The sequence below is a fragment of the Hyla sarda genome, chromosome 3 (assembly GCF_029499605.1).
Source record: "Hyla sarda isolate aHylSar1 chromosome 3, aHylSar1.hap1, whole genome shotgun sequence".
In the NCBI taxonomy this organism is placed as follows: Eukaryota; Metazoa; Chordata; class Amphibia; order Anura; family Hylidae; genus Hyla; species Hyla sarda.
In genome coordinates, this window is record NC_079191.1 from 274952950 (window position 1) to 275097128 (window position 144179).

At 42.2% G+C, this 144179-nt stretch overlaps 1 long non-coding RNA gene across 1 annotated transcript; it reads right to left on the minus strand.

Annotated features, from left to right (window-relative positions):
* Nucleotides 1–32686: 32686 nt before the first annotated feature.
* LOC130360768 (uncharacterized) lies at nucleotides 32687–111288 on the minus strand. The gene is made up of 3 exons (XR_008890787.1): nucleotides 111160–111288; nucleotides 105084–105225; nucleotides 32687–32788 (listed from the first exon to the last, which is right to left on the minus strand). It is a non-coding gene; the product is annotated as an uncharacterized LOC130360768 (long non-coding RNA).
* Between the last annotated feature and the right edge of the window lie 32891 nt (nucleotides 111289–144179).

Consider the following 144179-nt stretch of genomic DNA (forward strand, 5'->3'; position numbering starts at 1 on the left):
AGAGCAGAAGCAAATCCCCATAGCAAACTCTCCGGCTCTGGACAGTTCCTGACATTGACAGAGGCATCAGCAGAGAGCACTGTGGTCAGAAAGAAAAGAAATTCAAACATAAAAGAACTCCCTCTGTATTATACAGCAGCTGATAAGTACTGGAAGTATTAAGATTTTTAAATAGAAGTCATTTACAAATCTGTTTCACTTTCTTGCACCAGTTGATTTTATAAAAATTGGTTTCCACCGGAGTATGTTCAATTCACAACTCCTCACAACTCCTTAAAGGGGTACTCCGGTGCTTAGACATCTTATTCCCTATCCAAAGGATAGGGGATAAGATGCCTGATCGCGGGAGTACCGCCGCTGGGGACCCCCGGGATCTTGCACGCGGCACCCCGTTTGTAATCAGTCTCCGGGTCTGATTACTGGCGACCACACGGCTGGCAGCGTGTGACGTCATGCCTCCACCCCGTGTGACGTTGTGCTCCGCCCCTCAGTGCAAGCCAGCGGGAGGGGGCGTGACAACTATCACACCCCCTCCTGTTGGCTTGCATTGAGGGGCGGAGGCATGACGTCACACGCCACCGGCCGTGTGGTCGCTGGTAATCAGACCCGGAGCGAACACGCTCTGGGGACTGATAACAAATGGGGTGCCACGTGCAAGATCCCGGGGGTCCTCAGCGGCGGCACTCCCGCGATCAGGCATCTTATCCCCTATCCTTTGGATAGGGGATAAGATGTCTAAGCACCGAAGAACCCCTTTAAAGAGTACCTGTCATGATCTTGTTAAATTTTATAATCCTCCCAGTTCACTGCCCCATCATGATAAACCACCCCCTACCTTTGTTTTTATTATTTTTTTAGTTTTTTACCTTGATATTGCTCTGATTTGCTGCTTAGTCTCAGTCAGATTCACACACTGGGAAGGGGTGTTCTCCAGCAAGCGTGACATCATCTTAAGCTATACAGGGAAGAACTTCCTCCCTCACTCTGCTACACACAACAAAGAGCAGTTCAGTGTGAGATGAGCTATGATTGGCTAAGGCTTCACACACACCCTTCAGCACTCAGACTGCATTTCATGATCTTGAACTTCTTCCAGGCCAGCAGGAGTCCAAAGTCTGCGAGATGGGGGGAAATGTGCCCTGGACAAGTAGGGAGACACCTAGTGGCAGCTTTTTTAAACGCAAATAAAATATAGAAAACTTAATTTTTTTAAACAAAGTACATTGGAAAGATTTTTTATTTAACATAAGGAGTGCAATAGTAAAAATTTGTTTTAATGACAGTGCCTATTTAAGTCTCCTTAAAATGTCAGAGGTTATTGTTTCAAATGCTGCTAAAAGATTTAACAGTACTAAAATGGTGCATTCGCTTCTTGCCATAAACAGGTCATTTAGTACTAAGTGATGATTTACTTCTATGTTTTCTTCTGAAGCAGACTGAAGAAGGTCATAGATACAAAGTCAGGCCTGAAGCTAGTAGAGGTGAGCAAATCAATTTGTTATGAACAGATTCAGCCCCCAAATGTCCCTGAATCTGTTCAAATTTGAATACTTTGGGATGCATTTAGGGCAAATCCTACAATGTACAGGAGCAAGGACTCCTATCAAAGACTCTCCTGTGCACCATGTGGTTACACTGGGTGGTTACAGTTACATTTTAAAGCATCCCACCCAGGAAATGTGTGCTGCCCAATAGGAAAGTGTTAGGCTAGGTTTCCTGGCGTTTTTTGGAAAACTGTCACTGCAGTTTTTGAGCCACAGGCAGAAGTGTATTCAACAGGAATGAGAAATATAAAGAATGAACTTACACATTTCCTTTCTATTGAATCCACTTCTGGCTTTTGCTCAAAAACTGTAAAAAAATAAAATAAAAATAACTGTGTGGAAACTTAGCCTATCACAGCTCTCAACATTTAGTGGGCGGGGCACCCTGTGCTCAGCCAAGCAAATCCTGACAAAGCAGTGAGGCACATAGGGGGAAGATTTATCAAAACCTGTGTAGAGGAAAAGTTGACCAGTTGCTGATAGCAACCAATCAGATTGCTTCTTTCGTTTTTCAGGGGCCCTTTTCAAAATGAAAAAGGGTATCTAAATGGTTGCTTTGGGTAATTGGTCAACTTTTCCTCTACACAGGTTTTTGATAAATCTCTCCCATAGTGTATCACTTACCGCTCAGTACCAACAAGAGCAGGGTTAGCATAGGGCACCACAGAAACTACACACAGGAGCAGGGACATCAATCAAAGAAAGGAGTCCTTGCTCTTTTACAGCAAGCAGCAATGCTGTATGTCTTTGAAGCAATAGGCAAACTTATCACAGAGTCATTGTGATGATCTGATAGTATATCTCAGGCAGTATGGGACAACAGGGGTGAGGAAGTGCTGAGGTAAGGGCAATAAGACTTTGGCTTTCAGGGGCTGATGTTTTTGCACTGATGTTGATGTTTCTACCCCCCTCCCCCTTTCTTAAAGGGGTTTTGCGCTGCCATAATTTTCGGAGCTCTGCGCACAGCGTCCGGAAGTTCATTACTCCGAACGCTGTGTTCGCGGCCACCGGGCGTGATGTCACGCCCGGCCCCTCGGCCGCCCCCTCGCCCGCCCCCTCGTGACGTCTCGCCTGCCCCCTCGTGATGTCATGCCCGCCCCCTCTACCAAAGTCTATGGGAAGGGGGCGTGGCAGTGGCCGCACCCCCTTCCCATAGACTTTCGTTGATGGGGCGGGCAAGACGTCACGAGGGGGCGGGCGAGATGTCGCGAGGGGCCGGACCTGGCGGCTGCAAACACGTAACCCCGCACACAGCATTTGGAGTAATGAACTTCCGGACGCTGTGAGCGGAGCTCCGAAAATTAGGGCAGCGCACAACCCCATTAACCTCTTAGATGAAGTAGTAAAAATGTTTTGGAGTGAAGGTGATGTAAAAATGTGCAAAACTAGACAAACTGGCTCTTTGAGGCTAAGTTTCCACTTTGTTTTTTTTCTGGCAGTTTTTGGATATCTGCCACAGCAGTTTTTGAGCCAAAGCCAGAAATGTATTCAAAAGGAATAGGACATACAAAGGAAGGACTTACACTTCTCCTCCCTTATGGATCCACTTCTGACTTTGGCTCACAAACTGCAGTGGCAGATATCCAAAAACTGCTAGAAAAAAAAACAAGTGGAATCCTAGCCTTACTGATTTAACTGGAACTTGAAGGGGTATTCCAGGCCAAAACTTTTTATTATATATCAACTGGATCTGGAAAGTTAAACAGATTTGTAAATTACTTCTATTAAAAAATCTTAATCCTTCCAATAGTTATTAGCTTCTGAAGTTGAGTTGCTGTTTTCTGTCTAACTGCTTTCTTATGACTCACGTCCCGGGAGCTGTGCAGCTACTATGGGGATATTTTCCCATCATGCTTAGCTCCCGGGACGTGACATCATCATTGAGCAGTTAGACAGAAAACTTCAGAAGCTAATAACTATTGGAAGGATTAAGATTTTTTAATAGAAGTAATTTACAAATCTGTTTAACTTTCCAGAGCCAGTTGCTATATTTAAAAAAAAAAAAAGTTTTTGCCTGGAATACCCCTTTAAAGTCTACAGAAGCTTCTCTAACTCTAACAATATACATGGTAAATCATTCAAATAAGAGAATGCATGACCTGGCTTACTGATGAATAATATTTTAGTTATCTCAAGAGTAAAATCAGTATTTTCTGTTGGGAAGTCTACACACAATAACAGATAAATATGGAAAGGAGGTGATAAACCAGCAGCTCCCACCCAAACAAAGCACTGTTTAACAAAGAGCATTCAGTATCATAAGGACCATCTGGAGTCGAAATCAAGCCCTCTTAAGAACCCAGGGAATATACTTTGTTTATTTAACAAGCCAGCAAGGATATTGCTGGAAAGCCTACCCCCCAGGGACGCAGCAATATAACCTGTGTCAATTTGTGATATAGATATTAAGGCTCACACTCTTTAAAAAGTCAAACCTTCATGACAATACAGTATATAGCGGTCACTAATATTCTCAAATCAGTCAACAACATTTAGGAAAGAAGTATAGAACAAAATAATAAACCAAAAGTAAGATGATTTAACCCTTTAGTGACACATTGTTGCATTTGTATTTTTCCATCTACAGATCCATATGAGGTTTTTTTCTTTTTGTGTGACCAATTGTACTTTCTAATGACAACATTCATTTTACCACAAAATGTATGAAGGTCAAAATTTTTTTTTTTTTTTTTTTACAAAATTACTTTTCTTAAAAATTCCCATTTGTGACCCCTATAACTTTTTACATTTCCATATATGGGGCTGTATGAGGGCTCAATTTTGCGCCGTGATCTATAGTTTTTATCAGTATCATTTTTGTTTTGATGGGAATGTTTAATCACTTATTTTTTTTCTAATACATAATTTAACCATAAATCTATTTTTTTTTTTTTTTACATTTACGCTGTTCACCGCACAGGATCATAAACAATTTAGTTTAATAGTTCAGACAACTCCACACACTGTGATTTTTTTGTAAAATGGTAAAAGAAGGGTGATTTTATTAGAGGAGAGTTCTCATATGGGATTTATATGCAATCATTAGATCGGATTCATCGGCTTCTGCACTTGATTCATAGTCAGTTAACGCTCCAGGGTGTACATTTACGCCATGGTGCATTAAGTCCCAGACAACAAGTATGTATGTGTAGGGTTAAGGCATGAAACTGCAAACAGTAGTGTTTTCTTTCACAATTGTTCAATAATATGACCCAAAAATAATAGCACATTTATAATGTAGTCAATAAACCGTTTGGGGAGATTTATCAAAACCTGTCCAGAGGAAAGTTGCTGAGTTGCCCATAGCAACCAATCAGATCGCTTCTTTCATTTTTGAAAAGGCCTCGGAAAAATAAAAGAAGCGATCTGATTGGTTGTTATGGGCAACTCGGCAACTTTTCCTCTGGACAGGTTTTGATAAATTTCCCTGTTTAACTTTTCTCAGCAGTATTTTCAAACTGAAATAAAACTTCTTCTATGTAAAGTGACGCTGCATAAAACAGGCACATTTAGGTAAATGTCTACAAATGAGCAACATGAAAGCTCTATGTTAATGCATTTTCTAATATATCTTTATAACACTGTTGATACAGGTGTGCAGTGCGGGAGACACTGATGAAAACATTACTTACTTATCCTTGGTCCTATCGCCCATTATCTTCCTTGTTCGGGGGGGGGGGGCAGGCTTGGCGTGCGGGTGGAGATTGAGGGAGCATGCTGACGTCACGGCTGCTGCTTTCCCAAGCCTGCTCGAAGCCTGGACCCAGAGAAGAAGCAGCATCAGGGACATTAGCATGCTCCTGAAGCTCCACCTGTGAACCAAGCCTGCTGTCCAAACCAGGAAGATAACAGGACAATGGATTAGTAACAGATATATATGGCTATCTTCAGTGTTACCAGCACAACACAACTTTACCACCAGATTGGTGCAGGTGAAACTGATGACAGTCTCCCTATAAAGGGAATCTAACACCATATTTTTAAGCTACATAATAGATAACTGACTTCCTGAGTTGTTTACTTCTAGTGGATCCAAATCTGTTCTGGTCATGTGTGCTTTGTAATGGGTCCATCACAACACCTGGCCAGGCTTTATCCACTCGAAGAAAATAATGAAGGTTGAGATCTTGAAGACAAGGAAAAAATTCATACAGAAAGTATATTTCAATGTTGGGCCTGAGGTTGTTAAACGATGTATATTTACTTCAAATGCTATAAAATTGAAGTATATTAGGTACAAGTAAAATAAGTAATTGGGTGGCTACACACTATATTTGAAAATTGTGTGACTTGCTTAGACCGAGAAAATGAGTTGCACTATACCCTAAGTGCCAATGGATAAACAAACATAAAAAAGGATTCAGACCTCAAGGTGTGAACAAGCAGGTGCATTCTATGCAAGCTGCGTCTGAAGTTTCGGAAACCGCCAGGCTTCCGAGACGGGGACGCGACGTCACGCCACGCCCCCTCCATTCATTTCTATAGGAGGGGGCGTAACGACCACAACGCCCCCTCCCATAGACAAGAATGGAGGGGGCGTGACGTCACGTCCCAGTCTCGGAAGCCTGGAGGTTTCCAAAACTTCAGACACAGCTACGCATAGAATGCGGGCTGCTGCAGTGAGCTCGGGGGGGGGGGGGGGTCTCAGCGGTGGGCCCCCCGTGGTCAGACATCTTATCCCCTATCCTATTGATAGGGGATAAGATGTTTTTGCCCAGAATACCCCTTTAAGATATAAAAATCTGCATAAATGGACTGGTGTCTGCCCTTGCTGCATATAGAATACAAACCGCAGATAAAATACAGTGTAATATATCATGAATGGGGTAAGTTGAATAAAATAAGGATAGTAAAAAGCAGCATGCCCCTTTGCTGTAAAGTTCAATGATGCCTTGAAATAGTTAATGATATTGGAGTCAGTGGAGCAATGTTGTACTTAATCAGCTGTAGTTGTCTCCAATAGCAACAGTCCAGTACTTTATCTGCACTGGAAGGCTCCAGGATTAGCAGATATAGATATGTAACATGTGCAGGAGATGATTTAGAGAGGTAAATACCTTGTGTATGAATCAATGGTTCCGCAGGTTGGCACGGGCTGCTCCCGGCCTCTGAGTGGATGTTACCTGGGGTTTCTGATGGAGCGGGTCATACTAGTAAGGGTACTCGGACTGTACCAGGGAGCGTAGTCTAAGGTGCCGCTGGTTTTCATCAGAGCCCGCCGCAAAGCGGGATGGACTTGCTGCAGTAGGCGACACCCAGGTCGCTACCCCTGCCACAGCTGAACCACACTGGTGACTGAGGAGATGCAAGGCACAGGAAGGATTAGGCAGCTCGTAGTAAGGATAGCAAAAGGTCAGGGCAGGCGGCACAGTAGCGTAGTCAGGACGTAGCATGAGGTCAGTAGGCAGGCAGCAGAGGAGCAATGTCAGGTCACAGAGCAAAGGGTCAGATACACGGCAAGGCAACTCTCAGGTATGCTTCCTCTCAGGCACAGGCAACAAAGATCCTTCAGGGAAGTGTGGGAGAAGGAAGAATTTATCAATGAGCATCAGGTGTACTACACTAATGGGCACACTGGACCTTTAAATCTTAAAGTACTGGAATGCACGCGCCCTAGGGGATGGGGACACGCTCGCTGGAGCAGAGAAGCAGAAGCGGGGGCAGGAGAAGTACCTGATGAGTGACAGACTGGGTGGGATTCACATGCGGGCACGTCCTGCCATGCGAAATCCAGCCCCGCCGGCAGCAGCAGGTAAAGGGACCATGCGCTCACAGCCAGCGTGTGTGACCGGAGCGCATAACATAACAGTACCCCCCCTTTGGTCTCCCCCTCCTTTTACGACTCAGAAAACTCCTGAGAAGGTCACGGTCCAGGATATTCTCCTCAGGCTCCCAAGATCTCTCCTCAGGACCATAACCCTCCCAGTTGACCAGAAAATATTTTTTACCTCTCACAGCTTTAGTGGCAAGAATCTGTTTAACTTTGTAGACGTCAGAAGAGCCGGAGACAGGTGTGGGGACAAGATTATTTTGAGAAAACCAGTTTATGACAAGAGGCTTGAGGAGAGAGACGTGGAAGGAATTGGGAATTCATAACGTAGCAGGTAGACGGAGTTTGTAGAAGACAGGATACATTTTTTCTAGAATCTGGAAGGGACCAAGGTAGCAAGGACCAAGCTTGTAACAGGGTATCTTGAAGCGAATGTACTTGGATGAAAGCCACACCATGTCACCAGGAAGGATGGAGGAGGTTTTCTAATTTTATCAGCTTGCGCCATCATGCGTGAAGAATCCTGGGATAACGACTGTTGAGTCTGTTCCCAGATGGTGGAGAAGTCACAGACCAGCCGATCAACAGCAGGCACACCGGAGGAAACTGGGAGAGGAAGAGGAGAACAGAGATGGAGTCCGTAGACAACAAAAAAGAGAGATGACCTCGTGGACTTGTTAGCCTTATGATTATAAGATAATTCAGCCCAGGGAAGAAGGTCAACCCAATCATCTTGGCGAGCTGAAACAAAATGTCGAAGATAAGTCTCTAGGATTTGATTAACCCTCTCCACCTGAATGTTGGACTGAGGGTGGTAGGCCGAGGAGAAGTCCAGCTTGATGTCCAGATGGTTACAAAGGGCTTGCCAGAATTTAGAGACAAACTGCAGACCACAATCAGAAACGATATGCTGAGGAAGACCATGTAAACGAAAGACCTGGTAGAGGAATGAAATGAGCCATCTTGAAAAACCGATCTACAACAACCCAAATGACATTATGAGATTATGAGATGGTGGCAAATCGATGATGAAATCCATGGCAATATGGGACCAGGGAATCTCCGGAATGGGTAAAGGCTGTAAAAGTCCTGCAGGTCTCTGTCGAGGGGTTTTGTCACGGGCACAAGTTTCACAGGAACGAACAAAATCAGAAAAACACGTTCAAGATGGGGCCACCAGTAGTGCCGGGAGATTAGAAGTAGAGTCTTGCGTATTCCAGGATGTCCTGCTGTCAAGGAAGAATGACCCCATTTCAGTACCTTGCGTCTCAATCTGGCGGGAACAAAGGATTTTCCCCGAGGAACTTGCTGAATTTCAGCAGGAGCGTCAGGAATCAAACAGTCAGGAGGAATAATATGCCTAGGCGTGGAGTCCAAACCAATGACGTCCGAGGTCCTGGAGAGAGCATCTGCTCTGGTGTTCTTGTCTGCTGGAAGGAAGTGGATGAAGAAGTTGAACCTAGAAAAGAACAGTGACCACCTTGCCTGGCGGGGGTTCAAATTCTGAGCAGACTGAAGGTATAGAAGATTCTTATGGTCGAAGTAAATGCTGACTGGATGAGAAGAACCTAAATAAATGTTGCCATCCCTCCAAAGCTGGCTTGATAGCGAGGAGTACACGATCTCCAATGAAGTAATTCCTCTCAGCAGGAGAGAAGGTCTTGAAGAAGAACCCACAAGTTACAGTCTTGCCCTTTTTTTTTCTGAGTAAGAACGGCATCAACCTCCAAAGCAAAGGGCCTCTCCGGATCAGGTCTTCGAAGCACGGGAGCAGAGACAAATGCAAACTTTAAACGGGAGAAGGCCTCTTCAGCCTCTTGAGGCCAAGACTTAGGATTAAAAGCCTTCTTAGTTAAAGCCACAATTGGAGCAACCAAGGACGAAAAATGTGGGAAAAATTGACGAAAATAGTTAGCGAATCCCAGAAAGCGTTGAATAGCACGTAGGCCAGAAGGACGAGGCCAATCAAACACTGCAGACAATATACCTGGATCCATCTGCAGGCCCCGATGAGAGACAATGTAGCCAAGAAACAGAAGACTAGACGTCTTGAACAGACATTTCTCCAGTTTGGCGTAGAGATGAGTCTTCTGTAGTCACTGAAGAACCAGAGGAACATGAGTATGATGCTCCACTAAGTTGGAAGGGAAGATAAGGATGCCATCTAGGTATACGACAACACAGGTGTAGAGAAGATCATGGAAGATATCATTGACATACTCTTGAAAAACGGCTGGAGCATTGCAGAGACCAAAAGGCATTACAAGATACTCAAAATGTCTGTCACGAGTATTGAAGGCCGTTTTCCATTCATCTCCCTTGCGGATACGAATGATGTGATACGCTCCACGTAAGTCCAACTTGGAGAAGACCTTGGCACCCTGCAGACGGTCAAAAAGTTCTGAGATAAGAGGTAGTGGGTAATGGTTCTTGACCATGATTTTGTTAAGTCCCCTGTAGTCAATGCATGGACGGAGTGAGCCATCCTTCTTCCCTACAAAGAAGAAACCAGCTCCAGCAGGAGAGGAGCACTTACAGATAAATCCCTTTTGGAGATTCTCCTGGATATACTCAGCCATGGCTTTGGTCTCAGGAACCAATGATGGGTAAATCTTTACACGAGGAGGAATGGTACCAGGCAGAAAATCTATAGGGCAGTCGTAAGGACAATGTGAAAGCAGAGACTCAGCATGTTTCTTGCAGAATACGTCAGAGAAATCTTGGTAAGGTGGAGGCAGACCAGGCAAAGGAAGAGAACGAGAAGCAACTTTAGGCCGGACTGGACTGAGACAAAGATTTTGACAGAACTGTCCCCAGTGAATAATTTCTCCAGTTCTCCAATCAAGTTGCAGAGAGTGACGTCGGAGCCAAGGAAGGCCATGTAGGAGCTACATGTACAGTGAGGCAGAACATAGAATTCAATCTTTTCTTTATGCAAGACACCCACTTGCATGACAAGAGGCTCAGTATGGAATAGCACCTTACAGTCCAAATTTTGTCCATTACCGGGAAGATGAACAAAGGCTTGGCAAGGCGAGTGACAGGAAGATGATACTTGTGGACAAAAGAAGCATCAATTCACCTGCAGAGCCAGAATCCAAAAATGCTGTAGCTCTGAAGGAAAACTTGGCAGAAGCGAAGAGTTGTACAGAAATGGTTAAGCGAGGAGAGGTGGTATTCACATCTTGGGACGCCTCTCCTACGTTCCCTAGGTGTGAGAGTTTTCCCGGATACTGTGGAAGAACAGTTTTTGAGGAAGTGTTCCTGGCTAGCACAATACAAACACAAATTCTCACTGCGTCGTCGTGATCTCTCCTGTTGCGTAAGACGGGAACGATCCACAACTAGAGGTGGATGTTGAAACACGGGTGCCAGGCGAGGATATCTCCGTGTTCGAGCAGGTTCCCTCTCTGAGTGCATTTCTTCCTGCCTCTCAGCAAAACGTACATCAATACATGTGGCCAGGTGGATAAGTTCAGTCAAAGAAGAAGGAGGATCACATGCAGCCAGGGCATCTTTAATCCTGTTAGACAGTCCTCTTTTGAATATGGCACACAAGGCCTCATCATTCCGTGCTAGTTCTGAGGCTAGAGTACAGAATTGAACAGCGTAGTAACCAAAGGAAGAATTCCCTTGACATAGGTTCAAAGCCGTCTCAGAAGAAGAGGCATGTGTGGGTTCCTCAAAGACACAGCAAAATTCTGCCAGAAAAGCTGTCAAGTTGGAAGCTACCGGATCACAGCGGTCCCAAAGGGGTGTAGCCCAGGCCAGGGCTTTTCTGGACAGTAGGCTAATAACAAAGGCCACCTTAGGACGGTCCTTCAGAAACAGTTCAGGCATGAGCTCCAATGCATAGAGCACTGTGTAACGAAGCCTCTGCATAACTTGGAATCGCCGTCATATTTAGACGGTAATGTTAGACTTAGCTGGGAGCCAGAAGACCCTGCAGGGGCTGGAGGAGGGAGTGGGACAGGTTGCGGGTGCTGCTGCTGTTTCAAGGACATAAGCTGTTGTATCATAGCAGACAGTTTGGTACATAGTTACATAGTTAGTATGGTTGAAAAAAGACATACGTCCATCAAGTCCAACCAGGGAATTGAAGGGAAGGGTGTAAGGGGATAAGGGAAAGGGATGTAGTTTTATAATTCTGCATAAGCATTAATGTTATTTTGTTCCAGGAATGTATCTAACCCTGTTTTAAAGCTGTTAATTGTTCCTGCTGTGACCAGTTCCTGAGGTAGACCGTTCCATAAATTCACAGTCCTCACGGTAAAGAAGGCATGTCGCCCCTTTAGACTAAACCATTTCTTCTCCAGACAGAGGGAGTGCCCCCTCGTCCTTTGGGGGGTTTAACCTGGAACAGTTTTTCTCCATATTTTTTGTATGGGCCATTTATATACTTATATATACTTATCATATCCCCCCTTAAATGTCTCTTCTCAAGACTAAACAATTGTAACTCCTTTAATCGCTCCTCATAGCTAAGATGTTCCATGCCCCATATTAGTTTTGTCGCGCGTCTCTGCACCCTTTCCAACTCCGCAGTGTCCCTTTTATGAACAGGCGACCAAAACTGAACAGCATATTCCAGGTGAAGCCGTACCAATGCTTTATAAAGGGGGAGTATTATGTCCCTGTCCCTCGAGTCCATGCCTCTTTTTATACATGACAATATCCTGCCGGCTTTGGAAGCAGCAGCCTGACATTGCATGCTATTCTGTAGTCTGTGATCTACAAGTACACCCAGATCCTTCTCTATCAGTGACTCTGCCAGTTTAATCCCCCCTAAGACATACGATGCATGCATGTTCTTAGTACCCAGATGCATAACTTTACATTTATCCACATTGAACCTCATTTGCCAAGTGGATGCCCAGACACTTAGTCTATCCAAGTCATCTTGTAACTTATGCACATCCTCTATAGACTGTACCGTGCTACAAAGCTTGGTGTCATCTGCAAAGATAGAAACAGAGCTGTTAATACCATCCTCTATATCATTGATAAATAAATTAAACAACAGCGGGCCCAGTACTGAACCTTGGGGTACACCACTAATAACCGGGGACCAATCAGAGTACGAATCATTGACCACCACTCTTTGGGTACGATCCATGAGCCAGTGTTCAATCCAGTTACAAACTAAAGTTTCCAAGCCCAAAGACCTTAACTTACCTGTCAGACATCTGTGAGGGACAGTATCAAACGCTTTGGCAAAATCCAGAAACACTATATCCACAGCCATTCCTCTGTCAAGGCTTCTACTCACCTCTTCATAAAAGCAAATTAGATTGGTTTGACAACTTCTATCATTAGTAAACCCATGCTGGCTATCACTTATAATACTATTATCCCCTATGTATTCCTGTATGTAATCCCTTATAAGTCCTTCAAACAATTTACCCACAATGCACGTTAGACTTACCGGTCAATAATTGCCTGGCGAAGACCTAGAGCCCTTCTTGAAGATTGGTACCACATTCGCCTTGCGCCAGTCCCTTGGCACAATACCAGACACCAGAGAATCTCTAAATATCATGAACAAGGGTACAGATATTACTGAACTTACCTCTCTAAGAACTCTTGGGTGTAGTCCATCCGGCCCTGGAGATTTGCTTACATTTACTTTACTTAACTTACCTTGTACCATCTCTACATTAAGCCAGTTCAGTACATTATATGATGTGTTACCAGCACTGACCTGTCCAATGTCAGCTCCTTTTTCCATAGTGTATACAGAACTAAAGAACCCATTCAGTAGCTCCGCCTTCTCTTGATCGCCCGTGACAACCTCCCCATTATCATTCTTAAGGGGTCCTACATGCTCTGTCCTTGTTTTTTTTGTATTTATATATCTAAAAAAATATTTAGGATTAGTTTTGCTTTCTTTGGCTACCTGTCTCTCATTTTGAATTTTTGCTGTTTTTATTACATTTTTACAGATTTTATTAAGCTCCTTGTACTGTTTAAATGTTATAGCTGACCCATCAGATTTTAATTTTTTGAAGGCTATTTTTTTGTTATTTATTGCTCTTTTAACATCATTTGTCAGCCATGTAGGATTTAGTTTTAATCGTTTATATTTGTTCCCCTTTGGTATATATTTAGCTGTATAGTTATTTAGAGTTGATTTAAAGATGTCCCATTTACCTTCTGTATCCGTATTTGAGAACACCTCCCCCAGTCTATGTCCTGTAGTGCAGCTCTCAGCCCAGGGAAATTTGCCTTTTTAAAGTTATATGTTTTTGCTTTCCCCGTCTGTCTTTGTTTTCTACATTTTAAGTCAAAAGTAACTAAATTGTGGTCGCTATTACCAAGGTTTTCCCGCACAGTTACATTACCAATCAGCTCTGCGTTGTTGGAAATGATCGGATCCAACAAGGCATCACTTCTTGTTGGGTTCTCCACAAACTGGCCCATAAAATTATCCTGCAATAAATTTAGGAATTTTCTCCCCTTTGTAGTTTTAGCCAGCCCCTGGCTCCAATCTATATCTGGATAGTTAAAATCTCCCATTATTACCACTGTACCTGCCCGGGCGGCCCTCTCTATTTGTTTATACAGCCGACCTTCTATCTCTTCAGTGATATTAAGGGGGTCTGTAGATTACACCAAATATTATTTTTTCAGTATTTCCCTCCTTTTGTAATTCTACCCACAGTGATTCCACATCCTCAGAATCATCACACACTATGGCATCGTTCACACTGACTTTCATACCACTTCTTACATACAGACAGACTCTACCACCTTTTCTGTTCATTCTATCCTTGCGAAACAATGTAAACCCCTGCAGATTAATTGCCCAGTCATGCGAGGAGTCCAGCCATGTCTCAGTGACCCCAACTATATCAATATGTTCCTCCAGTACGTTGCTGCGCTTGTTGCGCCAATTGCTGAGACTGACGTACCACAACGGAGGGAAGATCCGCAACTTCAGGCAGGGGTACCTCAGCAGGATCCATGGCCGGATCTTACTGAAACACTCACTTTAAGAAGACAGGAACACCGGTGGATGTGGATCCGCTGGACCTGTGTGGCAGATGACTCAGACTGTACCAGGGAGCGGAGTCAAAGGTGCCGCTGGTTTTAACCAGAGCCTGCCGCAAAGTTGGATGGACTTGCTGCAGCAGGCGGCACCCAGGTCGCTGCCCCTGGCACGGCTTAACCACACAGGAGACTGAGGAGATGCAAGGCACAGTAAGGATAAGGCAGCTCGTAGGCAGGATAGCAGAAGGTCAGGGCAGGCAGCACAGTAGTGTAGTCAGGACATAGCAGGAGGTCAGTAAGCAGGCGGCAGAGGAGCAGGGTCAGGTCACAGAGCAAAGGATCAGATACACAGCAAGGCAACTCTCAGGTATGTTTTCTCTCAGGCACAATGCAACAAAGATCCGACAGGGAAGTGTGAGAGTAGGAGGAATTTATCAATGAGCCACAGTTGTACTACACTAATGGGCACACTGACCCTTTAAATCTTAAAGCTCCGGCACGCACGCGCCCTAGGGGACGGAGGCATGTGCGCCGGAGCAGAGAGGCAGAGGCGGGGGCAGGAGAAGCACCTGGTTAGTGACGGACTGGGATTCGCATGCAGGCGCGTCCCGCGATGCGAATCCCAGCCCCGCCGGCAGCAGCAGGTGACGGGACCATGCGCTCACAGCCAGCGTGTGCGGCTGGAGCGCATAACGTAACACAAGGCAAGCTGTGTACCAAATTGTGGCAGCAATAGGATGGCAATACTGGACAAGTGATGGAGGGAGACCCCTAGTGGCTGGCTTTTCAAAGGCAAAAAAACCCCCACAAATATAGAGAGAATTGACTGATGAAATATATTAGGAATATGTTTCAAATAATGTAAGTAATCATATATAAAAAAAAGTTTGATAACTGCCCATTTAAGGTTGGCCCGATTACAGCAATACCAAATGTGTATAGTTTCCTGTATGTTTTACAAATTTTAGGAAATGTTAACCTTTTTAGAATTTTTTTTTAATTGCCATTTTCTGACCCCTATAACTTTATTTTTTTGTGTGTACCAGCTGTATGAGGGCTAATTTTTTGTGCCGTTATCTGTAGTTTTTCGTGGAATTGTGGTATTGATTGCTTATTACTTAATTTATTATATAATTCCTCCTATAGATCAATGCAGCTCTATTGAAATGCATTGATCTGTGTAGTCTGCGCTCCTTTGGTAGAGCCTGCTCCAGGAAGGTTCTATCAATTATGGAACCGCAGCCAGCAGAGGAAAAGAAGCAAACTCTCTGGCTACCTCAGTGGATCACCCCCTCTGCGAAAGCACTGTGGGAGTGGGGGGAGGTGTGGTGCAATCCACCCTACTAGACCACCAGGGATAGTTTAAAGGTCCCTTTAGAGACAGCTGTCATCTTTGAGAGAGCCAGCCTAAAGGGATAATGGCCGGCCATGGCAATCACTGCATGCCGGCTATTAGCAGCGACCCCCAGCTACTGACATCAACTGGGGGGTCGCCAAATATGGAGCAGCTCAGGTCAAGACCACTCCATACACCTGAGAGGCACTATGACTAGATCTGTCAAGGGGTTAAGTAACAGAATCCCTCTCAACTATGGACCCCAAGATTTGCTCTCAATTGGTGATTTAAGGTGATCATCCCATTGAGCTCCACAAGCCCCTTGTAAGCAGTATAAATTTATCATTAATCTTAAACACCACTGCTATTTAATACAGAACACATTTCATTTTCCTGACTCACCACCTATAATTGCTTTTACTGCAGGATCAAAGGTTAATGAATGCCATTTTATATAACATTGAGCTCCTAATATGATGTTACAAAGTGTCTCAATAACTTATTACAATTCCTGCGCTTTTATATTATGTGGTTTGCTGTATATACATGGAGGACATTTTAAAGTTTCCTTAGTTTAAATGATTATTATAATTACTACATAATTTACTATTAGTTAACAGATGTTATCTCTTGCCCTTATTTTTATATTGATAATGTATTCCAGTGTGTTCTACAGACTTGGCTTTGGCTCCATTTTGCTGTTGCAGATTACAATCTAATTTACGTACCGCAGGAAAAACATACACACATTAGATCCTATTTCACAGGAAGGCAAAGGGAGGAAACTGTAGTGGGTAACCCCTGTGACACTATACAGATTCTGCTTTGTTCAAAATTGAGCCTATTGCTCAATTTATATTTTTTTGCATCATGCATCTTAATACTAAGGGTTCCCTAGTTAGGCTCTTTTCACAAGGCATGTGAGATCTATGTTTGCTGTGCATTGGAGGAAAGCTCCTGGCATACATGTTAGGGGTGTATCCTGGAAAAAAAATGTTACATACATTTCTTTAACCCATAGATGATGCAAGTACCTATATGCCCGGGCTTCCTGGTTCTTGGCACACCAGGATGTACAGTCGTGGCCATAAATGTTGGCACCGAAACTTTCAAGAAAATGAAGTATTTCTCACATAAAAGGATTGCAGTTACACATGTTTTGCTATACACATGTTTATTCCCTTTGTGTGTATTGGAACTAAACCAAAAATGAGAGGAAAAAATCAAATTGCACACCTTTCATCAGTTTTTCTCTTCCATCCACACCAAGGGAGATTAGTTACAGGGCCATGGGTTGCAAACTTCTTGATAATGTTGTGCACTGTGGACGAAGGCAAATCTAGATCTCTGGAGATGGACTTGTAAACTTGAGATTGTTGATATTTTGCCACAATTTTGGTTCTTATGTATCTTCTCCTCTTTCTGTTGTTTTTGCTTAGTGTGGCACACACAATGGAAATACTAAGTTAACTTCTCTCCTTTTTATCTGCTTTCAGGTGTGATTTTTATATTGCCCACACCTGTTACATGCCCCAGGTGAGTTTAAAGGAGCATCACATGCTTGAAACAATCTTATTTTTCCACAATTTTGAAAGGGTGCAAATAATTTTGTCCAGCCCATTTTTGGAGTTTGTTGTGTCCAACAAACTCCAAAAATGGGCTGGACAAATCGAATTTTCTCCCCCCCCCCTTTTTTTTGTTAAGTTCCAATATACACAAAGGGAATAAATATGTTTATAAAGGACTTCCGGTTCTGGCGTGGATGATGGTGGCAGCGCAGTAAGGAGGCTCCAGCTACACCCAGCTCCTATTTTACCTGCCTGTGACAGCCGAATCCAGCCCCGCTTGCCTCCCCGGCTCTGCTACAGTCTCCATCCGCCTTCTGTATCCCCTACATATACTACCTCTACTTTTACGACATGCTAATGTCAGCATGTTAAACTCTGTTAAACTCTGCATTTACCAAATTAAGTCTAAACAGGAAGGGGGTCTAAATTTCCCTAACCTTAGAGGCTATAACCTTGCTTGCCTTTTCTGTTTCGTTGTAGATTGGGTCCATGGATCTTCCTTCCATGCTATTACCGCTCTGAAGGGAGCGCTGGCGTCCCCGTGGCACCTGTCCGCATTACTGTATACGCCATATGTGAGGTTGCCACCTTCTGTGAAACACTCAGTCTTATTGAGGGACATGATTGTAGCATGCAAGGAGTTCCGCAAATTGCACAACCTCCCATTCACGATGTCAAAACATTTCCCCCTCCGAGGACAGCCAAAAATTTGGGAGGGTAGAGGGTTACGGACCGCTGGCGATCTTATGGATCGCTCTTCAAAAAGCTGGCTTTCTCCCTCTGCGCTGCAAAGTAAATTTCAACTCCCCTCTAATTACCGGCTCCCCTCAATCAGGTCTATTAATTCTGTAAGGACAGATTGTGGAACCTTGATAAGGAAGCCCCTATACACGCTGTGGATAACCTCATAGGTTCTAACCCCTGTAGAATCACTATCTCCACTCTCGTCCAGCCCTTAAAACAGTCCTCCCAAAAATTGATCCTGAAAATTGAGCCATCATAGATCACCTTATACAGAAAAATAAGAAAGTTAAACTGATCAGAATAGGGCAATTTTAAATAGTAGGATAATACATTTTAAAAAAGCATGTAAAGATGGGTATCATTTTCATTATATTGACCCACAGAACTAAGAAAACATGCTAGTTTTACAACAAAGTTTATTATATAAAGACAAAATCCTCTAAAAGTTACAAATTTGCAGTTTTCCTTTCAATTTCCCACCATAAATAAAAAATTTTTGGTTGCACTGTACATTTTATGGTAAAATGAAAATGTCTTCACATAGTGCAATTGGTCGCGCAAAAAAGAAGCCCACACATGGCCCTGTAGATGGAATAAAATAAGGGTTATGTCTCTTGAAAGGCTAGAAGAAAAAACACAAAAATGAATGTTTCCCGTGTCATCAAAGCCGGAATGGGCTGTGTCCTTAAGGGGTTAGGAAAGTTACACAATTTTGTAATATAGCTTTATAAAAAAACAAATTGCCATATATGTGTTATTTATTTTTACAGATGAAATGGCAGCAGTAAGAGCCAATGCCAGCCTTTCTGCTGCCACCAGTGTTTGTGTTGGAAACTGCAGGGCTGCTGCTATACAACCTGTAAAAATAAGTAACACAAAAAGGGTGACATTTTTTTTTCATTATTACTAATTCATATTTCAAGGTTATTAAAGCAATGTAGAAAAAAACATACATATTCTCCACAATACCCCTTTGTGCACCTGATGAAGGCAAAAAAAGGTCTTCTTCACCTCTGTCAAACAAGCATACGTCATTATACTTTTTTTTGGACTGTGTTAACCTATGCATTTAATACTGTAAACCCCATAGTTTTTCTTTATTTTTATTTTTTTTAGACAATTGAACTCAGTGACTTACATGTGCTGTTCTATGTGGTGGCATATGTTGTAGCTTTTTTTCAATAATACTCCTGACACATACATCTCATTTAAGGCTCAGATATGATGTGAACAGAGCCTTAATAGATTTGGACAGCTGACATTAACAAGAAACAACCTACTCTTCTTGGAATCGTACCAGGAGTTCCCACACACAATAAAAGGAATTCTCCTCTTACTGCCTGGTTCAGTGGAGTCACTTTTCATGTCTACCTTCCCTCAATGTTTGGCAAGCACAGGTCCCTTTGGAGCTCTCCCATCCCCCTATTTCTAACCTACCATCATTAGAGAATCTCACTACTTTTTTAAATAATCTATTACACAACAGCCCTTCTAGAAGCAAGGTTTAACCTACACATATTTTCAAGACAGACCTTGAGTCAACGCCTAGGAACTTTGTGTACATTTTTCACTGACATCATATATATATTTATAATTTTCACCTATTGCGGCACCTGTAGATTGAAAAACCCCGCTACACCCCAAGACAATTGCCTTCAAAGGTGTATTTTCCAATGTGGGGGGTTTTAATAGTTCAACACTTCTAAGCCTCTTTAATCATTGAATAATATCTTAAATATCACTTGAGTAGGCCCTTAAATGTTATATGGTGCCCATTCCCTTATGAATAGTGCCATACCCAGGAGAACCTGTATAACAATTGGTCACGTAGACAATATTTATTATGTTTATTGGAATTTTGCCTTGCCTCACTTGATAGTTTTGAAAAATGTATTAGGCAAGAGGAATTTTAATATGTACAAGAGTATTAATGTTAGGTTCCAATACTTTGGTGCAAAATACTGGAGTAAAGTTACTTAGCCAAGGGGTGCCAAAAAAAGTAAATTGTGTCCAAAATGTCTAGGAAAATGTGCTACATTTATTATAGAGATAAATAGGGGAACTGGGGGGCATATTACTATGGGGCAATCTGGTGGAGCACTATTACTGTAGGGTACTATTACAAAAGGGGTCATTATTACTAAAGGAATTATGCAGGCGGTATGACAAACAGGGAGCATTATTACTATTGGAAGCACTATGAGAGAGAGCTTTCACAAATGAGAACACTCTGGGGGACACTTACTATTGGGAACCTATAACTAATGAGTGTATTGTTATTACTGTATGTGGACTTTGGCGGGGGGGGGGGGGGGGGGGGGGGGCGAATTACTGCTGATGGTGACAATCTGAAAGGACAATATTATCAGACAACTATAGGGGCCAATTTACTAATTAGGCTTAGCACTATTACTATTGAGGACACTATTCAGAAGCATATTTAAAGGGATATGTCAGTATTTTCTTTTATTTGACTATGCTACAGAGGCTGTAAAGTTAGTGTAGTTCATAATATAGTGTCTGTACCTGTGTGTGGCGGTGGTCTTGCAATTCTTCTGTGATTTTTGCCCTAATATTTGTTTTTAACAGCATACAAAATTACTCATGTCTTGGGATTTCCCAGGTTGCAGTGCGGTTGAGACATTGCATCACTAGGCCGGTGTGCAAAGGGAGCCTGTCCTGCTTCAATGGGTGGAGCGACCGCTGGTTGGAAGAGGGATCATTCTCTGTATTTTTGCAACAGCTGTAGGCACCCTGGTTAGAAAATGCTGGTCTTTTGAATGGAATGCAGCTCATTTGTGTTTCAGTGGGTGGGGCAGCTGATTTGTGGGAGGAAGGAAAGTGACCTCACACTTACAAACAAGAAACTATGGGATTTGTAGTTTGAGAGAACAAACTCAAACAGGAAATACTCAGTTCACAAAAAGATAGCCACAGCGTTATGGTAATCTCACAACATAGTCATTTAGCTCCAAGACCAGAACAGATCCTTCCCAAGCATGTCCATTTCTGTCTGGCAGGTAAAATCACCTTATGGTGGATAACCCCTTTAAAGGGGTACTCCAGTGCTTAGACATCTTATCCCCTATCCAAAGGATAGGGGTTAAAATGCCTGATCGCGGGAGTCCCGTCGCTGGGGACCCCCGTGATCTTGCACGCAGCACCGTTTGTAATCAGTCCCCGGAGTGTGTTCATGCCTCTGCCCCCCGTGTGACATCATGATCCGCCCCTCAATGCAAGCCTACGGGAGGGGGCGTGATAACTGTCACGCCCCCTCCCATAGACCTGCATTGATGGGCGGAGCGTGAGGTCACACGGGGCGGAGGTGTGATGTCACACGCCGCCGACCCCGTGATCGACAGTAATCGGACCCGGAGCGAACACGCTCCGGGGACTGATTACAAACGGGGTGCCGCGTGCAAGATCACGGGGGTCCCCAGCGGTGGGACTCCCGCGATCAGGCATCTTATCCCCTATCCTTTGGATAGGGGATAAGGTGTCTAAGCACCGGAGAACCCCTTTAATCTTAAGATCACAGACATCCTTGCATTAAGGTATTTTTTCCTCACGGATTCCATATATCATAGAATGCTTTGCTACTTCTTTCACTATTGTTTCATGAAGGTAACATACACCAGTTCATATGGACTCTGTGTGCTGCTATACAGGGTCCCTGTGTCCAGAATTTTTAAATAATCATTTTGCTAATGAATAAGATATTGAATTATTAGTTCAAATACAGGAAATGAGTAAGTTAACATATATTCTCATTAACTCCTTAGTATTGTTTTTCCAGAGCCATCTTAACCCTTTATTTAATTATGCCCCAGGTTGGCACCCAAGAAAACAAAAAAGTACCACTCTTAGTAGATGTCGGTTATCTTTTTATTTACGCACAAGGTTGGCAGTCTGTCAAAAGAACATATTCATCTAACACTTATAGTAAATAATGGTTAATGTATTCACTGCACAGTTTTGCTTGTCTGAAGATCTTGATTTTCCATTTTATAAACCTTCTCATGGAACAGGAAGAAAATACACGACTTTGTTCACCTGGAAAAGTTCTCTCATTAAAAACTGGTACTGGAAGCATGGCCATTCCATTCTTTACATTTCACAGAAACTTAACTGGCAAAACCATCTTGATGGATGAATGAAGATGTAAAATACAGTCTGTCGACTGTTATATCCTCAGGAAATATATATATATAACTGCTGTTATAAAAAGAAAAGTATATGCTAGGATGCTGTTCATTTCTCTGCCATGGTTTTTCACTTACTAATGTATATATTGGGCACATATGTTTAAGGGGAATTGCAAATGAAATGTGTAAAATTAATACCCTATTGAGACATAGCTGGAGCTGAGCCATAAATTTAACATTGTTTTAAGTCTCACAGCCTATTACTACCATATTTGGCAGCAGGGCCTAGTGTACAGCATCTGGCATCACCTCATAGTTTTACTGGATCGTTCATTGGTGACAACATTTTATAGGTGTTTTTTTACTTCCCAATACCTGACATATGGCTCTAAGAACATTAATCTTCTGTATTATAAGATCGTGTTGGGAAGGTTTTCTTATGACTGACATAGGAAGCAACACTTTTACAAAGAAAAAAGCATCTAATGTTTAATACTGGTTTAAAGCTTAATTCCCCCAACCCCCACTTTACTAACCTAGCAAACCTCCATAGCTCAATACATATTACCACCTTCTTCTATTTATTTGCATTCTGTCCCCTACTTCAAGCACAACATATGGACAGTCACCCAGATATGATAGTTTGTTTATAAGTTTTTTCTCTTTGCATAACTAGTTAAATGGACACTGTCAGACACAAAAACTTTTGATATAGGTTTTGCAGTCAAACAACTGCCCCCCCTGCCTGCTTGGACATATACTAGCCCTTCTGTGTCCATGCATCATCACCTATGTCATGGACACACTTCCTTGATTGACAGCTGTGAGCGCAGGGTTCATAGCTAGAGGAAAAATTCTCCCACTGTCAGCTTGTGTCCTGTTACTGTCAGTGAGGACAAGCTGGGAGTTGTAGTTTTGCTAATGCTAGGGGAGATGTGAGCAGACAGCATACTGAGGGTGGGGGCGGAGACCTGCACAGTGAGGCCACGCCCCCTCCCTTTGAGAGGAATTTAGACTAGTGATCTAAATTAAAAGTGTAATAAATAAAGGTGCTAGACACATAACAATTAGATGTTCATGGTCAGGATTAGGTACTGAGTGATATATTAAAAAAACATGTTTTTTTTGTTGGATCTGACGGGTACACTTTAAGTTATTTTTCAGGCAATTTTAATAAGTGTCCAATGCCAGTTTCATATGAATCTATTTTGTGCCAATATTAACCCCTTCATGACCCAGCCCATTTTCACCTTCATGACCTGGGCATTTTTTGAAAATCTGACCACTGTCACTTTAAACATTAATAACTTTGGAATCCTTTTACTTATCATTCTGATTCCGAGATTGTTTTTTCGTGACATATTCTACTTTATGTTATCGTTAAAATTTCACTGATATTTGTATCCTTTCTTGGTAAAAAATCTAAAAATTTCGAAAATTTTGAAAATTTAGCATTTTTCTAACTTTGAAAGTCTCTGCTTGAAAGGAAAATGGATATTCCAAATAAATTACATATTGATTCACATATACAATATGTCTACTTTGTGTTTGCATTAAAAAATTGACAAGTTTTTACTTTTGGAAGACACCAGAGGGCTTCAAAGTTCCGCAGCAATTTTCCAATTTTTCTCAAGATTTTCAAAATCGTAATTTTTCAGGGCCCAGTTCAGGTTGGAAGTGGATTTTAAGGATCTTCATATTAGAAATACCCCATAAATGACCCCATTATAAAAACTGCACCCCCCAAAGTATTCAAAATGACATTCAGTAAGTGTTTTAACCCTTTAGGTGTTTCACAGGAATAGCAGCAAAGTGAAGGAGAAAATTCTAAATCTTCATTTTTTTACACTCGCATTTTCTTGTAGACCCAATTTTTGAATTTTTACAAGGGGTAAAAGGAGAGAAATCACCCTAAAATTGGTAACCCAATTTCTCTTGAGTAAGGAAATACCTCATATGCATATGTCAAGTGTTCGGCGGGCGCAGTAGAGGGCTCAGAAGGGAAGGAGCGACAATGGGATTTTGGAGAGTGAGTTTTTCTGAAAGGGTTTTTGGGGGGCATGTCCCATTTAGGAAGCCCCTATGGTGCCAGAACAGTGGACCCCCCCCACATGTGACCCCATTTTGGAAACTATACCCCTCATGGAATTTAATAAGGGGTGCAGTGAGCATTTACACCCCACTGGCGTTTGACAGATATTTGAAACAGTGGACTGTGCAAATCAAAAATTTTATTTTTCATTTTCACAGACCACTGTTCCAAAAATCTGTCATACACCAGTGGGGTGTAAATTCTCACTGCACCCCTTATTACATTCCGTGAGGGGTGTAGTTTCCAAAATGGGGTCACATGTGGATATTTATTGTTTTGCGTTTGTCAGAACTGCTGTAACAATCAGCCACCCCTGTGCAAATCGCCTCAAATGTACATGGTGCACTCTCCCTTCTGGGCCTTGTTGTGCGCCCCCAGAGCACTTTGCGCCCACATATGGGGTATCGCCGTACTCAGGAGAAATTGCGTTACAAATTTAGAGGGTCTTTTTTCCCTTTTACCTCTTGTGAAAATGAAAAGTATAGGGCAACACCAGCATGTCAGTGTAAAAAATTTATTTTTTTACACTAACATGCTGGTGTAGACCCCAACTTCACCTTTTCATAAGGGGTTAAAGAAGAAAAAGCCCCCCAAAATTTGTAAGGCAATTTCTCCCGAGTACGGCGATACCCCATATGTGTCCCAAAACTGTTGCCCTGAAATACGACAGGGCTCCAAAGTGAGAGAGCGCCATGCGCATTTGAGGCCTGAATTAGGGATTTGCATAGGGGTGGACATAGGGGTATTCTATGCCAATGATTCCCAAACAGGGTGCCTCCAGCTGTTGCAAAACTCCCAGCATGCCTGGACAGTCAATGGCTGTCCGGCAATACTGGGAGTTATTATTTTGCAACAGCTGGAGGCTCCGTTTTGGAAACAGTAGCGTACCAGACGTTTTTCATTTTTTGGGGGGAGGGGGGCTGTGTAGGGGTATGTGTATATGTAGTGTTTTTTACTTTTTATTTTAGGTTAGTGTCAGTGTAGTGTAGTGTTTTTAGGGTACAGTCACATGGGCAGAGGTTCACAGCAAGTTTGCCGCTGGAAGTTTGAGCTGCAGCGCAAAATTTGCGCCATCTCAAACTTTCAGCACTCACTGTAAACCTCCGCCCATGTGAGTGTACCCTGTACATTCACATTGGGGGGAGGGGGCAAACATCCAGCTGTTGCAAACTCCGAGCATGCCCTTTGGCTGTCCGTGCATGCTGGGAGTTGTAGTTTTGCAACAGCTGGAGGAATACTGGTTTGGAAACACTAAGTTAAGTAATAAACTTTCAAGTGTTTTGCAACCAAACTTAGTGTTTCCAAACCAGTGTGCCTCCAGCTGTTGCAAAACTACAACTCCCAGCATGCATGGTCTGTCAGTGCATGCTGGGAGTTATAGTTTTGCAACAATTGCAACAGCTGGAGGCACTGAGGTAGGAAACGGACAATGTTTCCCAACTAGTGTGCCTCCAGTTGTTGCAAAACTACAACTCCCAGCATGCCCAGACTGCCAAGGCATGCTGGAAGTTGTAGTTCGGCAATATCTGAAGGATCAGATGTTGCCGAACTACAACTTCCAGCATGCTTGGGCAGTCTGGGCATGCTGGGAGTTGTAGTTTTGCAACATCTGGAGGTCCACAGTTTGGAGACCACTGTATAATGGTCTCCAATCTGTGCTCTTCCAGATGTTAGAGAACTACAACTCCCAGCATGCCTGGACAGATTGAGCATGCTGAGATTTGTAGTTTTGCAACATCTGGAAGAGCACAGATTGGAGACCATTATACAGTGGTCTCCAAACTGTGGACCTCCAGATGTTGCAAAACTACAACTCCCAGCATGCCCAGAAAGCCAAAGGCTTTCTGGGCATGCTGGGAGTTGCAGTTTTGAAACTCTCAGAGGCAGCAGTGAGATCGCTTTACGGCGATCTCACTGCTGCCAATGAAGATGCCGCACTGCTGCCGGAAACTCACCTCCGGGACGCAGCGCAGCCGGGACCGCACGGAGGAAGCCGGGACCGCTCGGGACACTGCTCCGACGGGTAAGTGACGCCGGGGGACGGGTCAGGGACACTTAGCAGAGCGGTGTGTGTCCCGATCCCCGTGATCGGGACTCACACACCGCGCTGCTAAGTATTCTGATAGCGAAACGCTGCTATCGGCTAGTCAGATTTGACCAGCTGATAGCAGCGATCGCTGGGGGGGGTGGGGGACGAAACCCCCCGTGGTCGCACAGTAAGATGGCTGGCTATCAGTGATAGCCACCATCTTTTCGGGCGCTGAGGGATGCCGCGAGTAGCAGCAGTAATGTCCATGACGTACCTGTATGTCATGGGTCGGGAACACCTTGCCACCCATGACGTACAGGTATGTCATAGGTCGGGAAGGGGTTAAAGGGGTATTCCAGGCAAAAACTTTTTTTTATATATCAACTGGCTCCGGAAAGTTAAACAGATTTGTAAATTACTTCTATTTAAAAAACTTAATCCCTCCAATAGTTATTAGCTTCTGAAGTTTTCTGTCTAACTGCTCAATGATGATGTCACGTCCTGGGAGCTGTGCTTGATGGGAGAATATCCCCATAGGAACTGCACAGCTCCCGGGACGTTACATAATCATTGAAGACTTTGACAGAAAACAACAACTCAACTTCAGAAGCTAATAACTATTGGAAGGATTAAGATTTTTTAATAGAAGTAATTTACAAATCTGTTTAACTTTCCGGAGCCAGTTGATATATAAAAAAAAGTTTTGGCCTGGAATACCCCTTTAAAGATGAGTGCCCCAGCTTTGCCATAGGTTTAATGGCTAGAACACAGAATCATGTGCTGTCTGGTCCAGACATTAATATAACAGCTTTGTCAGGACCAGTGCAAATATATACCTGTAAAATTCTACTGACCCAAGTGTATATTGACTTATGGCAGGTTTGTGCAGATTTTTGTATTTATCTCATTCAAGCTTGTAAAAATCCATGCTCATGCTGCAGAAACAATCCTATTTAGTTGCATTGAACAGATTTTTAGTTGCAGCAATGTAGAAATGTACATGCCACCATTTTCAATATACTTTTTGTAACAACACTGCTTGGCCACTAGACTGTAAAACCTAGATTTACCTATAACAGTCGCCTTTCCTGAGTCTTATCAGTGACTCCAAGTACACAAATACCCCTGGGACTTATAGTAGAATATAATGACTTGCCAGCAGTCTCAAGGAAAGTGATTTATAGTAATATTCGAAGGAACAATAACAAAATAGTAACTCCCTAGATAACTGGAACTGTTTATTTAAGAGTTTAATTGACTAAAACACATGCATATGAAAGTACAAGTGTGAATAGGCTCTTATTTACTGCATGGGTTATCAACATACATGCGTATTTATGAGATCCCATCTTACTATTGTCCAACAGTAATTCAAAAACACACAAAATCTCCAGCAGTACTTGCCACTTGTTTTTATCTTCAGATAATCGAAATCCAATAAATCTGTAGTATATACTCAAAAACATACAGAGATGATATCTCTGTGAAGTTTGTTTAGTCTATATGCCTGCTTAAAGGAGTTAAGCAGAATAAAAAAATGTATCCTCCATCTGCAGAAGCCGCAGGGAGTCGTACCGCTAGGATGCCCTGCGATCTCCCGCCCGGCACCCAAGATCTCTGCATGAATGTAGTGTGTCGACCAAGACACAAAGCTGTGGCCGACAACCCCCTCCATTCATCTCTATAGGAGAGTCAGATATACAGCATCGGGTTCTCTGGCTCTCCCATAAAAATGCATTGAGGAGGTATGTTGGCCACACACTGTATTTATAGAGAGTAAGGCACCGGACAGAAGATCGCAGGGGTTGTCAGCGGTAGGACCCCCCTCAATCTGACACTTATCCCCTATCCTGCTGATAGAGAATACCTTTTTTTGATACTGAACTACCTCTATAAATTCTTAGGCTAGCCAAAATTATCCACAAAGATACCAGGATACCGTCATGGAACTGTTTAAAGCCAGATTTGTAGCGGAACCTTCATTAGAAGGGATGAAGCTATGTTACAGTGTCTGAGCTTGAGAAAGGGGAGGACCCTAAAACATAGCTCGAGAGTATCGCAGAATGCTCTATCCCCTCTAATGTAGGTTTTACTACACATCTGGCTCCATGACGGCTTGCAGACTCGTGAAAAGTGGATGTGCTTCACTAGGATCCCGATATCTCTGTTGATAGCTTTGGCTTGCCTAAAGATTTGAGACTGCATATCGACTTGACAACAGGTGATGTATATACTACAGATTTATTGGATTTTAAATATCTGAAGATAAAAATAGTGACAACTACTGGTGGTGTTTTCGTGTGTTTTTAAATAACTGTAAAACACATGCATTTCACTTGAATGGAACTGAATTCATTCATATCAGACACAACCAATTACACAAGAGGAACACTCTCTGTTTTTGTGTTGTTATATAACCCCTTTGTGTGAAATGTAAAGAATGGTTGTCTTAATAAAAAGTGTCAATATTAGCAAAAGCTGCAGTTCTCCCATTTTCTCCATCTCCTTGTATGATTCATTGCTGACACTAAAGTAATCAGATATCGGAAAATTAGACTTTTTAAGAGTGAAGCAGCAGCTATTATATTCAGCTCATTTCTTGTGTAACAGAGCTATGAAGTATGATTGCTTATTTTCATTTAAAGTTAAGGATCCATTCTGTCACTTAACTGAATATCTGAAAATGCGTGGAGATATTTGGATCCTACAGCTATTTAGCAGTTAGCAGATTTTTATTACACTGCAAAAAAATTTTTAAACAGACACCAAACAGGTTAGCACACTTATATAGACATTCAGTGGTCTACCTCCAATTGATGTACAGTAGACCATTCAGCTGCTTTAGGGGCTGTAGGCTGGGGAGACCTGGGGCCATTGCTACTGCCCTGTCCTATTCCATTGAGTACAATGGAGGCACCAATAATTCCTCTTCCCTCTCAGGACCCTCGCACACCACCCCCAGTGAAGTTTTGGTAGCTCAACACCTCTCTACATTCCTTGGAAAATAACAAGTATTAGCTAATCAGCAATGTAAGATATGCTTGCAATCTGTGGTCCTCATCCCACAGCTCAGCTTAAAGGAATTACAGGGGTCCCCTAACTGCACTCTCTTACTACTGGTGATATTGGCTGCCTGACATTATGTGGAAGACTTTGCCTACACCTACAGTGGGGCAAAAAAGTATTTAGTCAGCCACCAACTGTGCAAGTTCTCACACTTAAAAAGATGAGAGAGGCCTGTAATTTTCATCATAGGTATACCTCAACTATGAGAGACATAATGAGAAAAAAAATCCATAAAATCACATGGTCTGATTTTTTAAAGAATTTATTGGCTAATTATGGTGTAAAATAAGTACTTGGTCAATAGCAAAAGTTCATCTCATTACTTTGTTATATACCCTTTGTTGGCAATGACAGAGGTCAAATGTTTTCTGTAAGTCTTCACAAGGTTTTCACACACTGTTGCTGGTATTTTGGCCCATTCCTCCATGCAGATCTCCTCTAGAGCAGTGATATTTTGGGACTGTCACTGGGCAACACGTACTTTGAACTCCCTCCAAAGGTTTTCTATGGGTTTGAGATCTGGAGACTGGCTAGGCCACTCCAGGACCTTGAAATGCTTCTTACGAAGCCACTTCTTCATTGCCCGGGTGGTGTGTTTGGGATCATTGTCATGCTGAAAGACCCTGCCACGATTTATCTTCAATGCTCTTGCTGATGGAAGGAGGTTTTCACTCAAAATCTTATGATACATGGCCCCACTCATTCTTTCCTTTACATGGATCAGTTGTCCTGGTCCCTTAGCAAAAAAACAGTCCCAAAGCATGATGTTTCCACCCCCATGCTTCACAATAGGTATTGTGTTCTTTGGATGCAACTCAGCATTCTTTCTCCTCCAAACACGACAAGTTGATTTTTTACCAAAAAGTTCTACTTTGGTTTCATCTGACAATATGACATTCTCCAAATACTCTTCTGGATAATCCAAATTCTCTCTTGCAAACTTCAGATGGGCCTGGAAATGTACTGGCTCAAGCAGGGACACATCTGTCACTGCATGATTTGAGTCCCTGGTGGTGTAATGTGTTACTGATGGTAGCCTTTGTTACTTTGGTCCCAGCTCTCTGCAGGTCATTCACTAGGTGTGGTTCTTGCGAGGAGCCCCAGATCGAGGGAGATTATCAGTGGTCTTGTATGTCTTCCATTTACTAATAATTGCTCCCACAGTGGATTTCTTCACACTAAGCTGCTTGCCTATTGCAGATTCAGTCTTCCCAGCCTGGTGCAGATCTACAATTTTGTCTCTGGTGTCCTTCAGCAGCTCTTTGGTCTTGGCCATAGTGGAGTTTGGAGTGTGACTGTTTAAGGTTGTGGACAGGTGTCTTTTATATTGATAACAAGTTCAAACAGGTGCCATTAATACAGGTAACGTGTGGAGGACAGATGAGACTCTTAAAGAAGAAGTTACAGGTCTGTGAGAGCCCGAAATCTTACTTGTTTGTAGGTAACCAAATACTTATTTCCCACTATAATTAGAAAAATATTATTAAAAATCAGACAATGTGATTTTATGGATTTTTTTTTTTCATTATGTCTCTCATAGTTGAAGTATACCTATGGTGAAAATTACAGGCCTCTCGCCTCTTTTTTAAGTGGGAGAACTTGCACAATTTGGGGCTGACTAAATACTTTTTGCCCCACTGTATTTCCTACCGTCTATACAAGCTTACTATTTTGCGGCCCCATTACCAAAACCATCCTTTTGCTTCCCCAACTGTCACTATAAAAAAAAAAACTGTGCCAAACAGGTAGTTTCCCAGTTGGTAATAATGTCTCAAAAATTATATCGCCTCCTTTGTGTACTACACAACAATAGTGCCTCTCTTTGTGGCTCCACATAATAGCCATACCTCCCTTTGTGTCCACAAGTAGTAATGGAGCCCCAAAACTGTTTAAGTGCCCCCTCACAGTAAAAGAGCTTCCTAACTGCCACTACACAAAATAAGTGCCATCTTAGTTTCCCAATGCAGGAATAGTGTCCCCTTACTGCCTTATGTAATGATACTGCCCACGCTCAGTCAAAATGCTCCATCGTGTCTCCTGGCAGACCAGCTCTGGCTTGAACCCTTCTGTCTGTGGCTTGCACAGGTGGATGCAGGCCTGATGTACCTGTTGCCTAAAGGGGGTATGCCTACAGCTCCCTGTTTTTAACTATATCTGCACTCTAAGGAAATTGATACAGTTGAAAGAGGTGCAAGAGGTTACATTCTTGTATATGCCCCTAAAACAATATTAAGCTTAAGCAGCCAGCCCTGCCCCAACCCCTTCCCCCAAAAAAGTTAATGTATTATTTTAGTTCTTCATTAGATTTAAAAGCCCCTACCTAATCAGTAGTTTAGACATGCTTTGTTGGCAGATTTCCAGATGTTCTCTTGTGTATGTGACATACACTGGCAGACAAATCATTTTAAGGATTTTAATGATTTAGCATTTCATTCAGTCTTTCATGTATTTTCCATCTGTGCCAACAGCACAATGTACTGCCAAATAAAAATTTATAACAATGGGATTTGACCTCATGACTTTTGCTGCTCTTCCCACCTGACCTTATCACACATAAACTGTTAAGTACAGCTATGCCATGCTGCCGCTCCTGAGCCTAGGAGAGGGAAGCCGAAAGAATGGAGAATTGAAGTCATACTTCTATAAGCAAGTCACCTACTGGCTTTCTTCCCATGTCCTCCAACTAAACAACATGGTTATGATCATGTGAATTATGTAAATGGTCACACAATGACCAGGACAATATGCTAAGATTTTAACAAACCACTAAACTGCTATAACACTCTACATGCTGGACTGACTGTGGGAATATTAAATATTATCTTATGCAGGATAGCACAAATGCAATAAGTGTTTTGAACTGAGGCAATGGTAAATTGTTATGGAAGCTTTTCAACTCAGGTCTTTTGTGGCCACCCAGTTTGTGAGCAGATCCAACATACCCTTAGGGTAGGGTCACATGTGCCGTATTATGTTGCACATTTGCTGCTGTGTATTTTCCTTCCCATTGAAGTCAATGGGTAGAAAAATATGCAACAGCAAATACGCTGCAAAGTACCGCACGTGTGACCCTATCCTAATGGTGTATTGACAAGTACAGTATTCTTCTGCATATGTGATTTGCAGGATTTAAAGTTGCAGATTTTAATGTGAACAACTCTAAATGCACCCTTAGGGTAGAGTCACATGTGCCGTATTTTGCTGCGTATTATCCTACCTATTGAAGTCAAATACGCAGCAAAATACTGCACGTACGACCCTACCCTTAAAGGAGTTATCCTATGATAAAAAAATTAAGCTATGTGCTCAGGCTTGGTGATAACATAAAAAAGCTTATACATACCTCCCTTGCTCCCCGCCAGGCTATGGTATTGGTGTCCTACTTCAGTCAGTGATTGGTGAAGCTTCACTGTGAACTACTGTACATCAACTGCAGATGCTACGATCTGCAGCTCCAAGAAATGAAGTGTCATCGGCCACTGATGGACCACCTAAAACCAAAGCCTGAAGGGGAGCAAAGGAGATATGAATAAGCTTTTTTTTATTTTATTACCAAGCCTGGGTACATAGCTTAACCCCTAAAGGACCACAGGCTTTTCCGTTTTTTGCACTTGCGCTTTTTCCTCATCACCTTCTAAAAAACATAACACTTTCAATTTTGCCCCTACAGACTCATATGAGGGCTTATTTTTTGTGCTACCAATTGTACTTTGTAATGACATCAATCATTTTACCCAAAAATTTATGGAGAACCCATAAAAAAATATATTTGTGGGGCAAAATTGGAAAAAAAAACACCATATTGTAATTTTGGGGTGCTTCTGATTCTATGCAGTGCACTTTTCGGTAAAATGACACCATAAATTTATTCTGTAGGTCCATACGGTCCAATGATACCAAATTTATATAGGTTTTTCTTTATTATACTACTTAAAAAAAAAGTAACTTAATGCACCAAAATTGTTTAAAATTGACCCCTATAACTTAAAATTTTTCCGTATATGGGGTGGTATGGGGCTAATTTTTTGCATCATGATCCCAAGTTTTTATTGGTACCATATTTGTTTTGATGGGACTTTTTGATTGGTTTTAATAAAAAAAATTTTTAGAATATACAAAGTGACCAAAAATAAGCAATTTTGGACTTTGGTATTTTTTTTTTACTTATACGCCATTGACCGAGCGGCTTAATTTACGTTATATTTGTATAGTTCAGACATTTACGCATGTGGTGATACCACATATGTTTATTTTTTATTATGGACTGATAAGGAGTGGAATCCGGCACATGCAGGACTAGGGAAGGTAGAAAGGATAGGAGGGATGTCGCTTTGATCTTGGGAAGTATGTGGGTATAGGCGGTGCAAGTCACAAGAAATATGCAGTACTAATGAAGAAATCAAAAGAAGACTGCACTCACCATCCACTCTTTATTCAGACTCCTGCAGGCATTCAGCGGAGGAGGCAGGGGCACTCAAGGACAAGTTGTTTTGCGTGGTCTTGAACTTCTTCAAGCTGGAGTGCTTGAAGAAGTTATTTTGAACTTTTATTAAACTTTTAAATTCCTCATACAGATCAATGTGGTTCTATAAAACCACATTGATCTGTGTGATCTGTGCTCCATTGATAAAGCCTGGTCCTGCCAGGCTTTATCAATGCGAGAGCCGGGACCAGCAAGGAAGCACAGTTAAGACCTGAGGCTACCTCCACAATGGATCTCCCGCCCGCGATAGCACTGCGGTGCGGGCGGGGGGGGGGGGGGTGTTCGATCCACCCCATTGGACCACCAGGGAGTGCTTACAGTGTTCTTTAGATGCCGCTGTCAGCTTTGAATCAGAATCAGCTGAAGACCAGCCGGTATGGCATGATACTGGCACAAACACGTCCTATTTACACTTAATAATCCCTTTAAACAACACTTACTTGTGGCCCTGCTCTTAAAGAGAGAAAGGCAACATTTCTATACTGAGCAGGGACCACCCTCCATGTTGCTGTGTTAGAATAGTAGTGGAAGCTCCCGCAAGTCGGACCTTTGGGACAACCCCGCCAGGGACTCCCGCACCACCGCCTGCTATGTTCTCGACTGCTGCCTGCGGTACCGATGACCGGCGGCTCCCGGACCGTGCCGCTACTTTTCAAAGCACTAAACAGAGTTGTGCCTGCCGACAGCACAACCCTGCAAGGTAAGCGGCATTTCTCAATTACGCTATCCACATATTTAAACCTACGGCACTATCAGAGTGCTGTTTCTCTTGTTTTTTCTCATCCCCCTACTATGTTAGAATAGTGACTTTTGTGCAAGAAGGACTGAAAAAGAGTGATTGTCCGCTATTGGAACAAGAAGCCAAAGATCTAAAGCTTTTGCAAGTTCTATAGTCTGTAGAAACCCCCTTAACCCATAATAATGCTATAAAGATGTTCTCCTCCAAAAATAAACCAAGAATTGGGGTGTTAGAGACAGGGGGGGAGATTTATCAAACCTTATGCAGAGAAAAATTTACCAGTTGACCATAGCAACCAATGAGATTGCGTCTTTCATTTTTCATAGGCCTTTTTAAAGACCAAAAAAGTAAACTTATTGGTTGCTATGGTCAACTTTTCCTCTGTACCGGTTTTAATAAATCTCCCCATATATATATATATATATATATATATATATATATATATATATATATATATATATATGTGCAAATCACATATATCGGGATGCATCAGGTCAAGGAGGTAGCATAATCCATACTACTTGTCAGGCCCAAGGCCTGATTATTAAAATCCTATATGTGTATTATAAGTTATATCTGTGTATAAACTAAGACATGGGTGAGGGGTAATTCAGACTGTGTTTTGTGTATTGCATTTTATTGGGGGTCTGGCTGTTTGTTTGTATCTCCTTTGAAGTCATGCACTCTGGTCTCATCATATAATCAAAGAGATAAGGGGTCAGGAAGAGAGAAGACCCCCTGGTGGGAAAGCAGATATGATATTTAAAACAATGCTAGACTCAGAGTTGGTTGTTCAATGCTGTGCAACAAGCTGAAAAGACCATCCTAAGAACAGCTGGAACTCACTCACTCATGGACTGCTATATCATCATGCTGTAATAACTTCATCTTTTGTTTTCTGAACTTGCCTTGCTAAACTCTTTTATATATTTTTGTAACTGTATGTCATTTGTTTCTGTATTTTTATATAGTCAGCACTGTGATATCTTTTCAGATTAAATGTTTAATTAATCAGCTCTGGTCTTTGATCTCTAAATATAGGAGCTCACCTTTCTGAAGGAGGCTCTGGTAAAACACGTTTAACTAAGGGTTAATTTGGTGACTTGCTGGGACTAGAAGTGGATACCCAGAGGTCTGGTTGCCTTAACCCTTGCACCATCACACTCTCTCTAGCGTCTTGGCTGGACCGTTAGGGTGAGATCGTGACACTACTACTAACCCCATTATACTATAGCTGTGCTGTGTGTGTCATACTACTACTAACCTCATTATACCATACTAGTACTATGGGGGAGATTTATCAATATGTGTCTGTGTGCAGCCAATTCACAGTCCTTTTTTTTTCTTTTTTTTTTTTTGCTGTGTTTATGGTTAACTTGCACCAAATTTATCAAAACGGCACATAGACTTTGACAAATTTTGCACAAATAAAAAAAATCACCTGAGAACTTCCTTTAGGGTGTCACTTTTCTAAGGTGGTATGAATTAACATTAATTTGAACATTTGCAAATTATTTTAGTTCTTTTTTAAAAAAGACACAGTTGATAAATCTCATCTACTGCATAGTCAAGAATGAAGCACTGCATTTCACAGTCACTTTTTCCGAAGTTTTCTATCTTGAAATTGCGCTAAATTTTTGCACAAATAATAACTGCGCAAACATTATGCACCAAATTACAGCAAAAAAAAAAGGCAGGAAAGCAATGATAAATCTCCCCCTATGTGTGTCATACTACTATCCCCATTATACTATACCAGTGCTATATGTGTCATACTACTACTAACATCCCTTTTATACTATGCCAGTGCGATATGTGTCAGTAGGGAGCCACTCTTGTAAATTCGGAATGTTAAAGAGTAGCTCCCACCATCTGTATTTTTTTTTTCTGTCCCTACCTATTGTTAAACTATCCCTAACCCCCTCCCTGCCTTTTAACATTGTTTTTCTACCTTATAAAGAGTTGATCTTCTGCTGCCTGCCGGAAGCCGACTTCCCCAGGAGGCACGACGTCACTGACGCCTGCTGGACGCCTACTTCCGCCCTCACCTCATCTATGCTGCGCTCCTGTAGGGAGCGCGCATAGATGAGTGGCCAATAGCATGGCAGGCTGCTCCAGGGTCTTCTCCTCCCTGTTTAGCAGTGTAGTGTTATCCAGGGAGGAGGAGTATAGGAGCATCGCTCACCTGCCGTGCTCACTGCTGAGACCCGGGACCGAAACAAAGTACAGGTAAGTAAAATAAGACATCACTTACCCGTACCGGACATGTACAGTCCTGGAGCATGTACATACCGGGGGGAGGCAGCCAATGAGGCAGCTGCGAGGCCAAGCAGCCAATGATTGCAGCCCCGGCATTCACAGAGCTCGCTCCCGCCTGTCTGATTGACAGGCAGGGAGCGAGCGCAGGCTGACTGAATTAGGACCGATTGCTCGGCCGGCATTGGTCCTAATTCAGTGGTGACGTCACGGCAGGCTGCAGCCGGCAACTAGGAGGGAGACCCCTAGTGGACGGTTTTCAAATATAAAATACGCTATTTTAATAAAATAAAAAAAATGATGAATCTATATTAGAGATATGTTGTAGTACTTAAGTACTACAACATATCAAAAAAAAAGGTTGGTGACAATACCCATTTAAGGGAGTCGTGAACCGAAAAAGAATCACTGTCATGAAGAAAAATATATAACATAAATACAATCGGATAAGTCACAAATACAGGCAATGGGTGATTACTAAGATGAATAACTGCATACCATATGCTACAAACACTATGAGCTCTCAAATTACAAGATATGTGGAAGCATACAACAAATGTGTTTTAAAAATAATGCTCCAATCTTTCTAAACCAATACACGTATTACTGATGTACATCCTGTATGGTGCATATCAGTGTCTACGAAAGCTAAATCTAAGGTTTAGGGTAAAGTGTTCTGCTCTGTGCAATGTGCATAGTCTGAAGTACAGGTACGACCCAGACGCCATCTTATAGATTATGAATGACAAAGTGGACATAGTTGGTAATCGATAAAAACCGAGCTCCATGGCCTTTGGGCCAACAAACTGAAGCAGGATCTTGAACCTGCAAACACTGCACTCTCCTGCTGAAACAGATGCAGTATACACAGTTTTCCAGTGTTAAAGGGGTACTCCGGTGGAAAACTTTTTTTTCTTTAAATCAACTGGTGCCAGAAAGTTGAACAGATTTGTAAATCACTTCTATGAAAAAATCATAATCCTTCCAGTACTTATTAGCTGCTGAATACTACAGAGGAAGTTATTTTCTTTTTGGAACACAGTGCTCTCTGCTGACTTCACGAGCACAGTGCTCTCTGCTGACATCTCTGTTCATTTTAGGAACTGTCCAGAGCAGCATATGTTTGCTATGCGGATTTTTTGCTACTCTGGACAGTTCCTAAAATGGACTGAGATGTCAGCAGAGAGCACCGTCCTTGTGATTCAGCAGAGAGCTCTGTGTTCCAAAAAGAAAAGAATTTCCTCTGTAGTATTCAGCAGCTAATAAGTACTGGAAGGAATGAGATTTTTTAATAGAAGTAATTTACAAATCTGTTTAACTTTCTGGTACCAGTTGATTAACAAAAAAAAAAAAGTTTTCCACTGGAGCACCCCTTTAACTAGAAATAAGTTATAACATAAATATCTGTTTGGCATGTGATGATTTTTGGTAACATCTGTTAGATTGTCCTATGGAAATTTGCTTAGCGTACTCAAAGAGGTTAGGGAAATAGCAGGGATGGGGCCATACACCTATGTGTCCACAGACTGGTTAATGGACTATCCCCAGCTTAAAATATATGTTGTCATGCTGCTAGGATATGCCATGACTATATCCCACAACCTAACAGATTCGGAGAATGAATTGGGCCACAGAGCTGATTTAGTGTTGCATCTGTCCCAGTCTGATGTTTCCCTTTCAGGGTGCGTTCAAACCAGGGTGCGTTCATTATGGTGACCCGATCCGGCTTGGAAATGTGAAACCGGGCAATCCCATATCCTAGCCGTACCTGGCTGGCATCTCATTCATTTGAATGAGCCGACCGGAGTCAGATAGTGACTCTGGTTGGCTAATTTTTGCCCCATATCTGGTTTTGTGACCGGACTGAAAACCGTGGTATATACCATTTTCACATCTCCCAGACGGATCCGGTCACCACCGTATTGAACAATTGTGGTGTGAATGCACCCTTAGACTATGTTAACACGGCAGAACCTTTCTAGAATGTTTGCCTGGAAAACTCGGGCAGACATTTCACAAATCAAAATAATGCTGAACATGCTGGCGCTGGGACTGTTCGGAAATGTGTCATCTCCATAGACAGCAATGCATTTCCGAGTGGATTCCACTGAAAGAACTCACATGTGGATTTCTGGGGCAGATATTTCCGCTGCACAAATTCTGCTGTGTGCACAGTGCAACAGAATCCCAATGAAAACAGTAGGACTCTGCTGCAACAAAATATCCAAGCAGAATTTCCATGTGAACATAGCCTAATGCAGCATTCCATGGCTGGGGTGCTGCTTAGCAGGGAAAAACAGTCCAATGGATTTTTTTTTTATACTGTATGAATCTAACACAAAAAAAAGTGACATGCTTGATTCTAGAGTAGAATAGAATATGCCAACTGATGGGACATTGTTGAAAAGCACACTAAGTCCCAATGGAATGAATTAGCTGCCATATAGCCTCATGCACAAAGCCTGAGTTGCACAGGGTAGCTTTATTTTATTTTATTTTTTTAAATAACCCATCCTTTAAATAATGTATACCTACATTAATAAGCCTTAAGCCTTTTCTGCAGCTATGTTGCTTTAATACTATCATTTTAAGTGTTTTAAATGGTCTTCTTTGTGTATACTGTGAGTGCTGTTTACAATGCATGTCTTCTTTGAAGTTATACATCCCTTGTGAAAAGCAATGATTGGTAGCCATGCTGATGTATTCAGATGCAATTTTATTTGATGAAAACTGTTTGTTTAGTCCTTTTCTAGGAGAACATCAAGATACAAAAGAAGGTAGGGGCACAATTAAGGTATAATCAAAATGGCTCTTCACCTTGACTAATCTACAAAAGGGAAGACTCCCAAAGAGATTCTCGAGAAATCCTGTGAGTGCTACAGGCATTTCCATTATCCTCTGCTGTGCCGCTGTCAACTATGCAGGAAAATGGCTGTGTGAAAACTGACAGCTGTTAAGTAGTAACACAGATTGTGACACAAAAGTTACATATTCTTTATTACTGTAGAGTAATCGGAGTGCATGTGCTTCATAGAGCTCGCATACTGGCATTCTAAAGGAAATGATTTGCATTGTTATGATCAAATTAAATAATATGTGACAATATTGGTAATGATTGTAATTGTTTATTGTCTTCATTTATTATTTTTCCACATTACTTCATGGGGTTGTCAGTCTGGTGAAATCCATTGCATTTTACCTAAAGGACACAGTATCTGCCCAGACATTAACAAATCGATACGGCGCTGATTCTGAAGTGTGTCTGCAGTCCCATGTCAATTAAATGTGATATGTGGGGAATTCATCTAGTGGTTAAACAGATCTCGCAGTCTTTTGTGCCGCCGTTACTTTCAAGCTCACGGATAATAGTAGAAAATGTTCACCAAATGTGTCCAGTCCTTTCATTCGTGTATGTATTAATTTAAAAATCCTTATTAAAGACACTCTAAAGACTAGTAGACATTTCCATAGTGTGAATGGAGGATGTTTAGCTTGGAGGCATTGAGTAAAACAATTCACATGGACAAAAGCACTGTAGGGAAACTTCAATTACAATAGTAAGGGGAAAAAAGGAAGCCGTGTACTGATACTTGATAGGAAAATAAATAATATCCTTGTGTAAGCAACAATTCTATCTAGTCTACAATTTATGAGTGCCTGAGGTTTATTTTCACATCACGATTTGTATGGAAATACTGTTATTTCCACTTAATGAATTTTTAAAAGAGACACATATTGAGCACATGATGTCATTGTCTTAAAAAATAAATCAAGCACTTCCAGCCCTTGCTTGGCACATGAAAGGGGGATCTGAAAAAATGTAGCTGTTCCTGGTTTGGCAAATGAATGCCATAAACTTGGGGGGACTCTTCCTAAATTGTTTTATCTATTGCAAAGTCTGCCTTTGCTTCTGTCTAGTACCCTTTTAACAGGCTTCCGTATACTGGAACAGAGAAAGAGTGCTCTAGATTGAGACACAATATTAGGGCATATTTATCCAAACTGAGGCAAAAACTGTATCTGCCCACATCAACCTATCACAGTTCAAATTTTATTTCTCAAATTGCTTACCTCACTTCCATACTTGGCTGGATGGTGGGCCTACATCTTCCCATGGTTCCATTACTTTTGCATCCTGACATTTATATCCTCTTTTAGTACTGAATGATTTTTGCTCAAGGTTAAATTAGATTTTCTGCATCTCCCCCCCCCCCCCCACATCTTCCCTTTCTGTCTTTGTCTATACATGTTATCTGTATAATATGGTTAAGAAGCCTTTATTTTCACATCAATTGCTTTGTTTAGAACACAATTCAGCCAATCGTATGGCATCAACTTGATGAATTTAGGCATGTAGTCAACTTTGTGAAGTTGAAACCAAATATTAAAATGGTGAAGAAAGCAGATTTAAGTGTCATTGAATGTGTTATGGTTGTTGGCCCCAGAGGGGCAGGTCTGAGTTTTTCATTTTCATGTACAACCAGCTCTAGGGTTTACAGTGAATGATCCGAAAATTTCCAGTAAGGCAATAATAACTCAAATAACCACTTGTTACAAACATATGTAGAATACCATCTCTAAATGTACAACACATTGACACTTGAAGAAGATTGGCTACAGGACCAAAAGGCCAAACCAGTTGCTACTGCTGTCAGTTAAGAACAGGAAACGGAGGCTAAAACTTACACGGGCTCACCAAAATAGGACAATAGAAGAGTGTTTCCAGGTGGCAGGGTCAGAATTTGCCATATGCATGCATTTATGCCTTGTATAAATAGTTAAGGTTGGTTGTATAATGGTGGACATATTCTTGGCACACCTCGAGTCCCTTAGTACCAATTGAGCATAGTTTAAACATGATAGCCTACCTGAGTATTGTTGCTGACCATGTCTATGTCTTATGACCAAAAAGTATGTATCTACCTTCTGATGGCTTCCTCCAGCAAGATAATGCACCATGTCACAAAACTCACATTATTTCAAACTGGTATCTCGAACTAAACGTGACAATAAGTTCACTGTACTCTATTGGCCCCTGCAGTCACCAGATCTCAATCCAATAGACCACCTTAAGGATGTGATAGAACGGGAGAAAGCATCATGGTTGTGCAGCCGATAAAACTGCAGCATCTGCATGATGCCATCATGACCATTTGGACCCAAATCTCTAAAGAATATTTCAAGCATCTTAAAAAGTATTCTATAAGTATTTCAAAGGCAAAAGGTGGTCTAAACCAGTACTAGCAAAGTGTGTAATAAAGGTGCTACCTGTGTCTGGTTAGTGGATATTGAAACTGTGGGAACTTTTTGTGCTTGTTTGTAGATCAAACAATCATCTCAACTGGTGGTCTGTTTAGGCCGTCCGGCGCCTGCTTACTGTGTGCATGCCCTTACATATCTACTCCTCCCAACATCTCCTAATTGTTCAGAATGGCCTAGATAGGCAATCAAAATGACCATTTTGCTTCTCTCTAATGATGCACCCCTCTCAAAGTCTGTGAAATGTCTTTAGATGCATTATAGTGGTATGTCTAACAGTCAAGAGGTACACTACCCAAAACCACTCTCTGAGAGCATTTTCATATGGCAGTGGGGAAAGCAATTTTATACCCTATTCTATCAAAACAAAAAAGCATAGCCAGTTTTGCAGCAATCTGACACATATCTGGGCGAGTAGTGAGGACAGAGGAGGAGTCTACCTGTAGACTGCATATTAACCAGCCATGTGGCAATATAATAACCCCCCTATGTATCACTCCTAAATAAGATTGGCTATATGTGTATGTTTATTTCAATAAAGAAAACTGCCTGACACCCCTGTCTAACATGGTATAGGCACCCTAAATGGCTATAGGGGACATTTATTATGAACTCAGTGCTAGCTGGCTTAGATTACTGTGAAAGCCAATGCAGGAAACAGAGGGTATCTTAAAATTTCAATAATGTCTTTGTATAAATTTTGTTTTACGTGTCTTTGTCCCATCCATATACGTATATGGTCTCTTGAAGATTGCAGTAAATGTCATGCAATACTGATTTTATGGATTTACCGTATATACTCGAGTATAAGCCGACCCGAATATAAGCCGAGGCCCCTAATTTCACCCCAAAATCCCAGGAAAAGTTATTGACTCGTGTATAAGCCTAGGGTGGGAAATACATCATCCCCCCCCCTGTCATCATCCAGACCCCCGTCATTAACACCCTCATCATCATCACCCTGTCATCATCCCCCCTTCATCATCACCGCCTGTCATCATCCCCCCTTCATCATCACCGCCTGTCATCATCCCACACCCCCCCTTCATCATCCCCATGTCATCATCCCCTTGTCATTATCCCACCCCCCCTTCATCATCCAATTGTCATCATCCCCTTGTCATCATCCCACACACCCCCTTGTCATCATCCCCTTGTCATCATCCCCACCCCCCTTCATCATCTCCTTGTCATCATCCCCACCCCCCTTCATCATCCCCACCTCCCTTCATCATCCCCTTGTCATCATCCCCATCCCCCTTCATCATCCCCTTGTCATCATCCCCACCCCCCTTCATCATCCCCTTGTCATCATACCACAACCCCCCTTGTCATCTTCCCCTTGTCATCATCCCCTTGTCATCATCCCACACCCCCCCTTCATCATCCCCTTGTCATCATCCCCTTGTCATCATCCCCTTGTGAACTCTCCGCCCTTAGTGGTCTTCAACCTGCGGACCTCCAAAGGTTTCAAAACTACAACTTCCAGCAAGCCCGGGCAGCCATCGGCTGTCCGGGCTTGCTGGGAGTTGTAGTTTTGAAACCTCTGGAGGTCTGCAGGTTGAAGACCACTGCGACCTTCGACATCATCCAGCCCCCTCTCACCCCCTTTAGTTCTGTACTCACCTCCGCATGGCGCTGGTCCGGTGCTGCAGGACTGTCCGGTGGGGAGGTCGTCCGGTGGGATAGTGGTTCTGGGCTGCCATCTTCACCGGGGGGCCTCTTCTCCACACTTCGGGCCTGGAATAGAGGCGTTGCCTTGACGATGACGCAGAGGGACGTTGGTAATGAACGTACCTCTGCGTCGTCGTCAAGGAAACGTGACTATTCCGGGGCCGGGCCCGAAGCGCGGAGAAGAGGCCCCCCGGTGAAGATGGCAGCCCAGAACCACTATCCCACCGGACGACCTCCCCACCGGACAGTCCTGCAGCACCGGACCAGCGCCGAGCGGAGGTGAGTACAGAACTAAAGGGGGTGAGAGGGGCTGGATGATGTCGAAGGCCGCAGTGGTCTTCAACCTGCGGACATCCAGAGGTTTCAAAGCTACAACTCCCAGCAACCCCGGACAGCTGATGGCTTCCCGGGCTTGCTGGGAGTTGTAGTTTTGAAACCTCTGGAGGTCCGCAGGTTGAAGACCACTGAGGGCGGAGAGTTCACTCGAGTATAAGGCAAGGGGGGTGTTTTCAGCAAGAAAAATCGTGCTGAAAAACTCGGCTTATACTGGAGTATATACGGTACTCTTGAAACACATTTGTAACCCACCTTGTCTCCTGATAGATAATGTGCTCTACTGCCAAGCATTGATGAGTAATTGTTATATCAATAACCAGAAATACATAGCAAAATACATAGCAATGCTTACCGAGATCCACCTTTACAATACAGTGGTCCCTCAACATACAATGGTAATCCATTCCAAACGGACCATCGTTTGTTGAAACCATCGTATGTCGAGGGATCCGTGCAATGTAAAGTATAGGACAGTGGTCTACAACCTGCGGACCTCCAAATGTTGCAAAACTACAACACCCAGCATGCCCGGACAGCCAACGGCTGTCCGGGCATGCTGGGAGTTGTAGTTTTGCAACATCTGGAGGTCCGCAGGTTGAAGACCACTGTTAGAGGAAGTTGTACTCACCTGTCCCCACCACTCCGGACCCGTCACCACTCGTCACCGCTGCCCTGGATGTCGCCTTCGATCGCTGTCGCCGCGTCCCCCGGGTGTCCCCGACGCTCCGGCAAGGCCTCTGCTTCCCCGGCATCCTCGCTCTCCGTCACCACCATCACGTCGCTACGCATGCCGCTCCTACTGGATGACGGGACGGCGTGTGCTGTGACGTTATGATGACTATGGAAAGCGCCAAAGATGATGGAGGGGATCCAGAAGAGGACGCGCCGGAGCCCCGAGGACAGGTAAGTGATCATCAGCGGACCACACAGGGCACCGTAAAGGGCTATCCGGTGGTAGCTGAAGCAGTCAGCACTGCCGGATAGCCGTTTATGCGATGGCCCCGACATACAAAAGTATTGTATGCTGGTGCTGCCTTCAACATGCGATGGCCTCTGAGAGGCCATCGCATGTTGAAATTATCGTATGTCAGGGCCATCGTAGGTCGGGGGTCACTGTACAAAGAAATGCCATTCAACCCATGTATTGTAAACAACAAAAGAAAGGGGAAAATTATACAGACTAAAGTTCCTCTTTTTAAACAGCACATGAAACTGGCCTGGCTTTTGTAATACTACATGAATATTATATTTTCTAGTAGCAATTGCTTCTATCAACTTCATATGGCTCTTCCAAAATCATTTTTTTTTATTCCGAGTTTCAGATACATATATATATATATATATATATATATATATATATACATATTTTATTTTTTTATTTTTTGTGTGCATAATCTACAATATTCCATTTGTAACTAGAATTGCCATAAGAAGGCAAGAGGATTAGAAATAAAGTCATATTTCTGTATAATATACCTGACTGGAACAGCCAGCAATTCATGTATTATGTCCAGGTTGGGCGTGTTCCATAAAATAACAATACTTTTTCCAGTTTGCTCGCCAAACATGTCGCTGCCAAAACTCTGTCCTAGTCCTTTCATATTAGTTTTTTTTTTTTTTCATATGAGCAGAGTGACTGGATGGCTTTGTTAAACACAAGAGGAAATAGAATGGAAATAGCAGTCTAATCTGGTATGAATTTTGACTTTCATCAAAGGTCACAATACACGTGAATGTACAAGCGTAGGTCTGGGATCTAATTGAGAAGCTGAATGTGTGTTTAGGTATAATGTGCCAATCTCACCTATTCAGTTAAATCAAATATAAAAATCAGTTCTTTACAAGAAATATGCTTTTATTACAATCCACAAAATATACTACTTTGGATCTGAACAACTATTTCAAGAAAGCGCAGGCACAAGGACTCATTTAAGTCCTTACAACCTGAACTCAATGTAACTCCGCTCTATGACTAAAATGTAATCACTTTAGATCATATTATGATATGATCTCTGGAAGCCGGTTACTTACCATAACCTCAGGTTATTTGGACATTTTATTGTTATGTATTTTTTAATTACTTTGAGATCATTTCAGGGTGGGGTCACATATTTCAGATTATTTTCATTCAAAACAACATTCGGAAACAAATGATATTTTTTATTTAGATAATCCACGGCAAAGGCTGCTCTTTTATGAAACACAGTTTAGGAACTAAAGCTGCTTATCCTAAATGTGTGTCATGAGTCACGCCTCGGCCGGTAATGCTGGCCACAGGCGTACTCACAGCCCGTTTCCCTGTACAGCTTCAGGGACAGGCAGTGCCGCGGCCAGCATGTCCGGCTGCTGTCGCACTCAGTTTTCCAACGGTTACTTACCTCACCGCGCTCCTGGCTCCTCTGCTTCCTCTGACTGCTCGGCGTGTGCATACCCGTTTCCTAGGGCAGGTGTGACGGCTCTCTGAAATTTAAAGGGCCAGTGTACCGGTAATTTGTCCTTGTCAGGCGCTAACCCTATAAAGTGTCTGCACTTCCTCTTGACCCCTGCCAGATCTTTGTCTCTTGGAGCCATTGAGAACGCGTACCTTGCAGTGTCCTGCCTATACTGTGTACCAGTACCGTTTTTCTACATTTCCTGACCACGTACCTTGCCACCAGCCCTAACCTACCTGCCAGTCCCTGTCTCTGAATTTCCTTATTTATTGTATCACGCCTCTGCCGCCACTGCCTCACCTCTGCCGCGACTGTGGGTTATTTGTACCAGGGGTAGCGACCTGGGAGTTCGCCTGCCACAGCAAGTCCATCCCGCTTTGCGGTGGGCTCTGGTGAAAACCAGTGGCTCCTTAGACTCCGCTCCCAGGTACGGCTTTCTCAAGTGGTACAGAAGATCCACTACTCCAAGCGTTACAATGTGTATCCTGTGGGAGAACAAAATAGATGGGTCAGCTAAGATATACTAAGTTAATATCTTCAGATACTGATACACATTCTTTCCTTATCTGTTTTTATTTTCTGTGTAGATTGTTATTACGTTTTTGAACAGGATTATAGAAGCAATCATTTTGCCTTGAATATAAGCTTTACAACTGCTACATGGACCATCAAATAGCCATAAGATGACTTATTGATGTTTATTCAAAAGTATGTTGTAACCTGTGAGGGGTAAGAGAGGAGCTTTGACCATAACGTAGTAGTGGTTGAGTGAATTTGTGTTGTTTATGTATAGGTGTTATATCTCACTGTAATCCTGTCTGTTATGTTAAAGGGGTACTCCAGTGGAAAATATGTTTTATTTTTTTATTTTTTTTTTAAATAAAGTGCCAGAAAGTTAAACAGATTTGTAAATTACTACCATTTAAAAATCTTAATCCCTCCAGTACTTATCAGCTGCTGTATGTTCCACAGGAAGTTCTTTTCTTTTCAGTCTGACCACAGTGCTCTCTGCTGACACCTCTGTTCATGTCAGGAACTGTCCAGAGCAGGATAGGTTTTCTATGGGAATTTGCTCCTGCTCTGGACAGTTCCTGATATGGACAGAGGTGTCAGCAGAGAGCCCTGTGGACATACAGAAAAGAAATTCAAAGAGAAAAGAACTTCCTCTGTAGTATACAGCCTATGATAAGTACTGGAAGGATTAAGATTTCTGAATAGAAGTAATTTACAAATCTGTTTAACTTTCTGGCACCAGGGGATATAAAAAAAAATGTTTTCCACTAGAGTACCCCTTTAACCCCTTCATGGCCCAGCCCATTTTCACCTTCAGGACCTGGGCATTTTTTGAAAATCTGACCACTGTCACTTTAAACTTTAATAACTCTGGAATGCTTTTACTTATCATTCTGATTCCGAGATAATTTTTCGTGACATATTCTACTTTATGTTATTGGTAAAATGTCACTGATATTTGCATCCTTTCTTGGTAAAAAATCTAAAAATGTCATGAAAATTTTGTAAATTTTGCTTTTTTCTAACTTTGAAAGTCTCTGCTTGTAAGGAAAATGGATATTCCAAATAAATTACATATTGATTCACATATACAATATGTCTATATATTTATGTTTGCATCATAAAATTGACAAGTTTTTACTTTTGGAAGACACCAGAGGGCTTTAAAGTTCCGCAGCAATTTTCCAATTTTTCTCAAGATTTTCAAAATCGTACTTTTTCAGGGACCAGTTCAGGTTGGAAGTGGATTTTAAGGGTCTTCATATTAGAAAAACCCCACAGATGACCCCATTATAAAAACTGCACCCCCAAAGTATTCAAAATGATATTCAGTTAGTGTTTTAACCCTTTAGGTGTTTCACAGGAATAGCAGCAAAGTGAAGCAGAAAATTCTAAATCTTAATTTTTTACACTCGCATGTTCTTGTAGACCCAATTTTTGAATTTTTATAAGGGTTAACAGGAGAGAAATCACCCTAAAATTTGCAACCCAATTTCTCTTGAGTAAGGAAATACCTCATATGCGTATGTCAAGTGTTTGGCGGGCGCAGTAGAGGGCTCAGAAGGGAAGGAGCGACAATGGGATTTTGGAGAGTGAGTTTTTCTGAAAGGATTTTTGGGGGGCATGTCCCATTTAGGAAGCCCTATGGTGCCAGAACAGTGGACCCCCCCAAATGTGACCCCATTTTGGAAACTACAACAAAGCTCAGAAGGGAGAGTGCACCATGTACATTTGAGGTGATTTCCACAGGGGTGGCTGAGTGTTACAGCAGTTCTGACACACGCAAAACAATAAATATCCATATGTGACCCCATTTTGAAAACTACACCCCTCATGGAATTTAATAAGAGGTGCAGTGAGCATTTACACCCCACTGGCATTTGACAGATATTTGAAACAGTGGACTGTGCAAATGAAAAATTTTATTTTTCATTTTCACAGACCACTGTTCCAAAAATCTGTCATACGCCAGTGGGGTGCAAATTCTCACTGCACCCCTTATTAAATTCCATGAGGGGTGTAGTTTTCAAAATAGGGTCACATATGGATATTTATTGTTTTGCGTTTGTCAGAACTGCTGTAACAATCAGCCACCCCTGTGCAAATCACCTCAAGTGTACATGGTGCACTCTCCCTTCTGAGCTTTTTGCGCCCAGAGCACTTTGCGCCCACATATGGCTTTTTGCCCCCAGAGCACTTTGCGCCCACATATGGGGTATTTTCGTACTCTGGAGAAATTGCATTACAAATTTTGAGGGTCTTTTTTCCCTTTTACTTCTTGTGAAAATGAAAAGTATAGGGCAACACCAGCATGTCAGTGTAAAAAATTTATTTTTTTACACTAACATGCTGGTGTAGACCCCAACTTCACCTTTTCATAAGGGGTTAAAGAAGAAAAAGCCCCCCAAAATTTGTAAGGCAATTTCTCCCGAGTACGGAGATACCCCATATGTGTCCCAAAACTGTTGCCCTGAAATACGACAGGGCTCCAAAGTGAGAGAGGGCCATACACATTTGAGGCCTAAATTAGGGATTTGCATAGGGGTGGACATAGGGGTATTCTATGTAAATGATTCCCAAACAGTGTGCCTCCAGCTGTTGCAAAACTCCCAGCATGCCTGGACAGTCAATGCCTGTCCGGCAATACTGGGAGTTGTTATTTTGCAACAGCTGGAGGCTCCGTTTTGGAAACAGTAGCGTACCAGACGTTTTTCATTTTTTGGGGGGAGGGGGGCTGTGTAGGGGTATGTGTATATGTAGTGTTTTTTACTTTTTATTTTAGGTTAGTGTTAGTGTAGTATAGTGTTTTTAGGGTACAGTCACATGGGCAGAGGTTCACAGCAAGTTTGCCGCTGGGAGTTTGAGCTGCAGCGCAAAATTTGCGCCATCTCAAACTTGTAGCACTCACTGTAAACCTCCGCCCATGTGAGTGTACCCTGTACATTCACATTGGGGGGAGGGGGCAAACATCCAGCTGTTGCAAACTCCGAGCATGCCCTTTGGCTGTCCGTGCATGCTGGGAGTTGTAGTTTTGCAACAGCTGGAGGCACACTGGTTTGGAAACACTAAGTTAAGTAATAAACTTTTGCAACCAAACTTAGTGTTTCCAAACCAGTGTGCCTCCAGCTGTTGCAAAACTACAACTCCCAGCATGCATGGTCTGTCAGTGCATGCTGGGAGTTATAGTTTTGCAACAATTGCAACAGCTGGAGGCACTGAGGTAGAAAACGGACAATGTTTCCCAACTAGTGTGCCTCCAGTTGTTGCAAAACTACAACTCCCAGCATGCCCAGACTGCCCAGGCATGCTGGAAGTTGTAGTTCGGCAATATCTGAAGGATCAGATGTTGCTGAACTACAACTTCCAGCATGCTTGGGCAGTCTGGTATGCTGGGAGTTGTAGTTTTGCAACATCTGGAGGTCCACAGTTTGGAGACCACTGTATAATGGTCTCCAATCTGTGCTCTTCCAGATGTTACAGAACTACAACTCCCAGCATGCCTGGACAGACTGAGCCTGCTGAGATTTGTAGTTTTGCAACATCTGGAAGAGCACAGATTGGAGACCATTATACAGTGGTCTCCAAACTATGTACCTCCAGATGTTGCAAAACTGCAACTCCCAGCATGCACAGAAAGCCAAAGGCTGTCTGGGCATGCTGGGAGTTGCAGTTTTGAAACTCCCAGAGGCAGCGGTGAGATCGCTTTTCGGCGATCTTACTGCTGCCAATGAAGATGCTGCCCTGCTGCCGGAAACTCACCGCCAGGACACACCACAGCCGGGACCGCCTGGAGGACGCCGCTCGCGCCGGGACCGCCTGGAGGACGCCGCTCGCGCCGGGACCGCTCGGGACACTGCATGGCCGGGTAAGTGACACCGGGGGACGGGTAAGGGACACTTAGCAGAGCGGTGTGTGTCCCGATCCCTGTGATCGGGACTCACACACCGTGCTGCTAAGTATTCTGATAGCGAAACGCTGCTATCAGCTAGTCAGATTTGACTAGCTGATAGCAGCGATCGCTGGGGGGGGGGATGAAACCCCCTGTGGTCGCATGGTAAGATGGCTTGATATCAGTGATAGCCACCATCTTACCGGGCGCTGCGGGATGCCGCGAGTAGCGGCAAAAATGTTCATGACGTACCTGTATGTCATGGGTCGGGAACACCTTGCCACCCATGACGTACAGGTATGTCATAGGTCGGGAAGGGGTTAAGGAGGAGACTGTTGAAACTGGAAGGGTCAGGCTGTTATTGGGCTTAGTGGCCAAATTGAAAATTGCAGGACATCAGGATTTTTTTTTAAATATGTAGTGGTGTGAAAAATGTAAAATAAATAAATAATCATGTATTTCTTTCTTTAATACAATATGATATTTAAAGGGGTATTCAAGGCCCAATTTTTTTTTTATATATCAACTGGCTACGGAAAGTTAAACAGATTTGTAAATTACTTCTATTAAAAAATCTTAATCTTTCCAATAGTTATTAGCTTCTGAAATTGAGTTGCTGTTTTCTGTCTAACTGCTTTCTGATGACTCACGTCCCAGGAGCTGAGCAGCACCTATGGGGATATTTTCCCATCATGCACAGCTCCCGGGACGTGACATCATCATTGAGCAGTTAGACAGAAAATTTCAGAAGCTAATAACTATTGGAAGGATTAAGATTTTTTAATATAAGTAATTTACAAATCTAAGAAATACAATGTAGCCCGGACCTTCTAGATGGGTATAAATGGATATACAAGGATCGTGCTTCAATAATAATTGTCATTTATTTATAAAAATAAAATTTCATCACTTCTCACAGGGCCCTTGTGAGAAGAGCATACATAAAAAAAGGTATTAGGCAATAGTATTAAAATTAAACACTTGGCATAGAGTATAGAATAATAGAATAAAATAGCTGAGTAAGAGCTGTACCATACAGATATATTAGAAAGTTTAGGGTAAATATGTCCCTTTTTTTAGGATACAGTGACAGACAGTCTGTATTGATAGTAATTGTTACCGGTCTGTCGGTTGTGGCTCAGGCGGTGGATGTTGCTCCCGCAATAGATAAGTGTCCGTAGTATATACAGTCCACTGTATGTTGCCTCCAATTGTGAGCCTGATCCAGTAAGGTCTGAGCGTGGTGGCAGTCGCTGTCGGATAAGGCGCTGGCAGGCGCCAAAGATCGTGATGGTGTCCGGGGACTGCTGGCGCTAGCGTGCGCTAAAGTTGGTATTCCTCACCGCTTCATTAGTTGGAAAACAGGACCATGTACTGGAAGGCTGGAGGTTCACCTCGTGGTGCCGGCGTCTGACGTCAGAGCCGGGATGGTTACAGCAGGATAGTTGCACCGGGATGATTGCGCCGGGATGGATCCGAACTGCGTGTGTACATATAGGCGCCTCCAGGGGTCCACTGCTTGTCAATAGCCAGCACTGTATCAGTGCTGGCTATTGACAAGCAGTGGACCCCTGGAGGCGCCTATATGTACACACGCAGTTCGGATCCATCCCGGCGCAATCATCCCGGTGCAACTATCCTGCTGTAACCATCCCGGCTCTGACGTCAGACGCCGGCACCACGAGGTGAACCTCCAGCCTTCCAGTACATGGTCCTGTTTTCCAACTAATGAAGCGGTGAGGAATACCAACTTTAGCGCACGCTAGCGCCAGCAGTCCCCGGACACCATCACGATCTTTGGCGCCTGCCAGCGCCTTATCCGACAGCGACTGCCACCACGCTCAGACCTTACTGGATCAGGCTCACAATTGGAGGCAACATACAGTGGACTGTATATACTACGGACACTTATCTATTGCGGGAGCAACATCCACCGCCTGAGCCACAACCGACAGACCGGTAACAATTACTATCAATACAGACTGTCTGTCACTGTATCCTAAAAAAAGGGACATATTTACCCTAAACTTTCTAATATATCTGTATGGTACAGCTCTTACTCAGCTATTTTATTCTATTATTCTATACTCTATGCCAAGTGTTTAATTTTAATACTATTGCCTAATACCTTTTTTTATGTATGCTCTTCTCACAAGGGCCCTGTGAGAAGTGATGAAATTTTATTTTTATAAATAAATGACAATTATTATTGAAGCACGATCCTTGTATATCCATTTATACCCATCTAGAAGGTCCGGGCTACATTGTATTTCTTTGGTTTCCCTTTTTTTTAGCAATTAAGGTATAGTTGCTTGCCCTGTTTGACCTCGGTGCGTAATAGTTGTGAGCTGCACACATCCACATAGTTTTTCTAATTTACAAATCTGTTTAACTTTCCGGAGCCAGTTGATATATAAAAAAAAGTTTTTGCCCGGAATACCCCTTTAACATGAAAACTTGACTCAAAATTGGCCACTTTCTGTCACCATTTAACTTTATATATTATGTACAAAATTATAGGTGTCCACAAAACAAAGTTGAACTGCAGCACACAGGTTACAATGAAGTAAGGTAGTCTATTCCATTCCAAACATAGCAACGTTTCAGCCGCCCATACGGCCTTTTTCAAGCACAAAGGCAAAGTTACCATGGAGGTGGTATATATGTGCAAAATAATGTCTTTCAGTGTATAAATATACAAAGTACATCCATATTACATATGTAAAATACTTGTCCAAACAACCGTTATACATACATGTAATGCCACCATAGAACAAGTCATGTAAAACCAGTGTATATCCATAAGTGAATAATAAGTAATACAGTCCCATATCCATCGTAAGTAAAAATATAGCAGGCCGCATTTTCCTCGCTTGCACATGCACAACGCGCAGTATCAAGGCGGGCGCACCAGCTACCACGTCATACTCTCTGCGTCAGTACTGACGCACTCTCCGGGCATACGACAAACAATCACCTTCATCCAAATTATGTCATATGATATGAGATGATTGCGGGGGCCCCAGCGCTCGCCAACCCCCCCCCCCCCCGCGTGCCCGCGCGTGCGATCTATAACTCGGAGATAAGTTCAGACTACTACAGATCTTCTTTAATAAGTATCATTTAACCCATTCCCTAATAAAAGTAAGAATCACCCCCATTTTCTCCAATATATGGTTTACCAGCTACTTCAGCCAGCTCCAGTCTATATCATTCAGCACTACATGGTTTAGTGATGCTGCTGGGCCTAGGACTTTACCTCTATATGTTTATGGTAACCCTAGGTATCGTACATCTTCAATGGAAATTTCTAAATTCATCTTTTATTCTTAGAGATTGTGAGGCCCTATTGTCTCCTCATCTGCCGCCAACTCGAGGCTGTGCCATTCGAATTTTTCAAAAGTTCACTCATCTCTATCATTCATTTTTCTATATTATATGCTTCAAAATGGAAAACATATTTGGGGGGGAATATTGAAAAAAAAGGAATTTTTCCAATTTTTCCTCTTTGAAAATTGAGGAGACAATAGGGCCTCACAATCTCTAAGAATAAAAGATGAATTTTGAAATTTCCATTGAAGATGTATGGTACCTAGTGTTACCATAAACATATATAGGTAAAGTCCTAGGGCCAGCAGCGCCACTAAACCATGTAGTGCTGAATGATATAGACTGGAGTTGGCTGAAGCAACAGTAAACCATACATTGGATGAATGGCACAGCCTGGAGGTGGTGGAAACATCAGTAAAACATATATTGGATGAATGGCACAGCCTGGAGGTGGCTGAAGCATCTGTACACCATATATTGGATGAATGGCACAGCCTGTAGGTGGCTGAAGCATGAGAAGACCATATATTGGATGAATGGCACAGCCGGGAGGTGGCTGAGGCATCAGTAAACCATATATTGGATGAATGACACAGCCTGGGTGTGTTGACAGCATGAGGAGACAATGTAGTTGCTGAATGAGACAGAGTGGAGCTGGCAGCAGCATGAGCAGACACTAGGGCTTCACAATCCCTAAGATTAAAAGATGAATTTTGAAATTTAAATTTAAGATTTTTGGTTGCTAGTGTTACCAACATTTTTTAGGCCTAGGCCCTGGCCCAGCAGCATCAGTAAACCATATATTGGCTGAATGACAGCCTGGAGGTGACTGAAGCATGAGGAGACCATATAGTGGCTGAATGACAAAGCCTGGAGTTGGCTGAAGCCTGAGAAGAGACCATATAGTGGCTGAATGAGGCAGCCTGGGGGTGGCAGCAGCAGCAGCATCAGGAGTCCTGAAAGTGACCCGGTGACAGACTGGTGCGGTGGGTGGTGATACCAGTACCCGGTGACGAAGATGGGTGAAAAAAGGTGTATGATGGGGGGGGGGGGAATGTTTGTAACTGGGGAGAAGCATCTTAAATCTGTTCCTGATTCATCTTCACAAAGGTCAATCTCTCCCTATTTTTTGTGGACAGACGAGTTCTCCTTGAGGTGACTATGGCCCCCGTCGCACTAAACACCCGCTCTGATGGCAAACTACCGGCTGGGCAGGACAGCTTTTCCAGGGCAAACTCTGCTAGTTGCCCAGAAGTCCAGCAGATCTTCAAGGTGTGTTGGCATGGGCATGTCAAGGTATGCCACCACTGGCTGGTTCAGGTCCTGCTCCAAGTGTACCTGCTGCTGATGAGTTGCTTCACTATGCGGGCAAAGAAGGCTACTCATCTGTGACTGTAGACTCAGGCTGCTGCTGATGGAGCTGGTACTGCTCCTGCCACCCCACCCCTCCACAGCAGCCATGGCAGTGGAAGATGAGCGCAGGGGCCCCCAGATTCAGACCTGCGAGAGGACGGACAATGGTGCCGATAGGCATCGGCCAACTGACTACATAGGATGCCTCTGTAGTAGGTCACTTTGTCCTCCCTCTCAGTGGGTGTAAAAAGGCCCTTATTTTGTGACGGTAGCGAGGGTCCAATAAGATGGAGATCCAGAAGTCATCCCGCTGCCGAATTGTGACAATTCGGCTGTCACTACGCGAGCAAGTGAGCATGCCATTTGTGCAAGTTTCTCGGGGGGGACTCCATGCCTCCATCTCCACTGCATACTGCCATGGTGTGTCTGGGTCCTCTGTCTCGCCTGCCTCATAACCCTCTAGCTCCTCTGGCTGCTCCTGCTCCTCCTCTCCTGTCAGATTACTAGAAAAATGCCCACACCTAAACTGTGATCCACTGTGCCCCTCCCACTCCTCCTCCAGTTCAGCCCTCACAGGTCTCATGTGGCCGTGAGATGTAGGCGCCATGTCTCCAGTGCCCTGACCAGCCATCGTTTCCAACACGTGCTGTAAGAAATGAAGCAGTGGAATGACGTTGTTCATCCCGTAATCCTGACGACTTACTAATAATGTGGCTTCCTCAAAGGGCCTGAGCAAACGGCAGGTGTCACGTATGAGCTGCCACTGGTTCACTTTGAAGTCACAAAGGGGAGTACCCCTATCCGCTTGGATCATCAAGAAATCAGTGATGGCTTTTCTCTGTTCGGTCTAACATATGCAGGGTGGAATTCCAACGTGTGGCAACGTCACAAATCAGACTATGTTGGGGGATACCGTTCTGACGCTGCAGCTCAAGGAGGGTGTACTTTGCGGTGTACGAGTGGCTGAAGTGCATGCAAAGTTTCCTTCCCATTGTTAGGATGTCTTGCAAATGGGCGGAACACTTCAGGAACTGCTTTACAACCAGATTGAACACGTGTGCCATGCAGGGCGCATGGCTCATCCTTCCCAGTCGCAAGGCATGCAAGATGTTCTTCCGTTGTCAGTCACCATGGTTACCATTTCCAGTTTTTGGGGAGTAAGCCATGCTCCGATTTCTTTAGGAATGACTTTTAGCAGTTCCTCCCCTGTGTGACTCTGAAAGGTGCAGAGTCCACCACTTGAAAAGGGAGGGACTGCAGCAACAGCAACTTAAACAGGAGCACATTCAGCTTCTGCGCCGTTGGATGAGTGGGCGCATACTGTTGTCTCTTGGACATGGCTTCACCGATGGATTGTTGTTGGAATGGCTGACTAAAAGTAGGAGGAGCAGGAGCATCTGGAGCGACAGAAGGAGAGTATGACACACAGCTCTCTTCGGCTGAGGTGGTGGAGCCTTGGCTGGCTGAAAGAGAGAGCGGTGTGCCACTGGGTGATGCAGCAGGATGGACCACTACATTGGAGCCACAGTTCTCCCTGGCTGCTTTATGGTGGTGCATCATGGGAAGGTAGGTTGCCGCAAAGCAGGTGGTCTCCCCCAGGCACTTTTGGCTCCTTTCTACTTCGGCCACCATGCTGACTGCCAACTATGCTACCACCTTGCTGGTTCAGCTGCTGCCTCATGGGCAACCTGCAACTCTCTTCTCCTGATGAGGATGAAGCCCCTTCTGTACCCGGCTCCCAATTGCGATCAGCTTCATCATCATCAAGAAGTGTCTGCACGTCACTGATGTCCTCCACAGGTTAGTCAACAGTGTCTGCTTCAGAACCCTGAACCCTGGCAACACCGCCTCCCACCTCACTCTCCTCATCACTACTTGCCCGCCTAGCGGAGGAAGCAGCGGATGTCTCCTCCACTTGTTGGCTGAGCAGTAGCTGCTGACTGTCCTCTATTAGATTGTCCTCAGTGAATAGTGGAGCTGAACCAACAGCTTAAGATACTTCTGAAGGGGAGGGAACAGCATAGGACAGAGGCAATGGGAGGAAAGGGACTGTTCCCGGGCCATGCCAACTGAGGGTTGTGTCTGAGGAACCCATTGACTGTTGACTGAGGGTATCAGATGTCACTTGTGATGAAATGGATGACCGTGTTAACCAATCAACGGCAGATGGGTTGCTGGTCGAGACACGATCGCTAGCGGATACCGGCAGCTTAGGCCTCTCGCTGCGACTCCTGCTGCCACTCGCCCCTAGTCTGCTGCGACCTCTGCCTGATGAATTTAGGCCTCTGCCACTCCTCTGTGCATGTTCTGGCATTTCTCTGCCTTTAGTGCGTATATGAGGTGAGTACAATACGCTTCACTAAGCTTAAAACAGTATTTGACTGGAACAGCAGCAGGTGTGTACTTTTGCCTGGACTTTCCAAGTTTCTAGGCCCTTGACAGATTAACAGGTACAAAATAGTACACTACTTAGATGTATGTATGTGCTGTGCCCTTATGAGGGCAGAAAAATGCCCTATAGTATACTTAAAAAAGTTTCTGCGTAAAAACACCAGCCGGTGAGTACTTTTGCCTGAACTTTCACAGTATCTAGGCCCTTGACAGGATTAACAGGTTTAAAATAGTACACTACTAAGATGTAGGTATGTGGTATGCACTTTTGAGAGCAGAAAAATGCGCTACAGTACGCTTAATTAACGCATTGGAGGAAAACAACAGCCGGTGATTCTTTTGGCTGTCCTTTCACAGTATGTAGGCCCTTGACAGATTAACAGGTAAAAATAGTACACTACTTAGATGTACATAATTTGCTATGCAGATATGAGGGCAGAAAAATGCGCTACAGTACTTGAAAAAGTATCTGAGTAAAAACACCAGCCAGTGAGTACTTTTGCCTGGACTTTCACAGTATCTAGGCCCGTGACAAATTAATAGGTTTAAAATAGTACACTACTTAGAAGTAGGTTTGTGGTATGCACTTATGAGGGCAGAAAAATGCGCTACAGCATGCTTAAGAATCTTATTGGTGTAATACACCAGCTGGTGATTACTTTTGGCTGTCCTTTCACAGTATGTAGGCCCTTGACAGATTAACAGTTACAAAATAGTACACTACTTAGATGTATGTATATGCTGTGCACTTATGAGGGCAGAAAAATGCGCTACAGTACAGTTAAAAAGGTATCTGAGTAAAAACACCAGCCAGGGAGTACTTTTGCCTGGACTTTCACAGTATCTAGGCCATTGACAGAATAACAGGTTCAAAATAGTACACTACTTAGATGTAGGTTTGTGGTATGCACTTATGAGGGCAGAAAAATGTGCTACAGTATGCTTAAGAAACTTATTGGAGTAATAGACCAACCGGTGATTACTTTTGGCTGTCCTTTCACAGTATGTAGGCCCTTGACAGATTAAAGGGGTACTCCGCCCCTGTCATCTTATCCCCTCTACAAAGGATAGGGGATAAGATGTTAGATCGCCGCGGTCCCGCTGCTGGGGACCCCGGGGATCGCCACTGCGGCACCCCGCCATCATTTTTGCACAGAGCGAGTTCGCTCTGTGCGTAATGACGGGCGATACAGGGGCCGGAGCAGCGCTACATCATGGCTCCGCCCCTCATGACATCACGGCCCGTCCCCTTAATGCAAGTCTATGGCAGGGGGCGGAGGGGCGGAGCCGTGACGTAACGATGCTCCGGCCCCTGTATTGCCCGTCATTACGTGCAGAGCGATCTCGTTCTGCGCAGTAATGATAACGGGGTGCTGCAGCAGTGATCCCCGAGGTCCCCAGCAGCGGGACCCCGGTGATCTGACATCTTATCCCCTATCCTTTGGATAGGGGATAAGATGTCTAGGGGCGGAGTACCCTTTTAACAGGTTTAAAATAGTACATTAATTAGATGTAGGTATGCACTTATGAGGGCAGAAAAATGCGATACTGTACACTTCAAAAATTATTTGAGTAAAACAACAGCTGGTGATTCCGTTTGGCTTTCCTTTCACAGTATGTAGGCCATTGACAGATTAACAGTCACAAAATAGTACGCCACTTAGATGTAGGTATGTGGTATGCACTTATGAGGGCAGAAAAATGCGGTACAGTACGCTAAAGAAACTTATTGGTGTAATACACCAGCCGGTGATTACTTTTGGCTGACCTTTCACAGTATGTAGGCCCTTAACAGATTAACAGGTTTAAAATAGTACGTTAATTAGATGTAGGTATGTGGTATGCACCTATTAGGGCAAAAAAATTTGCTACTGTACGCTTCAAAAATTATTTGAGTAAAACACCAGCTAGTGATTCCTTTTGGCTGTCCTTTCACAGTATGTAGGGCCTTGACAGATTAACAGTCACAAAATAGTACACCACTTAGATGTAAGTATGTGGTATGCACTTATGAGTGCTTAAAATGCGGTACAGTATGTTTAAAAAAAGTACTTTACTAAAACACCAGCTGGTGATTACTTAGCCTGGACTTTCACAGTATCTAGGCCCTTGACAGATTAACAGGTACAAAATAGTACACTTCTTAGATGTACATATGTGGTATGCAGTTATGAGGGAGGAAAAATGCGCTACAGTACACTTAAAAACTCTGTAGTTTTGTAAAACACCAGCTGGTGATTACTTTTGACTGTCCTTTTACAGTATCTTGGCCCTTGACAGTTTAACAGGTACAAAATAGTACACTACTTAGATGTAGGTATGTGGTATGCAGTTATGCACTTATGAGGGCAGAAAAATGCGGTACAGTATGCTTAAAAAAACGTATTTTAGTAAAACATCAACTGGTGATTACTTTTGTCTGGACTTTCACACTATCTAGGCCCTTGACAGATTAACAGGTACACAATATTACACTACTTAGATGTAGGCATGTGGTATGCACTCATGAGGGCAGAAAAATGCACTACTGTACGCTTCAAAAGTTATTTGAGTAAAACATCAGCCGGTGATTACTTTTGGCTGTCCTTTCACAGTATGTAGGCCCTTGACAGATTAACAGGCACAAAATAGTACACCACTTAGATGTAGGTATGCGGCATGCACGAATGAGGGCAGAAAAATGCGCTACTGTACACTTAAAAAAAACTTATTTTAGTAAAACACCAACTGGTCATTACTTTTGTCTGGACTTTCACACTATCTAGGCCCTTGACAGATTAACAGGTACAAAATAGTACACTACTTAGATGTACGTTTGTGGTATGCACTTATGAGGGAGGAAAAATGTACGGTACAGTACGCTTAAAAAAAAACATATTTTTGCACAACACCAGCAGTACACAACAGTGCTGCAGAACTAAAAAGCTGTGTACTAAACACAAAATTGCACTCTGTCAAAGACTATTGGGAATGGACTGCGGGGTATTATACCGTCTACAGACTAGTATAACCGGCAGATGATTTGTTGTGGAACAAAGACACAGAATTGCGCTGAAAAATTATTCCTGTCTCCTCTGGTAAGGTTTATGAAGTTGAGGCAGTTTGTTAAAATGTATGAGGCAACACACAGCTATCTGCTCCTCTCTGTAATACTATGCTGAACAAAGTGACTGGGAGGATAATGGCTGCAGTAAAAATCCTTTTCAGTGAAAAAAACACTGCTCTCTGTCCACCAGAACGCGGATGTAACTAGGATGTGAAATGCTGTTGGAATGAGCTTTTCTGTGCAACACACATACACAGCGATGTCTGTCCTATCTCTAAGCAGTTTAATGAATGATATTACGAGCCGCAAAATGGCTGCCGAATATATAGGGCTGTGACATCACAAGGGTGACTGGCTGCTGATAGGCTGCATCCTGCATGTGATTCAGGGTCATCTCGCCTACTTTCCTTCCCACCTTGCCTTAACGCCCTCCCAGTGTTCTTTGCCCCATGTCCTCACATGTGGATCCGCCATTTTAGATGCCCTGGAGCCTGGACCACAGTAAATGGAGTTTAATGAAGCGATTCGCGCGCGATATTCGCATTCATTGGAAATCAAATATTTCATGAAATTCGTAACTAATTCAGGTTTGTCAACTTCGATACACTCATCTCTAATGAATGACATTACAAAAGTACAATTGGTCCTGCAAAAGAAATGAGGTTTATATGGGTGTGTAGATGAATTGAAATGCAATTAGATAAATTATTGTTATTAAAGGGAAAGGAAGAAAAAAACTAAATTGCAGCAAGGAAAATTGGTCTGGTCCTTAAAGGGGTATTCCAGGGAAAAACTTTTTTAATATCAACTGGCTCCAGAAAGTTAAACAGATTTGTAAATTACTTCTATTAAAAAATCTTAATCCTTTCAATAATTATCAGCTGCTGAAATTGAGTTGATGTTTTCTTTCTGGCAACAGTGCTCTCTGCTGACATCTCTGCTTGTCTCGGGAACTGCACAGAGTAGAATAGGTTTGCTATGGGGATTTGCTTCTAAACTGGGCGGTTCCCGAGACACGTGTCATCAGAGAGCACTTAGACCGAAAAGAACAACTCAACTTCAGAAGCTCATAAGTACTGAAAGGATGAAGATTTTTTAATTTAAGTAATTTACAAATCTTTTTAACTTTCTGGAGCCAGTTGATATATAAATTTTTTTTTTTATTTCTGGATAACCCCTTTAAAGGGTTAAAGGAAGTTGTGAAACCGTATAGCCCAGTGGGCTACTCTCTTTGCTTAACTTTAGGGTGCTAGGCTCTGTTCCAACATACTGTAGTGTTTTTGACATTCCTTTTTTTTGTTAAGAATAGTAATGAGCGGCATGGGCCACATTCGAATTTGCAATATTTTGCTAATATATGGACGAAATTCAAATTTTCGCTATGTTCCTTTTTTTTCATGCGCAAATTCATAATGAAATTCGTATAGTGCGCATGCGCAATTATATCTTTCACATAAAAGAAGGGAGGGATCAGAGTCCAGTCAGGAAGTGGCGATATTTGCATAAATATTAGCATAAATATTAGCATAAATATTTGCATTAAAAATATTCGTTATTACCAATATATATCACTATATTCTAAATATTTGCGAAATCGTGAAGCGCCCCGATATTCACGGTAAAAATTAGCATTTCGAATATTCGCGCTCAACAATAGTTAAGAAAACCCAAGTTAAGAATGTAATGTGGTAACCCAGTCTCTTTCCAGTACCCCTGGTGCCAATTGAATTGAACTTTGTCCCCATTCTCAGAATCAGTGGAAGTTCTAGCAGTCGGACCCTCAAATGCCAATATGCGAACAACCCTTTAGGACACCCATACACGTTAGATGAAAGTTGACTTGCCTTCTAACATCTGGCAATTTTTGTGCATAACATTTGTACTTCTACTAGCCTCTTTTGAACAGCTAATTGGCCAAATTTCATCTAATTTTAATCTTAGTAGCTAGAAAAAGAGATTACTGCTATGAGTAAACAAACAGATGGCAAGGGAAACTGAATAATGACAAAAAAGCAGAGCATTACCTTCGTTAAAGAGTTTTTCCATAATTATATACCTAGACATTAGTCTGCTAGGAGGAGAAATTACTTCATACCAACCCAGATCTAGATAGGACTAGTTTGTCACCATTATCTGGACCACACAAGTGGTGTTTCTAAGATTTTTTATTTTAATTCCTAAGCAATAAACTGAAAAAAGGTAAAGATGTCTATACATGTAATACACAGAGTTGTAAAAAGCAATATACTTTACATTTTTCACATTAAGTTTCAAAAATGGTATGCATAGCAGACATATGCTATAAATGCTGTTACAGTTTTATCTTTTTAACTTTTTGTTCATCTGATTGAAACTATATTTACCCACAATATAACCCATATAGTGAAGGTCAATAGCTGTAAAAAGAGGGGTAACTGACATTTAGGTTAGGTATTTGCCCATTAGAATTTGGTTCCCATTGCACTCCAGGGCACAATGGAGGCAGGCAGCTGGCTCGCCAAGCTCCCCTGCCTCGTTAATATTCCACCCCGGCTTCCCCTCTTCTGTGATGTGAGAACCCGCATTTGGGGGGGGCGCTCTGCTCCTTGCTACACCCCACTTTAGCTAGGCAGTGGCTCATCCCTCACCCCCAAGCTCTCATGTCATGGCAGAGGACGGGCAGAGGAGGGAATATTGATGAGACGGAACCTGGGCAAGCCGGCTCCCTACTTTCATTGCGTGTTGGAATGCAATGGAAACATAATTACTAACAGGCATAACTCTGCAAATATCTAACCTAAATATGTGAGTAACCCCTCTTTTTACAGCTATTCACCTGCACTATAACCCGGTATATTGTGTTTAGTTTGGGTGAAATAGCTGTCACTTTCTTTTTTGTTATTTTAATTTTTCAGAATTTAACATTGATAAATATCTGTATATCTATAAAATGGGTAACATATAAATAGCTACTTCTCTAAAGAAAGCACCCCTGCAATCAGCTGATGGCGACAGGTCACTCAAGGTGCTCTCTGCTGACATCTCTGTCCATTTTAGGAACTGTCCAAAGTGGCATATGCTTGTTATGGGGAATATCTCCTCTGGACAGTTCCTAAAATGGACAGAGATGTCAGCAGAGAGCACTGTGCTCGTGATGTCAACAGAGAGCTCTGTGTTCCAAAAAGAAAAGAATTTCCTCTGTAGTATTCAGCAGCTAATAAGTACTGGAAGGATTAAGATTTTTTTAATAGAAGTAATTTACAAATCTGTTGAACTTTCTAGCACCAGTTGATTTAAAAAAATAATAATTCACGGGAGTACCCCTTTAACCGATCTGTATAATTTTTCCCAAATGTCTGGGCAGTTTAAGCAATTGTAAAACATTTAGGGGAATTCATAATAGGCTGATATTTCTTTGGTTTGCAAGCAATATAATCATATCCCAATTATCTATAATAACATTGACTACAGTTATTTCTTTAATGACAAACTATTCCAGTACAAACATTTTCATTTCACAATTAGCATAATGTTGAACAAACAGCAATTGAAGTCTCTAAATGAAATGAATTTTTTATTTCTCCATCAGTTCAGGTGGAGGGTGTATGGGGTAGAAATAGCTTTTAAATATGTTGAAATCTAAAATAATTCTAATTGTATAATTTTAATAAAATCTGAAGTAAAAGAAAAATCGTATGATTCATGATTTTGATAAGACTGTTTTGTAACACAGTTAAATGTTTGGTTTGTGCAACTATTTTTTATGCTGGGCATCCTACAGCCTGGAGATGGGAAATACCATATATTTGAGGCATCAGCTGCAAATGTGCTTCTTTCCCCTAAATTAGATCCATGATCTAGATGCCCATGCATTGTTGAGTCATGTTGAGCTAATACAGGAAAGATCTCCTCAATAGGACTTGTTCAGGAGACATCCACTCAACAGTGCATGTACAAAACATTTTCTAAACTAGACAACACACTCAATCTGCAGTGTACAGGTGTGGCTAACACAACACAACTTCTTAAAAAAAATCCAGTAACAATTTGGTGATGAATAATGCTTTTTCTAGCATGATGGAACACCATATCACAAGGCAAAAGTGACAACTAAGTGTCTCTATTGTATTTTTATAAACGAAAAAACCCCAATTTTGATAATTTTTCTGGGTACTATAGTTCTCCCAGTCAATGTATTATTCTGGTTCCCAGTCTTTGAACCCTCTCCAGCTCCACTATGTCTTTCTTGTACACTGGTGCACAGTATTGTACACAGTATTCCATGTGGGGTCTGTGGTGATTTGTACAGTGGTAGAATTATTTCCTTGTCGTGGGCCCTTTTGATGCACCCCATCATCTTTACAGCAGCTGCCCGACACTGGTCACTACAGTTAAATTTACCTATAAAGTCCTTTTCCATGCCCGTTATATCCAGTGTTCTCACATTTAGAGCACAACTCCAGCCTTTTTCTCACTAAGTACATAACCTTACATTTATCAGTGTTAAACCTCATCTTCTACTTCCCAGCCCAAGACTTTAACCTATCCTGATCCATTTGCGTTGCTCTCTATTGTGTTGAACAATTTACAAAGTTTAGTATCATCTGCAAAGATTAATACTTTACTATATAACCCCTCTAAGAGGTCATTAACAAATATATTCAATCAATTAAAGAGAATAGGCCCCAAACTGACCCCTGTGGTACCCCACTAGTAACAGTCATCCACTCCACTACCCTGTTTCCTATCACTGAGCCAGTTACTTACCCACTTACACAATTCTTCCACAGCCCAATCCTTCTCATTTTATGCACCAATCTTTTATGAGGCACCGTATCAAACGCTTTGGAAAAATTATGGTATACAACATCCAGCGATTCACCCCGGTCCAGTCTTGAGCTCACCTCCTCATAAAAGCTGATCAGGTTAGTTTGACAGGACCGATCCCTCATAAACCCATGCTGATATGGAGTTATACAATTATTTTCATTGAGATACTCTAATATACAGCATATGTATCTTGGAAAACCCTCAAACAATTTACGCACCATGGAGGTTACACTAACAGGCCTATAGTTCCTATGGTATTTTTTTTAAACTATTAAATGCATGATGGAACCAGTTTGGTATCCTGCCTTTACCTAGGTTCTTGTTTTTACTCACTGGTGTGAGACAACTGTGTTAAACTACTATACCGTTATAGACCTTTGGTAAAAACAGAAAATGGGTGAAATGGGGGAAAAAAAATTTGCTCATTAGTTCTATCAAGTTTTCAGTTTTCTGAGTATAGCATTGAAAGAACAATAAAGCTAGAAGTACTTTATTCATAGTCAAGTAGACATAATTTAATACAAGCCAGAAGCCGTTAATAGTTTACTAGTAAGGATTTGCCATTATTGGAAATTGAATCCTCTTTACTTTCCATGAATTAAATCCAATTTCATGTCAAATTCCTTTCGCATCTCGAACCATTTGTTTACAATGTACTGGTTGCCTGAGGCACTGACACGTTTAAATAATTCTGTGCTATAGAGTTAACTAACAAAACCCATTTTACATCAGTTCAATAGAAATGTTGTCTACATTTAACACCTTCTCACTTACTTTCAACAGTGGCAATTTGTATTTGTTGCTGTTTGTTTAGACCAGTAGAACAGAGCTATCAGTGCTCAATATAGGTACGGAGTTCAACAACAAACATCAACTTCTCAGGATAAAGAAGATAAAACAAGACTAAAGAAAGAAATGAAATGTGAAATCTATCAGTTGCTCTAATGAATAGAGTTTTAAATGTTATAAATACACAAATCTAAATCACTAGATCCTGTTGGGACCCTTTTATGATAATTGTCCTGTTGTCTCTCCTACCACAGCGACCGGTGAATAAGGTCTCCCTACTACAGGCAAAAGAAATCCACCCCAGTGGGGTTAAAATATAAGTAACAAAATCACAAGCAAGTACTCATGATTTAAGTCATAATCACCTACCCAGTTCCCCACCACTCCCATTCTCATGGTGCCTAGTCTAACCAGTAAGCTTGAATCTGTTATTGAATCTAAGTAGCAAGCTTGGGCCTGGTGCCATATGTACATGTTGTATCCTGGGCTTAAGAAATCCTAGTAGACAGGTTGCCCCTAACTGTCTTGGAGACTTAAATAGACCCTATCATTTGAACAAACTTTACATAGATTGATAGTACAAGCAAATATAAGAAAGTTTGTAGCTATGAAGGGGCAAAAGGGAACTCAACTCACAAGCTCTGGGAGAACTGCAAATTAGTGATGAAGCCGTCAGAGCAGAAAGCTGCTGCTGATAAATACTATACCTATTATAGTATAATAAGTAATATCATGTCCAGAAATAGTACTGCTTCTCGTGTACAAACAGTTTATTGCAAGGCCACAAAATTTTTTTAATGGAGTTAAAAATGGCTGCCAAATTGTGAATAATTGCTACAGAAACACTGTAACAAAATAGTTTTACAGGTCTATGTGTGTCAAATGTAATTCTATTATTAACCCCTTGAGGACTCAGGGTTTTTCCGTATTTGCACTTTCGTTTTTTCCTCCTTACCTTTTAAAAATCATAACCCTTTCAATTTTCCACCTAAAAATCCATATTATGGCTTATTGTTTGCGTCACCATTTCTACTTTCCAGTGACATTAGTCATTTTATCCAAAAATGCATGTCAAAACGGAAAAAAAGATCATTGTGCGACAAAATTGAAGAAAAAACGCCATTTTATAACTTTTGGGGGCTTCCGTTTCTACGCACTGCATATTTCGGTAAAAATCATTATTCTGTAGGTCCATATGGTTAAAATGATACCCTACTTATATAGGTTTAATTCTGTCATACTTCTGGAAAAAATCATAACTACATGCAGGAAAATTTATATGTTTAAAAATGTCATCTTCTGACCCCTATAACTTTTAATTTTTCCATGTACAGGGCGGTATGAGGGCTTATTTTTTGCACCGTGATCTGAAGTTTTTATTGGTATGATTTTTGCTTTAATCTGACTTTTTGATCACTTTTTATTAATTTTTTAATGGTATAAAAAGTGACCAAAATACGCTTTTTTGGACTTTGGAATTGTTTGCACGTACGCCATTGACCGTGCGGTTTAATTAACGATATATTTTTATATTTCGGACATTTACGCATGCGGCGATACCACATATGTTTATTTTTATTTACACTGTTTTATTTTTTTTATGGGAAAAGGGGGGTGATTCAAACTTTTATTAGGGAAGGGGTTAAATGACCTTTATTAACACTTTTTTTAACTTTTTTTTTTTGCAGTGTTATAGGTCCCATAGGGACCTATAACACTGCACACACTGATCTCCTATGCTGATCACTGGCGTGTATTAACACGTCTTTGATCAGTGTTATCGGCGCTTGACTGCTCCTGCCTGGATCTCAGGCACGGAGCAGTCATTCGTCGATCGGACACCGAGGAGGCAGGTAAGGGCCCTCCCGGTGTCCTGTAAGCTGTCCGGAACCGCCGCGATTTCACCGCCACAGTCCCGAACAGCCCGACTGACTATCCGGGATACTTTCACTTTCGCTTTAGAAGCGGCGGTCAGCTTTGACCGCCACTTCTAAAGGGTTAATACCGCACATTGCCGTGATCGGCGATGTGTGGTATTAGCTGCGGGTCCCGGCCGTTGATGAGCGCCGGGACCGACGCGCTGCGACTCCGCTTCATATCGCGGGAACCGGCGCAGGATGTAAATATATGTCCTGGGTCGTTATGGGGTTAAATGGGCAAGTAGTAACTAATCAGTTTGATATTGGGAAAAGTTAGCATTTTATTTTGCCACATTGTTGTATTAAAATGTGACAGCAGCAATAAAGGGGTACTCTGAAGGAAAAAAAAATCCATATCAACTGATGCCAGAAAGTTAAAAAGATTTGTAAATGACTTCTATTTAAAAATCATTTGCCTTCCATAGTTCTGTTGCTGAATCCTCCAGAGGAAGTTGTGTAGTTCTTTCTAGTCTGTCCAGAGTGCTCTTTGCTGACATCTCTGTCTGTGTCAGGAAGTGTCCAGAGCAGGAAAGATTTGCTATGGGGATTTGCTTCTACTCTGGACAGTTCCTGACATGGACAGAGGTGTCAGCAGAGAGCACTGTGGACAGACTAGAAAGAACTACACAACTTCCTCTGGAGCATTCAGCAACATAACTACTGGAAGGCAAATTATTTTTAAATTGAAGTAATTTACAAATCTGTCTAACTTTCTTTGAGGCATACACAACTTTCTGAACTTTCTGGGACTAGTTGATTTGAAAACATTTATTTTCGACCCTTTTAAGTAGAATTCTTATTTGAACCCTGAGTGTATGTGTATACTATATATATATATATATATATATATATATATATATATATATATATATATATATTCTCTCTTTTTTCATATAAAGCATGTCTAGACTATTTGTCATAATACTTCTAGGAAAAACCCAACTCAACTCAAGAACTCAAGAAAACTCCAATTTCTCACCATAATTCTGCCAGTTAACAATTACACATAGATATTCAGTTCTTAGTTCTCATTTATAATAAAATCTTCCTACGGTTTCTGGGCCCAGAAGTCATGTTTTTCTCACTGGCTTCTCTATCAGAAAACTACTGAGCTGTGCTGTGAGAATGAATGGGAGATGCACACAGATAACGTATAGAATTATATGATGTGTTTAGGAATGCTTATTAAGATTATCGCTCTTGTGTTTTCTTGATACAATTTGCACAGTTATGGACATTTTAATATAATTTCTAGGCTCATTATGCTGTCAAAGTAATGGATCTACGACAAAGCACAGTACTATATCCTTTGTCATGGCATGGCTATAAATCATAACCCAATACCATGGTTTCCATTATAAGTGGTGCTTGTTAATGGTTATTTAAAAGGTTTATTCTACTTTAGGGTAGTTTCTCACACCATAAAATATATATATATATATATATATATATATATATATATATTTTTTTTTTTTTTAAATATGACCTAATCTATTAATGCACTCTGTGAAAATCTATAGAAAAGCAGCCATCAGTGTGCACACTGTTTAAAAAACTAATTTAAAAAATTATATATTAAAAGAAATGTATACTAATTTGCCATTTCCATTACTCCTCATTATATCATGGTTAAGATTTATTTGATTTAAAACACCTTGTTTAACCCATTAAGGACAAAGGGGGTTATTTATCATTGTGTTCTATTGCTTTTTTTGGTCTACATTTGCAAATATTTTTTTATTTTGGTGCTAATTGCAGGTTTTTTTGCGTTTTTTTTTTCAAAGTTCAAAAATCCATCATTTTGACCTTTTAGTGTTGCTAGACCATTTTTTTAAGTGACGGATGCAGTGGTCATTAAAGGGGTATTGCAGGATTTTTTTTATTTGACTATGCTACAGGGGCTGTAAAGTTAGTGTAGTTCATAATATAGTGTCTTTACCTGTGTGTGACGGTTTTCTCACAATTCTTGTGTGATTTTCACCCCAATATTTATTTTTAACAGCATACAAATCCCCAGGTTGCAATGCGGCCGAGACCTGACTCACTAGTCAGTTGATGACAGGGAGCCTGTCTGCTTTAATGGGTAGAGCGATCGCTTGGTGGGAGAGAGATCAACTGCAATTAATGCAACAGCTGTAGGCACCCTGATTGAAAACCACAGGTCTTTTGATGGATGCAGCTCATTTATGTTTCAACGGGTGGGGTGGCTGATGTGTGGGAGGGAGGAAAATGGAATTGTGGGATTTGTAGTCAAAAAAAGAAAAGTAACAGGAAATGCCAGTTCACAAAAAGCTAGCCACAGTGTTATGGTAATCTCATAACAGAGCCATTTAGCCCCAAGACAAGCACAGATCCTTCCTAAGCATGTCCATTACTATCTGCAACTTAAGTACTAAAATCAACTTATGGTGGATAAACCCTTTAATTTATTACCTGCGTGTTATTTATTTTTGCGCACATTTTGCTGCAACTGGTGCCAAAAAACCCGCAAATCTAGACCACCTCCTGACCAGGTCTAAAAAAGATTACTACTCCTGTCTGTTTGCCAAAAAAAAAAAAATCATCAGCTAGAGTGAAAGAGAGGGAGAAAGGAAGGGAGCGAGAAAGAGAGAAAAAGGTAAAGAATAAGAATGTTTAAAGGGGTACTCCGATGGAAAACTTTTTTTTTTTAATCATCTGGTGCCAGAAAGTTAAACGGTTTTGTAAATTTCTTCTATTAAAAAATACCAATCCTTCCAGTACTTATTAGCTGCTGAATACTACACAGGAAATTCTTTTTTTTTTTGGAACACAGTGCTCTCTGCTGACATCATGACCACAGTGCTCTCTGCTGACATCTCTGTCCATTTTAGGAACTGTCCAGAGCAGCATGTTTACTATGAGGATTTTCTTCTACTCTGGACAGCTCTTGAAATGGACAGAGATGTCAGCAAAGAGCACTGTACTCATGATTCAGCAGAGAGCTCTGTGTTACAAAAATAAAAATAATTTCCTCTGTAGTATTCAGCATCTAATAAGTACTGGAAGGATTACATTTTTTTTTAGTAGAAGTCATTTACAAATCTGTTTAACTTTCTGGCACCAGTTGATTAAAAAAAAAAGTTTTCCACAGGAGTACCCCTTTAAATACACAAAAAGTAAAAAATTTTAAAAAACATGCAAAGGAAAAATAAAGCAGTTGTCCATATAAACAATCAGATATATTTTTTAAGGTATAAAAAAGGAATGGTAAAGATGTAAGAAACAATAAGATTGTTAGCAATGGCCAACATCTCACAATTTCATGTGGCCAAGTTTAAAAAAATATTCGACAAAGTGTTGATAACATTATAAAAAAAAAGGTGAAAGGTATATATATATATATATAGGGACGTTAGGGACCCACTCTAAATAGGTGGCCTTGACGTGGCGAGTGGGCTTGTACTTTTTGATCAAAAATGTATACTAACAACCTGTTAGTTTTTGATATTATGCTGAGAAGCAGTCAGATCATTATACAAGATTGTAGATGTGCACCATGTCTGTTTTTCTACCCGAATTCATATATATATATATATATATATATATATATATATATATATATATATACCTGTTAAAATAAAACCTCCATCTCTCGAACAATAAAGTTGTTTTTTTTCCTGGCCTGCGGCAAGGTAAACCCCTATTTAAATGTGAGGGAGACTCTTTGCAGACCATCTTTTTGACATTAATTTGCCTTAAAATTAAAACTAAAACAAATAAAGCCAAACACACAACAAGCTCGCTGGTCTGAAAGTCAGCCGGTCTCTTCGCCACTGCGAGAGTGCGCGCTGCCGACATATTCTACATGAAGACTCAGAACTGGACACCAGCTGGAGGGTTATAAGTTAAACCCCCGCTGGCTGAGGACTTCAACTCTTAAAGGTGCATACCCATATGGTTTATTATATCCCCTTGATTGAGAGCATGTGTGGCAGTAGTGGAGAAGAATTATAAATAATCTCTGACTGTCTGATGGGTCACTGGACTCTGGCATATATACTATTTTTAAGTAAATCTTGATGTTCTGTTAAACTCCAGTGATGACGTTGTTTAAAAAGGCGACAGACGCGTTGGGTGAACTAGTCACCAGTAATGGATGACTAAGGGAGTAATTCCTATTATTTGAGTTGCAACTATCATACTCAAATAAAAGAAGGGGAGGTGCTTATGTCTTAGTAATATAGCACTCCCTTGATATATCTTAACAGCTCTCTTCTCCTTGTTTTGGTATTTTCTGACATAATACAGGCACAATATTCACATATGTGGCTTTTATTAATTCTAAGAATGGAAATAAAAGGTATTTTTTAGGCACCTCTTTCACTGGTATTGGTCAGCTGGTGATTTATATTGTTTTGTTGCAAAGAGGATCTATGAGTATTTCGGTCGTGTACAGGACCATACCTGTTGTGTACAATAGGATCACACAACAAGCTCCTCAGAAGCAGGGTAGATATGACATGAAAGCCACGGAATAAAATGAACTGGGTGTAGATCTGCGCAAAATTTATCATGGTCACTGCGACAATATTATAAATATGGAGCACCGCCACCAAAAAAAAGCATCTTGACAAACAACAAAAATGATCTAGCCAAAACTATTATTGATAAATAACCCCTAAAGTGTTTTCATGTTTTCCTCCTTGCCTTATAAGAGCCATAACTCTTTATTTTCCTCTTCATCTACAGACTCATATTGGGGATTGTTTTTTGTGCAACCAATTGTACTTTGTAGTAACACCTTTTATTTTATCATAAAATGTATGGCACAACCAAATAATTATTAATAATGGTGGAAATTGAAAAAAAATCAATTTTGCAACTTTTGAGCTTTTCATTGTTACGCAGTGCATTGAAATGTTTTCTTTATTTTGTGGGCCAAAACAATTAAATAATTCCCAAGCCTACATGTTTTACTATTATTGTACTGCTTTTAAACTAAGTCAACTGTTTTTTACAAAATAAGTACCAGTACTATGTTTCTCAAGCGCAGTCCTCAAGTCCTCCCAACAGGTCATGTTTTCTGGATTTCCCAGGTGATATAACTGTGGTGATGCCTGATTCCCTGACCATAATTATATCACCTGAGAAAGACTAAGGAAATCCAGAAAACATGACCTGTTAGGGGGTCTTGAGGACCGCACTTGAGAAACATTGCCCTATGCCCTTCTTATTTTTCAGCATACAGGGCTGTATGGGGGCTCAATTTTTCTACCATGATCTTTAGATTTTATGAGTACAACTTTTTCCTACATGTGACTTTTTGATCACCTTTTATTATACTGGGGTGTGATTTGACCAAAAATCAGCAATTTTAGACTATGGTATTTTTTAAAATGTTTACATCGTTCATTGTCCTGGACAATTAGCTTTATTAAACCATATAAGAGGGGGATTTAGAGGGGAATTTAATTTTTATTTCGTTTTTACATTTATTAAACTTTTTTTTTTTGCTAATACTGTTTAGTGCTATGCATAGGCATAGCACTGATCATTCTAATCGGCAATGGTTAATGGAGCTCTAGTAACCATCTTGACTTATTGGACCCCAAAATTGCACCGTGGGTGGTCCAATGAATCTTTCAAAGCCCCCTTTATGCTTCAGATGATGTGATCAGTACTAAAGGGTTAGTTAGTGTAATTGACAGCGAGTGCAGCTCCTACCCTTAGTTCATAGTCCCGATGAGACTCGGGTCGTACATGTACATCCTGGTGTGCAAAGTACTGGCTCCCCTGAATGTGGCTTTTCATCCCCACCAGGGATGTCATAGGAATAGTAGAACTTAGTATTAGGGTCAAACCCATATCACTAACAATTCACACTTGGGTAAGAAACCTATCAGTAAGTTTGTTGTCTATATGTTTAATCCCTTAACGACCACGGACGTAAATGTACGTCCTGGTTTGGCGGGACTTCGCACACCAGGACGTACATTTACGTCCTGCGTATGACTGCGAGCATCGGAAGGGTGCTCGCGTCATACACGGCAGGTCCCGGCTGCTAGCAGCAGCCGGGGACCTGCCGATAATGGCTGACATCCGCGATCGTGCGGATGTCCGCCATTAACCCCTCAGATGCTGTGATCAATACATATCACGGCGATCCTATCTTACAGCATGGCGGCCGGAGGTCCCCTCACCTGGCTCTGGCCGTCTCCCGGGGTCTTCTGCTCTGGTCTGAGATCGAGCAGACCAGAGCAGAAGATCACCGATAATACTGAGCAGTGCTGTGTCCTATACTTAGCACTGCACAGTATTAGTAATCAAACGATTGCTATAGATTGCTCCCTATGGGGATTATTAAAGTGTGAAAGTGAAAGTAAAAAAAGTAAAAAAACATGTGAAAAATCCCCTCCCCCAATAAAAATTTAAAATGTCCTTTTTTCCCCATTTTACTCCCCAAAAAGTGTAAAAAAAAAATACACATATTTGATATCGCCGCATGCGTAAATGTCCAAACTATTAAAATATAATGTAATTGATCCCGTACGGTAAACGGCGTGAACGTAAAAATAAAAAGCGCAAAATTGCTACTTTTTTGTCACATCTTATTCAATAAAAAAATAAATAAAAAATGAATAAAAGTTTTCTAAACACATGTGGTATCAATAAAAAGTACTGATCATGGCGCTAAAAATTAGCCCTCATACCACCGCTTATATGGAAAAATGAAAAAGTTATAGGTCATCAAAATAGAAGGATTTTAAACATACTAATTTGGTTAAAAAGTTTGCGATTTTTTTTTTTTAAGCGCAACAATAATAGAAAAGTATATAATCATGGGTATCCTTTTAATTGTATTGACCCAAAGAATAAAGAACACATGTCATTTTTACCGTAAATTGTACGCTGTGAAAACAAAACTAAATTGCGGTTTTCTTTTTAATTTGCCCACACTAATAGAATTATTTTGGTTGCGCCATACATTTTATGGTAAAATGAGTGATGTCATTATGCAGGAAAACTGGTCACGCAAAAAACAAGCCCTCATACTAGTCTGTGGATTAAAAAATAAGAGTTATGATTTTTTGAAGACGAGGAGGAAAAAATCGAAGATGCAAAAATAAAATTGGCCTGGTCCTTAAAGGGGTACTCCGGTGGTCAACGTGTTTTTCCGTTTTTGACTTACCCTATTTGTTTTATTTCATTTCTATTCTTGTTGTTTAGCCTACACTATTTCCGTTCTTTGTTGTGTTTTTATCCCCCACTTTGTTTTCCTGTGTTTGCTTCTACTTCCTGTTTCTTGCTGCGCTGAAAACTACAAATCCCAGCATGCCACATGCCTTGCTGGTTTGGGGCGGCTCCTTTTTTTTTTTTCCTTCCGCCCTTTACCCATCCTACTATTTTCCCGTGTCGGACCCCTTATACACAGCACACTAATATAATCAGCCTTGGTTGGGATACACTGGCATACACACACAGAAGGGACTACAACTCCCAGCATGTGTCATTCAGGAGTCTTCAGTCTGTGGTATAACACCAGCATGCTGCCTCTATAGTCTCCTGGGGGTTGTAGTTCACCAAACCTCTATAGGGCATACACCAGTATTTCCCAACCAGGGTGCCTCCAGGTGTTGCAAAACTACTACTACCAGCATGCCCGAACAGCCAAAAGCTGTCTGAGCATGCTGGGAGTTGTAGTTTTGATACAGCTGAAGACACCCAGGTTGGGAAACAATGCACTTTGTTTGTAATATACTGAATAGGCTAGGCCAGTGTTTCCCAATCAGTATGCCTCCAGCTGTTGCAAAACTACAACTCCCAGCATGCTCAAAGGCTGTCAGGGAATGCTGGGAGTTGTAGTTTTACAACAGCTGGAGGCACACTGGTTTGGAAACACTGGTGTAACATGATGTGTATGCTGAATAGGCTAGGACAGTGTTTCCCAACCAGTATACCACCAGCTGTTGCAAAACTACAACTTCCAGCATGCCCAAAGTCTGTCCAGTTGTAGTTGTAGTTTTGCAACAGCTGGAGGCACACTGGTTTGTAAACACTAGCATACACACACATAACAGGGACTACAACTCCCAGCATGTGTCACTCAGGAGTCCCCCCCCCCCCCCTTGACATATAGAAATCATCCCCAGTCCGAGATTTATTCCCCTGCAGTCTATACATCCCCAGCCCGTGCACCTAGTTATCCCTTCACATACATCTTCTCTTTCTTCTTTCAGTGCAGACCTGCGTCCTCACAAGACAAAGCTGGGGGGAGGGGAGATGAGGAGCTGTGTAGGAGCTTCTTTCTCTCATGCACACCTGTGACCACATGGAGGGGGAGATAAGGGGGCGTGGCCTATCTCTGTCATGCAGTTTTGAAAGAACAGAGAAAAAAAAAACATGACTTTACCACCGGAGTACCCCTTTAAGGACCAGGGGGTTTTCCGTTTTTGCACTTTTGTTTTTTCCTCCTTTAAAAAATCATAACCCTTTCAATTTTGCACCTAAAAATCCATATAATGGCTTATTTTTTGCGCCACCAATTCTACTTTGTAATGACATCACTCATTTTACCCAAAAATCTACGGCAAAATGGAAAAAAAATCATTGTGAGACAAAAAAAAATTTTTAAACGCCAGTTTGTAATTTTTGGGGGCTTCCGTTTCTACACAGTACATTTTTCGGTAAAAATGACACATTCTCTTTATTCTGTAGGTCCATACGATTAAAATGATACCCTACTTATATAGGTTTGATTTTGTCGTACTTCTGAAAAAAATCATAACTACATGCAGGAAAATGTATACGTTTAAAATTGTCATCTTCTGACCCCTATAACTTTTTTATTTTACCACGTATGGGGCAGTATGAGGGCTCATTTTTTTGCACCGTGATCTGAAGTTTTTATCGGTACGATTTTTGTATTGATCGGACTTGATGATCACTTTTTATACATTTTTTAATGATATAAAAAGTGACCAAAAAGACACTATTTTGGACTTTGGAATTTTTTTGCGCGTACGCCATTGACCGTGCGGTTTAATTAACAATATATTTTTATAATTCGGACATTTACGCACGCGGTGAAACCATATATATTTATTTTTATTTACACTGTTTTTTTTATGGGAAAAGGGGGGTGATCTTTAATAGGGAAGGGGTGATCAAAATGATCTTCATTCACTTTTTTTTCACTTTTTTTTTTTGCAGTGTTATAGCTCCAATAGGGACCTATAACACTGCACACACTGATCTTTTACATTGATCAATGGTTTCTCATAGGAAATCACTGATCGGTGATTCTGCCGCTTGACTGCTCATGCCTGGATCTCAGGTGCTGAGCAGTCATTCGGCGATCGGACACCAGGAGGCAAGGTAGGAGATCCTCCTCGTGTTCTACAGCTGTTCGGGACACCGCAATTTCGCCGCGGCGTCCTGAACAGCCCCCTGAGCTAACCGGCATGGTTTAACTTTCACTTTAGATGTTTCGTTCAACTTTGAACGCCGCGTCTAAAGGGTTAATAGCACCCAGCACCGCGATCCCTGCCGCACGCTATTAGCCACGAGTCCCGGCCGTTGTTAGAGGCCGGGCCACACCCGCTATGACACGGGGACACATCGTGGCCCTGCGTTATAGAAAGGGAAGGGACTCAGGACGTATCGGACTCAGGACTTAGGAAATGTCCAGAGCAGGAGAAAATCCCCATAGCAAACATATTGTGGTCAACCACGGTTTTGACTCCGGTTTAAAAACCGTACTGCAACCGCATACGTTTTTTTAACATGGACGTCAATGGGAAACGCACATGTATACGGTTCCATACGGGAAAAACGTATACGTTTTTACTTTGCACATGCGCATTTGAATCCTAAAGTCCCCACCCAAGACCCCTCCCATTAAAAATGGGCAAAATTTTCAAAAACGTATGTTTTTTTTTTTTTTATAAAAACTGACGGAACTGTATGCACTTTTAAAAACAGTATACTGTTTAAAAACGCATACGGTTTACTTTTTTCCATACTGTTCCATCCGTTTTTTTGCCATACGGTTTTCTTTAGAAAAACGGATTGAAAACAGTATGGCAAAAACGTAGTGTGAACCCAGCCTTAAAAAAAAAAAAAAAAAAGTTTACCCCTTTAGTTCAAGGTTGGTTTGTGCTATACTACCAGGCAAATAACAGAAACCACACGATTGGCTACCAAAATGACTCTCTTTCAGTTTCTGTTGGCATATATGTTTATTACACAATGGGGGAGATTTATCAAAACCAGTGCAAAGGAAAAGTTGCCCAGTTGCCCATAGCAACCAATCAGATCGCTTCTTTTGTTTTGCAGAGGCCTTGTTAAAAATGAAAGAAGCGATCTGATTGGTTGCTATGGGCAACTGGGCAACTTTTCCTCTGCACATGTTTTGATAAATCTTCCCCAATGAGATTTCCAGGATCGTACAGTAAATGTGTACTGTTTGTGAAACATATGGAAGAAAAACAAGAATAATTTCTGTTGTTGATCAAACTTAAAAAAAAAAAAAACATTATTCATGATATCATAGGACAATTCTTGGTCCAGTCCTTTAAAAATGGAAAACAGCTGGCATCTATGAAGTTTTCTTTTCTGCTCCGTGTAAGGAGAAGAGGAATGTCATGGCATTAATTAAAAACACATTTCCAGAATGATAGTAATGTGAAGTGGAATCTGGAGAACATGGATTTGTGTGTGTTTAAGAGGACTTCTCAGTGCTCCTGTCCGTTTTAGTAAAAACTTGCATTCCCCATAAAATAACAGTCCTGGAGCATCTTTCTTAGAACACTTTGTGGTGCCGTGCTTCAGTTACTCCTCTTGGAAATCTATGTGGAAATCTATGTGGAAACGGACAGTAGGTTGTTCTGACATACACATTCTCATAGGGGGACATTTATCATTGTTGCTTCAGTAAGCAAGTTCTGATATTTGATATTTATCATTCTATCACAGGGGGTGATAAATTTGGAGCACATAAACAAAACAAAAACTTTTGTGAGGCTATTTTTGGGACTTAAATTTGCTCACATACGGGGAGTTTTGTACACCAGCTCAGACCTGGAGCAGACTCGGGACTTTTTGTAAGGGGTGTTCAACTTTTTTTTGCCTACATCCGACTTTCGCACATCATAACTTCGTGACCACTGCAAAGTGAAAACCGAAATTTGCTTAGGTAACGCTGTCTGTAACTTTTTGCTTACCGACAAAAGTGACATAAAAAAAGGTGCTTAGGCGCTCATGTCACTTTTTGTGCAAAAAAAAAAAAAAAGGCTCTAAATACCTTAATAAATGTCCCCCATAGTGTCTAGTCAATAGTCTCATGCTATATGAAAACACAGTGGAGGAAAGGGGAGGTTTATCAAAACCTGTGTAGAGGAAGAGCAGTACAGTTGCCCATAGCAACCAGTCAGATTCATCTTTCATTTTTCAGAGGCCTTTTAAAAAAAAAAATGAAAGAAGTGATCTGATTGGCAACTGCACCACTTTTCCTCAACACAGGTTTTCTTAAATCTCCCCAATACTTATTGAGGAGGGGACTTTTAAATTATTTACACATTTCAGCAAGATTAAGAGTATGTTCACACAGAGTGGATGCACTGCAGATGACAATAGCAGCAAAATGGATGGGATTTGTAGCAATCATCTCCACATGCTGCATAAAAAATCTGCCCCAAATCTGTGGAACGGTTGATCCATTATCCATCTATCTATCTATCTATCTATCTATCTATCTATCTATCTATCTATCTATCTTTTTTCCTATCTATCTATCTATCTATCTATCTTTTTATCTTCTATCTGTCTATTTATCAATGCATCTATCTCATTATCTATTATTTTTATCATCTATCTATTCATCTATCTTTCTCATTTTCTATCTCTTTTTGTCTATCTCAGTATCTTTTTTTGTATTTTATATCATATACAGTGACCCCCGACCTACAATGGCCCCGACATACGATCATTTCAACATACGATGGTCTCTCAAAGGCCATCGCATGTTGAAGGCAGCATCAACATACAATGCTTTTGTATGTCGGGGCCATCGCATAAACAACTATCCGGCAGCGCAGACTGCTTCAGCTGCCACTGGATAGCCATTTACGGTGCCCCGTGTGGTCCGCTGACGATCACTTACCTGTCCTCGGGGCTCCAGCGCGTCCTCTTCGGGATCCCCTGCATCATCGGCGCTCTCCATCATCGTCATCACGTTGCTGCGCACGCCGTCACGTCATCCAATTGAAGCGGCGTGCGTAGCGACGTGATGGCGGCGACGTGAGAGCGAGGATGCCGGGGAAGCAGAGGCCTTGCCGGAGCGTCGGGGACACCCCGGGGACGCGGCGACATCCAGGGCAGTGGTGACGGGCAGTGACGGTCCGGAGCGGCGGGGACACGTGAGTATAACCTCCAATACCAGTGGTCTTCAACCTGCGGACCTCCAGATGTTGCAAAACTACAACTCCCAGCATGCCCGGACAGCCGTTGGCTGTCCGGGCATGCTGGGTGTTGAACTTTTGCAACATCTGGAGGTCTGCAGGTTGTAGACCACTGTCCTATACTTTACATTGCACGGATCCCTCAACATACAATGGTTTCAACAAACGATGGTCCATTTGGAACGGATTACCATCGTATGTTGAGGGACCACTGTACATCCAATATCCATCTATCGTTCTACCTCATGTTCTATCTATCATTTTGTCTTCTATCTATCTATATTTTATCTATCTATCTATCTATCTATCTGAAGAAAATAGAAATGGCCGCAGCAAAAATCCAGTGCAAAAAATAGCTTTATTCCATCACAATGGTGTGCAACGTTTCAGCTGCATGGGCATTGTTTATAGCCCACTGACCCGGGCTCAAGGCCGCTGGCATTCAACACACATTGGACTTTGAGGTGCTGCTCCAACTTTTATCTTTCCTATCTATCTATCTATCTATCTATCTATCTATATTTTATCTATCTATCTATATATCTATCTCTCTGTCTATCTATATTCTATTTACATCTCTTTTTGTCTATCTCATCTATTATTGTATCTTATATTATATCTATCCATCTATCGTTCTACCTCATGTTCTATCTATCTTTTTGTCTTCTATCTATCTATCTGTCTATCTATTGATCATCTATTTACATCTCTTCTTGTCTATCTCATCTATTATTGTATCTTATATCATATCTATCCATCTATCGTTCTACCTCGTGTTCTATCTATCGTTTTCTCTTCCATCTATCTATCTATCATCTATTTACATCTCTTTTTGTCTATCTCATCTATTATCGTATCTTATATAATATCTATCCGTCTATCGTTCTACCTCATGTTCTATGTTTTTATCTTAGATCTATCTATGCGATCTTATCTATATTAGTAAACATCTCCATCAAATCTTGCACAGAATTTTGTTACAAAGGACATAATCTGGTTCTATGTTGAAAATGAAAACACTCTGGAGACGAAAATAAGCATGAAAGTAAAGTATGAAAACACCAGTCTTGCGTAACATTTACAGAATTTCTCCACCTACACAGTCATTGCAAGATGACAATGACAGTGCTAACTGCCTATTTGTTACTCTATGCAAAGCCTGGAAATATATTAGTAAGAGAATGAAAGCCCAAGAAATAAATAAAACAAATCACAAAACGGTTTTGTATTTAGTTTCATGAGAAATCAATCTTTTTAAAAGCCGTAGAAGAAACCTATTATCTACACTAATACTGTCATTTACAATGAGAGATCTGTGAAGGGTTTCTGGCAGGAAAATCTGACACAAGGGCTCTTTTATATGTTATAAATGGTTTCATGTGGTTTAAAGACAACTCTGAAATTTCCATGTTCACTAGTTTCAGTCACATCGCACTCTTTGATCTCATCATATGGCTTTTTGACATAGATCCCTTTACTAGGTCACTGAAGTCATGATATCATGAAACAAACATAGGAGTCATTGCTGACAATCATTTCAAGGAAGGAAACATATTATGCTGTACAGATTCTGGAAATGAAATTGGTTTGTGTTCTAAATCATTGGAAAGATAATAGTAGGCAAATCTCATTAAGTAAATGTTTAGCATAGACAGGAGGTAATGGTTAGTGCTTAACCCTTTACCACCGCATCCGGCTTTGATGCATGCCTATTTTCTTCACTGCACTATAAAAGACATGACCGCCATACTGGGGGTCAATATGAGTTTCTTTTAATATTTTACTATGTTTGCACAATAAAGACTCAATTAAAACATACATTATTTTTGTGTCCCCGCATTTTCCTTTAATGTCCTATAACAGTTGTATATGTAAATGTGTATATGACAGGGAGACGGGGCTCATCAGAGGTGGTGGCATTACTACCGGGGGCGGGGCTAGAGCTCAGAAACAAGATCAAGCCAAGCCTCCTTAGGGTGCATTAACAGAAGCGGACCCACATCGTATTTTACGCTGCAGATCCACCGCTGAAGGACCCCTGCATGGTGGCTTTACATGTGCCTGCTCGGAGTGGCAATACGCCGCTACAAGCAGACACACTGCAATGTGCGAGTCGCAGCGCACATGCGGGACAACTAGCACATCGCAATGTGTCTTCTCGTAACGGCATATTGCCGCTCTGAGCAGACACAGGTAAAGCCATCATGCAGCGGTCCTTCATTGGTGGTTCTGCAATGTAAAATACGCTGTGGGTCCGCTCGTGTGAACGTACCCTTAGACAGCAGAGGATGACATGGTGTTTTGGGAGAAATAAAGGAGCCAAGAAACTACAGAGACAACACAACACTGACAATGAAAACTACACAGCTGCACACCTTTTTTCCCTGGCGTTACAGTAGTTTCACATGTCAGGACTTCTCTGCAGCCACAGCTTCTCTTATGCAAAATATCACAGCTCAGCTCACTCTCTACTTGCTGATCTCTGCTGCTCCATGGTTAACACAACATAACAATTCTTGTTATGGCATTTATTTGACGTTTAGAGCAAAAGCTGTTCTTAAAGGGGTACTCCGCTTCTCAACGGAACACACTGTTCTGAATGCTGGAGCCGGCGCTGGGAGCTTGTGATGTCACGCTCCGCCCCCTCAATGCAAGTCTATGGGGCGGGGTGGGACATGCATTGAGGGGGTGGGGACTTGCATTGAGGGGGCGGGGTGTGACATCACCAGGGGGCGGGACTATGACATGACGCTCTCCTGGCTCCGGCTCCTGCGTTCGGAACAGTTTGTTCCAAAAGCTGAGCAGTGGAGTACCCCTTTAAGCAGTCTGTTGACTATTCCATCCTCCAGTCTGTGTCAGAGAGGTGTGTACCAACCTGGTGATCATACCTGCTAGGTTTTAGCAGACCCAGATCACCTCTGCAGTATGTCAGCCCCAGTTACAGGGGGCATCAGCAAACAAAATAAAAAAAAATGCCACCAAACATTGTTTATTACCTTATTAGGGGCATAATGTATAAAATAAAAAAAATGCATAAGGATAGAACAATAAATAAATAAATAAAACTATTTAAAAAAAAATATCACACTTTCTGGACCCTTCCCCATTATGATTTCCTATACAGAAATGACCATAAATGTCCAGTTATGAAGGGTAGAAACTGGACAGTTTACATGTGTTTAAGGGAATGTATCATTTAAATATTTTTTCCTGATTAAAACCAGATAATGAAACATGTTCTTTTCTAATCTATTTTCTGAGTGCATTTTCTTTATTACATTTTTTGTACATTATTATGGTGGCTTCCATTTTGCGCATGTTTTTAACAGCATTTAGTGATGTACTTTATTACAGGACCCATGGACCATAGACAACAATACACAGGACCTGTCCCATTCAGATAATTTGGAGACCTTTATAGAGGTCATTCTACAGGGAGGGGGGATTATGATCTCTGCTGTGAATGGTGGTAAATCAAGTGTTATATCTCTACTAGTGTCACATTTTACTGTGCTCCGAGAAGAAAGGAATTACTGGGAAATGATCTGTACAGAAAAAGAAGTCTAAACTTAGTTTTAGACCTAGTGGCCAGAATGGAAACTGCAAGATTTAAGGATTATTATAAAATCTAGAGAGCATGACCCACTGAGAAGTGACACTATGGCAAACCTTTAGCTAGATATGTAGTCTTGGCAAACATTGCATAAGCCGTAAAAAAAAAGAAAACTAATTTGAGTGGCAGGCTATTATTAGTCAAAATAAGTGAGTAAGCTGGTGTATAGTTTTTCTGAATGGTGATCCAAGTTACATTAGATGACACTTTTGGTACAGATTATCAATTCATAGTCTGAAAAATCTGGTATTGTTTAGTAGAAGGAATGCTTATCATTAAATACAAGTGGATTTTTTTTTGTTACAGCCCAAAGAATTATCTTCATATTGTCAAGAATCTCTGCCAAACAGCGCTAGCAATACCAAATATATGAAATCCTTATTTTTATACCAATATATGTTTTCAGTTTAGCAATAATGATAATCTTCCAAGGAAATTTCTAAGCATTTCCAATAATTTTATTGACTTTTGGAACACATTTTCATGAGATAGGATCATTTTGTTAGAACAAATATACAGATTTATTTAAACAAGTAAAAATTTCCAACTTGCTGCTATACAGATATAGGCATCTAGCCATAAAGATGTACGCAAATCAATTTGTCAACCCTATTTTATATCAGTGAAAGCTATTGAAAATCCCCAATTTTTTCTGTCTGTTTTATGGATCTTATTTTCATTCCTATATCTGAAACAAATTATGTCTGTCCTGCCTGACTTCAAGCCTTATTGCAGGACATTGTAAGAGCCCCATAGAAGAAAAAGTTTTACCACTTTGTACCTAATGTCAGAAAGTGAAAGGAATGGTAGGCAGGATTGCCATGTTTCCCCATGAGACCTGTAGTATGTGGATACCAGGTTTCAGGAAGTTTATTATCATCCAGTGATAAGCTGGGTGCAATATGAGAAATCCAGAAAATAGTAAAAATTCTTGGTGAGACTTAGCTTGTTGGGGACTTTGTTAAGTCCTTTTATTAGGCTTGGATTCCTGGGCCACTTCAGGTTTCAGACTAGCCTAGGTCAGTACTAGTGACTAGGTGAGAGTTAGTCTAAAAGTGACACTGGGAGGGACCTGTAAAACAAATTTGATTAAGGAGGTTGTCAGTCTCAGGGAACATTGGAACCTGTGTGAGTAACACATTCTGTTGAATTTCGTGTTGGGTGGCTGGTAGTAAGCCACCTGTGTAGACTGGGACAATATCTGGATAGTGCAGGACAAGCAAAATTTATTTTTCTATTTATGTCTTAGAGTGAAGGTTGTATTTCCATGTCCCTGTCCCTGAGTGCTAGTTTGCCGCTATTTCACTGGTTGTATAGTACAGAGCTATAGGTAATTTCCAGTGTGGACTTTCAACCCGTTCTCGTAATATATTATTTTTTGAAATGTCAATAAAAAGTGGTGGGTCTAATTTCCTTGCAACCGTTTAGGCTTGAGCCATTTACTGCTTTAGGATTTCTATAACACAATATACCTAGATAACTGTATGTTACTTTCAATTGTTCCCAGAACAATTCTAAGATAACATGTCATGAGTTCTAGAAGATTAAAAAAAAAATACACAGCAAATAATATTTATCACGAGGACACAATAGTTATTAGAGATGAGCGAATTTTTGAAAAATTCGATTCGGTTGAATTTTCCCCCAAAATTAGTTTCGGTCTGAATTTATTTGCGGCAAATCGCTATTAAAAACAGCTATTTTTGGGCTACAGAGAGCCTCAATAGGGGTGTAGAACACTTTGTCTTGTCGTAACACGCATAGGGAGTGTGCTGTGTTAGTGAAATAATACTGTTTTTCAGTGTTAAGAATTGCGCTACAGGTGCACATGCCGGCTGCGAGCGCTTTGCTCCTGCTGTCGGCGGGGCTGGGATTCGCATCGCGGGACACACCCCTATGCGAGTCCCAGCCCGTCACTTACCATGCTCGTCTGACTCCTCTGCTACTGCTTCTCAGCTCCGGCGTGCGTGTCCCTGTCCCCTAGGGCACTCGCGTGCTGGAGCTCTGGAATTTAAAGGGCTAGTGCGTCCATAATTATGTCACACACCTGACACTTGTCTATAAGTTCCTGCACCTCCCCATCTTCCCTGTCGGATCTTCATTGCCAATAGCCTAAGATTAGGTGTTCCTTGTTGCCTGCTTACCTTATCCGTGTATCCAGACCTTCCCGCTACGTTATTTAATTTTGCAGCTTTGCCGCCTGCTTTGACCTTCTGCTACATCTGACTACACTACTGCCTTATCATTCGGTACCTCGCCTTGCCCAGCTACCTGTGTGGTGAAGCCATGTTGGGGGTAGCGACCTGGGTGTCACCTGCCACAGCAGGCCTATCCTGCCTTTTGGTGGGCTCTGGTGAAGACCAGCGGCACCTTAGACTCTGCTCCCCGATACGGTCCTAGTCATCAGCCACACAGGTTAGAGGATCCACATCCAGCTCTGTAACATTCAGTATGTAGATTACAGGCATTACTATTGGAATCACGCAGAGCGTCTGAATGTGGCAGCAGGGAGTTAATATGGCATCAAAATTGAAGAGATGAAAGAGATTTATTAATGTAAATTTTTATTTTATTTGAATTTATTTAAAATTTTTGAGTACCCATTCTGGTGAGCATTAAGGTAGAGGTCCGCCGCGAGGCTAGCTCCCACCTGTTCCACCCCCTGCCTTTCACCCCCCCCCCCCCCTACTGTCTTACTCTGTGTGGAACTGCAAATGTTTCATTTAATCAGTTATGGTTTATTGTTATTACTCCAACCTGTTTCATTGGATTCTTGTGGTAATTCCAGAAGTAATATATGAAGACGAATAGAGAAGAGTGAATAAAAAAAAAAAGTGATACATTCCCTTGTTTAGGCTGTCCTGCCATCTATGTGGTGCCTGAGCAAATAGTATGGTTGTCCATTGCAATCTTCAGTGATTTTGTGTTGTTTTCCTGTGCTCTGACCGATGCCTGATCTCTGGACTCTGCCTTGGCCTGATATACTGTATAGACCCTCCTTTGTATGACCTGGACTACTGACTATGAACCTGTGCTGCCTCCCACAATCTTCCTGTCTGTTCCAGGCTTCACTTCTCTGCTGTCTGCCTATGATCCATGCATGGACCAAGATTTGTCTTTGCCTGATTCTTCAATGCTTTGCACCAGTGTCTTCTGGTCCTTTGGTCAGCATCAATCCACATTGGGATAACTAATGGGAAGGGACCTGGTACTCTTTAGCAGCTCCCACATCCTATTGTAGGATAAAGCGTGAAAAACTAAAAGATACCTAGATTTCACTCCTAAACTTGGTCTATAGCCAAACTGGTTGGGAAGCACAGAGGGTCCATACCTGTTGCTCTGTTATTCAAGAAAAATTACTTTTGCTCAATTATCCCTGTTCTAAACTCAGAATTTCAATCTTCTAAAAGTTCATCTTGAAAAGCACGACTGAGGGATCAGTTACATTCTGCCCATTGAAGAATATAGAAGGGGAAGAGGGAGGGAGCTGTTGAGTAAAATAGGGCAGATACACAGAACATGTTAAAAACAGAGCATTAGGTTGAATACATCCAAGTGTTTGATTGATAACATACACGGCTGAGTAGTGCTTTATAATGTCCTCCATGCTTCTGCTGCTTCTCTGGGTGTGCTACAGAGATTTTGGGGAACAGGATCACTTTTCTGTATTTGCACAGTGTATAGAATACAACATTGTAGCTAAACTTCCCCTTTCATCTCAGGGAATGGAAAATTACAAATTAAAAAGCTACCTCTATGTTAAACCTTCAAGTGAACATTACACAATTACAGAAACCTGTTGTTGTTCAATGTGCATTGTTGTGGAATATTATGCACACCACACTTGCTCTCGACAGTGTTGCACTAATTCACAGTACACTAGTCTTCTTAAATGTGCCTGAATATCATGTGCCTTTTTTCAATAAACTGCATAGTCTGTGAATGTTGTCAGTGAGAAATTTGCACTGGAAAGAGAACAAGGTCAGTATAAGGCTGGGTTCACACTACGTTTTCTCCCATACGGGAGCACATACGGCAGGGGAAGCTAAAACCTTGCGCTCCCGTATGTCACCGTATGCGCTCCCGTATGTCATTCATTTCAATGAGCCGGCCGGAGTGAAACGTTCGGTCCGGTCGGCTCATTTTTGCGCCGTATGCGCTTTTACAACCGGACCTAAAACTGTGGTCAACCACGGTTTGAGGTCCGGTTGTAAAAGCGCATATGGCGCAAAAATGAGCCGACCGGACCGAACGTTTCACTCCGGCCGGCTCATTGAAATGAATGACATACGGGAGCGCATACGGTGACATACGGGAGCGCGAGGTTTTAGCTCCCCCCTGCCGTATGCCCTCCCGTTTGGGAGAAAACGTAGTGTGAACCCACCCTAACTGCAGCTGACTTGAAACTAATAAACTTTCTGTGCATTTTGTAACACCCTTTCCCTATACATTTATAAGATATCTGTCACCAGTATTCTACATGCATTTCTGATAGTCTCTGTTTAATGCATTTTATCCACAAAAACTAAAAGACTATATTAATGGTTCAATAAAAATGCAGAGTTTTAATGATATCATAATTTTCATGCTCCTAACATAAAAAATCACAGCAATTTACAGTCTTAATCACCAGGGATCCATCTAATTATGACTTGCAATTTAGTGTCTAATTTTATCAAACTCAGCCATAAGCTGTTGTACACATCACACTCTTCTATTTGTGCATATTATTGTTAAAGGAAATGTGTCATCAGAAAATGACCAATTGTGTGAATCAGGTTCTAATTTTAAACACATTCTATAACTCTTTTAGGATGAAGTGTGTACAGGTATGTACAGGTTCTGTTACCGGGGTTTGAAGTGTGCTCACTAGCTCTTACCCTGTGGGTCCCGGTTGCTATGAGCAGCAAGGACCCACAGTTAATTGCAGGCATAGCCGATTGGGCTGATACCCAGCATTAACCCTTTGGACGCTGCAATCAAAGTTGACTGCAGTGTCTACAATGCAGGGTTAACGATGTCGGTTAGCTCATTGCAGCTGATCCTGACATCCGCGGTGAAATCGCAAGTCCCGATCTGCTGAGTGGATGGGCAGTCGGTGCTCTGAGGCTCTGGCCAGCTTTGGCAGACTCAAGCAGCAGAGTATCGATAACACTGATAAATGCTATGCTATGGCATAGTATTAAACAGTGTATGCAATCAAAAGATAAGGGGATAAGTGACGGATCGCAGGGGGTCTGGTGGCTGTGACCCCACACTATCTCCTGTATGGGGAACTGGTATTGCCGCAGCTCTGCATGGCTAATGCTCGTGTCCTCGACCTCCCTGAGCTTGACAGAGATGCCCCCCCCATTCAGCTCTATGGAAGAGGTGGGGAAGTACGAACGCTGCATCTCTGCCTCCCCCATAAAGATACATGGAGGGGCTTGTAGGCTGAGGCATCATGTTGCGTCCGACACGCCTCCTGCAGATAGGGGATACGTTTTATAAGGCTACAGTACTCCCTTAATAAAAGTGAATGAACCCCTCCTCAATAAAAATGTTCAAATTTTTTAATACAATAATGTAATCAAAAATAAATAAACTTCCGAACGATTAAAATATAAGATTATTTAATATGTTTTTAACTTTTCACTCCATTATGAAAAATTTTCACTTGTTTGATTGAAATTCCAAGAAAAAAAAACTGTGCAAAGTAAAAAAAAACGTATGGTGCAAACCGGATGGCACCATGCACACATATTGTTTTGTACGGTTCCTATTGACTTCCATGCTAGAAAAAAAAACGCATATGGTTTAATACGGTTTTTCACCCGGACTAAAAACCGTGGTAGGCTATGGTTTTGGGTACGGGAAAAAAACGGACAAAACCATACAAGACGCAAAATGGATGCAATCAGAGCATCGTTTGGCATACGGTTTTCAATGGAGAGTCAATGCATACGGTTTTCAATATGGTTCCGTATGGTTTTCACATTGAAAATGCATACGGGAACTGTATGCAAAACCTGGTTTGAATGCACCCTAAAACTGTACAGTCAATGGCGTATACATAAAAAAACACCAAATTCCAAAACTGTGCATTTTTGGTCACTTTACACATCATAGCTGGACACTCACTGTTAATGACAGTTAATGACAGCGGCAATCATTAACCCTTTAGACGCCATGATCTAAAAGTTAAATAAAACATTTCCGGTGGCTCAGAGGGGCTCACAGAACCCCTGCAATGTGATTGCAGGGGTTCCTAGAGCTAAAACAGTGGAGGAGGATCCCCTTACCTGCCTCTGATCGCCGATTTACTGATGTAGCCTGGCTATATCAGTGGATTGCCGATCACACTCTGTAATGATGTGAGCAAAGGCATAGCATTATACAGTAAATGCAATCTAATGATTTCATATCAAAGATTTCATATTAAAAAGCTTAAAAAATTAAATAAAATAAAGTTTCTAAATTTATATAAATCCCCCTCCCCTAATAAAAAATTAAATTACTCTTATTTTCCAATTTTTCAAAAGAAATGAAAAAAAGTCAACATATTTGGTATCACCACATGCGTAAATGTCTAAACTATTAAAGTGTAATGTTTATGATCCTGCATGGTAAACAACGTAAACGTAATAAAAAAATCAAACACCAAAAATACAGATTTTTATAACATCATGTATCAGGGGAAAAAAAATTATTAAAAAAGTGATCAAAAAGTACCATGAAAGCAAAACTGGTACAGCTGAAAAATAAAGATAGCGGCACAAAAAATAAGAACCTCTTTAATCCCTGTATACAGAAAAATAAAAAAAAGTTATAGGGGTGAGAAAACGACAATATTATGCATATGAATTTTGTTAAAAGAAAGTTTGCATTTTTTTAAGTAGTACAATAATAGAAAAACAATCTAAATTGGTTATCGTTTTAAGTGCATTGACCTACAGAATAAAGATAATGTATCATTTTCACCATGAAGTGCACTGTGTAGAAACTGAAGCCACAACATTTACAAATAGCAGATTTTTTTTCAATTTCACCCCACAAATATATATATATTTTCTTTGTTTTGCCATAGATTTTGTTATGAAATGATTCATGCCATTACAAAGTATAATTGGTGACGCAAAAACAAGCACTTATATATGGGTCTGTAGGTGCAAAATTTAAAGCGTTATGATTTTTAGAAAGGGAAGAGGAAAAAACAAAAGTGCAAAAACAAAAATTGGCCTAGTCCTTAAGGCCAAAATAGGTTTGTTCCTTAAGGGGTTAAACATTTTAGAATTTTTTCTTATCTGATTTTTTTTGTATATTAAATAATCTTAAAATCTTGCTGTTTGATCATTTTCTCTTTGGACTCTCTCTACACACTGATCTGTGCACAGGTCACAGAGTATACCTAGAAAACGCCATAAAAGTCAATAAGTCACCTCCAAAGGTTCATTATACCTGTGGTCAATAGAACATGAAATAAAATCATATATATAATAATATCTGTATCCAGTTTTAATTGGTAAAAAAAAATACATTAGTGATAATCTTTGTGCATTTGCTTTTGTAGACTGCATGTACTGAATGTACTGCATGTATTTGCCTGAAAATTGTCTCATCTCTTAGTTTAAAAAAATACTTTTTTTTTTTTTATAAAACATGTAGCCTACTTTTGATTCTTTGTTTTTTTATGTTTAATCTACAAATGGGGTTTTGCTATCATGGACACAATGGGGTTTATTTACTAAGAGTGGAGTGTAGGTTTCTTTCTGGGTTTTGATTTCCGACAGATATTTTCCCAAGGTATTTACTAAGGTTTCCCTACACTTTGCACTTTTCCCTACATTTTGCTTTTTTTTACAACTGTTCTGATCTGTCGGATTTTCCTCCACCACATTTTCTGTGGAAACCATAGTAAATACGTTGGGATTTTTCAAAACTGTCGGGGCCATGCCCCTTTTGTCGGGACCACGCCCATGTTATCCGTGGGCACGCCCTCTTTTTGTTTTGTTTTTGGTCTCAAATTGTGTCGCAAAGGACGTGCAACACAATTTGGGCTCAAAACCCGACAAAAAAGAGTTGCGATCACATTAGTAAATTAACCCCAATAACTTTTATACATTTAAAAATTTCCGAATAAATGTTTTTTTTTTTTCAGGTCTTCATCTTTTTAAAATCTTTTCAAAACATTTAGTTCTTTTTTTTTTAGAGATGTTTTTTCTCAACTTTCCCAAGCCAAGTACCCTCTACAGACTAGATCAAAGTACTCCCAAGACTATGATCATACACTTTGCTGTCTACTAAAAGCACAACATGAGGGCAATATGATCACCCCATAAATACGTGGTATGTACTTTCTGTGATACATGTAACTCAGGTTAAGAGTCAAGGTTCTACAACAAATATTGTTTTGTGTATTTCCTTGTCTCACTAATGGTGTCTTGATGGCTCCATATTCCTCCAGAGCTACAGTGCTGTGTTTTTTTTTTTTTACAATAAAAGGATGGGCAGAAACCTCCTTTATCAAAACCAAAGTAAAAGTTTAGCTTGATTTTCTTTGGTTATATGAGGGTGACAGTTTTGATGGGCTACAAAGGTTATTTTCAGTATAGTTTTAGAAACACTTTCTTTTTTACTTACATTTTAGAAAACATTTTGAAAAGAAAATAGTAGTTTTGTCTCAAGATGTACTTCTCTAACAAAGGCTAGTTATTTTTTCGTATCAATATTGAGTTTATTTTATTTATATTATTCTAAAACATAAGGGTTTTACTAAGAAACTGAAAAATGCTCCTTCTAGTTTGGGTTTTCAGATCCTGTATACAGAATATTTTGAATGTAACTGTTGCCTTTGGAATGGGCAAAGTACAGACATAAAATATATTCTAAATTATCAGTCTTAATACAAGATTTTCTAGAAAATGAAAAGGTGTTTTTATGTGAACTTAACCTGTTCTTGCAGTGTGCAAAATGTGCCATAGTAAATTATTCCTTAAATATCCAGGAATACAATTAAAATACTAAAAATATATGTATTTTAGTACCTAATGGTCAGTATCGAAACTTTGCTCCTGCTATATTATCTGTTAGGTAGTTCTTGGACCGCCACTACTCAAAGGAAGGGGGGATGGTGTCCTTTGTCCTTTCCTGTGAACAGAGTTGCCACTGAGCATGCACGTTGCAGCTATTTTTACCCTGTATGCTGAATAGAGCTAGCTAATGAGTGAATAGACCAGTGTTTCCCAACCAGGGTGCCTCCAGCTGTTGTAAAACTACAACTCCCAGCATGCCCGGACAGCCGAATGCTGGGAATTGTAGTTTTGCAACAGCTGGAGGCACCCTGGTTGGTAAACGCTGGAATAGACTAACATAATAAAATACTCAATAAGGTTGAAAGAGACAACCATCCTTTAACCCCTTAAGGACCAAGCCCATTTTCACAGGCCAATTTTATTTTTGCGTTTTCGTTTTTTACTCCTCACCTTCTAAAATCCAATAACTCTTTTATATAAACGGACAATTTTCATTTTTATTGGGGGAGGGGGTTTTTCGCTTATTTTTTTTACTTTTTCTTTTTACATTTTTCAACCTTTTTTTTTTTTTTTACACTTTTTATGTCCCCATAGGGGACTATCTCTAGCAATCATTTGATCGCTAATACTGTTCAGTGCTATGCATAGGACATAGCACTGATCAGAATTATCAGCTATCTCATGCTCTGGTCTGCTCGATCTCATACCATAGCAGGAAATGCCGGGAGACGGACGGTGGCAGGTGAGGGGACCTCCGTCTGCCATTACAGATGATCGGATTGCCACGGCAGCGCTGCGGGCAATCCGATCATCTATTTTAACTTGCACATTGCCGCAGATGCCGTCATCTGTACTGATCACAACATCTGAGGGGTTAATGACGGACATCAGTGCAATCGCGGATGTTGGCCATTACCGGGGGGTCCGATGCTCGCGGTCATACACAGGACGTAAATGCACGTCCTGGTGCGATAAGTACCGCCAAACATTAAGGGGTTAACTTTAAAGTGGTACTACGGTGAATTATTTTTCCCAAATCAACTGGTGCCAGAACATATTTGTAAATTACTTCTATCAAAAAACATCTTAGTCCTTCTAGTACTCATCAGCTGCTGTATGCTCCACAGGAAGTTCTTTTCTTTTAGAATTTATTTTCTGTCTGACCACAGTGCTCTCTGCTGACACCTCTGTCCATATCAGGAACTGTTCAAAGCAGGAGCAAATCCCCATAGCAAACCTCTCCTTCTCTGGACAATTCCTGAGACAGACGGAGGTGTCAGGAGAGAGCACTGTGGTCAGACAGAAAAGACATTTAAAAATAAAAGAACTTCCTTAGGAATATACAGCAGCTGATTAGTACTGGAAGGATTGTGATTTTTTTTATAGAAGTATTTTACAAATCTGTTTAACTTTCTGGCATCAGTTGATTTAAAAAAAAAAATAATTGTTTTTCACCAGAGTACCCCTTTAACCTATGTCCCTATTGTGTTGATCCAGGGGACGGGTGCTTTTCTTCCTGACTCCATATATGGATTCAGAATAAATTCCTGGATCAACATTCTGTCCCTATAAATCAAGTACCCATAACTAATGTTATTACTCTCCAGAAATGAATCCAGGCCCTTCTTGTACTCATATGCTTGACTACCACTCTATTTAAAGACAGAACAAGGCACCCTTGATGTCATGAACAGTAAATAATTCAATCTTATATTTTTAATCTTTAGATAGTTCTTTTTAGGCCTTGTTCACAAAAAGTTATTATCCAGTTTTTCCTATAGCGTAGTGTCACACACACGTGTCTTTTGGAAAAGTTCTGCAGTTTTTTTTTTATCAAAAAATTGATTCAGAACAGATGGGAAATATAAAGGAAATTATTATAATTCTTCTTGCTAGTTCTAACCTTTGCTTTAGCTTCTAAAAATTAAATGAAAAACTGCACTGGCATTCTTTATGTCTCTGAATCTGCCCTTTCCTTTGGCTTTAAAAAACTGAATGAAAAACTGTAGTAGCATTTTTTATGTATCTGAATCTACCATTTCCTTAAAAAAAACACTGTTAACCTATTATTGAGGATCAATCCTGATTTTGGCTAAAAACAATACGAGTATAAAAACTGCACCAAACCAGAACACTGTAATGAGGATATAAGAGCTAAGTTATTTTTAAACAGCAAACAAAAACAACTATGTAGTTAGTCAATTTCCAATGTGTTCATGACATGCGAGGAGGAAAAACTCACAATTAATCACACATAAACAAATGAGCATGTTGTATTTAAATACCACTTAGTATTATTACTCTTTAATTCTGTAAGTCCTTAATACAGTGCATCTGCTAATACTAGGCCATATGGCACCCAGATCCACAAACAATTAATATCAGTGAGTTTAAGTGTTTTTTTTTTTTTGCTGACTTCCTAATGCAACAAAGATATGTTACCAGCAGTCTAAGATCTACAATACAAGTCATTCTAAGTAATTAATCTTAACCTTGCAAACCTCCAGTGTAAAGGTCCTAAGAACCCTTTACCGATGTGTTTACATTAAAGGAATCATAATACAGCCAGAGCTCATTTCATGCCATTTAAATACAAATTCTGTATTTTACCTTTTACATACAGTAATCTGACATATATATAACAAGAGTTCTAATTAGAATATTTCCCCTTGAATATTTTTCAGTCTTTCTTTTGTATTAAGTCTACTACACAAAGGATGAGTATTAAGGACTGATTATTTAACAGTTGGATTATTTCATTTTGTAAGCCTTTCGGGGTATTACCATCATAAAGCCAATTTATTGTTCTCAATCCAATAAACATCTGTACTTTTTTTAAGTAAATCTTCAATTCAGTTGGTTTAAGAGATCTATTGATAACATCACATCACTTTTTCAATAAAAAAAGATATAAATGGTCTATCTAGCACTGAGATGACATCTTTTATAGTTTTATGAACTTTACCAGACTATTAATTGCGATATTTATTAAAGTAAATGCTTACACACGAGGGCTTGTTTTGTGAGACAAGTTTAAGGTTTTTTATTTTTCATTAAAGACATTGGGGGAGATTCTCAAAGAATTTTGCGCTAAAAAAAAATCTATTTTGTAGCAATCTATTTTTTTCTTGGTCACTGCACCTGCACTCACATTTAAGCTCAGAAATGTTTTATTTATAAAGTTATCGCTTGTCTGGGCACTAGTAACCATGGAATATTTCGTAAGATGTTTCCACCAGAATTTTCTGGGGTGTAAAATTTGACGCCAAACTCGGCAATTCTGACGCAAAATAATCCAATATGGCTGCAACAAAAAAAAAACTTTTTGGAGCAAAACATTTTCAAAGTTGCACAGAAGATCTTTTAAAATGTGAGGGAAAAAAAATTGTAAATAATATCCCTGGAACAGAAATGACAGTACTTTTTGAGAATCTCCTCCATTGTGTACTGGAAATATTTTTTAATACGGTAGATTATTTTGTTAGATTTTTTTGCTGAGCATTTTGCCTTTTTTACCATTTTTTTTTTTTTGCTTTTGCAATGTGGCAAACTCTACAAAATACTATACGATTTTGAATCGCAGCATATTATGCCCATCCCCCATGAGATTCGATTAGGGATGAGCGAATCGAATCTGATGAATCCTAATTCGTTACGAATTTCAGGAAGAATTTGATTTGGAACGAATGCGAATATCGCCGCGATTCGATGGCATGGATCGCTTCATTACACTCCATTTAGTGCGGTCCAGGCTCCAGGGCATCTAAAATGGCAGATGCACATGTGAGGACATGGGGCAAGGAACTCTGGGAAGGTGGGTAGGTGGGATGACGCTGAATACCATGCAGCATGCAGCCTATCAGCAGCCAGTCACCCCTGTGATGTCACAGCCCTATATAATCGGCAGCCATCTTGCGGCCAGTCACATGAGCGTTCTATTGCAGATAGAGAGGGACAGCAGCGATTCACCTCAAGCCCAAATCCAGCCTAGAAGCACTAATAGGGAAGGGAGAGAGATTGAGAGAGAAAGTGCAATTGTGGATGCATTACACAGCGACTGTGTGCTACAGCACTGGTGTGTACAACAACTGAAAAGCTAATAGTAGCCAGCCAATTAGGGTGAGCAGAGCACTAAAAGTGTATTGCCCTCTATTAAGTGGAACCTGTGCATACATCTAAGTGGTGTACCATTTTGTTTCTGTTAAAGTATTAAGAGTCTAGTTACTGTGAAAGGCCAGGCAAAAGTACACACCTGCGGGAGTTGTAGACAGATACTGTTTTAAGCATACAGGAGCACATTGTACTCCCTTCATAAGTGCATATCACATACGTACATCTAAGTGGTGTACCATTTTATTCCTGTTAAAGTCTCAAGGGCCTAGGTACTGTGAAATACCTGCCAAAAGTACACACCTGCTGGTGTTGCAGGAAAATACTGTTTTAAGCTAGTGGAGCGCATTGTACTCCTCTCATAAGTGCATACTATGTACGCACATCTACGTGGTGTACCATTTTGTTCCTGTTAAAGTCTTAAAGGCCTAGTAACTGTGAAAGGCCAGCCAAAAGTACACACCTGCTGGTGTAGACAAATACTGTTTTAAGCATAGTGGAGCACATTGTACTCCTCTCATAAGTGCATACCATATACATACATCTAAGTGGTGTACCATTTTGTTCCTGTTAAAGTCTTAAGGGCCTAGTTACTGTTAAAGGCCAGCGAAAAGTGCACACCTGATGGTGTTGTAGACAAATATTGTTTTAGGCGTAGAGGAGCGTATTGTCCTCCTCTCATATGCGCACTAAGTATGTCAGGCAGAGAAGTGCCAGGACATGCACAGAGGAGTATCAGAGGCCTAAATTCATCAGGCAGAGGTCACAGCAGGAATCACAGCGAGAGGGCTGAGCTTCCGGTATCAGCTAGCGGTTGTGTCTCGACCAGCAACCCATCTGCCATTGTCGATTGGTTAACATGGTCATCCACTTCTTCAAAAGTGACATCTGACACCCCCAGTCAACAGTCTGTGGGTTCCTCAGACACAACCCTCAGTTGGCATGGCCTTGGAGCAGTCCCTGTCCTCCCATTGCCTCTCTCCTATGCTGTTCCCTCCCCCACAGAAGTATCTTATGCTGTGGGTTGAGCTCCACTATTTAGTGAGGACGATTTACTAGAAGACAGTCAGCAGCTACTGCCCAGCCAAGAAGTGGAGGAGACATCCGCCGCTTCCTCCGCTAGGTGGGCAAGTAGTGATGAGGAAAGTGGCATGGAAGGTGGTGATGCGAGCGTTAAGGCTATTGAGACGCTATTGAGGAACCTGAGGAGGACATCAGGGACATGCAGACACAACTTGATGATGATGAAGACGATCGAAATTGGGAGCTGGGTGCAGAAGGGGCTTCATCATCATCAGGAGAAGAGGGTTGCAGGTTGCCCGTGAGGCAGCAGCTGAGCCAGCAAGGTGGTAACATGGTTGGCAGTCAGCATGGTGGCAGAATTGGAAAGTCTGGAGCCAAACATGCCCGGGGTAGACCACCAGCTTCACGGTAGCCTACCTTCCCGGGAGGTAGTGGAACAGGGGTTCCTGGAGGCGTCGGCAGTAGCAGTCAATCAGTGTGGACTGTTAGTGGGAAAATCAGCTACTTAGTGGTGTGGCAGTTTTTCATCAAGCATCCGGAGGAGGTTAACATGGCCACATGCAAGATGTGTCGGCAGAAGGTGAAGCGTGGCCAGGGTCCCAATATGTAGAATCACCAAAAAGCGGACTGGGAGTACCGTGGCTCCGATGTGGTGGTCCAGCCGCTCCCTGTTTCAGCCAGCCAAGGCTCCACCACCTAAGCCAAAGGGAGCTGTGTGTTATATCCATCTTCTCGCTCCAGATGCTCCTGCTCCTCCAACTTTGAGTCAGTCATTCCGCCAGCAATCCATCAGCGAAGCAATGTCCAAGAGACAACAGTATGTGCTCCTGTCCAAGTTGCTAGTGCTGCAGTCCTTCCCTTTTCAAGTGATGGACTCCGCACCTTTCAGAGAAATGATGGCTTGTGTTGAGCCAAACAGAAGGCGGGCCAGTCCTTGAGCCTGTCAGTGTGTACCAAAGTGCACGGCATCTACGACGTGTGGAGCTGTAACTATTGTTAGGGACAAAACATGCCTACTGGGTGAATGTGGTTCCTGCACAGCCACAACAGCAACTTGGACCGGTCACGCCACTTCCACCTCCATGCTCTCAGGCCGTTGGTCCTGTGACAGTGTGCGACTCCGCCTCCTCATCCTCCACCGTGTCCTCAGCCTCCACTGCACAGACAAGTCTCAGTGCCCCTCCAGAATACCATGTGTGCAGGGCACGGCTGTGTCACGCTGTTCTTCACATGGTTTGCCTTGGCGAACTGAGTCACACAGTGGAGGAACTGCTAAAAGTCATTCATGAAGAAATCGAATCATGGCTTACATGGTGACCGCCAATGGGAAGAACATTTTGTCTGCGTTGGCACAAGTGCTCAATCTGGTTGTCAAGTGGTTCCTGAAGTGTTCCCCCATCTGCAAGACATCCTAACAATGAAAAGGAAACTTTACATGCACTTTAGCTACTTGTACACCGCAAAGCACACCCTCTTTGAGCTGCAGCGTCAGAACGGTATCCCCCAACATAGTCTGATTTGTGACGTGGCCACACGTTGGAATTCCAGCCTCCATATGTTGGACCGACTGTATGAACAGAGAAAAGCCATCACCGATTTCTTGATGATCCAAGCGGATAGGGGTACTCCACTGTGTAACTTCAATGTGAACCAGTGGCAGCTCATACGTGACACCTGCCGTTTGCTTAGGCCCTTTGAGGAAGCCACATTATTAGTAAGTCGTCAGGATTACGGGATGAACGACGTCATTCCACTGCTTTATTTTCTACAAGTGTTGGAAATGATGGCTGATCAGGGCAATGGAGAAGTTGTGCCTACATCTCACGGCCACATGAGCCCAGTGGGGGCTGAACTGGAGGAGGAGGGGGACAGTGGAGCACAGTTTAGGTTTTGTCAAATGGGCGGATTTTCTAGTCATCTGACTGGAGAGGAGAAGCAGGAGCAGCCAAAGGATCTAGAGGGTTATGAGCAAGGCGAGACAGAGGACCCAGACACACTTTGGCAGTATGCAGTGGAGATGGAAGCAGGGAGTCCCTCTGAGTCACTTGCACAAATGGAACAATGCATGCTCACTTGCTTGAGTATTGACCGCCGAATTGTCACCATTTGGCAGCGGGATGACTTCTGGCTCTGCATCTTATTGCACCCTCGCTACCGGAACAAAATGGGGGCCTTTTATACACCCACTGAGAGGGAGGACAAACTGACCTACTACAGAGACATGCTACGTAGTCAGTTGGCCGATGCCTATCTGCGCTATCGTCCATCCCCTTGCAGGTCGGACTCGGGGGGCCCTCTGCGCTCACCTTCCACTTCCATGGCTGCTGGGGAGGGGTGGGGTGGAAGGGGATGTACCAGCTCCATCAGCAGCAGCCTGAGTCTACAGTCACTGATGAGTAGCTTTCTTCACCCGCATAGTGAAGCAACTCATGAGCAGCAGGTAGACTTGAAGCAGGACCTGATCCAGCAGGTTGTGGCATGTTGGCTTACATGAACATGCCAACACAACTTGAAGATTTGCTGGACTTCTGGGCAGCCAAACTTGATTTGTGGCTGCATGTAGCAGAGTTTGCCCTGGAAAAGCTGTCTTGCCCGGCCAGTAGTGTGCCATCAGAGCGGGTGTTTAGTGCGGCAGGGGCCATAGTAACCCCAGGGAGAACTCGTCTGTCCACAAAAAATGTGGAGAGACTGACCTTTGTGAAGATGAATCAGGCATGTATCAGCCAGGATTTCCACCCACCAATGCCTGATGCATCAGAGTAGATTGACCATGGTGCCACACCAACACATCACAAATATGGATAGTGCCAAACAGATTTAAGGCGCTGCTCCACAGTTACAGATATTCCTCCGCATCAGACCACAAGTAAGTATTGAGGATATGCATTACGTAAAACTTAACTTTTAATAATATTCTTAGGATAAATATGTATACCCCAATTTTTTTTTTAAATCAAACAAAAGGAAAGGCAAAAAACATCATGTGCCACCTACACCACCAAATATTGATGTGATGCAAAGACCTCTAAAAGGTGGAAGGGAACAACATTTGGTCCATTGTAACCGGTGGGAGTAACCACTTCCCCGGTAAGGCCCTACTCTCGCATTATTAATTTCCACACGGCCCCACACACAGGAACTTCTCCCTATTTCCACCTACAAACACTGCCATTTCCCAGGGTTTTTAGGTGGAAATACGGAGAGTTTCCTGTGTATGGCTGCCCTTTTTAGTGAAAGTAACACTTGCCAAGAAGGGAATTAATAGGGTGAGAGTAGGGCCTTACAGGGGAAATGTTTACCCCCGCCTGCTACAATGGACAATACGTTGTTCCATTCCACATTTTTGAGGAAAGCGTTACTTATTTTAAAAAGGGCGGCCCCATACAGGATAAAAAAATCCCTATTTCCACCTAAAAACCCTGGGAAATGGCAGTATTTGTAGGTGGAAATAGGGAGAGTTTCCTGTTTGGGCCATCCTTTTTAGGGTAACACTTGCCAGGTAGGGAATTAATAATACAAGAGTAGGGCCTTAAATGGGAACTTTTTACTCCCGCCGGTTGCAATGGACCATACATTGTTCCCTTCCACCTTTTAGAGGTCTTTGCATCACATCAATACTTAGTTGTGTAGGTGCCACATGGTGTTTTTTGCACACCTTTCCTTTTGCTTGATTTAAAAGAAAATTTGGGTACATATATTTTATCCTAAGAGTATTATTAAAAGTTAAGTTTTACATAATGCGTATCCTCAATACTTACTTGTGCACACTAACACTTTCACAAAAGAGACTGTTTTCTCTGCCTACCTACCTCAGCTACTATTCTAATGCTGCCACCCGCCTGATGCCATACATCTGATGCCAAGCAGTGGTGTACCAAGGGGGGGAGGGCGGCCCGCCCCGGGTGCCACTCACAAGGGGGTGCCATGACGGAGTCACCCACCCATTCCAAACTAAGGGTCCGCATCATGTGCCAAATGCTCTAGGTATGCCCCTGATTCCAAGTTCTCCTTTTTTCACGCACCTTCATCACAGTTACTAGTATTGCCACCCACCTGGCTCATTCTGTCACCATATGGTCTCCTCATGCTAATGCCAGCTCCAAGCTGTCTCATACTGCCACCATGTGTTCTCCTCATGCTGATGCCACCTTCAGGCTGTCTCATTCTGCCACCATATGTTCTCCTCATGCTGATGCCACCTCCAGGCTGTCTCATTCTGCCACCATATGTTCTCCTCATGCTGATGTCACCTTCAGGCTGTCTCATTCTGCCACCATGTTCTCCTCATGCTGATGCCAGCTCCAGGCTGTCTCATTCAGCCACTATATGGTCTACTCATGCTGCTGCCAACTCCAGGCTGTGTCATTCATCTACTATATGGTCTCCTCATGCTTCCACCACCTCCAGGCTGTGTAATTCAGCCACTATGTAGTCTCCTCATGCTTCCGCCACCTCCAGGCTGTGTCATTAAGCCACTACATGTTCTCCTCATGCTGCCACATACTCCAGGATATGTCATTCAGCCACTATATGGTCTCCTCATGCTTCCACCACCTCCAGGCTGTGTCATTCAGCCACTATATGTTCGCCTCATGTTGCCGCCAACTCCAGGCTGTGTCATACAACCAATATATGGTCTCCTCATGCTTCCGCCACCTCCAGGCTGTGTCATTAATCCTCTATATGTTCTCCTCATGCTGCCACCAACTCCAGGCTGTGTCATTCAGCCACTATATGGTCTCCTCTTGCTGCTGCCAACTACAGGCTGTGTCTCAGCCACTATATGATCTCCTCATGCTGCCGCTACCTCCATGCTGTGTCATTCAGCCACTATATGGTCTCCACATGCTGCCGCCACCTCCACGCTGTGTCATTTAGACACTATATGGTCTCCTCATGCTGCCCCCACTTCCATGCTGGGTCTTTCAGCCACAATATGGTCTCCTCATGCTGCTGTCTCCTCCACTCATGGGTCATTCAGCCACTATATGGTCTCATCATGCTGCCGCCAACTCCAGGCTGTGTCATTCAGCCACTATATGGTCTCCTCATGCTGCCGCCATCTCCACACTGTGTCATTCAGCCACTATATGTTCTCATGATGCCGCATCCTCCACGCTGTGTCATTCAGGCACTATATGGTCTCCTCATGCTGCCGCCACCTCCACGCTTCGTCATTCAGCCACTATATGGTCTCCTCATCCTGATGCCACCTCCAGGGTCTATCATTGTGCCACTCTGCGACAGTGATTCTAATAGCGGAACCTCTGATCTGCATGTCATACTGAATAGCAGTATTATTTCGCTAACCCACCACACACTGCAAGGCAGAGTGTTCTACATCCCTACTGAGGATCTCTGTAGGCCAGAAATAAACATTTTTAATAGCGATTTGTTGCAAATAAATTCGGACCGAAACAAATCTTTTTAGAAAATTCGGCGAATCGGCCGAATCTAATTTTTCAAAAATTCGCTCATCTCTAGATTCAATAGGTAAAACATTTCTTAGTTTTCACTCAATTTAATTTTACAGACTTTGTTTGGACCGTTACCTGCCACACACATGGAAAGTAAAAAAGTTCTCATTTGTATTTCCTCTGCTACTTAGGGACTATTACAATTGCTCAAGGCCTCTAAGGCTATGTTCACACTACGCTCCACAGGAATATTCCGCATGGATATTAATTTCAATGGGACTGTGCACACAACGGAAATCCCGATTCCGGTGTCTGCAAAAGAATGGACTTCTCTATTCTTTCTGCGGATTCTGCTCGGAAAGGCACTACCATCTATGAGATGGCGGATTTCCAAGCGGTCCTAGCGCCTGCCAGAATATTCAAATGTGTGGAATGTCCATGCATGTTTTTTGGGCAGCCCAGCCTTAGGGGTTTAACAGCTGGGTTCTAGGTTACTATTGCTGTTGCCATTGAGTGCTCTATGTTACAGCTGACACCCACTCAGGAGCTGTGCCCACACCATCCCTATGCCATAGCAATATGATAAGGAAACTACAATAACATCCACAATCAATCAATACCTATTTTTATGTTGTCTTCTAGCTTATGTTGTTCAATGATAAAAAACAAAACAAAACAATTTTTAACTGTCTAGTTAGTGAACATTTATTGGTAATTCAGACAAATCTCTCTCTCCCACTGCACCTTCTTGACTTCAATCCCCTACATAGATGTAGGAATATAGGAGTTAAATTCCTGGCTAGAGTGTAAACAGGAACAGGAAGTATGTTACAGAATATACACTAAACAGAGCTAATGAAGACAACAGAGTAGACAATTTGTATACAAAGCATACATGTAGTAAAATAGCTTTATTTATAAATATATGTTCATTTAAAAGACAGTTAAAAATTGGTTTCATCATCAGAAAACCCCTTTAACCCCTTACCTGACGGTGATTTTTGGCATTTTCAGCTACTCAGTCACATGATACAGAGAGAATCTAGTCCAGAAGGAAAGTATAGGCTGGGCTCATACTGGAGGGCGAGTAAGGTTAGTAAGGAACAAGGTGACTGTCATTGGAGTGCTGTCTGTGGAATAAGGGATATTATGGCTTTCATAGGAACAATATGTGGTTGTCATAGATCATCAATCATCAATATTTATTTAGAAAAATTAGCTTACTATAGAATCACTTATACCAGTGCCGCAAGACTTTTCAGAGTATAGCACCCTTAAAGGAGTGTCTTTCTACACAGAACCATTACTATGAGAGCCACAGACTGCTGCAGATCTTGTTCCCAAAACCAAGAACAACTGAGGTAAGCAATTTCCCTACTCTCCCTTTTATATAGATTTTGTCTCATAGTTCTTTTAACTACTTGTAGACAACACTTGTCATATCTAAGGTTTACTACCTTATAATGTCAACAAGAGCAGAATTGTGATAACCTATGGGTTACATGTAAATGCAAAAGATTGCATGTGACCTCTAATGTGTTAAGTAGCTGTCTGTCACTATACTACCATCAATTTTAGAGCAATGGTGATCGGAAGGAAAGCTTATTAACACATTATTAACACTGGTCTGTGTTTCTTTGCATATTGTTTCTCTAAACAAGAGACCCAACAAGAGAAATACATTGTGCATTGAAATACAATGAATTCAACTCCCTTGCTGTGTTCTGTGTCATCATCAGTTAGCAATCGGGTAAAGTGTAACTTTTTATATAGTTTTCTATTTTAACGAATGTCCTAAAATAACTTCCTGGCATGACAGTGAGCAATACCACCAACACAGTTACTTGTCATATTTGGAGGTTTGCCATACTAATAATAAAGAAGCTCAACATTGCAAAATCAGGAAATTACAATAATCATGAAACTTCTGAGAAAGAGAATCCCATTCTGAAACGTTATCATTACCTCAGAACTCGCCCCTGTAATAGCTTAGTCATCTAAATATTTACTCATCCTGGAAAAATATGGGCCACTTCTTTTTGGTTACCTTTCCCCTAAACCACACTGTCACTATGCTTTGTCGGTAAAAACTACTAATGCACAGACAAATGCATACATTGCAAATTAACTACACATGCTTTTAAAGGGGTTATCCAGGAATTAAGAAAATAGATATGATTGGGGGTGCTATAAAAATAAAAAAAGAAGTGATATTCTCCTCCCACTATCCTTTTCAGCTGCCATTCAGAGGGCTCCTAGACTCCGCTCATCATTCCTTTTTCCTTGTTCCTGTGATGCATCATCCCCACAGGGACTACCCTACTTGCCCAGTAATTGGCTGAGGACTGCAGTTCCTGTGGGGGTGATGAATCACAGGAAAAAGAAAGAGGTAAGTATGACGTTTATTTTTATAGCAACACCCTCTTTTCACCTGGTTCCTGCAATTATGTGGATAAGACATGTGACCACTGCTGCCAGTCATTGTAACCTCAGTGGTGTTGGCACATCACTGCCACAATGGCACATGTTGTGTCGATATAGGGAAGCTGCAAGGAAATGCTAAGATAAGTATTACACCTGGTGTAATTTTATAACATTGAAAGCTGTTTATTTAAATTTTGATGGGGCTGGACAATATCATGTATGTATTGCTTAGCAAACATTCCAATGATAAAGTCAACATGATTCAGCAAACTAAGTTCAATTTCTTTCTTCACCACAGCGTAATTGAGGGTGCATGTACACCACAATATGTGCATTCTGTAACCAGATCTGGGAGGAGAATTTCAAAACTGCCTGCTGCCATATCCCTGTCAGATCCGTGTTGTACCCCATTCATTTCAATGAGTTAGATAGAATGGAGTTAGCCTTAGTTTGCACAGTCCTGACCCCAACCCAATTAAACACCTTTGGGATGAACAACATCACATATCATCAATGTATGACCTATGAAAAAGGTACAGTAGGTTTCATTTATAGATTAAAAAACAATCCTTGTTAAAGGTGAACTCCAGTGGAAACAAGTAGAAAACACATGTTTTCGAATTAACTGGGGCCTGAAAGTTAAACAGATTTGTAAATGACTTCTATTAAAATGTATTTTCTGTCTGACAACAGTGCTCTCTACTGATACCCATGTCCGTGTCAGGAACTGTCCAGATTAGAATCATGAACCCCCTCACCCAAGTCCCGTCCTGCAAGAATAGTCAAAATAACAACAAAACTGCTTCTACAAAGTGCACTATGCGGTAAGCATAAATTGCTTAAGGTACACTCAGAACCATAATAAGGTATAATAAATTAGCCTAGAGATATAAGAATGCAAGGTAAGTGTACAAAATATAAATACATATGAATATAGATGATGAGGTAGCAAACCGCAGACAGAGGAGCAGCCAGGTATAAAAGTGCAGGACAGGACCACCAGACCCCACGCGTTCCGTCACACCAAGGTAACTTCCTCAGGTTGTAAATCAAATAATAAAGAATAAGGAAAGTGTATCAAAATAATTATAAAGAGAAGGGAAAAAGGTAAGTGTGAGTGAATAAAATGCAGTACAATGTGACAAATGTACGTGATGAACACATAACTAACATCATACCTAGGGGAAACATAGTTTCCCAGACTAATGTTAGGTGCATAAAGAAATTATTTTGTTATATCCTATATATATACATACGTATATGCATATATATATAAGTGAATAAAGCATATATATTACAAATTTATAAAAAAATATAATAGTTTCTGTTACCCATCAATGTCCGTGTCATAGATCCTGAAAACCTGAATAAAAGCTGCCGTGTGAGAGGAAACCCGCACCCCTAACACTGTATTTTAGTGCAAAAAGATATATTCAGAAAGTAACCATTATTATAAGAATATAAGTAAGATACAGTTTTGATTTATTATTCAAGGTATCCTTATTGGTATCTTCAAAAAAAAAAAAAATCTATATATAGATATATCTGTATAAAAAATATATATGATCAATCATCCTTTAAACAAGGAAGGAGGCAGGAGAAGCCGTCCATATGTGGAGAAAATCAATGGCCCCACATGTTGTAGACCTCATATAGAAAACAGTCTTTTGGTCCCAAGGCTCTGAAAAGAGAGCTTTTTATTTATTTATTTATTTATTTATTTTTATAAGAAGGTGGATAAGGTAAAGTTATTATAAGTATAAGGACCAACATTCAGAATGAGTCGTAGGAAAGTGTTAAATCCCTCTTACGGGAAGTCCTTGATGTTTGGTTCTTTGCCTCCAAAGGAGAAATTTTTCTGCTTCGGCCTCATAATGGTCCTGCTGTCAAGGACCAGGTATCATACTCCAAAACTGTATTACATAATCCAAGTAGGTGGTCATAAAATATCCAAGTCCCTCATCCCAAGAAATATCCATCTCCTATTTTGAAATAATGAAGGAAAAATGAATAAAAAGTAATAGTTATAGAAAAATGTATGTATACAATACATCCTGATAACTGAGGGTTGGTGACCACATATAGGAGGTAAGTATACAAAATTTATAATAAATAAAGATGAAGACCAGAGAACCACCAGAATCAAAAAAACACACACATCACTAGTGATAGGAAGTGTGTTATACAATGGTGGGTACTATCAAATTGATATAAGGTAATCATGTTTGGTAATCCATGGTACATGCTTTACATGTGCTGGAGATGTGACTATGTGTATCCTGATTAACACCCTAGTGAGGTGACTGTGAATGTGCTCATGATTGTGAATGTGTTAATGTGTGTAAATGTGGAATAATACGTGTGGAAGATAGGAGTATGTGTGAACTAACTAGCACCCTTGTGAAGTGACTGAGAATATTATGATGGAAGTGACTATGTGAGTGTATTATAATATATATATGTGAAATGTTAATGAAGGAGTGCGTAATGGGTGCATGATATGTGTTGTGTAAGAATGTAAGACTGTGAGAAGGGGGGGGGAGGGGGGAGGAAGTGTAGTGTGATAAAGTAATGTGTGAAGTGGTGTATTTGTGCTGAACTAGTGATCTATGTGCCCACACTGCATCCACTCTCCCAAGTGGCCACCCCCCCATTCACACATGTAACACCACCAGCATACTACGGACACATATTCCGCCTCATCCCATAATGTCCCCCTCCCCTTATACTCACTCATGTATAGCACACCCCATACACACTCACACCCACACAACCCCACCCTCCCCACACCCCTTGACCCAACACCATGGCACACACTCTTTTCCCCACTACATGTGTAACCCACATCACTAGACCAATAATAACACTTACTTGCTCATGTAGCTCTGTGGACTTCATCCGATGATAAAGAGGATCATAATAGATAAGCCTGATCTGGGGGATGAAGAAAGATCACATATAGAGGCCCACATACACATATAGTCTCCTTTTACCCAGGCCAAAATTGGCCACATTTTACTCACCTTATGAAGCATGTGATCTTCATTTAACCCTGTTGGTGAAACAGCTCTCAATTCATAGATCCATCTGGACTAATAACTTTTTAGTAATAGGACCTCCCCTAAGATTATTTGTGATTCTTTCATGACCAATAATTTGTAATCCATTGGTACGTCCTCCATGAAACTTCAAAAAATGGTTTGCCACTGTAGTAAGAGTTTTGTTTTTTTCTTTATCTCTTTTTGACAGAGCAATAGTCGATATATGTTTTTGAATTCTCTTTCTTAGTTGTTGTCCTGTTTGCCCAACATAGCATTTCCCATATGGACAGATGATAACATAGATAACCTGTGAGGTTTTACAATTAATGTAATTTTGCAGACAGTATTCCTATTTTGTTGTTATTTTGACTATTCTTGCAGGACGGGACTTGGGTGAGGGGGTTCCTCCCCGTGTTGTACTGTGTCCATTTTATGGGTCTTTTAAATGTTTTTAGATGTCTTTGTCTACATTAGAGTGTGATGTAACTAAATGTAACCTTTTGTACAATAAAGAGTATTGATTGTTAAATATCTTGGGTGTGCACTGTTATACAGTGTTTCTTTCTCTTTTCTTGCTTTGTGATATGTTTTGTCACTGTTTGAAGCACCCCGGTTTATTTATTGTAATTTTGTACGGTTGAGCCCCCCGGTTGAGCCCCCCTATTTTCTCGCTTCAGATTAGAATCATATCCACATAGAAAACCTCTCCTGCTCCGGACAGTACCTGACTTGTACAGAGTTGTTAATAGAGAGCACTGTTGTCAGACAGTAGTATATCTGTAGTATACAGCAGTTGATAAGTACTAGAAGGGTTAAGATTTTTAAATAGAAAGAAGGGATTTACAAATCTGCTTAACTTTCTTGCACCAGTTGATTTGAAAAAAAAATTCCACTGGAGTTCCCCTTTAAGGTCACACTGCTTTAAATTTTGATCTTTCTATAAATCCCTTATTGTTTACAGTATCTTCTATAAAATAAAAAAATTCCAGTTGCTCACAATGATATATCTATAAGGTTAAATTCTAAATTGATTAAAATATAGCATTAAATTCTTCATCATTTTTTTTTTGCTTCCATTATGCAGAAAGTCAAAACAATTCATTAATACACAATATAGCATCAACCTCCTTAAGATGATTTAGCAACATTGAAAATGAACATGTCATTTTGCCTATTAGAATAGATCTATCTGCTTATCAAAAGAATAGCTGAAATGCGCCAGCCTATCAATCATTTGTTGACCTACACACACTTTGCTGTTTAGCTAACAACGACACATAATTTGTTCTTAGTAGAAGGTCACATGCTGCCAATAGCTCCACAAACAATGAACCAATTTAAATGAAACCTGATACCAGTCACAAAGGGAAATTAGCTTAAAAAATATAAATGTTACTCCTCTGAGACCGTTATACACATTACACTGACAATAAACATATAGAAAAATATGAACACACACTACAATTATATTACATAAATTTAAATGCTTAAATTTGCTGTCCCATTAAGAAAAATAGGTTTAAATTGATGATTATGGGAAATTAAAAATATTTCAGATGTACAAACATTTATGAAAATGCTCCAGAGATATAGACTTACCAATCCCCCCATTTGCTGGCATTACTTTGAAAAATGTTGCCCTTGGTTATGACCCACAGAGAACCCATTAAAGTGGGTCACACATGCTCAGTTCAACTGCAATCTCCAGAAAGGATTGGTAGTTGGTCTCCACTGTGCATGTAAGCAAAGGGGATTGTGAAAAAGTATGTTCTCTGTTGCCGGGCAACAGCAGGGTCAGAGCTCAGAGAGTAAAGGAAGTGATCAGATCCATGAGGGAGAACAGTACAGGAATGGAGGTCCTTTTACCTAAAAACAGTATAATTGTGCTCCTTTACAAATATGTATGTGGTCACTTCTGATTTTACCAACTTTACTTTGTTGGACAACTCGCTTTACCTACCTGGGGCAATACCTACCTACCTACTGGAGGAATTACCTACCTACTTATGTACCTACTGGGGGCATTACCTACCTATCTACCTGGGGGAATCATCTACTACCTACCTACTGGGGGCATTATCTATGTGGCAGCATCACTGGAGACATTACCTATGTGGGAGAATTACTGGAGCATTCTGTACCTACTGGGGGTATTTACCCCAACATTTGGCCCAATGCTTATAAAACATGAAGTAAAATAACACCTACCTAGTATAGGAAACCTTCCTAGTATAGGAATCCTACGAACAATTGACTTCACAACAATTTAGTATGAAAATATATCTTAATTATACCTCTATTGGATTCTGACTGGAGAAGCAAATAGGGGGCGTTCCTAATGACATGGTACTATAATACATAAATCATCCAAGTCATGAAAACTATATGTAGATGCAACTTTTAATTGAAATAAAAATATTTATTTTAAATCTGTATTCACATTTCTGCTGGATTTTAAATTGAAATGTTACAACATTCCTTTCTAGCTCCATGTTTGCCCAACCCTTTGTGTGGTGATATGCATTTAGGAAAAAGTAGTCTTCTTACCAGACACTGTGTTGTTATACGATGTAAATACACCTCACTTTAAGGGTTCTCATACTCATTAGAAAAATGTAAGCTCAATTCACTGATTCAGCAAAAGCCCGTCAGTGACTATTGAATGTCTATGGGTTTTGACTTTCCCTCAGATAGTAGATGCCAGGGGAAAGGAGTATAATAGAAACTGGACTTAACCCCTTAACCCTTTCCTGACCCATGACACATGACATTCTGACATGACCCACCATGGTGTGGGTGAGGGAATATGATGTCGTATCAAGAGTAGGGTCCGCATCATTATCAAAAGATCCCCACTGCTATTAGCAGCTGACATCTGCGGGTAAAGACAGACATAGGTCAATCATGCTGATGTTTATCATGTTTAAATGCCATGATCCTTAACAATAGTGACATTTAAACAGTAAATCCTGCTCTTCACTTGTGTTACGTGGCCCTTCAGGCCCTCCACGATATAATTGCAGTGTGCCAATGGTTTGCCAGGGCAGTCTGAGGCCTTATCTTGGTTCTGCTATCTTCTGTGACTCTGCAATTGTTAAAGTAATTGGTAAAGCCTGCCTAGCAGACTGTAACAATAGAGTGCCAATCTGATAGATCAATATAATGCAATAGTGTGTAATGTAATGCAAAAAAAGGGTTCAGTCTTATCAGTGTATCCACTGCTTATAACAGCCATTACTCACCAGGTATGAAGCGTGCTTAGCTTTTGTCTGAGTCTAATACAACCAGATCGTGAACAGGGTGTACATATACGCTGTGTGTTGTTCAGGTGTTAAACATGCCTAATCTTTAGTTTCTAAAGATAAATAGTAGGAGTCTAGGATCTAGGAATAGTTTATACCACTAACTATTAAACAAACATGAATGAAGCGATTACTGAAAATGGATGCAGCTAACACATCTATTGTAGTGTTGCTTGCGAATATTCGCAATGCAAATTTTATTCGCGAATATCGCATATTCGCGAATTCGCGAATATTCGCGACTATAGCACTATATATTCGTAATTACGAATATTCGTGTTTTTGTTTTTTTTGTTTTCTTTTTCACAGTACACATCACAGTGATCACCCCTCTCTGCTTCCAGCTTGTGTGGTGTAAAGAAGGCTCTAATACTACTGTGTGAGAATGGCGTCCGAATTTTCGCATATGCGAATTTTTGCTTATGCTAATTTTTGCATATGCTAATTTTCGCATATGTTAGTTTTCGCATACACCAATTTTCGCATATGCGAAAATAAAGCGAGAATATTACGAATATGCGAATTTAGCGAATATATGACGAATAGTCGTCCATATATTCGCAAATTCGAATATGGCCTATGCCGCTCAACACTAATCTATTGTATGTAAGACCAGGTGCATGTTCATCGCTTAGGCTAGGTTCACAATGTGTTTATGCTGTCTGTCACATGTATTCATTAGCATCCCGCCAATAACAGAATGTTGATATATACTGTGGTGTAAAACAGAGGCTCCCATTTATTTCAATGGAAAGCAGTCCAAATGGAGTTTTGGGCCACTAAATTGAATGGCGCCCACCGCTGTATACTTTGGCATCCTGTTCTTGGCTGGATGGTGATGAATTACTGTAATGGACAACACAATGTGATTTTACCTGGGGAAAAGAAGGCAATAAAATGCACTGTGGGCAGCAGACAAGCCAGTAGAAAAAGGAAGATGCTCTAAGCAGGGCAATGTTCTGCTAGAAATCATTTGGTCCTGCTATTTATGTGTTTATAATACAATACACTAGGCCCAACTGAACTGATAAGCTGGAAAAACAAGTCTGACCCAACTCTCATCTTATACGACTTAAAGGATATGCTGCTAATCTATAGATGCCAGATGCCACAAGATACCTTTTGAGGTCTTGTGGAGTCCATGCTTTGTGAGAGAGCACACCTACACAATACTAGGCAGGTGATTGTAAACTAATGTCTGGCATATGACGGGTGTAATTATTGTGTCTAAGAACGGTCGACTCTTTCCAGTGATAACTACCAGAACTGTGAACACAGCGTTCAACTATATTACAGGCTGTAATGTAGAGCCAGTACAAGATAAGTGCTACAATGTAATTACAAAAGGTAGAGATTACTGCTAGAGAAGCTGTAAATTGTTGTTTACAGATGAACATATGATTAAAAACACGGAGGAAACTGATATAATGTATATATAGTAATTTTGTTATAGGACTAGCCTTTTTCACAGATCAGTTGAAGATAGGCAGGAACTGTGGCAGAATTACCTGTCTACAGCAGCCACTTTTATCTTGAAATGGATACGAGTTGTTGTATAATTTAAATCGCTAAAATCCAGACATTACGCCCCACCTTGGGAACACAAAAATTGCCTCTTTTTGGTGGGGTTAGAATTAACCCTAGTCCTTTTTTCTCTCCAGTTCACAGGATTACCCTGCTAAAATTAGGACTGTTGGTGTCAATTCTTCCTGCGGAATCTGCTCAAAAACACATTGCCCTCTATGGAGACGGCACTTTTACAGAATGTTCTGCCGGTGCCCACTCTCTGCAGAATGTCTGCTGGAAATTATTTGGCCGGACATTCCACCAAAATGTAACCATTTCTGTGACTGTCCCAACTGAACAGGGATTGCAGAAATCCATGTGCTTGCTAATGAAACATCTCTATCCAGAAAACACGTCTACTACGTTAGAATTCACCCTAACATCAGAGGTGTTGCAAACTCAAGACTGTATCTATAATAAGGGTGTGGAATGTTTCCTAATTATCATAAAAAGGGATTTTCTACTGTAAAGGCAGTAAGACTATGAATCTCTCAAGAAGGGTTACTGACCCAGGACTTGAGGAGATTTTTTCCTCTAAGGTGTGAAAAATTGGCGTCTACCTCATTTTTTTTATTGACTTGTTCTGAATCAACACCACAGGATTATAGGCTGAATTGGATGGGCATATATTTTATTTCAGCTTTATAAACTATAGGGGGGGGATTTAGCAAAACCTGTGTAGAGGAAGAGTTGTGTTGTTTTCCATAGCAACCAATTAGATTGCTTCTTTCATTTTTAAAGGCCTTTTTACAAATAAAAGAACCAATCTGATTGGATGCTATTGGCAACTGAACCACTCTTCCTTTACACAGGTTTTAATAAATCTCTCACTATGTAACTATGTAAAATGAAAAGACAAATTATTATTTTATTTTATTTTTTTCTCGGTCTCTCTCTTTCTCAGAAAACAGAGAAAAGATCCCTAAAGTGCCCCCTATGATATCTAAACATATTGTATAATTCATGGAAGCTAATGAATAGGCCATATGAGACCTTAACATATTTTTTTCAAGGAACAATTTTCTGGCACAATGTAACATAACTCCTCATTTTAGTCTATATGTACATATTAATATACATTATAAAATATGCTTCGGTAGAGATAGCAATATGTTTTGTAGCATAATGGCAGAAGACAGGCAACATATGGAAACCCTATAAGATAAAGCTTCTCTCCTTGAGATATTGTTTGTGAAATTCACACTTAGTGACGAGGAACACAAATACCATGTGCTGCGGTGTCCATATTTCACATGTACAGATGTCTACTGCCTGTCTTCTATGTAAATAATTGTTACATTTTGTTCCCTACAGCCGTTTTCTTCCCCCAGACAGATACCTTGACTGCAATTTAATTTAGAAGAAACTCTGCCTGATGAATCACAGCTAAATAAATGTTAGAATTATGTTCCCGACCTATAAAACCTAAGCCCTTTGGTTCTAATACATTTCTCTATTGATTGAGGTGCTTAGTTTTCGTGCACTGATCCTAATACATTGCAGCATTTTATTTGTTTCTTTTGTACCTGATAAGCATGATTGTATATGGCAACCAGAAAATGTAAAATATAAATGGAATGATACATAATTCAGCATGCACATATTTAATGCATGAGGTGTATATTTAATGAGTTCAAAATTATTTATATAATTGCTTTTTTGATGGCGTGTATTTCATATCCTGTCTTCTAGGTAAATCATTCTGTAATACCCTTTAACAGTTTCATCTAGGAAGATGTATATCAAAAGGCTACATAGTTGGAAAGAATAGACCGGCTTTGATTGAAAAAGATATTTTAGTTGCAATTTAATTTCCAGATGAATAAAGAATTTCTCATAAGTAGCTCCCATCTCAGAGCATACTCATCCTGCTGGCAAATGGAAAAATAGAGGCGCCCTTTGCACTCTAGAACCAATAGGCTAAAATTCAATTTCCACTACTGATTAATGCTATATTTGCGCTAATATTAGGTTTGCTCTGGCCAGTGTTTTATAGCTAGTCATTCTTGGCTTTTTTTATTTATTTTCTTTACTGCAGTTCTCAAAGATTCCATTTCAAGAACAAACCAGCCAGCGAGGAATAATAACAGCAATAATAACAGTATAGAGAAACAGAGGTGAACTTTGGAAGTGCGGCTCTACTTTGAGCAAACAGATGTCTCTGCACGTTTGCAGTCACTGAGAAAAATAAACACGGACAAATGTGACAGTAGAAATTTGCAGCTTTCTTATTAATATTGTGATTACATAGTTCATCACGGAGAGGCTTGTTTGGATTTAGCCATTTCGCCATGCTTACAGGCTATGTCATTGCTGAAATATTTAGGCTATCTGCATTACAAAAGAGTTTTTACATCTTCCTGTAGGCAGATTTTTGTAATGCTTTATTTTTAATACTTTTTTTGTCATAAATAGTACATGTCTTTTGTAAAGGGCTGTATGTATCTCACAAGACACATTAACCTATATAGTGCCACTGTGAGCTACAATGAAGATATATCAACAAAGCCCTGAAGCAACACACTGCAATTACAGGAGAAAGTGCTTCCATATAGCCACATCTGTTTTTCACCACTTCTTTCACTCAATAGCAAAGGAATCAAAACATTTTGAGTCTTTTTGAGTCCAAGAAATGTAGCTGTAAAAGTTGGTTTGTATTGAACAGATAATTGATGTATACCTGCATAAGCTTCAGATAATAGGTGTAGATCTAGATAGGACGAAACTGATAACAAGAGAAATTGTCTTTGTCTAATACTTCTTAATTGTCTAATTACTAATAAATGAGGCTGACAATCAGTCCTGGTTACCCATAGTATTGACCATTAAGGACTAGCATATAATGAGGCTGATGCCAATTCCCCCATGATGGGAAAAATTCCCTTCCGACTGCATGGATCCTCTGGATTAATGTTCTATCACCATAAAGTTAGTATCCATAACTTGTAATATTCTTTTTTTTTTTTAAAGTGTCTGGGGCCCCCTTTAACTTCACCCACTTCTATCCCACAATTCACCAGGTCCAGTCAGTGGTGGATCCAGGGGGGGGGGGGTCAATGGGGCAGTTGCTATCGGTATTAAGAACATCCCTCTGTCCTGAAAGATCTTATCGGGACAAAAGGATGCTGCTAACTTTAACAAGACAGGGGCCGCCGGGTGGTAGCGCAACTCCAATGACCAGCTGACATAGAAATGTGTGTGAGCTTTTATTTATGCAAACTTTTGAAGACATGTGTGCAACATAATATATGTTGCACAGGAACTGGGAAAACCACACACTTGTGCAGCAGGTGTTTGAATTGCTAAAAACTCTACTCTAATGATAAATTCCCCCCAATATGTTACATATTATGGGAAGGAGACATATGTATACATCCCCTCATCCCATCACACACACACACACACATAACCAGTCAAGAAATGTATAAATGGTGCATTTCCTTCATGCTACAAGACCTAAAACTGCTTTCGGCAAGAACTAAGTAGCTTTCATTGCCATATGGAAAACCTCTGTAGGGTATGCTCATGTGCAGGATTTACCCTTAGTTTCCTGCTGCTTAAATTCTGCAGCTTTGACATTACATTGACATTAAAGTAATCTGCCGCAGATTTTCTGTAGTGAATTTTCCCTGGAGCTCCCCAGGACTGCCATCAGAAATTTGGGGGCCCCTTACACAGGCCAGCCCCCCCCCCCCCCAGTTTCTTTCCCCCGAGTCCGCCCCAGGGCAACCCCCAACCCATTTTTTTTTCAAATGAAATATTTCTAACTATTTTACAGCAGATTGCAGTGCAGTAAAACAGTGTGCTGCAAAGTATTTTACTGTGCCATGTTCTGCTATAATCTAATATACCCTATTCTGAATACTGTGAAACCACCCTAAAATTTTTCGAATATTTTGATTGCTATGGGAAACTGCTCCATCTTTCTTATGAACAGGTTCTGATAAATCACCCCCACTGACCATACAGAGATAGATACCAGAATGCACTCTGCAGACTGTATACGTGATTACAATTACATTTAGATACTCACAGGGGACGTCTTCTCTGATCTGAGTCGTTCACATTTCCTTTTTTTTTTTCCACTGTCCGGCCCGGGGAATCATGAAGACTCCTGGCCAAGACTTGTCTTCACAGAACCTGTCAGAGCAACCAAACAAACATTTTAGGCTCCTTTCTCCAGCACAATCTCCACCTCTATATAGTTGTAGACCCCCTCTGTGCCCCCATATATAGTTGTACACCTCCTCTGTGCCCCCATACATCGTTATAGGCCCTCTTCGTGCCCCCATACATCGTTATAGACCCCCTTTCTGCACCCATACATCGTTGTAGGCTGCCTTTGTGCCCCATAGGTAGTTATAGGTCCCCTTTGTGCTCCCATAGGTAGTTATAGGTCCCCTTTGTTCCCCCATAGGTAGTTATAGGTCCAATTTGTGCCCCCATAGGTAGTTATAGCCCTCTTTGATCCCCCATAGGTAGTTATAGGCCCCCTTTGAGCCCCCATAGGTAGTTATAGACCCCTTTTGAGCCCCCATATTTATAGGCCCCCTTTGTGCCTCCATAGGTAGTTATAGGCCCCTTTGTGCCCCTCCGGACAGGGGCCCATGGATCAGAGCAATAGGCCCCTAGACTGGAGGAGAACTGGTCGGAGCATTGAAGGCAGCCTGCTGTGGTTATCTTTCTGGCCAGCCAGCCAGTCGGTCCCCTGGCTTCCAGTCATCTACTGCACTCCGGCTCTTCTTCGGGGCGCCGCCCTCCTCCGATTTCAGGGCCGGCGCGCCGCGTCATGGCGCTGCGGCCGTGCCTATGCAGGGCATGTATGTTGCTTTAGCACCTCCCGGCAACCACTGCAGTTTCAAAGTGGCAGTGGCCGCCGGCCTCAGAGGTATGCGGCAGGGACAGTGTTACTGGCTGTCAGTCAGTCAGTCAGTCAGTGTAAAATTATGCTTCCCCCAGCGGTCAGTGAGTGACAGTCACTCACTGACTGACAAGAAAAAAAAAAAGAGAGTTTTGGTCCCGGACGGGCCTCCTGCGGGTTCTGAGCCCCTTACAGGGGTACCGGCTGTATCCGTCTGATGGCGGCCCTATAGATCCCACACATGTGAACGTATTCTTAACTCCTTAATGACGCAAGACGTATATTTACGTCCTGCGCCGGCTCCCGCGATACAATGCGGGGTCACGCGGTGACCCCGAATCATATCGGGTCGGTCCCAGCGGCCATCAATGGCCAGGACCCGCGGCTAATACCGGACATCACCAATCACGGTGATGCACGATATTAACCCTTCAGATGCGGCGATCAATGTTGACCGCCGCGTCTGAAGTGAAACCGAAAGCATCCCAGCAGCTCAGACAGGCTGTTCGGGACTGCCGTGGTGAAATCGCGGCATCTCGAACAGCTTGCAGGACACCAGGAGGATCCCTACCTGCCTCCTGCGTGTATGATCGCCGAATGACTGCTCCGTGCCTGAGATCCAGGCAGGAGAAGTCGAGTGGCGATAACACTGATCAATGTCATGTTAATGCATGGAAGCGAAAAGTGTAAGAGATCACTGTGTGCAATGTTATAGTACCCTATGGGAGCTGTAACATAGCAAAAAAAATTTAAACATATGTGGTACTGCCTCGTGCATAAATGTCCAAACTATAAAAATATATCATTAATTAAACCGCATGGTCAATGGCGTACACGTAAAAAAATTCAAAAGTCTAAAATTGCGTATTTTTGGTCACTTTTCATACCATTTCATACACTTTTAATAAATTAATAAAAAGCGATCAAAAAGTCCAATCAAAAGAAAAATACTTCCGATAAAAACTTCAGATCACGGCGCAAAAAATGAGCCCTCATACATCCCCATATGCGGAAAAGGACTTTATTAAACGTATACATTTTCCTGCATGTGGTTATGATTTTTTCCAGAAGTATGACAAAATAAAACCTATATAGCGTATTTATCGGCGTATAACACGCATATTTTAGACTAACATTTTTAGCTTAAAGAATATCTGCGTGCTATACACCGATAAACTGTTTCTGGCCCTGAAGAAGCCACTTTAGTTCAAAGATTTAAAGCGGGCATGTCACGATGCCGGCTGGCAGGTAGTGGATCCTCTGTGCCAGAGAGGGATTGGCGTGGACCGTGCTAGTGGATCGGTTCTAAGTCACTACTGGTTTTCACCAGAGCCCGCCGCAAAGCGGGATGGTCTTGCTGCGGCGGTAGTGACCAGGTCGTATCCACTAGCAACGGCTCAACCTCTCTGGCTGCTGAAGATAGGCGCGGTACAAGGGAGTAGACAGAAGCAAGGTCGGACGTAGCAGAAGGTCGGGGCAGGCAGCAAGGATCGTAGTCAGGGGCAACGGCAGGAGGTCTGGAACACAGGCTAGGAACATACAAGGAACGCTTTCACTGGCACAATGGCAACAAGATCCGGCAGGGAAGTGCAGGGGAAGTGAGGTGATATAGGGAAGTGCACAGGTGAAGACACTAATTGGAATCACTGCGCCAATCAGCGGCGCAGTGGCCCTTTAAATCGCAAAGACCCGGCGCGCGCGCGCCCTAGGGAGCGGGGCCGCGCGCGCCGGGACAGGACCGAGGGAGAGCGAGTCAGGTACGGGAGCCGGGGTGCGCATCGCGAGCGGGCGCTACCCGCATCGCGAATCGCATCCCGGCTGGCAGCAGAATCGCAGCGCCCCGGGTCAGTGGATCTGACCGGAGCGCTGCAGCGGAGAGAGTGTAGCGAGCGCTCCGGGGAGGAGCGGGGACCCGGAGCGCTCGGCGTAACAGTACCCCCCCCCCTTGGGTCTCCCCCTCTTTTTAGGGCCTGAGAACCTGAGGAGCAGACTTTTATCTAGGATGTTGTCCTCAGGTTCCCAGGATCTCTCTTCAGGACCACAACCCTCCCAGTCCACTAAAAAAAAAGTTTTCCCTCTGACCTTTTTAGAGGCTAAGATCTCTTTGACAGAGAAGATGTCCGAGGAGCCGGAAACAGGAGTGGGAGGAACAGATTTGGGAGAAAAACGGTTGAGGATGAGTGGTTTAAGAAGAGAGACGTGAAAGGCATTAGGGATACGAAGAGAAGGAGGAAGAAGAAGTTTGTAAGAGACAGGATTAATTTGACACAAAATTTTGAAAGGACCAAGATAGCGTGGTCCCAACTTGTAGCTAGGGACACGGAAGCGGACATATTTAGCGGAGAGCCATACCTTGTCTCCAGGGGAAAAAACGGGAGGAGCTCTTCTTTTCTTATCCGCGAACCTCTTCATGCGTGAAGAAGCCTGTAAGAGAGAATTTTGGGTCTCTCTCCATATAATGGAAAGGTCACGAGAAATTTCATCCACAGCGGGCAGACCAGAGGGCAAGGGGGTAGGGAGGGGGGGAAGAGGGTGACGGCCGTACACCACGAAAAATGGGGATTTGGAGGAAGATTCAGAGACTCTGAAGTTATACGAGAATTCGGCCCATGGAAGGAGATCTGCCCAGTCATCCTGGCGGGAGGAAACAAAATGTCGCAAATAATCACCCAAGACTTGGTTAATTCTTTCTACTTGTCCATTGGACTGGGGATGATATGCAGAAGAAAAATTTAATTTAATCTTGAGTTGTTTACAGAGAGCCCTCCAGAATTTAGACACGAATTGGACGCCTCTATCCGAGACGATCTGCGTAGGCAACCCGTGAAGACGAAAAATGTGTACAAAAAATTGTTTAGCCAACTGAGGCGCTGAAGGAAGACCAGGAAGAGGGATGAAATGTGCCATTTTGGAGAATCGATCAACGACCACCCAAATAACAGTGTTGCCACGGGAAGGGGGTAAATCAGTAATAAAATCCATACCAATCAGAGACCAAGGCTGTTCGGGGACAGGCAGGGGATGAAGAAAACCAGCGGGCTTCTGGCGAGGAGTCTTATCCCGGGCACAGATAGTGCAGGCTCGCACAAAGTCCACAACATCCGTCTCCAGAGTCGGCCACCAATAGAAGCGGGAGATGAGTTGCACAGATTTCTTGATGCCCCCATGACCAGCGAGATGGGAGGAGTGACCCCATTTGAGGATTCCGAGGCGTTGGCGTGGAGAAACAAAGGTCTTTCCTGGAGGAGTTTGCCTGATGGAGGCTGGAGAAGTGGAGATCAGGCAGTCAGGTGGAATGATGTGTTGCGGAGAGAGTTCAACTTCTGAGGCATCCGAGGAACGAGAGAGAGCATCGGCCCTAATGTTCTTATCGGCAGGACGAAAGTGAATCTCAAAATTAAATCGGGCAAAGAACAGAGACCACCGGGCCTGGCGAGGATTCAGCCGTTGGGCAGACTGGAGGTAGGAGAGGTTCTTGTGGTCGGTGTAAATAATAACTGGAAATCTTGATCCCTCCAGCAGATGCCTCCATTCCTCAAGTGCTAATTTAATGGCTAGAAGCTCTCGATCCCCGATGGAGTAGTTCCTCTCCGCCGGAGAGAAGGTCCTAGAAAAAAAACCACAAGTGACAGCATGCCCGGAAGAATTTTTTTGTAAAAGAACAGCTCCAGCTCCCACTGAGGAAGCATCAACCTCCAATAGGAAGGGTTTGGAAGGGTCAGGTCTGGAGAGCACGGGAGCCGAAGAAAAGGCAGACTTGAGCCGTTTAAAGGCGTCTTCCGCTTGAGGAGGCCACGACTTGGGATCGGCATTTTTTTTGGTTAAAGCCACGATAGGAGCCACAACGGTAGAAAAATGTGGAATAAATTGCCTGTAATAATTGGCGAACCCCAAAAAGCGTTGGATAGCACGGAGTCCGGAGGGGCGTGGCCAATCTAAGACGGCAGAGAGTTTGTCTGGATCCATTTGTAGTCCCTGGCCAGAGACCAAATATCCTAGAAAAGGAAGAGATTGGCATTCAAACAGACATTTCTCAATTTTGGCATAGAGTTGATTGTCACGAAGTCTCTGAAGAACCATACGGACATGCTGGCGGTGTTCTTCTAGATTGGCAGAAAAAATTAGGATATCGTCCAGATATACAACAACACAGGAGTATAACAGATCACGAAAAATTTCATTGACAAAGTCTTGGAAGACAGCAGGGGCGTTGCACAGGCCAAAGGGCATGACCAGATACTCAAAGTGTCCATCTCTGGTGTTAAACGCCGTTTTCCACTCATCCCCCTCTCTGATGCGGATGAGGTTATAGGCGCCTCTTAAGTCCAATTTAGTAAAGATGTGGGCACCTTGGAGGCGATCAAAGAGTTCAGAGATGAGGGGTAGGGGGTAGCGGTTCTTAACCGTGATTTTATTAAGACCGCGGTAGTCAATGCAAGGACGTAGGGAGCCATCTTTTTTGGACACAAAGAAAAATCCAGCTCCGGCAGGAGAGGAGGATTTACGGATAAAGCCCTTTTTTAAATTTTCCTGGACATACTCAGACATGGCAAGAGTCTCTGGGGCAGAGAGAGGATAAATTCTGCCCCGGGGTGGAGTAGTACCCGGGAGGAGGTCGATAGGGCAATCATAAGGCCTGTGAGGAGGTAGAGTCTCAGCTTGTTTTTTGCAGAAAACATCCGCGAAGTCCATATAGGCCTTAGGGAGACCGGTTACTGAGGGAACCACAGAGTCACGGCAAGGGTTACTGGGAACCGGTCTTAGACAGTCCTTGGAACAAGAGGGCCCCCAACTCTTGATCTCCCCAGTGGACCAATCCAGGGTTGGGGAATGAAGTTGAAGCCAGGGAAGTCCAAGGAGAATTTCCGAGGTGCAATTGGGGAGGACCAAAAGTTCAATCCTCTCGTGATGAGATCCGATGCTCATTAGAAGGGGCTCCGTGAGGAAGCGTATGGTACAGTCCAATCTTTCATTGTTTACACAATTGATGTAAAGGGGTCTGGCGAGACTGGTCACTGGGATGTTGAACCTGTTGACGAGAGAGGCCAAAATAAAATTTCCTGCAGATCCAGAGTCCAAGAAGGCCACGGTAGAGAAGGAGAAGGCAGAGGCAGACATCCGCACAGGCACAGTAAGACGTGGAGAAGCAGAGTAGACATCAAGGACTGTCTCACCTTTGTGCGGAGTCAGCGGACGTCTTTCCAGGCGGGGAGGACGGATAGGACAATCCCTCAGGAAGTGTTCGGTACTAGCACAGTACAGGCAGAGGTTCTCCATGCGGCGTCGTGTCCTCTCTTGAGGTGTCAGGCGAGACCGGTCGACCTGCATAGCCTCCACGGCGGGAGGCACAGGAACAGATTGCAGGGGACCAGAGGAGAGAGGAGCCGAGGAGAAGAAACGCCTCGTGCGAACAGAGTCCATATCTTGGCGGAGCTCCTGACGCCTTTCGGAAAAACGCATGTCAATGCGAGTGGCTAGGTGAATAAGTTCATGTAGATTAGCAGGAATTTCTCGTGCGGCCAGAACATCTTTAATGTTGCTGGATAGGCCTTTTTTAAAGGTCGCGCAGAGGGCCTCATTATTCCAGGACAATTCTGAAGCAAGAGTACGGAATTGTACGGCATACTCGCCAACGGAAGAATTACCCTGGACCAGGTTCAACAGGGCAGTCTCAGCAGAAGAGGCTCGGGCAGGTTCCTCAAAGACACTTCGGACTTCCGAGAAGAAGGAGTGTACAGAGGCAGTGACAGGGTCATTGCGGTCCCAGAGCGGTGTGGCCCATGACAGGGCTTTTCCGGACAGAAGGCTGACTACGAAAGCCACCTTAGACCTTTCAGTGGGAAACAGGTCCGACATCATCTCCAGATGCAGGGAACATTGGGAAAGAAAGCCACGGCAAAACTTAGAGTCCCCATCAAATTTATCCGGCAAGGATAGGCGTAGCCCAGGAGCGGCCACTCGCTGCGGAGGAGGTGCAGGAGCTGGCGGAGGAGATGACTGCTGAAGCTGTGGTAGTAACTGTTGTAGCATAACGGTCAGTTGAGACAGCTGTTGGCCTTGTTGCGCTATCTGTTGTGACTGCTGGGCGACCACCGTGGTGAGGTCAGCGACAACTGGCAGAGGAACTTCAGCGGAATCCATGGCCGGATCTACTGTCACGATGCCGGCTGGCAGGTAGTGGATCCTCTGTGCCAGAGAGGGATTGGCGTGGACCGTGCTAGTGGATCGGTTCTAAGTCACTACTGGTTTTCACCAGAGCCCGCCGCAAAGCGGGATGGTCTTGCTGCGGCGGTAGTGACCAGGTCGTATCCACTAGCAACGGCTCAACCTCTCTGGCTGCTGAAGATAGGCGCGGTACAAGGGAGTAGACAGAAGCAAGGTCGGACGTAGCAGAAGGTCGGGGCAGGCAGCAAGGATCGTAGTCAGGGGCAACGGCAGGAGGTCTGGAACACAGGCTAGGAACATACAAGGAACGCTTTCACTGGCACAATGGCAACAAGATCCGGCAGGGAAGTGCAGGGGAAGTGAGGTGATATAGGGAAGTGCACAGGTGAAGACACTAATTGGAATCACTGCGCCAATCAGCGGCGCAGTGGCCCTTTAAATCGCAAAGACCCGGCGCGCGCGCGCCCTAGGGAGCGGGGCCGCGCGCGCCGGGACAGGACCGAGGGAGAGCGAGTCAGGTACGGGAGCCGGGGTGCGCATCGCGAGCGGGCGCTACCCGCATCGCGAATCGCATCCCGGCTGGCAGCAGAATCGCAGCGCCCCGGGTCAGTGGATCTGACCGGAGCGCTGCAGCGGAGAGAGTGTAGCGAGCGCTCCGGGGAGGAGCGGGGACCCGGAGCGCTCGGCGTAACAGGGCACTTTAAATCATTGAACTGTGGGGGCCAGAGTCCTGCCGCCGCCACCCGATTCCGTCCCTTATCCCCCGTTTTATAGTTACATGTCACTGTCCCTGTCGCTTCCCGATTCTCTCCCCGTCCCCGGGTTGCATGTCCCGCCGATGCCCGATTCCCTCACCGTCCTCGGGTTGCATGTCCTGCCGATGCCCGATTCCCTCACCGTCCTCGGGTTGCCTGTCCCTCCGATGCCCGACTCCATCCTGGTGACCGCGCTCTTTTCTGTCACTGTGCGTCGCGCACTGACTGACGAGTGATGTCGCGTTGAGGACGCCACTTGTGCGCGGCGCACAGTGACAGATAAGGTGATGCTGCAGGACCATAAAGAGCGCAGTAACCAGGATGGAATCGGGCATTGGCGGGACATGCAACCTGAGGACGGGGAGGGAATCGGGCATTGGCGAGACATGCAACCCGAGGACGGTGAGAGAATCGGGCATCAGCGGGACATGCAACCCCAGGACAGGGAGGGAATCGGGCAGCGGCGGGACAGTGACATGTAACTATAAAACGAGGGATAGGGGATGGAATCAGGCGGCGGCAGGACTATGGCCCCACAGAAGCTGCCTCCGTTTAATGATTTAAAATGCCCGCTTTAAATCATTGAACTAAAGTGGCTTCTGCGGGGCCAGAAACTGTTTTATTGAGATATACCCACTCACACATGTACCCTCATTTTAGCAAGGATATTTGGGTAGAAAAAAACTTTTTTACCCAAATTTCCTTGGAAAAATGAGGGTGCGTGTTATAGGCCGGTGCATGGTATACCCCGATAAATACGGTAAGTAGGGTATCATTTTAATCGTATAGACCTACAGAATAATGATGAGGTTTCATTTTTACCGAATAATTAAAGGGTACTCCAGGATTTTTTTTTATTTGACTATGCTACAGGGGCTGTGAAGTTAGTGTAGTTCATAATATAGTGTCTGTACCAGTGTGTGATGGTTTTCTCACAATGCTTCTGTGATTTGCACCCCAATATTTATTTTTAACAGCATACAAAATGACTGTTGTCTCGGATTTTTCCCAGCTTGCAATGCGTGGAGGGATCAATTTGAAACTTATGCAACAGCTGTAGGCACCCTGATTGAAAACCACAGGTCTTTTGTTTCAATGGGTGGGGTGGCTGATGTGTGAGAGGGAGGAAAATGAAATTGTGGGATTTGTAGTCAAAAAAAGAAAAGTCAAACAGGAAATACAAGTTCACAAAAAGCTAGCCACAGTATTATGGTAATCTCATGACATAGCCATTTAGCCCCAAGAAAAGCGCAGATTCTTCCTAAGCATGTCCATTACTGCCTGACAGGTACGTACTAAAATCACCTTATGGTGGATAACCCCTTTAACTGCATAGAAACAGAGGCCCCCAAAAGTTACAAAATGGCGTTTTTTCTTCAATTTTGTTGCACAATAATTTTTTTCCCATTTTGTAGTGGATTTTTCGGTAAAATTACTAATGTCACTGCAATAAATAAGCCATAATATGGATTTTTAGGTGGAAAATTGAAAGGGTTATGATTTTTAAAAGGTAAGGAGGTAAAAACGAAAATGCAAAAACTGAAAAACGCTGAGTCCTTAAGGGGTTAAAGTGTATGATCCTGTCAAGGGTACACCACAGTATATGTTTTTGTTGGCATCCCAAAGTATACCTCCGACATACAGTTCTGACATGAGGGTAAATTTATCAAGCTGTTTGGACAGGTTATATTTTTTACTTTTGTTACATCTGTCTTGCAGTCACTTTTTGTGCTTTCTTGTGCGACAAACAAAATAGATTAAAATCTAAAGTTTTTATTTTAGTTGATTATTTAGTCAGGAAAGTGCAGTGGTAACAAATCTGCAACTTTCCAAAAACATTACAAATTTTGAGCGCAAAGGGCTTTCAAAACTCGCAAACCTCTAAGTAAGCTCAGACCACACTTCCAAAAAAGCTGTGACTGGAAGATATGTTTTTTGCGCCAAAGCTATCAAAGGCTGTACATCAAAATGATAACCTTGGCACAAAACACAGCAAAAAACAATCTACACAAATAGCTTTCCACAACAAGAATGGATAAATACCCTCATGGTTAGAACCGGCAAACAGTAATGTTGACCTCCATGGAGCAGTACCAGTATCATTTATGTTCTCCACTGTAAAGGTACAATTGTCATATGACTTGTGACAGATGTCAGGTGGACAGGACATCATGGAGTACATGAAGAAAGAAGCGGGTTATCTGAATGGCATGGATGACTAGTCACAGATGTTGGACGTGGCAGGATACATTACCACCAATATTAGAAATAAAGCACCAATAAGGGGTCTCAAACTCCTGGTCCACGGGCCATTTGAGGCCTGCGGAACGAACGTTTGTGGTCCGTACCAGGGATGTGTGATTTGTATTGCCGTTGCCCGGGACATGCAGTTCCGAGCGCCGGGCAGGTGGTTTCTTCAGGCATTTAGCCCTGCTTCGGCAAGCAGCGCTAAATGCCGGAAGGCTTCATTTACTCCACCCTCCTCCTCCCGGTCTCCGGTTGGCCGGCCAGCCCGAGTCTGATGGCGTCCCTCCACAGACCCGCACAGGAGGACGTCAGTAACGTCACTCGTCAGGCCGCCGCCGGAGAGAAGCGCAGCGTAGGACAGGTAAGCGTGTCTATGTGTGTGTGCATGTGTGTGTGTCTGTCTGTGTGTGTGTGTGTGTGTGCATGTGTGTGTGTCTGTCTGTGTGTGTGCATGTGTGGGTGTCTTTCTGTGTGTGTGTGTGTGTGTGTGTGTGCGCATGTGGGGTGTCTGTCTGTGTGTGTGTCTGTGTGTGTGTGAGAGAGTTGGGGGGGGGGGAGCGACAATGCTACCTAATGTTGGGAACCTGCCACTACCTAATGTGGGGAACCTGCTACTAACTAATGTGGGGAACCTGCTACTACCTAATGTGGGAACCTGCTTCTACCTAATGTGGGGAACCTGCTTCTACCTAATGTGGGAAACCTGCTTCTACCTAATGTGGGGAACCTGCTACTACCTAATGTGGGGAACCTGCTATTACCTAATGTGGGAAACCTGCTACTACCTAATGTGGGGAACCTGCTAATATCTAATGTGGGGAACCTGCTTCTACCTAATGTGGGGAACCTGCTTCTACCTAATGTGGGGAAACTTCTACTACCAAATGTGGGGAACCTGCTACTACCTAATGTGGGGAACCTGCTAATACCTAATGTGGGGAACCTGCTTCTACCTAATGTGGGGAACATGCTACAACTTAATGTGGGGAACCTGCTACCAACTAATGTGGGGAACCTGCTACCACCTAATGTGGGGAACCTGCTACTACCTAATGTGGTGAACCTGCTACTACCTAATATGGGGAACCCCCAGAATTAGCACCCCCATCATCTGTCAGCTCATGCTATTACCACACGGCCGTAGGGGGAATGGGGGGGTTGCTGGTGGATGATGGGGGTGTTTCTGTTGGATGATGAGGGGCGTATGATGGGGGCATTATATGTGAGGGGTGCATGATGGGGTCATTATATGTGAGGGGCGCATGATGGGGGCATTATATGTGAGGGGCGCATGATGGGGGCATTATATGTAAGGGACGCAGGCGGCCCAGCCTCACCCAGCTGCTACCTCCAGTGGCCCCCGGATAATTTGAGTTTGAGACCCCTGGTGTAAGTGATTGGTGTAAGAGAATTGGCAGTAAAAGCCACAAGTGCTGTTATTAGGAAGCCAGTAAAGGACGCTGCCATTACTATTAACACCCAGCCATAGACTGTCCTTGTTATTGCCCTACAAGTCCTGCTGCTCATTCCCAGCTCCCACGTCACAAGCCAATAGGTAAGAGAAGCAGCGTTCCTTTGTGCAGCCCCTTCCCCCTTCCATGTGCACACAGTTTACGTGCAGCTCAAAGAGCATTATTGACCTGGCGCTTCCTCCCCCTCATCCCACATCTGCCTGACTGCTCAGCATTAACCCTGTGCGGCCGTGACGTCACCCCCGGGCTGCGGACGTGCAGGGCTCCCCTCCTCCCTCTCCTGCTATTTAAATAGATGTTGACAACACGTGGGACACGTCAGGCCTGGATTGTCCTCACCAGCCTCTGCTATCTCCAGGGAGGGAAGTGTGCAAAAACCGGTTTGTGCAAGTGAGCTGAGTGACTTACACAACACACAGTGCACAGAGGCTAATGGATGCCTTGTATTGTGCTTAGCATCCAGTAAACAATGTATACAAGGTGCTTCATGCTTCCTGCCTTTACATAACACCAGGCATTGTTGTGCTCATGAATAAAGAATGACATTGGCACCGCTCCCTATGCCATGCACTATGGAATGGCACACTATTCGGCTCACTCAGCTGTCACGTGCTCGCTCCGCCTTTCCACTTGTTATCCATGTGTGCTTGTTTATATCACTTTTTAACCCTTTAGACTCTGGGCTGATTGTGAAAACTAACCCCTAACTCAGTGTTCTGTAACCTGTGGCTCTCCAGCTGTTGCAAAACTATAATTCCCATCATGCCTAGACATTAGGGTTGCCACCTTTCTTGCCAAAAAATATCGCCCATGCTAGTTGCATAATTATATATGCGTAACATAACAGGATACACATATGTGAGGGAAATTTCATCCTATTCTGCCCCCTATAACTTCTTTATTTCTCCTTATACAGCCTGTACGAGGGCTTGTTTTTTGGCCGATCTGTAGTTTTAACAGTACCATTTTTGTTTTGATGTGACTTTTTGATCGCTTTTTTTTTAGATTAAATTCAGAGGTTGCAGTTAGTTACTAACTACAACTCCCAGCATGCTCTGATACAGCCTATGGCTCAGAAGCTGCCCCAAACAAATACTACAACTCCCAGCATGCCCTGATGCAACCTGTGGCTTGGCAGCTGCCCCAAACGAAAGCTACGACTCCCAGCATGTTGGACTATATAGTAGTACTAGCTGAGTACCCAGCGCTGCCCGGTTTTTCCTTCCAAATCCTTGTTGGGGAAGAAAATCAACAAAGGAGGAAGCTTTTGACTTCATATCCCATCCTCATATATTCTTTTCATATCCTGTCCTCATATCTCAACCTCATATCCTGTCCTCATATCCCGTCCTCATATCTCGACCTCATACCCTGTCCTCGTATCCCGACCTCCTATCTTGACACCATATCCCGTCCTCATATCCAGACCTCCTATCCGATCCTCCTATTTAAACCTCATATCCCGACCTCATATCCCATCCTCCTATCTCGACTTCATATCCCGTCCTCATATGTCATCCTCATATCTCGACCTCCTATCCCAACCTCCTTTCCCAACCTCCTATCCCGACCTCCTATGCCGTCCTCATATCTTGACCTCAAATCCCGACCTCATATCCCAACCTCATATCCCGTCCTCATAGCCCAACCCCATATCCCATCCCCATATCTTGACCTCATATCCTGTCCATTCTTTGTGAGAGGGGTGTGGCTTGCAAGCCGGACTGACACATTCACCAGGAGATGCAGAGCGGAGCTTGTGGAGTAAGGTACTGGAAGTCCCATGTACTTGCATGGGACTTAAAACAAAAACCCATCTTTTATATAAGGTTGTAGGTAATTAACTATCATTAACTATTAACTAAAACGCAGACCCTCACAAATGGGGGTAGTTAAGGGTATCCTATATTTTAAGTGGACATATAAGTAACATGTGACCAAGTATTATCGAAATATCTCCAGCCTTTTAGAAGTTATGCTGGAACATATATTTCCCATAGACTTGTATGGAACTTTAAACAAAAACCTTGACCCTGGCAAATGGGGGTGAGTAAGGGTTAAATCACCTATCCCATGTTTGTTGATGACATATAAGTAACATGTGTGCCAAGTTTCATGTTAATATCCTAAGCCGTTTGGACGTGATGCTGGAACATACACACATACATACATACATACACATACACACATACATACATACATACATACATACATACACATACACACACAGATATAGAATAGGTCAGTGTTTTCCAACCAGGGGTGCCTCCAGCTGTTGCAAAACTACAACTCCCAGCATGCCCGGACAGCTCTTGGCTGTCCAAGAATGCTGGAAGTTGTAGTTTTGCAACAGCTAGAGGTGCTCTGGTTGGGAAACACTGGTATAGGTTATGGTGCAACATTCTGGGAGTTGGAGGCTTGGTTGGATAGATACAGGCCATTGCATTTTTGATATAAAAATACTGGCAGGGTGGCAAAAATACCGACTGTGCCAGTAAAATACTGCTCAGGGGGCAACCCTTCTAGACATCCATTGTAGTTTTGCAACATCTGGAGAGCCATAGGTTTGGGAACACTGCCCTAACTTTTGCAGACATTTGACAACAGTCTTTTTGTGTTTTATAACTTTTTTTTTCCCATTGACTTTTGCATTCCATTTTTTTCAAGTTATATTGACTGTACAGCATAAACAGCAGTTTACAGTTTTGTTATGTTTTACTGCTTTTAAAAATATTGTTTTTGTTATTTGTTATTTGCTGTGCATCACCATATACTACCAGCTATAACTTTTTTAGTTTTCTGTTAATGTGAGGACTTGTTTTTCACACAGCGAGCTGTAGTTGTTATTTGTTACTGTTTTGGGGTTTATACAACAAAACCGCAATTCTGGCACTGGGCATGTTTGTTTCTAGCATAAACCTTTTCCCGACATTAGACATAAATGTATGGTGTGGCCACCTGGTACACCAAACCAAGCCGTACATTTAGGTCACAACTGTTACCGACCACTACATCTATTGAGGATGCAGGGATTTTTCATTTTTGCGCTTTTATTTTTCTATCCTCTCCTTAAAGGGGTACTCTGCCCTTAGATGTCTTATCCCCTATTCAAAGGATAGGGGATAAGATGTCTGATCGCGCGGGGGCCCACCGCTGGGACCCCCACAATCTCTGTGCAGCACCCAATGTTCGTTTAGAAGGCTGGGTGTGGTGCTGGGGGCTCGTGACGTCACGGTCACACTCCCTTGTGATGTCACACCACGCCCCCTCAATGCAACTCTATGGGAGGGAGGCAGCGTCACTCCCCCTCCTATAGACTTTCATTGATTGGGCATGGTGTGATGTCACAAGGGGGTGTGACCATGACATCATGAGCACCCATTGCCACACCCAGTGTTCTAAAGGAATGCCAGGTGCTGCACAAAGATCGCAGGGGTCCCAGTGGGGGAACACCCATGATCAGACATCTTATCCCCTATCTTTTGGATAGGGAATAAGATGTCTTGGGGTGGAGTACTCCTTTAATAACACTTTCAATTTGGAAAACTGCCGCTGCAGTTTTTGAGCCAAAGCCAGAGGTGTATTCAAAAGGAATGGGAAATATAAGGGAAGGACTTTTACTTCTCCTTCCTACTGGTAACACCTTTGACTTTGGTTAAAAAACTGCAGTGGCAGTTTTAATCCCCTAAGGGCACAGCCTGTTTTTACCTTAGAGGGGTACTCTGGTGGAAAACATTATTATTTTTTTTTAAATCAACTAGTGCCAGAAAGTGAACTTCTTTCTTTGCCTGACCAGAGTGCTCTCTGCTGACACCTCTGCCCATGTCAGGAACTGTCCTGAGCAGGAGAGGTTTCCTATGGGGATTTGCTCCTGCTCTGGACAATTCCTGACATAGACAAAGGTGTCACCAGAGAGACCTGGGGTCAAACAGAAAATAAATTCAAAAAGAAAAGAACTTCCTGTGTCCTTTTATGGCACCATTTGATTGAATTTTTTTTTTCCAACCGGAGTACCCCTTTAACCCCTCAACAACAATGGACGTAAATGTACGTAATGGTGCCGTGGTACTTAACACACCATGATGTACATTTATGCTCCGCCATGACCGCAAGCACCGGACCGGTGTTCGTGTCATGCGTGGCAGATATCGGCTGCTATCTGCAGCCAGTGACCCGCCGGTAATGGCGGACATCCACGATCAATACAAATCACGAAATCTGCGGCAGTGCGGTACTTTAAATGGATGATCGGATTGCAGGGATCTGATCATCCATAATGGCGGGCGGATGTCCCCTCACCTGCCTCCATCCATCTCCAGGGGTCTTCTGCTCTGGTCTGAGATCGAGCAGACCAGAGCAGAAGATCACCGATATTACTGATCAGTGCTATGCCCTATGCATAGCACTAAACAGTATTAGGCTGCTTTCACACTATGAGCCTTCATCCGTTATTAAATGTCCATTTTCTGTGTAAAAACGGACGTTTAATAACGGATGAAATAAAGGGAGCTAACGGCTAAATAAATATTCATCCATTAAGACCGCTTATCCCTCATATTTGGTCAAACACCTCTGCCTACAGACTCCCACAGACGGGACTACTACTGCTCCCATCATGGAACAGACTTGTTTCCATGATGGGAGTAGAAATTCCCTGGCTGCAGGAGTCTGCAGACAGCTGGTGAGGCCACAATAGTGCTTGTACTACTACCCCCATCATGGAACAGACTCTGTTCCATAATGGGGGTTGTAGTACCAGGGCTGAGGGATTGATCGCACTGGGTTTCACTTCTGAGACATGATGCAATCAAAAGTTATTAAGCAGGGGAGCGGGCGGCATGCTCCGCAACCTTGCAATGTATAGTGTGTTTTAACTCTCATTTTTGAATCCCCCGCGGGGAGCCCTGAATGGCCGGTACTGAGGAGCCAATCAGGGCTCTCAGTGAGAGATTGAAAAATGAACTTTGGGATTAGCAGGGGCCATATCTATATTAAAAGCTCTGTGGGCGGGGGGGGGGGGGGGGGGCAAGATATATAGCACTGCAGAGGGGGCAGATATATAGCCTATATATCTAGCCCCCCCAGCAGCGCATTAGATAGGACCCCCGCCTGCGCATTAAATATATACCCCCCACCGGTGCATGTGTATGCTTCTATATACCTATGCCACTGCAACGCTATATGTGAAAAGCATTCTAGCAGCAGCATCAGCCGCCCGATGCTGCTGATAGAAATACTTTTCATACATTGTGCTGTAGTGGCATATGTATATAGAAGCACTGTGAGGGGCAGATAACGCTATTTGTCTGCCCCCCACAGCTCTTCTATATACACATGCCCGTGCCGCTGCATGAATGAAAAGTATTTCTATTAGCAGCGCATAGAGCAGGGTCCCGGCACTATGCGCTGCTAATAGAAATACCTTTCATTCATATGGCAGCAGGGGTATATGTATATAGATGCACTGACATATAGCATTATCTGCCCCCCCAGTGCTTCTATATACATACACACCTGCTGCCATATAAATGAAAGGTATCTCTTTTAGCAGTGCATAGTGCCGGGAGCCGTCTATATGCGCTGCTAATAGAAATACTTTTCATTCATATGGTGGCAGGGGCATATGTATATAGAAGAGCTGTGGGGGGCAGACATATAGCGTTATCTGCCCCCCCCCCCCCCCCCAGTGCTTCTACATACATGTACCTCTGCCGCCATATGAATGAAAGGTATTTCTATTAGCAGGGCATAGTGCCGGGAGCCGACACTATGCTCTACTAATAGAAATACTTTTCATTCATAAGGCGGTAGGGGCATGTGTATATAGAAGAGCTGCGAGGGCACATATACATGCGCTGCGGGGGTATATATTTAATGCGCCGGCGGGGGGTATATATTTAACGCGCCAGCGGGTAAATATTTAATGCGCAGGCGGGGGTAATATTTAATACTCTGTTCCATGATGGGGGTTGTAGTACAAACACTAATCTAGCCTCCCCAGCTGTCTGCAGACTCCCGCAGACGGGGAATTACTACTCCCATCATGGAAACAAGTCTGTTCCATGATGGGAGTAGTAGTCCTCCCTCCGCACTGCAGGAGTCTGCTGATGTCACCTCTTCTGAGCATGCTCAGAAGTAATAATGGATATAATAAGTTGTGTGCAAATGGATGACATAAAGGCTCATCCGTCAGCCATAGACTCCAATGTTAAAAATAACGGCCAGTAATTTACCCGTTTCTTGTGATGGAAGAAAAATTAGTGCATGTGCCGTTATTTCTTCCGTCACAACTAACGGCTGTTATTCATGATGGACTATAATGGGTCATAAAGGATAATCAAAAAATCCCATAGACTTTAAAGGGGTATTCCAGGCCAAAACTTTTTTTTTAAAACAAATGGCTCTGGAAAGTAAAACAGATTTGTAAATTACTTCTATTAAAAAATCTTAATCCTTCCAATAGTTATTAGCTTCTGAAGTTGAGTTGCTGTTTTCTGTCTAACTGCTTTCTGATGACTCACGTCCCAGGAGCTGTGTAGCTCCTATGGGGATATTTTCCCATCATGCACAGCTCCCGGGACGCTACATCATCATAGAGCAGTTAGACATAAAACTTCAGAAGCTAATAACTATTGGAAGGATTAAGATTTTTTAATAGAAGTAATTTACAAATCTGTTTAACTTTCCGGAGCCAGTTGATATATAAAAAAAAGTTTTGGCCTGGAATACCCCTTTAATGGGATTGTTTAACGGCCGTTTACCAGGGCTTTTCTAACGGACGTTTGTAACGGATGCATTTTTATAGTGTGAAAGCAGCCTTAGCAATCAAAAGATTGCTATAAATAGTGTAAAAAAAGTTACAAAAATAAAAAGTTAAAAAAATTTGAAAAATACCCCTCCCCCCAATAAAAACATAAATCATCAGTTTTCCCATTTTTGCTTCAAAAAAGCGTAAAAAAAATAAAATAAAGATATTTGGTATCGCCGCATGCGTAAAAGTCTGAACTATCAAAATATATTGTTAATTATCCGGTACAGTGAACAGTGTAAACATAATTTTTTTTTTAAAAAGTCCAAATTTGCTGCATTTTTAGAATTTAAAGAATTCATAAAAAGTAAAACATAAGCAAAAGTGGTACCGATAAAAACTACAGATTACGGCGCGAAAATTAGTCCTCATACCGCCCCGTATAAACGGAAAATCTTGAAAGTTATGAGTGGTCAAAATAGGGCAATTTCCAACATTCTAATTTTTTTAAAATCGTTTGAGATTTTTTTAAAGTGGTACAATTATAGAAAGGCATATATCATGGGTATCATTTTAATCATATTAACACACAGAATAAAAATAACATGTCATTTCTATCATAAAGAAAATAAAACCTTCCAAAACTTGCTAAATTGCGGTTTTTTTATGGTATTACATTTTATGGTAAAATAAGTGATGTCATTACAAAATAAAATTGGTGATGCAAAAAACAAGCCCTCATATGGGTCTGTGGATGGAAATATAAAAGAGTTATGATTTTTAGAAGGCGAGGAGGAAAAAACAAAAATGCTAAAATAAAATTGGCCTAGTCCTTAAGGCCAAAATGGGCCTGGTCCTTAAGGGGTTAAAGAAAGTGAGGACAGAAAGCAGGTTCAAGCCCACTGAAGAACACAGAGCTGCAAAAAGAGTGGAAGCTGAACTGGCAGTGACAACTGGGAAAATAGAAACATAACAGCACTGATCTATAGATTTAGAGATGCAAAACCATTAATCAAGTAAAGACCAGAGTGTTCTTTTGTTATTCTTTCATTTTTTTGAAATTCAGGTATACTTTAAGGCTATGTTTAGACAGGCAATGTCCGCTCTCAAAATGTCTGTGCGGACATTGCCCTGACAGCAGAGCACCGGCAGAACATACCAGCGCTAGGACCACTCGGGAATGTACCATCTGACAGACGGCAATGCATTTCCATGCAGACTTTGCAGAAAGAATGGACATGTCTATTCTTTCTGCGTACTCCAGAATCGGGATTTTCGAAGCATAAACATCTGCCACCAGAATTCTGCATGGAAATTCCATCAAATGAACATGTCCTAATGCCTCTAAAAAATTGCTTATCTAGTTTAAAAAAGTGAGTTCTAAACGTAGGGCAATACAGAAGACCTTATTGAGTGTTATCAGTAGATACCTTAGAAGGTTTGCTGTGTGATCTGAAACCATGTTGTGATTCTGATCCTAATGCAAGCAATATGGGAAAGGGATCTGTCCAAACCGGTTCAGAGTAAAAGTGGAGCACTTTTCCTCTGATAGATCATCCCAATGGTCTGCATTTGTTTCTCTGTGTCCCTTGCTGTGTATGTATGTATGTCATTTGGGATACATTTACAGTGGACCCCTTGTTTTGGTACATTTCTTTGTAAGATTTTATTTGTGCCCCTAGTCCTTGAGGTCTTGTTAGTTTGCCATTGATGTCCGTTTGAATTTGAGTAATATGTTTTGATGTCTGGTCAATGAGCAAATTATCCTCAGTGAAATTGATTTGAGTCTTAAGGTTTGTTAATTTCTTTTGTGTTTTTCTAGTGTAAGTAGAATCAGGTCAAAGGGGAATTGTTCAGGATTTCTTTTTAATGTTTATAGTTCTCAGGGTCCTGGGAGTAGTGTCCTAAGATCAGTGGGATTCTTTTTTGATCCTATATAGGTATGAAAATTGGTTGAGTTTTGATGTGATGTTGTCCTGTTTGCATCTTCATGTAAATGGGCTACATCTGCACTTGCTTCACTTTGTTGACTTTCACTTGATATATATGTAAAGTCAGAAGAAGGTGCAAATCATTGGCAGTAGTGGAGACAAGTAATCAGCAGAGCAGTAGCTACACTCATCTAATGACCAACATCACAAAGCAGGGGTGTAGCTAGAAACCATAGGGCCCTGATGCAAAAAGTATCCCTAGGCCCCCCAACTAACCCCAGAGCTCCTGCGCTCACTTCATAGCCGAGCCCTAAATGTACGGCGCTGTGCGCAAAGTTACATGCTGCAGTGCCGTATATTTACAGCATGCCGTGTCCTTAAGGGATAAACTGCCGTACTGGCTGTGGCGGGCTGGCCAGGATAGTGATTTGGACAAAGCGGCTTGTCAGTTGTCTTCTCAAGTGCAGGGCAGCTGCGTGTCACACAACACACTACAATTAATGTGGCAAGCAGGGCCTGACTGGGACCAAAAATAGGCCTGGGTATATTAGACTATGCAGCCCATGTCTCAGCAGTCGGACCCCCACCGAAATTAAAATGGGCTGCATAGTCTGAAAATCACCTTGGTTCAAGTGGCTCTCCAGCAGTTGCAAAGCTACAACTCCCATCATGCCTGGAGAGCTTCAGACATTATGGGAGTTGTCATTTTGTAACAGCTAGAGAGCCGCAGATTGGGGTACAGTTTCACCAATAACCCCTGCTAATTTTACAAGTGACTACAGCAATGATGGGAAACAGACAGACTAAACAGTGATTTGACTCACAAGAGACATCTTCTATGTTGTCTTTCCTTTTCTTTTCTTCTTCATCTGTCCAAGAAGCCAGGTCTTCTTCCAGCTACATCTTCCTCTGCCGAGTCTGATGTCCAGAAATTATTGGGTCCTCACTTTGTCAGCAAATCCACATCCTCTGTATGACAACAATAATCATTATAACCCTGCCACACACTGCACCCCCTAAATATAACTGTGCCACACAATGTGCCCCCTAAATATACCTCGCCAGATATCATGACCCTGAAAATGACCCTCTAAGTCCCTCCTTTAGACCCCCTGTCCTCTTCCCAGCCTTTGGCTGTCCGGGCATGCTGGGAGTTGTAGTTTGGCCACAGCTGAAGGCACCCTGGTTGGGAAACACTGCTCCATGCTCTTCTAGCCAGCAAACTCTCCCCCGCCACTCTCACCTCTGACCCTCCGTCATTCTTTTCCAGCCTCGTCCACCTCCTCACCTTGCGGGGAGGATGCACCATCTCTAGGTGGCGGCGGGATATCCTCATCCTCCTGCGCAGCTGGAGCAGGGACTGTAACGTCAGGTGCGTCCTTCCGACGTCTGCTTCTCTAAAAGCGACAGTGTCCCTTCCCCCAGCTGACTTAACTTGGGGCTGGGGGACCGGACTGAATGAGGCCCCCCCTTCAGTGCCACCAGAGAAGGGGGTCTCGCGGGGAGCAGAACTATCAGGGAGTTTTTTTAGGTTTTTAGTAGCGCATCACCTTTTCACCCCTGGAGAAGTACTGCTGACAAGGGATGATTTATATATCTGCCCAAAATCAAACATTTTGCAATGGCTGAATCTGATTTTAAAACCATGTTGTTCCTTGGGACCAGGTTAGGTCTTAGGGTGCGTTCACACTGAGTAAATCAAGAGGAATTCACGCCACAAAATTTACGGGCGGAAAAAGGAATTTTATTTTTGCACGAAATTTGCGAGAAATTTGCATGAAATTGGCGAGAAATTTGTGCGGAATTGCGCACGGAAATGGGGGAGAAAGAAGTGAAGGGTTTTTCAGCCATTTCCGCGCGAATTCCGTGCGAAAACGATGTCGGGTGGAATTTTTTTTTTACCATTGACTTCTATTGATTTCTGCTATTGGATTCCGCTTGAAGAATGAACATGCTCTTTCTTCAAATGGAACGGAATTCAGCGTCGGAATTCCGCTAGCAGAATTTCCGCAGTGTGAACAGGACAGCGGAAAAAACATTAAAGTCAATGGGCAGAGGAGATGTGAATTAATTTGGAGCGGAGAATTCAAGAGGAATTACTTGAGTACATTCCTCTTGAATTACTCAGTGTGAACGCACCCTAAGGCTGCTTTCATAATGGACGTTAGTTTGTTACGGAAGATAGTTACGGAAGAAATAGTTCATGAACTATTTCTTCCGTAACTATCTTCTGTAACAAACTAACGTCCGTTGTCAATAACGGACTATAACGGATTCATACGGATATTAGAAAATCCCATAGATTATAATGAGATTTTCTAACGGACGTATAGAATTTTGTCACTGCCGTTTTCAGCTGATTTTCACACGGATCTTCCTACGGATGTTTAAAAACGGAGGATTTTGTAATGTGAAAGAAGCCTAACACAGAAAATGGAAAGAGCTGTAGTGAGGTGGGGAAACATTTTTTCCAGGATTTGCATTATTTGTTTATTACATGGCCATAAGCATCAAGAATAGCTCAATTCGTTTTTTTGTTTACAAACATGGACTTTTATTTACTAATGATTTATTTACTAATCTATATATATAAAACTTAACGTGTGTGTGTGTGTTTGTGTGTGTATGTATTTATGTATGTATGTGTGTATGTTCCACAAAAACTTTCAAACGGCTAAAGATATTAACATGAAACTTGGCACACATGTTACTTATATGTCAACAACAAACATAGGATAGGTAATTTAACCCTTAGGCTGGGTTCACACTGCAGAATTTCATGGCAGAGTTTCTGCCAGAGATCAAGCCGGCGGCGTTAGGACCAAGCAGACTGCATTGCTGCCCCCATAGACTACAATGCATTTCTGGGTAGATCATTTGGGAGATCTGCTCAGAAATGCATTGCCATCTATGCGGAGGGCAATGTAGTCCACGCGGTCCTAGTGCCTCCGGCTCGATCTCCGGCAGAAATTCTGCCCAGAAATTCCACAGTAGGAACCTAGCCTTACTCACCCCCATTTGCCAGGGGCAGGGCTTATGTTTAACCCCTTAAGGACTCAGCCCATTTTGGCCTTAAGGACTCAGACAATTTAATTTTTACGTTTTCATTTTTTCCTCCTCGCCTTCTAAAAATCATAACTCTTTTATATTTTCATCCACAGACTAGTATGAGGGCTTGTTTTTTGCGCGACCAGTTGTCCTTTGTAATGACATCACTCATTATATCATAAAATGTATGGCGCAACCAAAAAACACTATTTTTGTGGGGAAATTAAAACGAAAAACGCAATTTTGCTAATTTTGGAAGGTTTTGTTTTCACGCCGTACAATTTCTGGTAAAAATGACATGTGTTCTTTATTCTGAGGGTCAATACGATTAAAATGATACCCATTATTATATACTTTTATATTATTGTTGCGCTTAAAAAAAATCACAAACTTTTTAACCAAATTAGTACGTTTATAATCCCTTTATTTTGATGACCTATAACTTTTTTATTTTTCCGTATAAGCGGCGGTATGGGGGCTCATTTTTTGCGCCATGATCTGTACTTTTTTTTGATACCACATTTGTATATAAAAAACTTTTAATACATTTTTTATAATTTTTTTTTTAATAAAATGTATTAAAAAAGTAGGAATTTTGGACTTTTTTAATTTTTTTTCGTTCACGCCGTTCACCGTACGGGATCATTAACATTTTATTTTAATAGTTCGGACATTTACGCACGCGGCGATACCAAATATGTCTATAAAAAATGTTTTTTACGCTTTTTGGGGGTAAAATAGGAAAAAACGGACGTTTTACTTTTTTATTGGGGGAGGGGATTTTTCACTTTTTTTTTACTTTTACTTTTACATTTTTTTACATTTTTTTTTACACTTGAATAGTCCCCATAGGGGACTATTCATAGCAATACCATGATTGCTAATACTGATCTGTTCTATGTATAGGACATAGAACAGATCAGTGTTATCGGTCATCTCCTGCTCTGGTCTGCTCGATCACAGACCAGAGCAGGAGACGCCGGGAGCCGCACGGAGGAAGGTGAGGGGACCTCCGTGCGGCGTTATGAATGATCGGATCCCCGCAGCAGCGCTGCGGGCGATCCGATCGTTCATTTTAATCGCGAACTCCCGCAGATGCCGGGATCTGTATTGATCCCGGCACCTGAGGGGTTAATGGCGGACGCCCGCGAGATCGCGGGCGTCGGCCATTGCCGGCGGGTCCCTGGCTGCGATCAGCAGCCGGGATCAGCCGCGCATGACACGGGCATCGCTCCGATGCCCGCGGTTATGCATAGGACGTAAATGTACGTCCTGGTGCGTTAAGTACCACCTCACCAGGACGTACATTTACGTCCTGCGTCCTTAAGGGGTTAAAGTCCCATGCAAGTCAATGGGAAATATATGTTACTGCATAACTTCCAAACGGCTGGAGATATTTCGATAATACTTGGTCACATGTTACTTATATGTCCACTTAAAATATAGGATAGTTAATTTAACCCTTAACTACCCCCATTTGTGAGGGTCAGGGTTTTCGTTTAAAGTCCCATGCAAATCAATGGGAAATGTATGTTCCCACATTACGGCTGGAGATATTTTAATACCTGGTACACATATTACAGGTCGGGATAGGAGATCAACATAGGAGATCGACATAGGAGGTTGGGATAGGAGGTCGGCATATGAGGACGAGACATGAGGTCGGGATAGAAGGTTGGGATAGGAGGACGGGATATGAGGTCGGGATAGGAGGACGAGACATGAGGTTGGGATAGAAGGTCGGGCTAGGAGGACGGGATAGGAGGTCGGGATATGAGGTCGGGATATGAGGTCGGGATAGGAGGTCTAGATAGGAGGACGGGAAAGGAGGTCGGGATAGGAGGACGGGATAGGAGGTCGGGATAGGAGGACGGGATAGGAGGTCAAGATATGAGGACAGGAAAGGAGGATGGGATAGGAGGATGGGATAAGAGGACTGGATGTCGAGATAGGAGGATGGGATAGGAGGACGGGATAAGAGGTCGGGAAAGGAGGTCGGGAAAGGAGGACGGGATAGGAGGTCGGGATATGACAACAATATATGAGGACTGGATATGAAGTCAAAAGCTTCCTCCTTTGTTTATTTTCCTCCCCAACAAGGATTAGGAAGGAACGGCTGGAGATATTTCAATACATGGTACACATATTACGGGTCAGGATATGAGGACAGGATGGGAGGTCGGGATAGGAGGACAGTGTAGGAGGTCGGGACAGGAGGTCGGGATATGACAACAATATATGAGGACTGTACATGAAGTCAAAAGCTTCCTCCTTTGTTTATTTTCCTCCCACACAAGGATTAGGAAGGAAAAAACGGGCAACACCGGGTACTCAGCTAGTCTATATATACCGTATTTATCGGGGTATACCACGCACCGGCCTATAACACGCACCCTCATTTTACCAAGGATATTTGGGTAAAAAAAGTTTTTTACCCAAATATCCATGATAAAATGAGGGTGTGTGTGTGCGCGTGTATACCCCGATATACCCCCAGGAAAGGCAGGGGGAGAGAGGCCGTCGC